Here is a 144,179-nt window from a genome sequence, read left to right on the forward strand (position 1 = left end):
TGAAGACAAGCAAGTGGACCAGTGTGACTAAAACAAAAGAAGAGAAAGCCAGTACTTTAGGCTGTGAGACCAGGGCGGTGACACAGTGAATGTTCTTGAGGAGTATCATAAGGTTTCTAGAGATTTCCTCGGAATGAACTACTTTTAGATGGCTATGAACAAGGCAGTACATGGTTCCATCTGTATATTAAAAGCAGTGATTTGGTTATTGTGCTGAGGATTGAATGTAGAGGGAAAATAATGAAGTCAGGGAGACCAATTAAGAGGCCTTTGAAATAATCCAAATAAAAGGTGCTGGTGGCTTTGACTAGGATGGTAGCAGTGGAAGTGGCGAATTTTGGTAAATTTTGAGTAGAAAATTGATGGTATATTATCATTGACTAGATGTGGGCTCTCAGAGGACTAGAGAAGCTAAGATGAATCCAAGACATTAGTCTTAAGTAACCCAATGTAATTATTATTTATTAAGATTAGAAGGATTATAGGAAAAGCCTATTTAGGACCAAAGATAAGGTATTTTGGTTTTATTTTATTAGACTGGAGATGTTCCTTAGATACACAAATGATGATATCAAATAGGTATATGAATATGTAATTTTGAAACACAGGGAAAGATTCTGGAATGGAAATATAAACCTCTATGTAGATGTATTTAAACCAAAGACTGGACAAAATCATCAAGGAAGTAAATGTAGAAACAGAAAAGAAGAGGTCTAAGAGCTGAACTCTAAGAAACAAGTCAAGGAGCCTGAGAAAGCACAGCTGGTGAGCTAAGAGAAAGGAAAAAGGAGTAATCAGTGTTTCAAACAATGGTGTTGCAGCAGGTAAGAGGAGAACTGAGAATTGAAATTTGGATTTAGTAAGGTAAATAGGGTTAGTGTTCATGATAAAAAAATTAATGGCCCTGAAAAATCAGCCAAAGCTTGATTCGAGGGTGGTAAAAGAATTGTAAGAGAGAAATTAGAGCCAGCAGATTACACAATTCTCTGGAGGTAGAATTTATAATTGTTGGAGAAAGATTTAATTATTGAATAAGGAATGCTTAAACAATTAGTTTACCACTTATAGAAAAAAATAATAAAATGGAAGGAAGACAAAAAGAAGGAATATACAAATACTCAGAAGGATTAAAATTTAAATGTAAATTTGTAAATATATTTAAATCTTATACTAGGGAAGATATATATATATATTTATACTTGCCTATATAATTACACGTAGAATATATTTAATCAAAATATCAATGGTAGAAAACAGAAGAAAATGATTAAAAAAATTTTTTTTAAAGATTTTATTTATTTATTTGACAGAGACACAGTGAGAGAGGGAACACAAGCAGGGGGAGTGGGAGAGGGAGAAGCAGGCTTTCCGTGGAGCAGAGAGCCTGATGCGGGGCTCGATCCAAGGACCCTGAGATCATGACCTGAGCTGAAGGCAGACGCTTAACGACTGAGCCATCCGGGCTGCGTCTTCACAAGACATTATAATACAAAAAGATAAGTGAATGACAGCCTGGAAAAATATAATTTATAAACATTATACAAATTATTTGTCATTTGTCTCTTGGTCCCACATTGGTCCTTGCCTTCTATATGCTGCTTTGTGCCTCTGTAGCTAGATACTTTAAACTCATTTCCCCAGACTCCGTAACTAGCTGGTTTTTTATTAACTTTTGTCAGTGAAAGAGAACAGATATTAAAAGGTAGGGAGAAGGAAAGTGCATGTTCATTGTCTGGCTCTGAAAGTGGCAGCAGTTGGTGGGCCTTGGCACTAGTGATAGTAGCAGGGAGATAATCATGGCCTCTAGCAGCCACGGAAGCACCAGCCCAAATAAGAATGCCCTCTCTGAAGGTTTCTTCCCAGCGGTCTCAGTGCCACTTTGGAACAGAAGCTGCTACAGCTGTACCTACAACCAAGCAGCAGCAGGTGCAGGCTCATGGCTCCTGCTCAGGGGCATTAGTGCCTTTCTCATCTCAGGGTAACATCCTATCATCCTTTTAATTCCTCTAACATTCCCCTCTCCTTTTGGTTCCTTCACAGGTTCCAAAACTTTATACCCTATTTCAGGTATTAAATTCTCTCTGTTTGAAATAGCCAGTGTGGTTTCTAATTTTTGATTGGGTTCTGACTGATATGGAAAGCCAAGGTTTTGATGTCCTTAATATTTAAACAGAAATAAATAAAAAATGAATGTGCTAATAAAAATGGATAAAGAAATGAGCAATTTTCTATCAAATAAAAGTGTCTAATACATGTATATATACACATACATAGTTTCAAACACACTAGTAATAAAAATGAATTCTCAGTGAGATTTAATTTTTATTCATCAACTGAGAAAGACTAAAGAAATTACATGTGCATTATTGCCAAGTGTAAATTAAACAGGAACTTTTATACAGTGCTGCTGAGACAAACTTTCCAGAGGACAATTTGGCAATATATACTAAAACTCAAATGTGCATACACTTGACTCAGCAGTTCTTTCTAAGAATTTATCCTAAGGAAATAAATATGAATGTTTCCGTGACAAGTTTGTTAGTAGTACTTTGTTAACAGTAGTAAAAATTGGGGAGAAATAATCATAGGCAGTTTGTCCAAAGTAGGAAATACTTCATATAAAATATATGGTACATTCATAGAAAGGAATAATCTACAGCCATTAAAATTTTATGAAAGAAGAGTATTTATTAACATGGGGGAAATGATCATAATATATATTTAGGGAACTGAAGAATAGGTACGGTATGAAAATCTTACTTATAACTATTATACACATTTATACCTATCCAACATAATAATATATCAAGGACTCATGATACAATAGAGGTTTCAAGCAAGTAAGATGACAGAACAAAATGAAAACTTTCAAAATAAACATTTGAGAATTGTTTTATGGCAGAAAGGCCTTTCTTATTGGGACTCCTGACAGAGATAGAAGGTAGAATCAGATCCGGTGAATAAAAAAGAAAGTTTGTGGACAGGGTTCAGTTTTGTTTTGCTTTCTCTTTTGGAAAGTGTTTCTTTTATGCTGTGATTCCCAGTCCCCTGCCCATTACCTCAAGTCCATTCACAGGAGCTCCACAGAGGTTCATCAGGTAGCTTGAAATTCATTCCCGGTATTTAAGAGAGCACATTGAGCTGCTGTCTGGAACATGCTAAAGGGATAACAAGAAGAAAGACATGGCTACTCCCTGAGGCAGTGAGGAAGGAACAGGATATTTGGGAAGTAAGCCCTCCCAACTCAGGCTTAAAAATGTATGGGAAAGAGAGTCTAGAACCATTGTAAACCCTGCCCATGAAGACTGCCTGGAAGGTCCTGCGGGACATGCATTGCAGGAAAAACTAGGACTGCAGGAAGAATACTCACCTGGAAGAGATGCATCACAGCTATGCAGAGTTGTGGCAGGAGTGGGCAGGTGAGAGGGGCCTCTGAAGGACCCAGGAAATACCATGAAAGACCAAGTCAGAAATCACATATCCCACTGCCATGAAGACTGTACCCTTCCCTCCACTTCTGATACCCTGAGCTTAAACCTGACGATCTGCTAAGGTGAGAACCAAGCAGTTAATAGAGCAGTATAGAAAAGGACATACTAAATATACTAAATGCAGAACAAAACGGGGAAGCCCTCTCCCCACTGTGTCCCTGGCCATGGGGAGGGGAGAAATTCAAATGCTAAAACTAGTTCACAGTTTTGATTATTTTCTGGGACTGTAAAATTAGAACTGCTAAATTAAGACTGTATTTACAATTAAAAATGACTGAAGATATTTTAATATCAAAGAATAATCAGAAAGATAAAATTGTGGAGAGTCTCAACCAGAGTCCCAGGTTTCATCAGGGGACAAGGGAAAATCTTAATTTCCCACACCAAATACATTTTAATTGTTTATGGTAGAAAATACAAAGTTATATTTTTTATTGTATTCTGCAAGAGAGAATGATTTTATATACCGGATACATACTGATATTATATATATATCGAGAGAGAGAGAGAGAGACAGGCAGAGACAGAGACAGAGAGACAGAGAGAGAAGTGTCACTTAGTGATAATTGTGATCTCTGCATTTTTGGTATACATGATATACTCCAATAAAATGTTTCTTATTAAAAATGGAAACATGTTGGGGCGCCTGGGTGGCTCATTCGTTAAGTGTCTGCCTTCGGCTCAGGTCATGATCCCAGGGTCCTGGGATCGAGCCCTGCATTGGGCTCCCTGCTCGGCGGGAAGCCTGCTTCTCCCTCTCCCACTCCCCCTGCTTGTGTTCCCTCTCTCGCTGTGTCTCTCTCTCTGTCAAATAAATAAATAAATAAAATCTTTAAAAAAAAAAAAAATCACAGCACGGGGCGCCTGGGTGGCTCAGTTGGTTGGGCGACTGCCTTCGGCTCAGGTCATGATCCTGGAGTCCTGGGATCGAGCCCTGCATCGGGCTCCCTGCTCGGCGGGAAGCCTGCTTCTCCCTCTCCCACTCCTCCTGCTTGTGTTCCCTCTCTCGCTGTGTCTCTCTCTGTCAAATAAATAAAATCTTAAAAAAAAAAAAAAAGGAAACATGTTAACCATGATTTCATTTAAATCAGATCACTTGAGAATTTCTGGACAGTCAGTGAAAAGTATTTTAAAGGTTAAGGTTTTAGAAAAATGATTTTATTATCATTCAGGTTTTGTCCATAGTGGATGAATACTGATGTATAGAAGAATTTCCTGCCACTGTATCCAATTTATTTTAAGAGCAAAAAGCAGGTAAACGTATCTAGGACAGAATGTATCCAAATACTATCTGTAGACCTAAGGTCACATGAAATTTCAAAATCAGGTACACTGAGGGTGTCCGGGTTGTGCAGTTGGTTAAGCATCTGACTCTTGACTCTTGGTTTTGGCTCAGGTGGTGATCTCAGGGTTGTGGGATTGAGGCCCCCCCCCCTCCCGCCCCCCGCCCCCATAGGGCTCCACTCAGTGAGGAGTCTGCTTGAGATTGCACAGGGTAGGGGTGGGTCATCCTCACTGTCTTCTTGCAGTGACTAAAGCCGGGTTCTTGAGCAAAAAGGGATTGGACAACATGAACTGATTAAAAAATTTCTAGAGGTTAACTATGTTACTCGTAACTACTACCAAATGGTGAGAAACAAAATTAGGATTAACTCTTTTAAGAAATCAGCTTTCCTTTGTTTGAATGACTGATTCATCTCTAGAAACAGCTAACGCACACCATTTAAGTCTTAATACGTGTACCTGTCTTCAGTCCCTTTAAGCTGGATGTCAACTCTGGTGTCCAGTTTTATTTAGATTTGTTCAGTGTGATTGACTGAAAGTCTATCCCATCTTTGGTGGAATAGTGTTTTTCATAATCACTGCTGGTTATATTTGATCATTTATGGACCATCACACAGTCCTTACCTTGCTAGTGTGATACTCTACTACATCATCCTAGATGTGGAACTCAGCTCCTATCTCCTGAGTTTCCCCCCAAACCTCACTCACACAAGTATAGACGTATATAATATATGTTTTAGTGCAATGAGGGTGTTTACATGGACATATGGCTCTATTCTCTCCCCACCTTAGAATCTCTTCCTCTCCCTTCAGTTTCTTTCTTACTCTCATGCAATTTCTAGACCTCTTTTGCCATATTCAAAGACTCTAATATCTCTGCCAAAACAAAAGAACCAACAACTCCCAAACCTACAGTTTAGCACAAAAAAATCCAAATGTCATTCTCTTGTATCTCACTGTCAATTTCCAAGAAGGGACAAAAGCAGCATAAAATTATATCCCCTTGGATTTGAATTTTGTATGTCTCTTTACAAAGGCTAGTTGCCTACAATAGTTCTGGATAAAATGAGAAAAAACATATCTTCTCTTACTTTACTATCCTACTATTTCACTACCCACATCTTCAACTCAGTCCCACCTATACTTGATCCCCTTATTAATTTTTTCCTCCCATTTTTGTTTCCTTTTCCCAATTCATGTTCTTGCATCAACCATCCCTTATTGTTTCTTATTATGCTTTTCTTCTGTACTCCATCTTCATTCAATTATGTGACAAGGTTAGAAAATTTGATTTGAATCCAAGTCATTCTTAGAACTTCAATGATCTTTTTCTCTGTACTTTATCCAGCTGTCTGTACATATATGCATTGACTACTTTTTTAAAAAAAAGCAATTTCTATCATGTTTTAAAATGCTTAAAGTTATCAAATAGCACAGTGAATCATTTTACATATGATCATAAACATAGTTAATTAAAATGTAACAATATGGCAGTACTAAATCTAAATACTATTTGTTGTTAGCCTGCCAGTTTTAGAGTTCTTTTAAATAAAAATATATATTCTGATATAGAAAGTTTTGTTTGTATTTGCACCTTTATAGTCAATGTAAGAATGACTATATTCACTACTTGATTTATATATATTCACTACTTGATTTATATATATATATATAATATATAGATAGATTTATATTATCTCACATCTTATTATTCATTTAACAAATACCTGAATGCACCTACATTATGTTCTGTATTTCAGAGAGAAGAGATAGACATAGCGATACGATAAGAATTAAACTAGAGCTATATACAAGGTGCTGTGGAATAATGAGGGATACAAGTAGAATATACAATAGTAATAATAATAATGACAGTAACTATAATATGGAAAACTTTCAATAAAGTGTTATTCTTATAGGTCTCCATTTTACAGATGAGGGGAAAACAGTTTGGGTCATTTAAATAATTCTAGATTAATATGTAGATTCATGCATTGAAAATGTCATTTAAAGGCAAGATTTGAACACTTGCCTGTTTGACTGTAAAGTCCATTCATAGTACTGTATTGCCTTTATCTACAAATTGCACCATTCTATGAAGTACATTAATAAATACACATAATGGTAGGCATAAATAATTTTAACTCAAAGCAATTCTAAAAGAAATTTTCATTGGATAAACATTTCCATCCTTTCTGTTTCAAAAGAAAATATTGTTTGCTCAGCCTATACAATGCAATGTGATCACTGACCACTTCTGCCTGTAGTGCCAATTAAGATTTCTACTAAATGATTGCCTTTGAAATAAGTTCAATGCATATTTAGGTTGTGGAATAAGAAGGAGAAGGATGAAGTCTGCCTGACCTGTGCTCAACCATGTCTTGCAGGGGCAGGGACAAACACATGAGCATGTTAGTAGTTAAAGGTAGCACTGCTCGGGCGCCTGGGTGGCTCAGTTGGTTAAGCGACTGCCTTCGGCTCAGGTCATGATCCTGGAGTCCCGGGATCGAGTCCCGCATCGGGCTCCCTGCTCGGCAGGGAGTCTGCTTCTCCCTCTGACCTTCCTCCCTCTCATGCTCTCTGTCTCTCATTGTCTCTCTCGCAAATAAATAAAATCTTAAAAAAAAAAAAAATTAAAAAAAAAAAAAAAAAAGGTAGCACTGCTCACAGCAGTGCTGGCTAACAATCAGAGACATTCCTTATAGGGGAATTATAGAAATCCCTAATTAGGTAACTCTCTATCTTATATATTCTGATTAATTTAAAAGACATTCCATATGTTTTACCTCTTGGGATTAACTGGGAAATACTCATCAGTGAATCAATGGTTTATGGGTTTCTAAAATGTTTACCTTATATGACAGATAACTTGTCATTATAAAGTTATTTCATAAGTGAAATTAGAGTTGTACAAACAAGGACTTGCTTTTGATTCTTATGAATTGGACCACCTAACAAATTTATAAGCTAAGACATAATATACCTTTGGTAGAAAACATAAAACCAAAGCCATCATTTATGGCATACAAAAGTAAGCATCATAGGCACAGAAGAAGCCAACATTGACCACCAAAGTCATCTCAACTACTAGCACAAAAGTTAACAACTGAATGTTGAATCTGATTCAAGACTATAACATATTCCACGTAAATAAAATTATTTTTTAAATAATGCAATATTGGGCAGTGGCCTGGGTAGCTCGGTTGGTTGAGCATCTGATTCTTGATTTTGGTTCATGTCATGATCTTGGAGTCATGAGATTGAGCTCTGTGTCAGGCTTCACGCTGGGCACGGAGTCTGTTTAGGATTCTCTTTCTCTCTTTCCCTCTGCCCCTTCTCTTGCTCATGCTGTCTCTAAAATAAATAAATAAAATCTTTAAATAATGCAATGTTGGGATTGAGTTACTACTTTTATCAGTGGGATCTCTGCCCAAAAATTAAAAGACATTACAGATCCTATTACTGTGTGTTTGTCCAATATTTCCTGTCATTGAGGAATAAATAGGAGATTTTTTTTTGAACCATTGGTCCTGCTCTTATATTTTCTAACTCCTAGTCAAGAGTTTCCATTTTAGTTAAAGAAAGATGTTTATAGTCAGCCAAAAATTTGTCAGCTCAATTTGAATTTGTCAGCTCACAATTTTAAGTGTCCTCAAAAGCCCTTTCTTACATTTGGAAAGTCCATTCCATTCTACTCTACTCATCACATCTTTGCTTACATCTTGCTCACAAATCACTTCTACCTAAAGCCATTCTAAGTGATCTACCTTCATATCTGATTATCCTGCTTACAGCTTCTCTTAGCATTTATTTTGAAAGTTTTTAGAAATCTTATTTGTTAGCAGTTTTTCTTGTAACATTTTATATTTTCCCACATACACTTATTTCATAACACCTTGAATGAATGCTTACACATTTTCTAGTCTTGTACCTCCCCAGAGTATTTCAAATTTCTAGCTTTAGCTGTTTACTTAGGATTCTTTATACTAACTCCACTTTCTTCACAACCATCTCCCTCAAAAGACTACCTATACAACTAGAAGGAAAAAGTACTTTGCCTGTTGATTTAAATTCTCTAGTACAATCCTGAGAAAAATTTGCAATACATTTGTTTATTGAGCACTTAATACTAACAACAAAGGTAATAAAATATTTTTATTAAATTATGTGCTATGCATCAGAGTGTTAAGCAATTTATATATTTAACTGAAAGCAGCTATCATGTACAATATTATCTCCATTTCAAAGACTAAGAAATCAAGGCTTTATTTAAGTAATTTGGCCAGGATTACACAAATTTTACATGAAATGGCCGACATTCTAATCAAGGTTTGTCTGAATCTAAAGCACATTCTAGTTATTATGTATGAATAGTTTCCTTGCCATTGTGTGAATGATCAGAGCAGATAGTTCAAGCAAATGTCACCTGTAGAACAAATGTGTATTGAGTTTTCTATCTACATTCTAAGCATGTGATCAGATGACCAGTCAGAGTTCTCTCTTGCTAGCGTAAGCTTCACGAATTGTGTCATTAGTACATTTTCTCTGATGACAATATTAATACTAGATACATTTTAATATAGCATATTAATTTTTATTCCAATTGTTTTGAATATGATTTTATTTCTTATCAATTCTGTCTTGAGCTGAACAGCAAAATTATGTTGCCTAAATAAGTGAAGCTTATCTTTTTTTTTTAAGCCAGCATCTGTATTTTTTTTTTAAGATTTTATTTATTTATTTGACAGAGAGAAAGAGACAGTGAGAGAGGGAACACAAGCAGGAGGAGTCGGAGAGGGAGAAGCAGGCTTCCCGCAGAGCAGGGAGCCTGGTGCGGGGCTCGTGGGATCATGACCTGAGCCGAAGGCAGACACTTAATGACTGAGCCACTCAGGTGCCCTGCCAGCATCTGTGTTTTATAGTAAAAAGAGAACTAGCCTAGAGTGTGCCCTGCTGAGTAGTATCCTGATTTGGTCACTGAGGAACTATGGGCCACCTACAAGTTATATAGGCCTTCAGGACCTAAGTTTTTTTCTTATTTATAGATATAAAGGATTAGAAATTATTACCTTTGTAATAGTACCCAGTTATAATAGAAGACAGAAAGTTTACTATCTAGTTGGGATACAAGGGTACATATGTTTATTATATAAATAAAATAAATTAATTAAGACCTACAAATAAAGTGAACCAATGAAAAAGTGGTAGTGCTATTATGTGATCGCTGGGTTTATTTTTAAAAACTGGGATACAGAAAACAAAAACAAAAACAAAAACTATCTGAGTTCTACCCAACCATGTATATGGGCAAATCAAGCTAACATTCATAGAACCCATATCTTAAAATGCAAGTGTATTTATCACAGCTCTAAAAGCGAAACAGGAAATAGGGGTAGATAAACTAACCCCCTCGGCCAGCTATCATTGAACCCTCAAAGACTAAGCAGTTTCTCTAAGAATGAAAGAGGTAGATGGCAGTGACTTTTCTTGGACCATGGTTAATTGATATCAGAACCCAGTTTCAGATGCTATATGGTAGGTATTTGGTGCCACATTGCCTGAGTTTAAATGATGGCTACACACTCACTATCTCTGTGACCTTTGTTCATCTTTGTTATGCTTCGGTTTCCTTGTCTTTGTATATTAATGTTCCTACCTCATAGAGTTGCTGTGAGGATTAATACAGTTAATATAGGCAAAGCATTCAGGAAGTGCTCTATTAATCATTTAATAAATGTAACTTACATTAGTGGAGGGTATAAGCTAAAGACTACAGATGGTTACCTAAGCATCAGGTTGTGACTAGAGGCATACTTCTTGTAGAACATTTCTACTTTCTATCATTAGAGGGATGATGCTTTTTACCAGTCCATCTCCTGCAAGAATGCTTTATCAGAATCAGGGTCTTATTTTTAATTGTCATAATCACAACAGACACAGGAATCTACTCCCTATTTCTTTTTTTTTTTTTTTAAGATTTTATTTATTTGACAGAGAGAGACACAGCGAGAGAGGGGAACACAGGCAGGGGGAGTGGGAGAGGGAGAAGCAGGCTTCCCGTGGAGCAGGGAGCCCGATGCGGGGCTTGATCCCAGGACCCTGGGATCATGACCTGAGCCAAAGGCAGACGCTTAACAACTGAGCCACCCAGGCGCCCCTCTACTCCCTATTTCTAAAATTGTATTAGTAGAACAAATTTTAACAACAAAGAATGTGCCCTTATCAGTTCTCCTTTACCCAAGATAAAATGTTCATAGTAATATCTTTCCACACAAATAAAAGCCTATGATTTATTTACATAGATGATAAGTAAATCTGGAAGGATTAGAATTATCAAATTTTGATCAGATTAACTCAAAAAGATTTGATAGTGGGAGTGAACTTTGGAAAAACAAATAAGGAAATGACAAAGATAAATGGGGAATGTATTTCAGAGTTCTGGCTTGACGAAAGTCTTAGAAATTAAGAGTGAATTTGTTGAACAATATATGCAACCAGGATTTAAAAAAAAAAAAAGACAACCTCCTAAATATGAAAAAAACACTTTTTTGGGGGGTAGTTGATTTAAATTTTGGAAACCTATTTCTTTGCATTACTCAGACCAAACTCAAATCCAGACACACCTCTCATTAATTTCAAATATATTGGATCTATAAAGTATATCAAATAAATGATAAACTAGCTGGGAATGCATAAAGAATGGGTAAGCAAGAGTAAGCCAGTAAAAATCTGCTACACAAATGGAAGTACCATATATTGAAGTCTGCCTAATATGAGACAAAACCAAATCCTCAGCCACCTGCAATAATTTCAGGGTGATCGGCTACTCAAGAAATGAAACAAACTTGGATCTATCAAAATAAGAAAAAGGCAGTGCAAAAATAGGCCTCTTAGCCAAAGTGAAAATGAAAACTGAGAAATACCACACCAGGAAGCTTTCTCCAACACCCAGTTTCAAAGTCCAGAAAAGAGAAATCCTTTTTGGAAGGCTTTCGAGATATAATTACTTAAACTTTGTTTATAGTGGCACAGTGAAGTCTTTTTCTGTTCTTACCTTGCCAAAAAATAAAACCTTAAATGGATTAGGAGAACATCAACAACTGAAATACAGAAAACCTTAGAGTAGAAGGATGCCCCAAGAAGTATGAAATGTTTCTATTTCCTCCTTTGTGTTAGCAGCTGGACTCTACATTACTTTCTTTCAACTTTATCTGTGTTCTCCCTTTTAAAAGTCACTTTTGTCAGTTGCTTTCAAGTTTTCCACTTTGCGTTAATATTATTATGGAATATACTGTCAGGAGTTACAATTTATATATATAGATGTTTTATATATATAAATATATAATTATATATATAAATATTTATGTAAATATATTTTATATAAATAAAATAAATATAAATATATAAATATAAAATAATAAACGTAAATATAAAATATATTTATATAAATAAATAAATAACCATCTTACTTCCATTACCTACCTAGTTTCTCAATATATGTGATACTTGACGTATTTATTAACAAACTTTATAGTCTTGAGCTGCGTCACAAAGGAATTTTCTCCATATTCAGTTAATTTAATTATAATTCTACTTGAGCTATAAACATTAACTGAGATATTTTACATCTTATTTTGAATGGTAAATGCTGTGATTTTGAATTTCCCTATTTCATTTCCATGAAAATAACTTTTTTTCTCATAAACAAATCCTTTTAAAAATAAGTACATATTTTGCATTGATTCTGTTTTATTCCTTCTGTGTATGTGTCAACTATTAACAAATAATTACATGTGGCATATTCTTGTCCACAAACTAATTTACACCTGGGGAACTCTGAATAATGATCCTGGAGGACTCCAGATTTATGAAGCTCAGCTGCTTTAATGACCATGAATATGTTGCCAAACCTCTTTTGTCTCCAAGCCTCTCCTTGTAAATCACAGTCTTCTTTTTCAGCCCCACCTGATTATCCTAACTGTACTATCCTCATTTCTAACCAACACCACATAAAAATTCTTTCCTTATGAAGACCTGCACCTAACCTGCTTCTTCCCCTTTCCTGATCAGGCTAATTGATTTGGCTGCATGTGTTTTTTTTATCTTCTGCTCTCATGTTGGTTTTCACTCCCTCCACCTCAGCTCTCTTCCCTGGAGGTCAAGCCACCCTACTTTCCCAATTATGAAAATTCCAGATGCCACAGAGAAATAAAAGTCTTACCACTTGAGTATGTGTGTGTACCTACACACACACACACTACACTGTATATATACATATGTATATACATACATATATATAGTTGTGTTTTATGCTTATATTAAGCAGGAAACATAAAATATCCTGTCATATAAGAATTCTTACTAGAAATGAATTTTAATTATTATAATCTGGCATTAATAAACATGGGTAGTCAGGGTGCCTGGGTGGCTCAGTTGGTTAAGTGACTGCCTTCGGCTCAGGTCATGATCCTGGAGTCCCTGGATCGAGTCCCGCATCGGGCTCCCTACTTGGCAGGGAGTCTGCTTCTCCCTCTGACCCTCCCCCCTCTCATATGCTCTCTCTCATTCTCTCTCTCTCAAATAAATAAATAAAATCTTTAAAAATAAATAAATAAATAAACATGGGTAGCCACATATCATTTATGAAAATAACACATTGTTTCATAATGGTGGTTGATTTAGAGGAAAGTATCACAGCTTAAAAGAAGACAGCCAGGTATGGAACCAGAAAAGACCCAGAATAGCCAGAGGAATGTTGAAAAAGAAAAGAAAAGCTGGTGGCATCACAATTCCGGACTTCAAGCTCTATTACAAAGCTGTCATCATCAAGACAGTATTGTACTGGCACAAAAACAGACACATTCTGATCAATGGAACAGAATAGAGAGCCCAGAAATGGACCCTCAACTCTATGGTCAACTCATCTTCGACAAAGCAGGAAAGAATGTCCAGTGGAAAAAAGACAAATGGTGTTGAGAAAATTGGACAGCCACATGCAGAAGAATGAAACTGGACCATTTCCTTACACCACACACAAAAATAGACTCCAAATGGTTGAAAGACCTAAATGTGAGACAGGAGTCCATCAAAATCCTAAAGGAGAACCCAGGCAGAAGCCTCTTCGACCTCAGCCGCAGCAACTTCTTCCTAGAAACATCGCCAAAGGCAAGGGAAGCAAGGGCAAAAATGAACTATTGGGACTTCATCAAGATAAAAAGCTTTTGCACAGCAAAGGAAACAGTCAACAAAACCAAAAGATAGCGGACAGAATGGGAGAAGATTTGCAAATGACATATCAGATAAAGGGCTAGTATCCCAAATCTATAAAGAACTTCTCAAACTCAACACCCAAAGAACAAAGAATCCAATCAAGAAATGGGCAGAAGACATGAACAGACATTTTTCCAAAGAAGACATCCAAATGGCCAACAGACACATGAAAAAGTGCTCCACATCGCTTGGCATCAGGGAAATCCAAATCAAAACCTCAATGAGATACCACCTCACACCAGTCAGAATGGCTAAAATTAACAAGTCAGGAAACGACAGATGTTGGCGGGGATGCAGAGAAAGGGGAACCCTCCTACACTGTTGGTGGAATGCAAGCTGGTGCAGCCACTCTGGAAAACAGTATGGAGGTTCCTCAAAAAGTTGAAAATAGAGCTACCATATGATCCAGTAATTGCACTACTGGGTATTCACCCCAAAGATACAAATGTAGGGATCCGAAGGGGCTCATGCACCCCAATGTTTATAGCAGCAATGTCCACAATAGCCAAACTGTGGAAAGTGCCAAGATGTCCATCAACAGATGAATGGATAAAGATGTGGTGTGTATATACAATGGAATATTATGCAGCCATCAAAAGGAATGATAGCTTGCCATTTGCAACAACGTGGATGGAACTGGAGGGTATTATGCTGAGCGTAATAAGTCAATCAGAGAAAGACATGTATCATATGATCTCACTGATATGAGGAATTCTTAATCTCAGGAAACAAACTGAGGGTTGCTGAAGTGGTGGTGGGTGGGAGGGATGGGGTGGTGATAGACATTGCGGAGGGTATGTACTGTGGTGAGCGCTGTGAATTGTGTAAGACTGTTGAATCACAGACCTGTACCTCTGAAACAAATAATACATTATATGTTAAAAAAAAAAAAAAAAAGAAGAAGAAGATATCAGGAAGGGAAAAATGAAGGGGGGGAAATCGGAGGGGGAGACGAATCATGAGAGACTATGGACTCTGAGAAACAAACTGAGGGTTCTAGAGGGGAGGGGGGTGGGGGGATGGGTTAGCCTGGTGATGGGTATTAAAGAGGGCACGTTCTGTATGGAGCACTGGGTGTTATATGCAAACAATGAATCATGGAACACTACATCAAAAACTAATGATGTAATGTATGGTGATTAACATAACATAATAATAAAAAAAAAGTTAAAAAAAAAAAAAAAGAAGACAGCCAGTGCTGTCTAAACAGTTGTTTCTTAATTATGTGTATCCATAACCCAATTTTTTGGACTAGAAAAAAGGTTTTGCTATTAAGCATTGACATTCCTTATTACCTAATAAAATTTATTCCATGTTCTAATACAGTCAGTTTTATTATAAGACAATAATGGGGCTCTGACCTAATTATAGAACGAATTTTTAATGTCAACCAAAACAATCCTGACTTTAATTAAAAATACATTTCATCTCTAATCCTACTGGTATCCAAAGTAAATATTTTGATATATTAATTTCAAATATATTGGTAATATTTTTTATTTTGAAAAATATATATGTTGGCCATAATAAATTTAGGAAATACAAAGAAAGTTAAAAATGAATGTAAATATCCTGTAATTCTTATACATAAAAATAACAGTGACTATAATTGAAGATATCCTTCCGATCATGATATGGATAGTATGGATAATTCATACCTTACAATAAAACATATAAGATAAATATTTTACATACAATGTTACTTATTTTTCCTACTTAAAAATAGCTCCTGAACCTCTCTTATGCCATTGTATCCTTCTGTACTATGCTATCTAATTACAGCCTCACAGTCTCCCAGCCATTCAACACACTGTCCTTATTAGTATTTTCTAGATATCAGACAACTGGTAGTAGTATTATTTAATTATTATTTCTAAATTACATATCTTCCATTTTAAACATTTTTTAGTGCAGTTTTAATCTGAATTTAAACATTTATTTAGCTTCAACTATGGACAGTTTATTTTAATGTTTGTTGCTGGTTTCCTGTTATAAGTTTTCAATTCATACACATAATTTACTTTATTTTTCAATAATTTATGTAATTATTTAAAAACTAATTTGTAAATTATGTTTCTGAACATCTGCATATTTGAGGATATACTTTTTTGGGTCACATATCTAAAAATCAAGTTCATTGGGTATAAAAATATTGAATACAAGCTTTTATATGTCAAAGCTCTCTATTTTTTATTTTAATTTTTTATTGCTGGAGAAAAGTCTATTGCCATACTAGTAACTCTTTTATATTCAACAAAGTTTTTCAACCTGGTATTTTTCATATTGTTTTCTCTTGTGTGTGTGTGTGTCTGTGTGTGTGTGTGTGTAACAATTTTAAAATTCAGCAGGTACCAAAATGTGTATTACTTGTTATTAAATCTATTGAAACATTGTGAAATTTTTCATCTGAAAAAAGAACTTGATTTATTCATCTCTGGAAAAATTTCTTATGTTCTAGACTTGATTAATTGCATTTTGAAAACCTTTTTTTCTGAATTTTCTTTTTATTCTGAATATTTCTTTAGGTCATTTTCATGCATGCATTATGTCCATGTGCCTTCATAAAGCTACTCCTATGCCATGTAGTACAAAATGTTTTCAGAACTCTTTTTTTTTTATTCATTAACACTTAAAAATAAGACTCTGATGTAATATTTGCCAGTAAATAAATAATTATATACCTATATAGGAAGATTCCACTTTAATGTTTTAACCCAGAGGTCAGCAAACGTTTTTGGCAAGGAACCCAAAGTAAATATTTGAGGCTTTGCAGGCCATACAGTCCTTGCCACAGCTACTTAACTCCATCACTGTAGCCAAAGACAATATGTAAATAAATGAGTGTGGCTGTGTTCCAGTGAAACTATATTTACAAAAACAGTTGGGGGCCAAACAGGGGGCTTCAAGGCATAGTTTGCCAACCCCTGCTCTAATCTATAAGGTGCTTTTGGCTCTCTCCTCTTAATTATAACTAGAGAACAAGGTGATACACAGATCCAACATGATGACCTGCCTCTAGTGTAGTACTCTAGTATTCTAGTGCAATTCTCTGGTATTCTAGTACAGTACTCTAGTACAGTACTACTACTGTGTTAACCCAGGGAGCTCATCTACTTCCAGTGCCTTGGTCTGATATTTGAACTTATACATGCTTGAAAAAACTTCATACCCTGGCATATTCTGCTATCATAGATCTTCTTCAAGCTTTGCACAGTGGCAGTATCGTAGCCAATGAGGTTTATCCGAGGCGCGATTATTGCTAATTAAAACTTTTCCCATAGGTCTTCTTCAGCTGCTTATCTGTCCTGCCTGTAGTACTCTACTCGTGGGGACTATTTATCCAACATTTAGATGATCAAGCCTGTGTAATTTTCTGGTTATCTATTGTTGCAAAATAAATTATCACAAATTTAACAGCTCAAAACAACACACATTTATTACCTTACAATCACCATGGGTCAGGAATCTGGGCATGGCTTAACTATGTTTTCTGCCTAAGCTCTCAGAAGACAGCAATGCAGATAATGGCTAAGTAGTGTTCTCATCTGAAGGCTTAATTGGGGAAGAACCCACTTCTAAGCTCACTTGTGTTGCTGGCAGCATTTCTTTCCTTATAGTTGTAGAACTGAGGGCACCTCCTTCTTGCTGGTTATTGTCTAGGGTAAACTCTCAGCTTGTATAGGTTATCCACAGTTCTTTGCTAAGGGGGTTTTTCCCAAAATGAGAGCTTATTTTTTCAAGCCAACAAGGAGAGTCTCTAAAGGGAGTTTACTAGCAAGATGAATTCTCATGTAAGGTAATTTGATCATGGGAATGACATTCCATCACTTTTGCATATTCTGTTGCTGGTACCAAGTATAAGCACCAGGAGGCAGGGGTGATCAGGCCACCTCAGAATGTATCTGCAACACTATTGACACTAAGCCTCTAAATTAGGAAATAAAGAACAGTAAATGTATGAACTATTTTTTTGCCTTTATATTTTCATCTGTTTTATAGGTAGCATGTGTATACCATAATTGTAGGTTATGAAGCCTTAGAGCTAATTCCCTGATTTGGAAAATAGATTGTTAATTTTTGTATCTTTTCTAATCTTCAGAATTATTACTGGTGGAAATTATTAAAGGTTGCATCAGATACTTTTTAGCCAAGTGGCATTTTAAAGCAGAGATCTCCAGGACCAGTCAATTCTAAACATAGTATTTCATTTGAAACCTCTTGTCAAGAAGGCAGAACTTTCCTGTGTCCATTTAATAGAGGTAAATTCCTTTTAGGCAGCAACTGCTCAAGCATGATGGTTTGAATCCAAAGGTATCATCATGATCTTGTAACAGAATAGCTTGACAAAATGACCTATGCTTACCAAGGTTTGCCAAAGCACCCTCATTATGTTTAGAAGTTACCTTGACAAGGCTAGTTCACATATGCTCGTATTTCAAGCTATTGTAGCTCTGATACTTACTAGAAAGGCAAAGGACAGGAACATAAGTCAAAATGACTTGGCCAAATTAAGTTCAAGGACAGGTAAGTGGCTGTTATTAAAACTTGAATCACTCATCTACTGATTTCATATTCTTGAGTCATTATTACATTCTTTAAGCTACATAGCTTACCAGTCATTAACAAAATAGTTTTCTGAAAAATGTAACTTCTGTAACATTAGCTCCCTCACTTTAGAAATTTAAGGCAAAAGATACATAATATCTGCAAATTGAGATTTAACATTCCATTTATCCTCTCATCTACTTTTATAGAAGTAGGTTTAATTTATAATTAGCCCTGGGTTTTCTCCTAAAATGATTAATTATTTCTGTAAAAATGCATGTGGATTATCTAAGATTGTTATTTGAGAATATAACCTTTTAATATTTATGCTATGATTTAAAAAAATTTTTTTCCTAAAAATTAAGGCTTATCTTACACATATATTCTTAAGAGTTTCTTTTTAAAATTTTATTATATTGGTTAGTTGTATCTTTCATATTTAATCACTGTTAAATATTAAACTTTGTTTTTAAAAAAATTATTATGAAATATATCAGACAGTCTTAAAGACTAAAAAGACTAGTATAGGAAACCTGTGTATCCCCAATCCAACTTATACAAAATGTTGAAATCATGAATATTGCACTTAAAAACTCCATTCCCCACCTCTTCTCATTATATTTAACCATTTTCAAAAATTTGGATGTTGTCATTTCCATCTATTTCTTTTTTACATTTTTTCTGAAAAGCATATGTATACAAAACATATATTACTGTTTTATACCAATTTTTTTTTACAAAATCTATTCTCATATATGTAACATTATGCAACTGTTTTATTCAGTGATACAGTCCTGAGATTAACTTGCATTATTATGTAAACAATAAATAATTTATTTTTATTTCTCTGTATAAATCCATTGTATACATAACTACAGTTTAGAATCCATTCTCCTGCTGGTGAACATTTAAGTTGTTTTGTTTCTTTTCCCTATTTAAAGACACTGCTACAAAAACATTCTTGCCTATCTCTGTCTCCCTATACAAATAAATAAGTGAAAGATGTTCTGTGTTCTATAACTTGAGGGGACGTTACTGTGTTATATGGTGAGTGTATCTTCAAATTTGCTAAATATTGCCAAATTGCTCTCCAATTTATACCAATTAATGAATTAAAATTACCAATTTTTTATGGTATGTTTTTTGCATCTTGTTTATAAAACTCTTCCCTACCAAAGTGGTATATTCTTTTATATATTTTTGTTAACTCTTTGAAGTTTGTTGTTTATGATATGAGCTGGAATCTTATTGTTTTTAATTATAAATAACTAAAGGTCACAAAACTGTTTTTGTCTAAGATACTATTAGTTACTAGAGTGTCATATTACAACCTGATATTGGTTAGGTTAAACCTCACTAAATTGTTCTATGAAATTTTCTTGGCTTCTCTTAGTCATTTGCTTTCTGTATAATGGTGAAATCCATGTGCCAAATTAATTTTTGGCAAAATAATTTGTATTGGAATTGTGAGAAATTTATGAATTAATATGAAGATAATTACCATACTTAGGATATTTTTTCTCTCATAAATATGTTATATATTGCAATATAGTATTTATTTTTAATGTCTTTCAATAAAGTTTTTAATGTTCTCCATAAACATTATTGTACAGCTATTGTTGAAGTTATTCTGAGACATTTTATAATGATTATTACTATTTTAAATGGTATCTTATATATTTTAAATGATTTTTGATGATGTATAAAAATGCAGTTTTGCTTTTTAAATTATTTATATTATGTTCAGAAAATTTATTAATCACTCTTATTAATAACATTAATTTGTCTGTAAGATCTCTGTGCTTTTTATGAAAACCATAATAATTGTACATGATAAAAGATTTCTTTAGAAATTTTAGGGTCTTTGAAAATCTTCTATCTTTCATTTCATTTTTGTCATCCAACATTGTATAGGTCCATCATTACCATGTTAAATAGAAATAATAATGGCTTCTTTATTTCTATTTGGCCAAGACACCTTTATCTTATGCTTTCGATTTTTTATCTTTTTGGTTTTATAAATGACATATGACCAGATTTCACTTTTAATCTAGACGTTTCTGTATTTTTAAAGTGTTGACTCCATATGACACTTATATATTGAATATTACATTTGAAATAGTTTTTGACAGTTAAGTCAGTGCCACATATTTTATTACGCTGTAAAAATGTCACTCCAGATACCAACTTTCCTCCATTATTAATCAGAATAATATGATTAAGTAGTAGGAACAAACACTATCAACTTTCAATGGCTTAAGGAAAAAAAGTTATTATGTTCTGTTTGGTTTGGTTTGGTTTTACTCCCTCATATTCTGCCGTGTCCAGGTAACACCCAAAATAACTCTGTTCAACAATGTCACTCAACAGTACACATTGCTCCAATCTTAGATTGACCATTTCAACATAAAGTTTTCTCCCAAGATTGCCACAAAGTAGAAAAGAGAAACAGCAGTACCTATATGCTTTACACTGGCTTATGCTGGAAGTAACACAACTTCCTGTCTTATTTCGTGGTTCATAATGAGTCAGGTGGTCTTCTAGCATGGGCCTGAGAAGGGCAATCTCCCATGCATCTGAAGTGGGTAATGAAGCAGTTAATAGTGCACACTAGTGATTTTCGATAAAATCCTGTTGACGTTTTTAAGTGTCACAACATTAAATATGTGAAATAATGGCAGGAATAAGTAAGATGATGATATTGAGACTTCTTTTCTAAGAAAATGGGTAGTTTTTCCATTTGTTTACAGTTTTCTTTGTGTCCCTCAGGAACATTTATATTTTTAAGGTAGAATTAGAGCATTTCTTGCAAAATTTATTTTCCATCCAATTTATCTTGCTCACTACTAAAATAAATGGAACATTTTCTCCATCATATTTCTTCTGGCTTGTCGTTGTTTTTGAAGTATATGAAAGTTATTGATGTTTTATATTATTAGCCACTAGTATATGTTAATTTTGTTCTACTACCATAATCAGTTATTTTCACTTGATTCTCTTAAGCTTTCCAGGTGCAAAATCAAGTCATCTGCAAATATTAGTCAGCCGCTTTCAATGTTGGTATGTCTTGTATTTCTCCTTTTTAATTTTATTGGATAATGGCAACAGAAAAATTTTAAATAATAGTGGTAATATATTTTTTTCTCATTCTTGACCCTGGTAGAAATGTTTCTAGTATCTTTCCATTATGAATAATACCAGCTTTGGGGTTGAGAGTAATACATTTTCTCATGCTAAGCAAACTTTAGCTATTCCTGTTTTTTTTTTTCAATTTTTCCTAGGTTTTTTTTTTTTTATTAATCTGAGGACTTGAATTTCATCAAAGGAATTTTCAGCATCTACAGGAATACTCAGATGATATTTTGGTACTTCCCAAATAATGCAAGTTATATTAATATATACCCAATATTGAACCAATCTAGTCCTATAATAAATCTCACTAAATTATATTATGCTCTTAAGTGTTCCTGGATTTCTGCTGATATTTTAGTATGCATTATTACATCAAAACTCATAACTAATTTTTTACAACTTTATTGAACTGTAAGTAACAATTAAAATAATATGTATTTAAGGTGTACAATTTATGATTTGACACCACATCAAGATAATTAACATATCCATTATGTCCTATACTTACCATCTTCTTTTTGTCTATATAAGAAAACTTCAGGTTTGTCCTCTTAGCATCCACTATATAATACAATATTGTTAACTATATTCACAGTGTTGTACATTAGATCTCCAGAACTTATTCATCTTGCATAACTGAAAGTTTGTACTCCTTGACCAATATCTCATTTCCCCCTTTCCTCACAACCTTGCAACCATCATTCTACTCTCTGATTTTACAAGTTTGACTATTTTATATTCTACATATAAATGAGATCATGCAGTGTTTCTTTTTGTACCTGATTTATTTCACCTAGCAAATGTCCTCCAAGTTTATCCATGTTGTTGCAAATGGCAGAATTTCCTTCTTTTTATGAATGAATAATATTCCATTGTATATATAACTGTTTTTCTTTTATCCATTCATCCATCAGTGGGCATGTAGGTTGTTTCCATATTATGCATACATCTGTCTTTAAAAAAATTTTTTTTTTTTAAAGATTTTATTTATTTATTTGACAGAGAGAGAGATAGCGAGAGCAGGAACACAAGCAGGGGGAGTGGGAGAGCGAGAAGCAGGCTTCCTGCCGAGCAGGGAGCCCGATGTGGGACTCGATCCCAGGACCCTGGGATCATGACCTGAGCCGAAGGCAGACGCTTAACGACTAAGCCACCCAGGTGCCCCCCCCAAAATTTTTAAGTTAAAATAAAAATTGTTTTAAAACTTATGCTTGAAATGTAAGAATTTAGAAATTTTCTTTATTTTCTCTTCTCAATGGCCCTTTGTGTTCTTTCAATATTTCATAGTATTTCTTGTGAAACCAAGTGAGGTTAGAACTTTCAGGGGAAGGAATGGTTGGTTATTGATTTGAAAATGTTATTTCTTCAATGGAAATTGACTATCTCTCTCTCTCTCTCCAAATATATTTGTAGTTTTTCAGGTTTCTTGTTTAAGGGCTCCATTTTCTTTGGCTACAGCAATAGGCTGTTATAAAGCATGGTATTTCTGTATTGTTGGCCCTCATAGAACCTGATATTGTTTAAGAGGGCTTTTCCATAACCTGCATCTCGCTAGTTTCTTAGCGTGCTGGATCTAGGGATGATAGCTTTCCTGGATGATGCATTCTTTTTTGAAGGTATATTTTGCTGCCAAATTCTGATACCTGCCAGCTCTAAAATATGTTTCTGGGACTCCAGTCCTTTACCATGTCAGTTTTTTTCAGAGGGTTTCCCTGTGAGGGTGAATCTCCCCTCTGAAAGTGAGTATTTGCTGAAGATTTCTGAGATCTATCATTACAAGGCCCCCTCACCCTTCTTGTTCTTTCCCACAGAACCATTATGACTTGCACAGGCTTCATAAATAGTTTATTTGGTCTCAAATGCTTTAGGTAACACTCAGTGGTATTTGGATGGAGTTCTGAGTTTTCTCTGACTTCTCATTCTACTGAAAATTTACTCAGTGTTTGTTGTTGTTGTTGTTCTTCCAAAGACAATTTTTTAGAGCAGTTTTAGGTTCACATCAAAATTGACAGAAAGATAAAGAGATTTTCCAGATACTCCACCGACTCCATACATGCATAGGCTCCCCTATTATTGATGGACTCCCACCAGAGTTATACATCTGTTACAATTGTTGAACCTACACTGACACATCATAATCACCTGAAGTCCATAGTTTACATTCTTGTTGGTTGTATATTCTATGGGTTTGGATAATGTATAACTTGAATTTGTCATTAGAGCATCATACAGAATATTTTCACTGCCCTAAAAATCCTTTGTGCTCCACCTATTCAATCTTTCCTTGCTTCCTCAACCACTAGTAACCACTGATCATTTTACTGTCTCCATAGTATTACTGCCTTTTAGAGCTGGGATCATACACTATGTAGTCTTCTCAGATTATTTTATTTCACTTAGTAATATGCATTTAAGGTTCCTCCATGTCTTTTCATGGCTTAATAGCACATTTATTTTTAGTGCAGAAAATATTCCATTGTCCGGAATGGAATATTTCTGTTACATAGTTTACTTATCCATTCATCCAGTGAAGGATATCTTGATTGCTTCTAAGTTTTGACAATTATGAATAAAGCTGCCATAAATATCCATCTGCAGGTTTTCTGTGTGGTAATAAGTTTTTAACTCCTTGGTAAATACCAACAAACACAATTTCTGGATCAAATGATAAAATTATGTTTAGTTTTGCAAATACTAAGTTTTTATTGTTGTTCTGGTTGCTTTGCATGAGAGACTCTAAAGTTTAGCATTGCTATTTATTCTTCTTACCAGAACCAAAAGTCCTGCTCACATCCTCTTAAATGAGATATCTCAAAATTAAAAGCTAACAGAATCCAGTAAAGAAAAAATAAATGAGGAAATTTGGCTGGATTTATGAAAATGCTATCTTGAATTTTCTGGGCACACATATTGCATATATTAAAAAGTAAGAATATTCTTCATTTCCACAATAAAGTGCCTTCTCTAATTTCTTTGAATATAAAACCCTCTCTTTAATGTTCCACTTTTGGTTGTCCAAGGAGAAGAAAAGCAGCAGAGGAAATAAAATGCTCTATGTGAACCAAGACTCGACCTCATGACAGGGAGTCATTACAGATTAACAAGGAGGGTAGCAAGCTAGAACGTGTGCACCCCTACTCAGCTTGGGCCCAGTGTGCCAGCTAATCAGATTATTCAAGAAACCCCAGAAATTGGAGTTTGTATGTGAAATCTCCTGCATTTTAATTGATTGTGTATTTTTAAAAACATATTCAAGTCAAACAAAACTTGTGAGCTGTGTCTGAGCAGCAGACTCTCAGCATATGAAGTCATCCTGATCCCTTAAACTTAAGTGTTATTGTTACATTTGGCATCAGCTCAATTTCTGTGTGTCTGAAAGTGGGCACATAAATGACATATTTCATTTTTGACTTTTATGTCTAAGAATATCACTGGCAGTGTAGGCTTAAATTTTAACTGATGGAGAGCACAGCTACTTCTCTGTCAGTAAAACCTGCCAGTCATTTCTCATTTAAACACTTCTTCATTAAATTACATTTATTTTTTCTATTCTATGCTTTTGGTTTATTTTAGACCTAGATAAATTGAACACTTTTACTTTTTCCTCTCATATATTCTATGCCTGATGCTCCGTTTACTACAGCAACATAAAGGATGGGTTAGTGATTTTACTGGGGAGACAGGGACATTCATTTACAGCATCCTCACAGACGTCACAGGGCTGTACAGTGCTCTAGATAATTACAACAACAAATGCCCAAAGGAAACATCAGAAAAGGGCACGGGGGGAGAAATGAAGTAAAATCAGATTGTATTACATTAAACAATTTTATAACTCATAAGATACATGTGTTTAAGATACATTTCAGCTTAAAGAAATAAAGGAATTAATCAGACAAGCAAAACAAAACAAATAAAACCTTGAGTTTTATTTTCTTTTTCTTTCTTCACTTCTAAATCTGTCTTTTAACAAACTTTCAGCATATAGTAAACTTTCAACTTTCCCTGAATCACAGTGGACCCAAGACTTATCTTCCTTCTACCATTTAACTTTGAAATTTTGATAAAAAAATTGATAAACTAAGTAGGATTATTATAAGTTTTCTTTATTGATACCAACACCTACCAGCACATAGTAGGTACTCAACCAGTGTTTCTTTAAATAGCAAATTAATAAGCATCACTGTATTGATATCTATTCATTTATTCTAGCCTCATGCTAGAATTTTTACCAGCCTGGTGAAATTGGTTAATCTGAAAAAGACCCCTAAATTGTATCTCTGTACACATACTCTCAATTACTACTTAATTCACTAAGTTTTCAGGCTATGGAGGCTGGCAGAATATGCAGCATGCTAAGTTTCGGGGTTTGAGAAATTCTTAGAATTCAATAGCATCTGTTAAAATTTTTAAAACTGCATATCATTTAATCTAGTGGTTCAACTTCTAGATTATACTACCGAATGTACTCCCTCATTTGCAAAATTATGTTTTTCAGAATATAAGACTAAAATTTACTTTATATCCACCAGTCAGTAAGAAGATCAAGTATGGTACGTTTAAGTAATGGAAGACTTTGCAGCATAAAAAAAAAGTTAGATGTCTAGTGATTTACATGCTATGCATTAACTTTTAAATAATACATGCTAGATAAAAATGTGCTCTGTATTATGTTTCTGTTTGTAAAAAATGAAAAAATATTCATATATACCCACAAGGTACGCAAGTACATATTATATGTATAATGTTCTTAAATATAAGGACTATCTCTGGATGATGCACAAAAGTACCAGTTCCCTTTTGGGGTAGGTAACTGAAGGACTGGAGGTCTGGAATGAGAAGTTCATATTGTAATGAAGTAATAGTAGTAGAGGTATAGTAACATCTAACTACATACCAAGAAGTTCTATTTACTTTACACAGAATATTTCATTAAATATACATTAAAATGACCAGTAGGTCCTAGTATCATCTCTTTTATTCAAAGCAAAAACTGACTCACAGAGAAATTACTTGACTAAAGTCATGGAATTAGTTATTTACTATTCCAGAATTAGCTCAACCTGTCTAACTCCAGAAGCAAGGCTCTTAAACTTTGTATTACACTGTATATATGTCTAACTTTTGTCAAGTACTTTTAAAAATTAAATCAAAGTTGTACCTGCACGTTGTTTGAAGGGTCAAACAATTCCTTAAGGATTATTATGAAAAACATTTATCACCAAACCTATATATTTTTTTCCTCCCCAGAGTCACCTACTTTCAATTTTTGCTAATATTCAAAGTGTTTCACCAAATGTATACATAATATTATTATATAGCTACATCCCAATTTTTCAGTTTTAGGCATTATCTATTCTCACTAAGAAAGATGTGATTTTCGCTTTATTATTCTCTTCCCTTTCCCTCCAATATTCCCACAACAAACAAGCACACTTGCCTCTCATTCTTCTAATGCAATTACTTCAAGTTGGGATTAGAACATTATCAAGTATTTAAAATGATGATTATATAAATACTATTCATCATTGAGCCATAAAGCATATTTCTTTTCTTATTTTCCTCACAGTGAATTTTGTCTTGTTTTGTCTTGCTGTTTATTTGAATAGTTTTCTACTTTTATAACTTAAAACATCCAGCCAAGTGTCCAAGAGTCATTGGAAATGCCTTCATACTTAGCAGATGTACAATCAGTTCGATCTTATCAAAAAATCTCTGGCTACATCTCACCTGCTCCAATCTGGACTTCGGCCTCTGCCTGTAGAGCACCATCATGTAGGTTTCTTGCTTTGTCATTATCCTGGAATCTCCCTTTGTCTCTCTTTGCCATATTTTGACCCCCTGATTCCTGGATCCCATCATATGTATTACCCTTTCAAAATTGTTTTTGTTTAATTTCTCATTTTGATTGAGGATCTCAATAGTCTTAGCTATCTTCCTGAACTTATCTTTATCCTCATCTTTGTATGAAACTTTAGTTGGATGTAGAATTCTGGACTGGAAATCATTTTTGCTCAGTACTTTCATTGTATTGCCCTTTTGCCTTTAAGCATACTATTCTGAAATTGAAACAGTAAAAATTATTCTTTTTCCTGAGTCTTTGTGTAAGACAAGTTTTTCTCAGGAAGCTTGTAGGATTTTCTTGTTATCTTCATGATCGGAAATTCAGCAATGATGTATCATGGTGTGCATCTTTTTTCATCCATGACTCTGGATATATGTAAATCCTTCAATCAAGAGACTCATGATTTTTAGCTCTGGGAAATATTATTGAATAATTTCATTATTTCTTCTACTCCAGGCTTTCTCTTCTGTTTCTGGATTTGTTTACTACTGGGATGTTGAAGATTTACACAAGCAGTTTATTTATTTTTTTTCTTTTTGTCCTATATTTCATTTTGTTCTGCTTTGCTCTTGTTTGGGGAGCAGAAACTTTACAGAACTGCTGTTGAGTTTTTCAATTCTACTTTCACATTATTAATTTTGAAAAATTTTGCTTTTGTCTCTGATTTTCCTTTATTAACAATATAGCATCTCTGTTTGTTTGTACATACAACACTTCCTATATGTCTCTGAGAAAAAATGATAGCATTGCATTTTTATTCTTTATTTTATTTTTTTGTTTTCTTAATTTTATTCCATTCCAGTGTAAAATATAAATTTAATACAATTAAAAATAAGTGGTTTTAAATTTTAATTTTATACAGTGTTTGAGCTTTCACTTCTTTTTAGTTTCAAGTTTTTATTTAAATGCCAGTTAGTTAACATACAGTGTTAACATTAGTTTCAGGTGTAGCACTTAGTGATTCAACACTTTCATACAACACCCAGTGCTCACCACAACCAGTGCCCTCCTTAATCCCCATCAGCCATTTAAATATCTCCCTGCCCACCTCCCCTCTAGCAACCCTCAGTTTGTTCTCTATAGTTAGTCAGTTTTCTGGTTTGCCACTCCTTTTTCCCCTCTGATCATCTGTTTACTTTCTTAAATTCCACTTACGAGTGAAATCATACGGTATTTATCTTTCTCTGACTTATTTCCCTTACCTTAATAGTCTCTAGCTCCATCCATGTCATTGCAAATGGCAGGATTTCATTCTTTTCAGTAGCTGAGTAATATTCTGTTGTGTAGCACAACAGACAAAGATGTACCACATCCTTATCCATTCATTAGTTGATGGACATTTGGGCTCTTTGCATAGTTTGGCTATTGTTGATAATGCTGCTGTAAACATCAGGGTACATGTATCCCTTTGAATCAGTATTTTTGTATTCTTTGGGTAAATAGTAGTGTAACTGCTGGATTGTAGGGTAGTTGTATTTTTTTTTTAAGATTTTATTTATTCATTTGAGACACAGAGATACAGAGAGAGAGAGAGAGAAAGAGAGAGAGCATGAGCAGGGAGAGAGGCAGAGGGAAAGGGAGAAGCAGGCTCCCTGCTGAGCCAGGAGTCTGATGTGGGGCTCAATCCCAGGACCCTGGGATCATGACCTGAGCCAAAGGCAGTCGCTTAACCATCTGAGCCACCCAGGTGCCCCAAGAGTAGTTCTATTTTTAACCTTTTGAGGAATCTCCATACTGTTTTCCAGGAACCTCCATTCTGGCTGCACCAGTTTGCATTCCTACCAACAGTATAAGAGGGTTCCCCTTTCTCACATCCTTACCAACAACTGTTGTTTCCCATGTTGTTAATTTTAACCATTCTGACAGGTGTGAGGTAATATCTCATTGTAGTTTTGATTGGTATTTCTCTGAGGATGAGTGCTGTTGAGCATCTTTTCATGTGTCTGTTAGCCATCTGGATATCTTCTTTGGAAAAAATGTCTATTCATGTCTTCCACCCATTTCTTAACTGGGTTTTTTGTTTTTTGGTGTTGAGTTTCATAAATTCTTAACAGATTTTGGATACTAACCCTTTATCAGATCTCTCATTTGCAAATATCTTCTACCATTCCAAAGGTTGCCTTTTAGTTTTGTTGATTGTTTCCTGCACTGTGCAGCTTTTTATCTTGATGAAGTCCCAATAGTTTATTTTTTATTTTGTTTCCCTTGCCTCTGGAGACTTATCTGTTAAGAAGTTGCTACTGTCGATGTTAAGGAGGTTACCGCCTGTGTTCTCCTCTAGGCTTTTGACGGACTCCTGTCTTACATTTAGGTCTTTCATTCATTTTCTTAAAAGATTTTATTTATTTGTTTATTTACCAGAGAGACAGTGCGCACAAGCAGGGAGAGCAGCAGACAGAGCGAGAAGCAGACTCCCCACTGAGCAAGGAGCCTGATGTGGGGCTCGATCCCAGGACCCCGGGATCATGACCTGAGCCAAAGGAAGAAGCTTAACTAACTGAGACACCCAGACGTCCCTCTTTCATTCATTTTGAATTTATTTTTGTGTATGGTGTTAGAAGGTTGTCCAGTGTCATTCTTCTGCATGTTGCTGTCCAGTTTTCCCAACACCATTTGTTGAAGAGACTGTTTTTCCCATTGGTTATTCTTTCCTGCTTTGTTGACTATTACTTGAACATATAGTTGTGGGTCCATTTCTGGGCTTTATGTTCTGTTCCATTGCTGAATGTGTCTGTTTTCGTACCAGTATCATACTGTCTTGGTCACTGAACTTTTGTAATATAACTTGAAGTCAGGAATTGTAATGCCTCCAGCTTTCTTTTCTTTTTCAAGATTGCTTTGGCTATTTGGGATTCTTTGTGTTTCCATACAAATTTTAGGATTGTTTGTTCTAGCTCTGTGAAAAATGCTGGTGGTACTTTAATAGGGATTGCATTAAATGTGCACGTTGCTTTGGGTGGTATAGACATTTTTACAACATTCGTTATTCCAATCCATGAGCATGGAATGTCTTTCCATTTCTTTGTGTCCCCTTCAATTTCTTTCATAAGTATATTGTAGTTTTCAGAGTACAGGTGTTTCACTTCTTTGATTAGGTTTATTCTTAGGTATCTTACTGTTTTTGCCACAATTTTCAATAGGATCAATTGCTTGATTTCTCTTTCTGCTACTTCATTATTGATGTATAGAAATGCAACAGATTTCTGTAGGTTCATTTTGTATCCTGTGACTTTACTGAATTCATGTATCAGTTCTAGCTGTTTTTTTGGTGGAGTCTTTTGGGTTTTTTAGAGTATCATGTGGTCAAAAATAGTGAAAGTTTGACTTCTTCTTGCTGATTGGGATGCTTTTTATTTATTTTTGTTATCTGGTTGCTTAGGCTAGGACTTCAGTACTATGTTAAATAACAATGATGAGAGTGGACATTCCCGTTTTGTTCCTGTCTGTAGAGGAAAAACATCTCAGTTTTTCTCCATTGAGGATGATATTAGCTGTGGGATTTTTGTATATGACCTTTATGATGTTGAGGTTTGTTCCCTCTATTCCTAGTTGAGTGCTTTTATCAAGAATAGATGCTGTATTTTATCAAAAACTTTTCCTTCAATTACTGAGAGGATCATGTTTCTTATCCTTCCTTTTATTAATGTGGTGTATCATGTTGATTGATTTGTGAATATTGAATCACCCTTGCAGCCCAGGAATAAATCCCATTTGATCATGGTGAATGATTCTTTTAACGTACTGTTGGATTCAGTTTGCTAGTATTTTCCTGAGAATGTTTGCATCCACGTTCATCAGGGATATTGGCCTGTAATTCTCTTTTTTTAGTGGAGTCTTTGTCTGGTTTTGGAATCAGGGTGATGCTGGCCTTGTAGAATGAGTTTGAAAATTTTCTTTGCATTTCTATTTTTTGAATAGTTTGAGAAGAATAGCTGTTAACTCTTCCTTAAATTTTTGTTAGAAGTCCCTGTGAAGCTATCTGGCTCTGGAATTTGTTTGTTGGGAGATTTTTGATTACCAATTCAATCTTTGCTGGTTATTGTTCTGTTCAAGTTTTCTGTTTTTTTCCTGTTTCAGTTTGGGTAGTTCATATGTTTGTAGGAATTTATCCATTTTTTCCAGATTGCCCAATTTGTTGGCATATAATTTTTCATAATATTCTCTTATAATTGTTTGTATTTGGATATGATCTCTCCTCTCTCATTTGTGATTTTTTTCTTATTTGGGTCCTTTCTCTTTTCTTTTTGATAAGTCTGGCTAGAGGTTTATCATTTTTTTTAATTTTTTCAAAAAACCAGCTCCTGGTTTCATTGATCTGTTCTACTGATTTTTTGTTTCTCTATCGTTTATTTCTGCTCTAATATTTATTATTTCCTTTCTTCTGGTTTTAGTCTTCATTTGTTGTTCTTTTACTAGCTCCTTTAGGTGTAAAGTTCGGTTGTTTATTTGAGATTTTTCTTGCTTTTTCTTACTTTTTATTGCTGTGTACTTCCCTCTTATGACTGCTTTTGCTGCATCCCAAAGATTTTGGACCATCGTGTTTTCATTTTCATATATTTCCATGTATTTTTTTAATTTCTTCTTTAATTTCCTGGTTGGCCCATTCATTCTTTAGTAGGATGTTCTTTAGCCTCCATGTATTTGTGGTCTTTCCTTTTTTTTTTTTTCCTTGTGGTTGACTTCACATTTCATAGCATTGTGATCAGAAAATATGCATGGTATGATCTCAGTCTTTATACTTGTTGAAGCCAGATTTGTGATCTAGCATGTGATCTATTCTGGAGAATATCCCATTGTGCACTTGAGAAGAATGTGTATTCTGCTGCTTTCAGACGAAATGTTCTGCATATATCTGTTAAGTCCATCCAGTCCAGTGTGTTTTAAAGCCATTGTTTCCTTGCTGATTTCTCCTTACATGATCTGTCTATTGTTCTAAGTGTGGTATTAAAGTCCCCTACTATTGTATATATAATCAGTGAGTTCCTTCATGTTTGTTATTGTTTTATATGTTTGGGTGGTCCCAAGTTGGGGGCATAAATATTTATAATTGTTAGATCTTCTTGTTGGATAGACCCCTTTTTTGTGGTGTGGGACCATTCTTCATCTCTTGTTACAGTCTTGGGTTTAAAATCTAGTTTGTCTGATAGAAGTATTGCTACTCTGGCTATCTTTTGACATCCATTAGTATGATAAATGGTACTCCATACCCTCACTTTTCAATCTACAGGTGTCTTTAGGTCTAAAATGAGTCTCTTGTAAGCAGCATATAGATGGGTCTTGTTTTTTTATCCATTCTGACACACTGTGCCTTTTGATTGGAGCATTTAGTCCTTTACATTCAGAGTAATTATCGATAGATATGGAATTAGTGCCATTTTATTACTTGGTTCATCACTGTTTCTGGAGATTTTCTCTTTTCTAGTCTTTTTCACTTTTGGTCTTTCCCACTCAGAGAGTCCCGTTTAAGATTTCTTGCAGGGCTGGTTTATTGGTCATGAACTCCTTTAGTTTTTGTCTGGGAAACTCTTTATCTCTCCCTCTGTTCTGAATGACAGCCTTACTGGATACAGTATTTTTGGCTGCATATTTTTCCCATTCAGCACGTTGAATATATCATGCCACTTTCTTCTTGCTTGCCAAGTTTCTGTGGAGAGATCTGTTGCTAGTCTTATTTCTCTTCCTTTTAAGTTAGGGACTTATTTGGTCTTACTGCTGTTAGGATTTTTTCTTAATCTCTATAGTATGCAAATTTAACTACAATACGTCTTGCTGCCCTGCTTTTGTTGATTTTGGTGGGAGTTCTATGTGCCTCCTGGATTTGGATGTCTGTTTCCTTCCCCAGATAGGAAAAGTTTTCGGCTATAATTTCCTCAAATAAATCTCTGTCCCCTTTTTTCTCTCTTCTATGGTACGAACGTTATTACATTTTTTGGAGTCACTGAGTTCCTAAGTCTACAGTTATGATTCAACATTTTTCTTTACCTCTTCTTTTCAGGTTCATTAATTTCCATAATTTTGTCTTCTATATCACTTATTTATTCCTCTACTTCTTCCGTCATTTGGTCATTGCATCCAGTCAATTTCACATCTGTTACTGCATTTTTCAGTTTGGCCTGACTGGTTTTTAGTCTTTTAGCTCTGCTCCCTGGTATCTTCTATGCTTTTCTCAAGCCCAGCAAGTGTCCTTATGATTGTTGCTTTAAATTCTGGCTCAGGCATATTACTTATGTCTGTTTTGATTAGATCCCTGGCCATGAACTTTTCTTGTTCTTTCTTTTGAGATGAATTCCTCTGTCTTGGCATTTTGTCTAGGTCTCTGTCTTCTTCTGTGTGTTGGGAAAGCCTGTTATGTTCCTGCTCCTGAGAGTAACGGCTTTCCTACAGTGGGGAATGTTTGGCCTTGGCCAGAGTGTGGCAAGTTTTAACTAGGTGTGCTCTGATCTGCTTGTTAAAGTGATCTGATGCTACTTCCCCTAGAGCCGAAGCTTTGCAGAACTCTATGGTTAGTAGACATGGTACATGCAAGTGGTTTGTTCTGGTCTTCTGGTGGAGGGGCCCGTGGCTTTGCTTCTCAGGCACACTTGCCCAAGAAAAGTACCTGCAGAGCACAGGGGGAAAGGGTTTGGTGTAAGCCGTTTAGACTGCCACTTTTGGCACTGTTCTGCTTATTAAAGTTAGTTTATGCTGAGGGGTGGGTTAGGGAAATAGTGCCAGCCCAGCCCACTCCCTCATCCTGGAGAGGGGAATTCATGCCCGCTGCTCTCTGGGAAGCCCTTTCAGAAGAGCAAACAGTTCCTCCTCATGTGTCCCATGTGTCCCTCAGATCCCCGCCTTCACTCTGTCTATGTTCAGGTCACCTGTCCACCCGTCAGTGCAGTGCACCTTGGTCTCTGTCCCAGGCAAGCTGGCTGAGTTTTAAAACTCCTAACTTAAGGGACCTGGCATTGCAGGGACCCATCCTGGTCCTCCAGGGGAGGGTCTCACTGCACTGGGACTGATATTGGTTTGTCCCAGAAGGGCAGTTGCACCAAATTGCAAGGGCATGGAGTTTGGAATAAAGCCCAGCAAAGAACCAAAGTCCAGGTTAGCTGCTCTCAGCAGGTGTCTTTGTGCCTATGCTGCAGGGTGGGAGAGAGAAATGGTGCCCTCTGGCTCTTTTGTTTCCAGAGAGGCAATGCCACCTCTCCCAGATGTGCTCCAAGAAGGGGAACCTTCCCTCCCATGTGTCTCAGAGGATCCTCAGATCACACCATCTGCCCCAGGACTATCTGCCCTCCTTCTTTACAGGAGTACTGCAGCACCCTCAGGTCTCCACAGCAGCCATGCCACAGACTTCTAAAACTCCAGTCTTTGAGCTGCACTGGTTATAAAATCTCATGAAAATCAGCCCCTCTCGGGCGCCTGGGTGGCTCAGTTGGTTAAGCAACTGCCTTCGGCTCAGGTCATGATCCCGGAGTCCTGGGATCGAGTCCCGCATTGGGCTCCCGGCTCGGCTGGGAGCCTGCTTCTCCCTCTGACCCTATCCCCTCTCATGCTGTTTCTCTCTCTCTCTCAAATAAATAAATAAATAAAATCTTTAAAAAAAAAAGAAAATCAGCCCCTCTCATATTCCCAGTCAGTGGCTTTGGGGAAGTTTTTCCTTGTGCAATCCCCTGTGTACTCTCTCTCTAGCCTGTCTCTGTGACCAAGCCTCCCTCCCCTCCTGAGCACCCATGATCCATTTCTACCCCAAACCACCTCTCTGCACCTCCTACCTTCCACAATTCTGTCCTCTTCTCTCCCTCCAGTTGTGCAGTTTTGATAGCATTGTATTTTTAGAGTTAGCCAATTTCAGTGATGTGAATACTTCCACCATGGCAAATTTCAAGGTACCAACATGGAGTCACTAAGTGGTGGGAGAGATATTAACTATTGGCTCCTGCCCCCAAGCTGGTAGGCTCCAGAAGCATATTACTGAGTGATAGTTTATTTTTATTTAATTATGTTTAATTATTAGTGTCTTTAATTTATTTGATACTAACTTTCCTTTTATATATTTTGATCCTTGCTTACCATCTCATCTTTAAGAGTAATATGCTGTAAAGCCAACTGGAAGCTCTAAGTATGTGTGTGGGGCTTATCAACTGGACTTTGCTATAATATATCTAGCCTGAAATTTCCAATATTGATGTCTGTAGTATTTTCTCTTAAGGTGCTTTGTTTCTCAAAGAAGGATCTTCTCGTAGCCAGCCTGAGAATAAAGGCCTAGCTGTTAGTATCCCAAAACAGAGTGGGGAAGAAGTGGTATTTGTTTCAGAATATATTTGCTTATTTAATGCCCTTGTATTCTGTACACTAGCCACTTATTCAGATATGCATGGCCTCTGTAGGGTAGATACGCTCTTTTGCCCTCCTCAGAAAATAAGTCTTCTGCAATTTGTGCCTTTTAGAATTTGCATCATGAAGGCCCAAGTGCTTTTGTGGCAATTGTCGCTGATAATAAAGATAGAGGGTTTTGTTGTTGTTGTTGTTCTTGTTTTTTTAAGGTATATTTTTTTGACACATAATATTGTTAAGAAATGAAAATAAGAAAATAGTAAAAGAAAATATTTTCACTGTTCTTACTGTCCTGTGAGATCTCTGTATTACTAAGGCTCTCATTAAGAAAGATTTTATTTAAATTTGTATTTTAGAGTGAAGGACAAAAACTAAAGTTTCTATGTGTAGCCTCCAGTCCTTAATGCAAGCTGAACCATCAAGAGTTCTCACATCAACTGTAAACACTGCTTAGTCTGCATTGCACTGACCTCCACACAATGGGCATGAAAGCATCTTCTTATCTGTATAGTCTAGTAGTTTTTTTAGTCACTGTCATTTAAAACTTGCTAAATTCCCAGGATTCTGTTCAATTTTTGGAGGCTTCAGTTTTTCTTACTCTCATTTTGGTGGTATACTTTCTCTTCCTTAATACAGTAAAAAAGGGCTTTGAACCATAGTTGAACAATGATATATTATGCCTGTAAAGTTCAGTAATGCCTGGTTATATCTGTTGCATTTTCTGAGAAATTATGTGCATATATTCTTGAGAACACAAACAAATCTATAAAGTGTTTTCCATTTTTACACTTTTTTATGTCTTGGTTTACTTGATTAACTTATTTGGATCTCAGTCTACTCACCTATAGAGCTATCATTAATGATGATCAATGAATAAAAATGTTAAAGAGCTGTATTAATATCTACTAAAATTACTTATTGTATATACTAATGTTGAATAACACTTTTGAGAACTTTTATCTGACACTACACTTTGACAAAATCATATGTTTCTTTTTCTTTTTTTTTTACATAATGAGAGGAGATTCTAGAGATTTTTTGACATAAGAAGGAAATATAATTCTACAATGGAATTTGTTTCTTGTAGAAAATTTAAAGTTTATCTGAGAATTATTTTTAGGTGAAAATTCTGTTACTGAATCATCACTGAATTACAGGAATTTTTGATAATATCATTGTGAAAAAAAGTTGTTTCTTCCATTCAGAATGTTGCTAGTTGAGGGTGCCTGGGTGGCTCAGTCAGTTAAGAATTTGACTCTTGGTTTTAACTCAGGTCATGTCTCAAATAAATAAATTAAATTTTAAAAACATGTTCAAAGTGATGATAGCTCTATTGGGCAAATGATTTTCATCTAGGCATACCATGATCTGTGTTAGAAAATATGTTAATAAATGTGTGAATATTTTTTGAGCTGCTTACTTCATAAGCCTTAGTTTTAATTAGTTTATACATAGACTAAAATAGTCTCCTCTACAAGAGAAGCAGCACATTTTAAAATATATCTTTTCACTTTAACTTCAGTTAAAGAAACCAAATGTTGTATTTAGTGATCCTTTTTTTTTCCTTGAGAAAAGTTGTTTCCATCAGAAGTGTTGACTCAGGTTGTCATTTTAATATGAAGTTAAGACTTCTGAAATGCAAGCACAATTTATTTATCAGTGGTCCTTCAGGACCCATAAGCAAAGTGCAAGCTGTCAGAAAGTAAAGACCAAACAAGTAGATGAATTTAGTGTATACATAGAGAATGAACTTGTTTTTGTAATTGTTGATTTGCTATATTTAACCTAATATTAGGAAGGCATTTTAATGTTTATATACCATTGACAGATTAATAAAATAATAAAAATAAAACCAAAATGACACTGTAGTGTTGTTAGGAAAAGCCTATTGCTTATATACCCTCTTGTAGAATAATATAGCAAAAAAAAATGAAAACCATAGTTTCATACCTTTCAAAAATGTAATCTGATTCCAAATATTTAAGCCTAAGGAAATAGTTGAGGTAAAGAAGTATGCTCTGGAGGTCTTCTTAGGGTCTATATACATAGCAATTTTAAAACATCCTAAAAGTCTCACAGATGTAAGGCATAGTTTAAGTAAATTATTGGTATGATATCAATAGTGGCATATTGATTCAGTGATATTGTAAGACGTCATTTAAATGATGATACAGAGATTATGTAAAAACATGAATCAGTGTTTATGAAGTAGTAATAAATGAAAAAGTGGCACACAAAATGTATGTGCACAATTAATGTAACTGCCAAAATATTTTTGTTCATGCATAGAGATGGAAAGAAAATGCATTAAAAAAAAAGAAGAAAGAAAAAAAAAAAAGGTAATACATTAAAACAAAGACTTATCAGTAGGGTCCTGAGACCAAGAATAATTTTAAAAGGTCTTTTATTTATAAAGAAAAAGAGAAGAATAAAAAAAATTATTGATTCAAAAGTCTATATTTTAAACCATTGTATATATCATCTGAAATTGATTTTAAAGATTTTTTATTTATTTATTTGAGACAGAGAGAGAATGAGAGAGAGAGCACATGAGAGGGGGGAGGGTCAGAGGGAGAAGCAGACTCCCTGCCGAGCAGGGAGCCCAATGCGGGACTCGATCCAGGGACTCCGGGATCATGACCTGAGCCGAAGGCAGTCGCTTAACCAACTGAGCCACCCAGGCGCCCTGAAATTGATTTTAAACTAATACTATTATTTTAGTAGTAGAAATTATTTTAATCATTTGTATTTATTGAGTTGATTAGATATCAAAACTTGGTACAGTTAAGGAATCCCATAATCCATGGTTCCAGTTTCATATTGCTGAGTGATTATGAATAGAATGTTATCTTTATTGACCCTCAGAAGTGATAAAATTTAATTTTGTAATTGAGCTGAGCATTCTCAATGATACTTCCCTTTTTCAAAATATTTTTGCTTTTTCTCAATGAAACATTTTGTTTCCTAAAATCCAAGTGTGAATGGAGTAAAATATAGGTGTTTCTGTGCCCCTTATAACTGTATTAATATCCGTAATAGTAACACTTCCCACTGTTTGATATTTTAAAATAGCCTATTCTTATCAACATATAATTCATTTCACTCATTATCAGTAATATTTCATATGATTCAGTGAAACTGTTCCCTGAACTGAAAATGAGGGCACTAGACAAAAGAATTTTTTTTCCTTTGATGTGTAATTTATTATTCATAAATGATTTTTACAGTTATAAAAATTAAATTCTGCTACTTAAGCTTTTAAGTAATTGCCTTTGCTGAATACAATTTCATGAATTAGACTGTCCCATAAAGTTGAAGAATATAGTTGAATTATACCTTTTGCTATTATATTTCCACCTTAAAATGCATTGCCACATAAATTCATACAAACACAGATTCCGTCACAAAATTAGCATTTTATAAAACTAGCTAAAAGCTCACATTGAGCACTTACTGAATGTAAGTTAGTCTACAACAGCTATTTAATTATCCTGTTCATAATAATAGCTGCACATTTTTGAAATGAGGAAGTTGTACAAATGTGCATAGCTGGCAGATGGCAAAATTGGAATCAAATTCTAAGTAGATACGCTTTAGAGCTTACATGGTTAGCTACTACCCCATACAGCTTCCCATAAAATTGTAAAGATATTTGTTACATAATTAAGGGCTTATAATGTTAAGTGGTGATATATCCATATGTTTGTGTGCATGTGCATGCATTAATGCATGTGTATGTATGTATGCCTAGTATACATATCTTCCTAAATACATAGTTATATGTGTGTATAGTCTATATGCATAATTATCCATACCTGTGCAAATACGTATAAACATAAAATATATTAACATGTACATACATGGTTCTAAAACCTTCATCATGTATATGTGCACATAATGATTTTTTTTAAATCTCTTATGAAAGATAGTTTAAATAGCATATGTATCAAACTGATTATCAGACAGCTGCTTCAGGGTTTGTAATTAAAACAATGCAAAGTGCAATGTCTTGGAACAGTGGTATTAGTGTCACTTCACTTTTCCAAAAAAAAAAAATAATAATAAGGGAAAGAAAAAGCAAAACATACATACTAAAGCATGATTGGACTTAAGTCTATACAGAGCCCTTAATTTGAGAATACAAATCAATTTTAATTTGCGAAAGTAGGTTCATAGTAATCAGACAACTAAATGCAAACAGTAGTAAAGTCTGTAGTTGGTTCTGTGATAAATAAGAGAGAAGTGGTTTAATACCAAAAGCAATAATTATCCACAGCTCTCAGTTTACAATTAGTTTTCTTTGACAGTTATAGTCATAAATGCCAGCTTTAATCATGTGTTCAGGTTGAATTAGGCTCTGCCAATGCTGGAAGAGATCTAATCCGCTTTCTTTCCTACTCATAATGAAATAATAATGCAAATTCACTACATTGATGGGACGACCCATGTGAATTTATTATAGACTTGGAGAAGTCTCTTGAAAGGGATAAATTCTTTCTGGGTACAGACTTGAGGTAATTCAAACCAGACAAGGAAAAAAATGGAGCTGTCATCAGAGGCCAGGATATGGAATGGATTTAATTTGTATGAATAGGCTTTTTAATAAGTATAACAGGGCTAAGCTCCAGCTTTAGTTGGGGAATATTACTGCTGTCAGTTTCCAAATCTGGATGCACTAACTTTATTTGGGAGGATAAAGACCATTTCCAAAACTCATTTCTTATAATAGCACAGGTCACTGTAACTAAAAGCACACTATGCAGCAGCCATGGTGAACAGGTCTAATTGTGGGAGTTAAGTCAAAAGGACAAACCATTTTCATAATTGGCCAGTGTCAAATGCAGTTGACATTTCCAACTACTGCTTGAATGTATATTTTAGACTACAGAAGATGTCAGTGAAATAGAATATATTTTAGTGACTTACTTTTTTTCTTTTTTGAGTGAGAAGCATGTTAATTTAATACCATCTAAAGGTTAAATAATCCTTTTTCTAAACCAATAGAAGAATCATAAGGAAAACACAGCTTGAAAAACAATACAAATAACACAACCTTCCATCACATCAACACATAAGGAGCCAAAGTTTGACCATTATAAATATTTCAGGCTGCTAAAAATTCATGTAACTTGGCATATATATATATATATATATATGTATGTATATATATGTATATACACACACACACATATGTGTGTGTGTGTGTGTGTGTATATATATATATTTCTTCTTGAGGCCATATGACAAATTCAGCCAGTTTCCTCAAACACTTTAAACTCTGTCAGTATCTTTGAAATAGAACTATGGAAACATAGCTTATGGGTATAATGTCATTGATTGGTTTGATAAATCTAGTAAGAGATTAAGGATTGATGAGTGTTCAATGCAGCAAAACAAAAACATCAAAAAAACCCCACAAAATTTAGGGGTGCCTGGGTGGCTTAGTCGGTTAAGCATCTGCCTTCGGCTCAGGTCATGATCCCAGGGTGCTGGGATCGAGTCCCACATCTGGGTCCCTGCTCAGCAGGGGGTCTGCTTCTCCCTCTGACTCTCCCCCCTCTCGTGCTCTCTCTCTCTCTGTAATAAATAAATAAATAAATAAATAACAAAACCAAAATTTAGGTATTTCAAGTGAAAAATTTTAGTTTTCCTCAATTTGTTGTTTGGATCCATTGAATACATTGTTTTGCCTTACATTAGCCTGAAATACAATATACATATTTTATTCATTTTAGGAATTTAGGTATGACCTTCAAGTAATTATTTTTCCTCATTTTAAAATATTTTAATTTTTATGAATAAAGTTCCAAATGAATTATTTCATCTAAAATTATCACAGTTCTTGATCCTGTTTTACATGTGAATGATGCAATCTTTATGTAGTGAACAGTATCATTCATTTTATGGCAGTAGAGTCCACTGTTATTTCATGAAACACTAAAAATAAGGTCACTAAATAGATTATCAGAGAATAAGCTACAGATAATATTCAATATTTCATCAGAAACCCTTTTGAGGATGACAGAGATATCAAAGAACTCATTTCTATTGTTTTTTAGTTTGCTCTGCTCTATGGAATCTTTTGTTATGAGTTGGCATTTAACAAATTGTGTCTACATACTCACCATGCTCAAAGAGCACATTTTACCAGATGACAGTTACACAGTTCGCATTACAATTATAACTGTAGCACTGTAAGTAATTACTGTATCATAAAACAAAAAATGCATCTATATTATTACAGGGGCTCTCAGAACAGTGGCTCACCTTACAAATTATATAATATGTAACATCATGGGACATTGTGGGAAGAAGCAAAAGTGAATGAGAGGACTTTCGTTCATGCAAAGGCTGTATGATTTCCCCTAAAAAATTTTTTTTGAGTTTGATGAGAAATAGGTTCAGTGTTATAACCAAAATAAATTTACAGTAGATTGTACCTGTGATAAGTTAAATGGTACTAGATAAAAATCAGCATCAGTGTGGAAGTTTGATAAATTTTTTATACAGTAAAAATGACTCAAGTATTGTTTCATAAGTAACACAAATAATTAGGTTAAAACTTAATTAACTCAATGTTACGTATTCCAGTGGAACTGGTGTGAATGAAAAATCTGAATTATTCAATTCATATTGTAAAAGCAACAGCAAATTTGTTCTAAAAATACATACCTCAGGAGCACTATGACAATCACTAATTAATTGCAGATAAAATATCACATATTTTTTTATGTCCTATATAGTCAATAGTCACAAAAATATATCTCTATTATACTGAAAAGTAAAGCCACTATTACTAGGTTTCCACAAATATTATTTCAGAAAAAAATCCAAAATAATTAGTTTTATGTTGTGAATTAAGTGGTATGCATTTTAGTTTAGTTAGTTTAAAATAAGCACTTAATAAATATTAGCTATTATTGTTATTATTATTATTATTGTTATTATTATTATACCTGTTAGGTAAGTTAGGTCACTTACAAAGTACCATCAGTATTTGAGGGGTTGAGTATAGAGAAAAACATTCATGGGCTTTATTAAATATACACAAATAGGATTTATTGGACTAATATCAGCAAAAATATACATTGTTTTAGCTTGTTTTAAAGAGAGGTTGCCTAAGATTCAACTAAACAAAATGACCCATAATTTATTTCTTGCACTGTAAAAATGAAAACTTCTTGTTCACGTATTTCATGGTACTTTCCTTCCACTCACTTTATTTTACTTTCACTGTACACCAAATGGTCAGAAAGGACAGGAACCCTGCAACTTACTTTATACTTGAGAAACTGAGACAGAGAGAGGTGGTAGCACACACAAGAGTGACTCATAAGCTAATTATTTAATTATAGAATTAGAATTTTAGAGAAAATAAAATGATCTAAATTTATTCCTAAGCAAATGGAGCTCCTAGAATGTCAAATGACCTGTTCAACTTTATATAAATAGGTAGTTGCAATGTTCAAATTATAATGAATCTTTTAAGACTTTCATTGTACTTTCCAACATTTCCAGCCATATTTTAATAGGAAATAATGGACTGAAATCCAGGACGGTATTCTTAATCTGAGAACCTTGGGTTTGCTAAGTAGTGAGCATGATCAAGAAAAGTTGATATGGCCTGTGTGTAGTGGACATTTGTTATCCTTCTACCCAGCAATAATTTCCCCATCATCTTCTTTTATTCAGAGACTTTCCTGTAACTCTGAGTTCAAGTAGTTGACAAGACTAGTTCCTTTCTTCATCATAAGAGGTAGACATAAAACCTAGGCTGAACCAACATATTTACAAACCTATGGCCAAAGTGACTTCTTGAAATGCCTAAGAAGAAAGTCCAAATCAATCATTAGAACTTTTCTGTAACTACAATATAGGGAAAATGAATCTCTGAGCAAAGGTTTCTGAGAATAAACCATGTGAAGACCATTTTGCCAAGACATGTGAAGAGCTTGCCTGAATGAAACTAAAATAAATGAAATAGAGATGAGCAAGAGTGACTCCTGATGTTATTTGAGTACGTAGATCCATCTATACCTGATCAAACACTGGAAATTTTTGGTAGATGTGTCAATAAATTCTCTTTTTTTCACTGGAGCCAATTTGAATTGGAACTTATTCAATCATCATCAGCCATCCTATTAAACTGTTTCATAACATATACTGATGTGGATAGCTCTCTTCCTAATTGAGAATGAATAAAATAAGCAGCAAAACAATATGTACCCTTGAAATCTCAAAGGAAAGTGAATATTGCCATAGAGTCTCACAGGGAGTGTCTATCACTGCAGATGAATTTCTACAAGGAATAGAAGCATTTTTAAAAGCAATTTCTTGTTATCCTCAAAAAGATAGGAGGCTACAGGAGAATATAGCCACATGAAGAAAATTGGAGGAGATAAGCCAAAATTCAAGGAAGCCAAAGTAGGAAAAAAATAAGTATGTCTGCAACAAAATATTGGTTAACATAGACAAACAAAAAATAAAAGTTTTAACAGTAGTAAAGCTTTAATAAGTATTGTGGAAAGCAAAAATGGAAGGTGTCTCAGAATGCAAATAGAAGTCATGGAGAAGACCATAGAATGACTTGGAGAATGGAGATATCACTTAAGAATCAAATATGAGGAAGTAGTTTAAATTGATTTCATTTTTCTTGGGTTAAAATTCAGCTTAAAAACATGTCTCAAACAAGATGCCAGAATAGCTTTGCCCTAACTAAATTATTTAAGATAAATTATATTTTAGGTTATAAATGTTTAGAATTCTGATAACTTTCAGAGGCTTAGCTTTGTATTTGATATAATAATTTCAAATGTTTTATAAGTGGCAATATATTTTATGTGATAATATATTTGAAAAATAAAACAGAGGATTATTTTTAATACTTTACAAATAGGAGTCCATCAAAATCCTAAAGGAGAACACAGGCAGCAACCTCTTCGACCTCAGCCGCAGCAACTTCTTCCTAGAAACATCGCCAAAGGCAAGGGAAACAAGGACAAAAATGAACTCTTGGGACTTCATCAAGATAAAAAGCTTTTGCACAGCAAAAGAAACAGTCAACAAAACCAAAAGACAACCGACAGAATGGGAGAAGATATTTGCAAATGACATATCAGATAAAGGGCTAGTATCCCAAATCTATAAAGAACTTCTCAAACTCAACATCCAAAGAACAAATGATCCAATCAAGAAATGGGCAGAAGACATGAACAGACATTTTTCCAAAGAAGACATCCAAATGGCCAACAGACACATGAAAAAGTGCTCAACATCACTTGGAATAAGGGAAATCCAAATCAAAACTTAAATGAGATACCACCTCACACCAGTCAGAATGGCTAAAATGAACAAGTCAGGAAATGACAGATGTTGGCAGGGATGTGGGAAAAGGGCAACCCTCCTACACTGTTGGTGGGAATGCAAGCTGGTGCAGCCACTCTGGAAAACAGTATGGAGGTTCATCAAAAAGTTGAAAATAGAGCTACTCTATGACCCAGCAATGGCACTTCTGGGTCTTTACCTCAAAGATATAAATGTAGTGATCTGAAGGGGCACATGCACCCCAATGTTTATAGCAGCAATGTCCACAATAGCCAAATTATGGAAAAAGCCTAGATGTCCATCAACAGATGAGTGGATAAAGAAGCACTCAGGTATGGGGCATATATATATATGTGGTATATATATACACTGTGGTATATATATACAATGGAATATTATGCAGCCTTCAAAAGGAATGAAATCTTGCCATTTGCAACAACGTCGATGGAACTGGAGGGTATTATGCTGAGTGAAATAAGTCAAACAGAGAAAGACATGTATCATATGACCTCACTGATATGAGGAATTCTTAATCTCAGGAAACAAACTGAGGGTTGCTGGAGTGGTGAGGGGTGGGAGGGATGGGGTGGCTGAGTGATGGACATTGGGGGGGGTATGTGCTATGGTGAGCGCTGTGAATTTTGTAAGACTGTTGAATCACAGACCTGTACCTCTGGAACAAATAATACATTATACGTTAAAAAAAAAGAAGAAGAAGAAGATAGCAGGAGGGGAAGAATGAAGGGGGGGAAATCGGAGGGGGAGATGAACCATGAGAGACTATGGACTCTGAAAAACAACCTGAGGGTTCTAGAGGGGAAGGGGGTGGGGGGATGGGTTGGCCTGGTGGTGGGTATTGAGGAGGGACGTTCTTCATGGAGCACTGGGTGTTATGCGAAAGCAATGAATCATGGAACACTACATCAAGAACTAATGGTGTAATGTATGGTGATTAACATAACATAATAAAAAAAATTTTAAAAAATACAAATATCCACATCCTTAGAACATCTTTTTTTTTTTTAACATTCTCAGTATATTGTGTTTTATTGCCATTACCTGAATACTATTTTTTTAAGGATTTATTTATTTATTTGAGAGATAGAGGGAGAGCCAGCAATCTTATGGGCATGAGAGAATGAGTGGGGGAAGGGACAGAGGGACAGAACCCTGAAGCAGACTCCCTGCTGAGCCTGGAGCCAGTTGTCGAGGTCATTCTCATGACCCCTGAGATCATGACCTGAGGGGAAACCAAGAGGCAGATGCTTAAGTGACTGAGCCATCCAGGTGCCCCATACCTGAGTGCTATTTACAAACATTTATTTTATTTTAGTTGCTTACAATTAAAACAGTATAAGATTTATGAAACTCTAGGAATGAAATAAATTTGAAATTTTCATCCATTAAAGTATCTTTTAAAATTCAACCAACATTTATTGAGCACTTGTCTGGTCAAGAAATGCTCTAGATAATGGGAATATAGTGATGAATAGGACAAACCATAAAGTCCCTACCCTCAAGGTGAAGAGAGACAAAAATAGAGATCAAAAATATATTACCAATTTTTCAGACTGTGTTAAAGTACTTTAAAGAAAATAAGCAGTCTCAGGGGTACTGGGGTTAGGTATTATAGTAAAAACACTCACCACGATGATTTTCATTATTACCAAAATATTTATTTTAATGTTTACAGCAATTTCAAAAGGCTAGTATGTTTCATGACTTTGGAATAAGCAGACCTTAGTTCAAAATCTGCAACATGAACATATTAATGGAAAGGATAGCTGTGTAAAGGTGTTAAAAAAATAAAGTTATATTTTTACAAATCTATGGGAATGGGCATAATTTATAAAAAGCTGTAGGATAGTCTAGATTGTTAATAAATATTGCCTGTCCATAGAAAGATTTTTTAACCAAAAAAGTGTCCGAACAAAAGTTAATTCCAGTGTCATTATTATAACTCCTCTTTAATTACGTGACAGTTATTCACCAGGTACTTGTTATAATGTGAAATGAAAATGAACTTGTAAATAGGAGCAAATCTTCTGTAGCCTTTAACTTCAGTTTGTGTTTTTCTGTGAAGGTATTTTCAGTAATCTCAGATAATAAGTTCTCGTGGCTAAAATAATAACTAATACCATTCTCCACCCATATAAATTTGTGCAATGGCAATATTCAAAACATATTCTCTTACTGGTACTGGCTAATTCTGACCCAAATAAGGGAGACAAAACTGCAAAATGCGAAATGAGCTCTTACTGTAGTCACTTTGATAGGAAGTTGAAGCAGTATCTAGGCAAAGAGATTTTTCTCCTTTGTATGCTAATTTGATTTACATCTGCCACCACTTCAAAAATGGTAATACTGGAATACTGCTTCTTATACTACGGTAGCATGTGAGACACCTTCTCACATATTCTCTGTCAATCACAATAATGGAAGCCATTGGGGGAATGCTTTTTTTGTGAAAAATTATCTGCAGAGAAAAAGCTATTGAGGAATTAGTCCTATTAAACCAAACCATGAAATTGGCCAGCTCACCTTCCATTTTAAATCCTGGAGCAGGATGGAAAATACTTGAAAATTTTTAGGAGTGCTATTTACTAAGACCTGGGATTTTCTGCACTCATTGTTATGAATAAAAACTTCACTGTTTATATTGTTCTTTTGTCAAATAGTTGTGTCTTCACAGAGCTGTGTGTGTATGTGTGTGCATGTGGGTGTGTCAGGATTTTAAAAGTCTATTCATAGAACTACAAGAAAATAACTATAAAATATAATTAGTATATAATATCCAAATTCAAAACTATTTGTTTTTTTGAAATTGATAAATTAGTCTTCATTATTTCATGATAGGAAAGGATTATAATTATAATTATATTTCAATTTATAATTAAACATAGTGTGTTAGAAACATAATGTAGAAATGGTATAATAATCTAACCAATTCAAGGAAGTGAAGTATATTACATCATGCATATGAGTGTTTCTTTGACCTAACATGTCTACTTCACTTTGCATTTGCTGACCTTTTATCTGAGCTGAACCAGCACAATCAATCTACAGAAATTTCAGTAGGGATGCCATGATCGGTTTTCACAGCTGATGTCACAGCTATAAAGAGGGATGTATGATAATTGTGACCTTACATCCATACCAACCAGTTTTAACATGCTTGAACTCCCCCATTATATAACAAGGCATAGTCCTACTAAACATAATATTTCAGATTTTAAAATTTTATACCTACTGATATTTTTTCTTTTTTTAAAGATTTATTTATTTATTTGAGAGAGAGAGAGTGGGATTCAGGAGCAGAGGAAGAGGAAGGGAGAGAATCTCAAGCAGACTCCCCACTGAGGGGAGTCATCTGAAAACCCTGAGATCATTACCTGAGGGGAAATCGAGAGTCAAGAAGCTTAACCGACTGAGCCACCCAGGCATCCCTAAACATATTGATATTTTTATTAAACTTTAAGACCCTTTCAAAAAACTCAACATTTACTTAACTTGTCTGGACATGCTAGAATAATTATTACTGCGAATATAAACATGTTTTTCTTCGGGTACTTTTTCTCCATCATTTAGTCTATTTGAAAACTGACCCATTAATCCAGAACTTTGAATTTTTGTGTTATGAGAAAGGTTGTATAATAAAGATTTTTCTATAGTTGTTATAATGACTTCTTTTAAAGTTTTCTTTTTTTCATGCACATACATTGCAAAAATAGTTACATATGTATCTAATGCTGAAAATAACTTTAGCAAACTGATGTCTTTTGGGAGGAGAGGGGCAAGACTTCCTAAATAGAATTGTAGTTCCACTGATTTAATCATTGGGTGATCATAGACTTCCCTAAGTTGTGATTTTCTTATCCCATTTATTTCTCATATAAAGTTCTAAGCAAACTGTGGTCTATAGTTTATGCTCACTTTTTACAGTCATTTTATACTTTTATGTGCATATTCACACACATTGTTTTTTAAACAGATTGTATTTTAATACTACTTAGTAACCTGATGTTTAAAAAATTTATTAATACATTATGAACACATTTCCATGTAAATAAATATAGATCTTTTCATCATCTTCAGTGACTCTAAGTACTTCATTACCTACTCCATCCCACTCCAGCAAAGGAAGTACTTCAACTACTCCACTTTAATTGCTTGTGTCATAGTCACAAATCACTTCCTTGAGACTAAAGCCAGTGGATGCTTTTCAACCACTATCTTGTTGGAATTTCTATATTATTTGACAGTATTGGTCATTCACCCAAAACAGTCTCTAATTTTCCCTATGGCACAACAACTCACTTCGTTTTCTACAACACTGAATATTCTTTCTTTGGCCAATTTTTGGTTTCTGCTACCTTCCTAAATTTTGGTAATTCTTAGAATTGTTCTAGGCCTTCTCACCTTACTCTACACACTTTCATAAATGATCTCATACATTCTTATGTTTCAACACAACTTCTATGCCTCAAGAGCAAACATGTCCATGACTGCTACGTGTACTCCAAATACTGCCTAAGTTTCTTCTCTAGGATATCTTCATGGCACTCAAATACCGCATGAACATGACCAAAATTCTACTGAACTTATTGCTGTCCCATCCTTCAAAACAAAACTGTTCCTATTTTAGTGTTCTGTATTTCATAAATAACACACAATCTGCTCATATGTCTAAGTCAAAACAAGAAAGTCATCCTTGACTCTAGAGTTCCCCTCCTCATACCTCTCATCCAGTTACCAAATCCTTTCACTTCTCCTTAAATACTTCTTTATTTCTTTTCATATTCATTGCCACCAACTAGTCCAAGCTGTCATGTTCTGTCTCTGGGACATTAAAACCACCTCTTAACTGATCTTTCTGCATGAATTAGAGTGTACTCAACCATTTTTGATGACAGTTTCACATGGTTTGATTTTGTACTAAATCTCTCAAATTTATTTTATATATTTTTTCCTAGAGTGTTCTTTTTTTCACATGAGTAAATGTGTGAAGTTATACTTAAATTTTTAACCCACTACCAAATTTTGCTGTAATATAAATATTTCACTTGGATAAAACATTCTATAATAAACAGTTTGCATACACTTCCCTCTGTACATGTCTAATTAATCTCTCAACAAACATTTTAAGGTAGAACTGTTGGGTGCTTCTCAATTTGAATCACTGACAAAGATGCCCAACTTCTATTCTGAGAGTGTTTGAATTGAACATATAACCCTAAACAAAACCAAGACAGAATTCAAGAGAGCACACTTCATAAATCCTGGAAATGATACTTTCTTAAAACATGTCAAAAGAGAGTGTATACACCCAAAATACATTATTTTACCTAAAACATTAATTCATTGCAAGCAAGTTACCTAAAAGTGTCAAAATTTTTTTAACTTTAAGGATTTAATTATTAATTTTGTTTAAGAAAAAAAATCCCCTTTTCTATATTTTCTGAAATGTATGGGGGAGGAGGGTTCCAGTTTGTCCCTGTTGTCACTGTTCTCTACAATGCACTATTACATCTAATAAGCATCCAGCAGAAAATTACAACAAAAATCAGTAATATGACTTGCTAACCAAGTATTAGATATTGGAATCATGATATATATGTTATTTTCACTTTCCATCTAAAGAAATTATTATATTAAATGTTGGCTAGAAAAGGCCAGTATGTTGAAATGATAGAAAGTAGATAAAAAAGGATCCCCTGAGAGACAAAGAAGTGTTAGAGAATTATATGTATGTGAAAAGCTTTAAATCAAATTACTTGTTATTTAGCAGTAGTCAGTAGTACATATTTAAAACAAACATTAGAACCAAAAGTGAGGCAGAATAAATCAAATACCTCATCTACCCACTGGTGTGTGCCACTGTGTAATCATTGCTAGTATTTTAAAATCTGTGAAATAAAGTTATCACATTTATTATTTGAAGCATTAGCTTTAATTTTAATCTACTGCCTTCAGTTAAAGGGTGAGTGTTCAGTTATCTGTGTTGTAGGTGGCATTTTTATTTTATAGAGGTTTTAATACACGTCTCTATTTATGGAACATAAATTCACTTATCAGTAAACTTTACCTATCTATATGCATTCTTAAAACTATACTCAATATCATTGTCTTGGACAATGTATATTTATTATCAGAGCATTTCAACAACTATGTATGATATTATTAATACCCATTTGCAATTTAAGCATCACTCTTTCTTTAGGTATCAGATATCCTAGCTTTTTTCCAAAGGTTGTTCTCCACTTAGGGGTGGCAGAATAGAGACAAAGAACAAAGCATCAGATTACCTGGTCAAGGACAGCAGAGGTTGTGTTCAGGGCTGCCAATGCATCAGGAACTCAGGAAAAATTCCAGAATGGTGAAAACTATAGAAAAGGGGAGTAAAATTTAAAAAACCTGTAAAAAAATTTTCTTCTACCTATTGACTGACTCCTTTACTACACATGTGCTAAGTAAATCTCAAAGGAACACAACTTAGAACAGCAACCGTGAGGCTAAAGAAATTAACAAAAATTTGAGTAGCTATGGAACTAGGAGATAGATTTCAGAGTTAAAACTTTACCAAAGTGTATGAACTCTAGTCAATATCGTAGACCACTGGTTAAAACTCCCAAAATGTCCTTGCTGTAAAGACTATACCCAAGAAATAAGTATGATGCCTATGAATAAGGACTACACCTTATAAGGAAGGACAAACTGAATAGACAAGCCCTAGTAAAGCCTTAAATATAGACACAACAAGATCAAGTTAATCACCAGAATACTAAAGCTTGTAGAAGGAAAGTTTGCCCTTTTGGAAGAAGAAAACATTATCCAATGTTTTCACAAGTGTATTTCAACAACGTTCACCATACTTAAGAGGAATACTAAAAAGAGATTGAAATGACTGAAAATTAATATAAATCAAGGATAGTAGATGAGGGCCCACAGATAATTCAGATATTGAAATTATCAGATAGGAACTTTATGACTAATATGTGAACCATGATAAAAATCTGAAAGAGAAGATGGAAAATAGACTAAAAAGTAAAGATATAAAGTAAAATGCAAGAAGCATGTGAGACACTATCAAATGTTCTAACATATGCAAAATTTGAGCCCCAGAGAGAGAGGAGAGAGAAAATGAGATCCAATAGATGTTTGAATAAATCACAGCAAATAATTTTTTAAAAAACTGATGAAAATTTCTCTGTGAATCCCATGCAGATGCAAATATTTCATTTAATTCTATGCAAAATAAATATTTTTAAAAAGACATATCCAATTATATCAAAGTGAAACTGTTGAAAATCAAAGATGAAGAGTAAACTTTGACAGTAGCCAGAGAACCAAAAGATGTATTTGTTACCTTCAAAGGAGCACTGATATTGATGGCTGACCTTTTTTTTTTTAATTTTATTTTATTATGTTATGTTAGTCATCATACATTACATCATTAGTTTTTGATGTAGTGTTCTATGATTCATTGTTTGCGTATAACACCCATGATGGCTGACTTTTTAATAGGAGCAGTCAAAGATACATTACAGTTTGATGATGTATTTAAATGCTGGAAACATTTCCAATTCACAATTCTATACTCAGAAGAAGTATCCTTCAAATATGGAATAGCAGGTACCAGTCTCCCGTTCACAGCACTCTAAACAACTATAAAACTGGAAAAACTATACAAAGAAACTCTTTTCAGCTCCTGAACAACACATGGAACAAGGCTTTTACGTGTAAGAGAAAGGGAACACATTAACTAAGCATCACATTCACCAAGAATTCAGCTAAGGGTGGGGTAAACTTTCTGAACCATGATAAAAGAAGAGGAGCTCAAGAAGTTATAAGCAGTCTCCCTGAGAAGAAGAAATCAATAGTTGCAATATGGGACTCCTGAGGCAGCTGAAATTTGGAAAGCAGGATATGAGAGAAAAAGGAGATATGCAGAGAAAGAACACCAGAAATCTGCCTAGGGATCAAGATTAATCTGCACACGCACAGTCTGATACTGCATGAAACTTGGGGGAGGACAACTACCGAAGAACTGTATGTCAAATAGAAATTCTAGAGGTTACAAAATTCTGGATACACTGGAGTTTATATAGCCAGTGTGGAGAGACTTCATGCTCACTCTGGACATTCAACAGAAATGACAGAAAGCCCTTTCTGTAGAAGTAAGGCTACTGTCATGCTAGGTAAGCCTACTTCAAAACTACCCTAATAAATTCTATAATCAAGACTCAACTAGAATTGTAAGTGAATTTCCTGTAAGAACAAAATATCAATTTCAAAGGAAACCAACAGAATCCAGACTTTCAACAATGTAACATCCATAAGGACCAGTATATAACCACAAACTGAGAGTCATATACAGAAGTAGGATCCTATCATCTGTAGCTAAAAGGAAAAGGTCAAGAGAGATTTAGGGATGTCACTAAAATTTAGCAGATAGGAAAATTAAAAGAGCTATTATATATAAGGTCAAAGATTTAAAGAAAAATACAGGCATCAAGAGGTAAGAGGTAGAAAATCACAAGAGAAAAATGGAAAATATAAAAAGGAACCAAATTATTCTGCTTAGAGAATAATCAAGGGGTGCCTGGGTGGCTCAGTCAGTTAAGTGGCTGCCTTCAGCTCAGATCATGATCCCAGAGTCCTGGGATCGAGCCCCGCGTCGGGCTCCCTGCTCCGCGGAGAGCCTGCTTCTCCCTCTCCCTCTGCCTGCCACTCTATCTATCTGTGCTCTCTCTCTCTGTGTCTGTCAAATAAATAAATAAATAAATAAGTAAATCTTAAAAAAAAAAAAAGAATAATCAAGTATATGTCACTAGGCTAGCTCTCCTGCCATAAACAGCCAGAAAATGTTTTCAGACATTGGACACTAGACAGTACAGAGCTATAATCCCGATAGAAGAAAAACAAATGAGGTGAATTTTATGATTACTCTAGCTTGCTGACTGCCTAGAAGCACTTTCTGGACTCTAGTATAGTGAGGGGGAAATCAATCAGAAGAAACATTATCTCTGTACAAAGAAGATAAAGATCAGAGCTCATAGGCAGCGGGGATATATGGTGTAGAGTACATATAAAAGATTGTTACACAGAAAAAGAGCTCCAGAAATCTATGTGGACTCCTCTCCAGTGTTCACCAGAAGACTAGTCAGCTATATAACCATATAGGATGATACTCCACAGGACAGGACAATGAGCAACTACCTTGGATCTGTAAACTAAACAACAATCAAAACTCACATAGTATAGGAAGACATTTGAATTGAGACAAAGAGGAGAGGGAGATATTACTGAATACTCATGGCTATAAGTAGAGTCACCAGAAATGGTTTACATACATACATTTTGAGTAGTGATAAACCATTCCTGAAGTAAAGACTACTGTAGATGCATCCTAACAGTGGATATGGCCAACTTTCAAAGGATCAATCTAATCTACAAATAATTTAACTTCCTGCCAGAAAAAATAAAGACTTATAAAGAAAGTATAAAATTTCATATATTCAAAAACGTAATATTTATAATGTCCAGCATTCAATCAAAATGTATTAGGCACATGAAGATCCAGGAAAATCTAACCAATAACCTGATAATAATAAATTAGGAGAAACACATCTAGAAATCAATGTCTGCAATTGAGAAACAAAATTTTAAAAAACACATAAATATGTTCAAGAATCTAAAGGAAAGCATAAAGATAATGAAAATAAATTCTGTAGAAACAAAATATGGAAATCTTAGGGATGAATATACAGTTCACTGGAGAGGAATAATAGATTATACACAGCAGAAGGAAAGATTAGTAAACTTGATAATAGGGCCTTCCTAATATAGGGAATATAGGAAATATATAAATGTTATAGATTTGATGAAGTATCAATGCCATTTGCCCTTTTATTGCTTTTTGTGTGCTAATTCATGGTTCTAAAAGAATCTACAAGTGACGAATTGTAATTAACAAATATGACACTTGAGTAGTATTTTGCAATACTGAATAATTCATATATGTGTCTAAATGAAACATTTGTGATGATTGTAGTTATTGTACAAATCTATATCTATTAAAAATGGTAAAAACTGCAATATAAGTTAGTGATTTCTGAGATGAAATTAAAATATTTCTATTTTACGATGATAACAACTACGACTCCATTACAAAATTTGGTCTCAACTTCAAAATCCTACTTTATTTCTGAATCTAAGAATTGCTTCAAGAATTTTATAGACAATTTCATTGCAACTTCCCCAACAAAGTAACATTTTTTCTCAAATTAATGTTAATAGGACACAACATAAGAACTACAATGACTCAGAAAAAAATATGTAATTTGGCATTACTTTCAATTGAACAAAACTATGTGGAAGGGTAATTTTTTAAATTAACATAATGTATTATTTGTTTCAGGCGTACAGGTCTGTGATTCATCAGTCTTACACAATTCACAGTGCTCACCATAGCACATACCCTCCCCAGTGTCTGTCACCCAGCCATCCCATCCCTCTCACCCTCCTCCACTTCAGCAACCCTCAGTTTGTTTCCTGAGAGTAAGAGTGTCTTATGGTTTGTCTCCCTCTCTGGTTTCATCTTGTTTCATTTTTCCGTCCCTTCCCCTATGATCCTCTGTCTTGTTTCTCAAATTCCTCATATCCGTGAGATCATATGATAATTGTCTTTCTCTGATTGACTTATTTCACTTAGCATAATACCCTCTAGTTCCATCCACGTCATTGCAAATGGCAAGATTTCATTTTTGATGGCTGTATAATATTCCATTGTATATATATACCACATTTTCTTTATCCATTCCTTTGATGATGGACATCTAGGCTCTTCCCATAGTTTGGCTATTGTGGACATTGCTGCTATAAACATTGGGGTGCACGTGCCCCTTCAGATCACTACATTTGTATCTTCGGGGTAAATCCCCAGTAGTGCAATTGCTGGGTCATCGGGTAGCTCTATTTTCAACTTTTTGAGGAACCTCCATGCTGTTTTCTAGAGTGGCTGAGCCAGCTTGCACTCCCACCAGCAGTGTAGGAGGATTCCCTGGAAAGGTTATTTTTAACAACATATTTAGTGATTTTGCTGAAATTAAGGCATAAATAATAATTTTTATGAAATAATTATATAGTGATTTGTTAATTGTTTATTTCTTTATTATTCACTCAAACATAGTAGGATGATTAGGAGATAATTCTCCATGGATGACTCATATTTCTACACATGTTGCCAACAGAGACATTGTCATTCTTCTTATTCCAGACTACTTTTTTTTTTTTAAAGATTTTATTTATTTATTTGAGACAGAGAGAATGAGAGACAGAGAGCATGAGAGGGAGGAGGGTCAGAGGGAGAAGCAGACTCCCTGCCGAGCAGGGAGCCCGATGCGGAACTCGATCCCAGGGACTCCAGGATCATGACCTGAGCCGAAGGCAGTCACTTAACCAACTGAGCCACCCAGGCGCCCATTCCAGACTACTTTTTAAAAAATATTTGCATGGCAGACAGACTTGGGAGATAGCGATAGTGTGTTCTTCCAGGAAAGAGGACAGAATTTTTCTGTTCAGAATAATGTCTCTCTCAGGTGCCAAGTTTGAACAGGTTTGTTTCCAGCTCCCTTAAAAGATTGATATTTCCTATGGTCAGATTTTCACTCCTGTACTACAAGTCACTGTATGCCCAGGCATCATGTGGCCCTTGTCATGTCACCATGTGGGAATTGGGCTCAATAATCTGGTATAAGTGATGGCATTTTGGTTATTATAATGCTGTGAGTAATGAAGTCCTTTGTCTCCAGCCCAGGAGTCTCATGTCTTCTTTCAGTGTCCATGTAAGGCAGGCTAACTTGTTAGGTTGCAAGGAGAGCAAAATCTCCCACATTTAACAGTTCTTAATAGGGGCTATCCAGAGAACTGTTGGAAATAAATACAAAGATTTATCATCTTTGATATTTTCCACTTTAAAACTAGATTTTCTATTTTTTTCATTATGAAGATATATTTGTCAGACCAGGGCTACAAAATCTATTATGAAACATATTTTATTAAACTCATTAATTTAATTTACAAATTAAATATTTAGTCAGGTGGTATGTGGACCTCCATTTTTAGTCTTATCTCAGACTCTGTATATAATAGTGTGGACTTACTCATATAAGGTGATCCCCAGCCAGAATCCTTAATCCAAATATAGAATTACTCCAGCCTTGAACATTGAACTTCCAGAAATTCTAATGTGAACTTTACTTCCTTATACTTCATGTGTCTACTGACAAGGCCATTTAGGTATACTTGGAATGTTACAGCTCCTGTCATTAGACAGTATTGCCTACTCTGCATCTTATCCTAACCCTGATGATATCCTATCATATTTTTTTAAATATGTAAATCAAAATTGATTTACTCATGTTGCCTGTATAAATAAAAACTTAAAATTGCCATTTGTCAATAAGGTAATTGTACAGCTTTTCACTAATAATCTCTGCTATTTTTTATTTACATCTTTTTATTGTTTTAGACATAAAAGGGAATCTGGGTAGTTTCCTTTTTAGTCTATAAAAGAACATTCATATAGATGCACTAATTAACTGGATCATTCATTCATGGATTCATTGGACATTCGTTGAGTACATATTATGTGCCAGATTCTTTTTAGGCTGGAAATAAGACAAATTTTTTTCTAAAGTTTAGTAACAAAATATAAGTAATAATAAGAAAAATACAGTGCTATTTCAACATATATTGCCTAGAGAAATGTATTTCAAGCTTGAAGGGCTGTGGACAAAAGAACATAATTTCATTAATGGCATTTTTTAAGTCGGATGTTAGATTTCCAACTGACTACATGTAAAAACATCTAGATTTGTTTTTCTTGATTTAGTTTTGGGGTCAAGAGAACCTTAGAAATTCTGGGAAAGATGGCAGTTTTAGCACATTTTACAAAAATGCCACTATCCAGTATATATTTAAATGAGAAAAAATAACAATAGAAAAGAAATGAAGAATTACAGAAAGTCATTCACCTCATGTTACATTAAAATTTGGATTATATTGAAAGGAAGCTAAATAAGCTCAAATTAAAACTTTCTGGACTCAGTACAGAATGACCTATCAAAAGTGGGTGCCTTTCTGATAGATTGTATTAGTATTTATCAGTTTTGAAAAGAGTGCTGAAGAAGTGGGTGGGCTACTCTACCCCTTTTAGAAATCATTTTACCCTTGCTGATAGACAAGAGTTATAGAACTGAAGGAGAATATGGTAGGCCACATACTAGCATAATTTCATTTTTTCCCCAGTCCAGAATCCCAGAAGGAAGAGTGAAGTATGAAAGCCAGCCTCCTTAGGGTTCAGAAGCAATGTAAACATACAAAGTTACAATATAAACCTGATGAGTGGAAGAGTTTCATTCCAAATAAAACCTCACCAAAGTGAGAATTTATACCCAAATTCCAGGAAAAACAGTTATGGAAACAAATCATTGACACATAATCTCCAGTTTTGTTTGTCTGGCTGCAGATAACTTTTCAACAAATTCAGAGAGAAACTACAGAGACAATGTTACGAAATTCTAGTTTTCCATATATCTAGATTCCCCCATCACAGTCAGGAAACTGACGGAAGTAATTCAGGAGGCAAAAACAGGTAAGAGCCAGGGAATTAATTTCCTCATTTGACTTGGGAAGACTCAATGCTGACTTTCTTTTGTGTTGGTAAATGAAAAATATGGGTTTAAAAAAATTATTTAAAACTACAAACATAACCACTAATAGAAATAAAAGTTTATGAAGCCAAATAAGGTAGTCACAAGCCACATGTGACTCCTAAACATTTAAAATATGGAAAAGGAACTTTTTTTTCATATTATTCAAGTTTAACTTAAATTTAAATAGCTGCTTGTGACTATTAGCCACTGTGTAAAACAGTGCATGTATTGAACATTAATAACGTTTCCTCATAGAGTTTGCTTTCTAGTGGTGAAAAAAAAAAGACAAGAGGTATGTAAACAATCACATGAAGTAATAGGATAATTCCAGACTGTGATGAGTACCATGAGTAAAATAAATAGAGTAATATTTTAAAAATGAACGTAACATGTGTGTGTTTGTTGGCAGATACGCTAGATAGGGTGAAGGAGAAAAGTGCTGGAATTTATGTTCAAGCCTAAAAGACAAACTGAATAGTAGACACGTGATTTTCCAGTCTCTCTTAGATGACAGTCAATGTTCAGAGTTCTTTGATTTCTCTGGCGTGGCCCAAGTTTCGCTGATCATCTCCTTGTCCTGTGCTCATTATTTACAAGGGACATCTGCAACTGAGTGTGTGGCTTTCATGTACTGAGACCCTTATAATTATCCATAATATGTTTATTCTCTTACCATCTGCATTTTTTTGGTTTGTTCTTAAAGCAGAGTTTTGAATATAGTCTTTCTAAGAATCTTTGCAATTTTTAAGTTCTGCTGGATGTCAGCTGAAAATTTTAATTTTCCCAGATTTGCACAGAGCTTGCTCTCCCTTCTCTTCATTTTCAGTTATGGTGTTATCTTCTATGAGGAAAAAAAAAAAAGTATACTTTAATCATTAGAAATAATTCTCTAATTAAATTTGGATGGAAAAAAGTATTTTCTTTTTTGCAGCAACTGACTGTGGGAAACCATTAAATATCCCAGTTGACTTCTTGACTTCTGATGTAAAGCGATATTCATTTGTAATTGGTAGATATCCAATAGTTTGTACAGTACTTGGTATTAATCATGGAAGTATATCCAAGCAATCAATGGATCACAGGTTGAAAGGAGTTTCACTCAACTTAAACAGATATAAAAATCTTTTCAAAGGAAATTGTTAGGCTTAAACTTCAGAATATAATAAACATATGGTATTGTGAAAAAACAAGCATAAAACTAAGGTTAAAAATTAGAAACTGAAAGCAGATTGATACAACTTGTAGATATAATGAAATTAGAACATTATGTGTAGCAAACTATAATTATATAGATAATGTAATACTTCATAAAATAGTCTGCAAGCTCAACATAAACTCTTCATATTCTTAAATGAGAAAAAAATCCTTAATAAATTAATATGACAACGGCTTATTAATTCTATTGGGGGACAAAAATCTAATGTTTTACTAAGTAAATTGTACATTGAATCCAGGGGAAATATGCTATTTTACTATAATGAAATCCATGGTATAGTGAAGATTTTGTTATTGATTTTACAGTTTACTTACCTGTTAATAAGCCTAGGATGGACAGTTTGGTCATTTGGAAATTCTCTCATAAGATATAAATCTGTAGGGGCACCTGGGTGGCTCAGTCTTTAGGCATCTGCCTTCGGCTCAGGTCCTGATCCCAGGGTCCTGGGATCCAGCCCCACATCAGGCTCCTTGCTTCACGGGAAGCCTGCTTCTCCCTCTCCCACTCCCCTTGCTTGTGTTCCCTCTCTTGCTGTGTCTCTCTCTGTCAAATAAATAAATAAAATCTTTAAAAAAAATTTTAAGATATAAATCTGTAAATATTTTAAAGATACAAAATTCAGCAATCTTATATGTTAACGCTAAAATAGAATTTATTGTTTTATACATCGGTAAAATTACTTAGAGGGTAATTCTATTAAGTAATTATGTTCTGGTGAAGGACAAAATTGAATCACATCACAGATGAGTATCATTTTTCACATAATCAAACTTATAACCAAGAGTTAAAACAATTTAGTTGTTTGCTAATCTCTTATTTGGTAGATTGGGGATTAACTTTGCAAGTAGTTCTTTAATAATGAATCAACACAGCTGCATTCTTTCACAGTCTAGAGACAGAGGGTGTAACACACGCAAAAAACTCATCAATTGTTCTTATTATTAGTAGCTTTATTTGTTTTAGCATTTTACTGAATTTTCAAACAATAATTATATAACAAAGGATCAAACCAAGTAAATCCCATATTGCCATTTAGCTTCAATACACACTTAATTACAAATAATCAGCATACTCATCAAACAACACTTCTGAGGGCTTGATTATTTATTACTACCATAAAGCCCTTCATTAAGCATGGAAGGGAGGAGGAGCAGTGAACTCTGTCCAAGAGAACAGAGAGAAAAATGCCTACAATGTTTAATTTATAATAAGACTTTTTCCAATAAAGTAGTTTAGTTATTTATTACTTTTAGTTATATATTTATTTGGTTAATGCATTATTTGTCACCTAATTTTGCCTTGAATCAGAAGACTACCAAATAAGAAGGAGTGTTTAAGAAACAATTAAAGTATCCTATTCCACTCTTAAATATAACCTCTTATTTGAAAGATATGTCACCTCAGCAAAATGTCATTGGCAAAATGTTTTTTGACATACTATATAAAATTCTCTGATCTGAAGTTTATCATTACCACCTATACATTTTTTTGGACTGTGGATTGAAATATGTAAATGCCTAAATTTAATAAAATATTCAGGCTTCCAGAGTTTTAAAAATAAAGAAAATATTAGAGTGAACATATTCTTTCAAGTTCTAGTATATATCATTTTAGTAATGTAAGATGCCTCTTTTAATAGTGTAAAGAAAAACGGCAGTGTCAATTTTGATGGGAAACTGTTCCATGTTGTTCTGTGCAGTGGTGATGACAACTAGTAATCAGTATTAAGTATCCATAATTGATATTAAGTATCTATACTGTATTCATCACTTGAAGGTTGAAGATTGGTCAAAAAAATTTTTTTTAAAGATTTTATTTATTTGACAGAGACACAGTGAGAATGGGAACACAAGCAGGGGGAGTGGGAGAGGGAGAAGCTGGCTTCCCGCCAAGCAGGGAGCCCGATGGGGGGCTCTATCCCAGGACCCTGGGATCATGACCTGAGCCGAAGGCAGACGCTTAAGGACTGAGCCACCCAGGCGCCCCTACTGATTGCTTTAGGAATAAATGCTATGAGTTGAAATTTAATTACATGACCTCAGCCAACTATGTCTATGGGTATTAAGTTCCCCAGTTACAACAGTGGCACTTTGGAATTGGTATCTACTTCTATATATACCCTTTTTGTTTGTTTGTTTGTTTGTTTGAAGTTTTTATTTAAATTCCAGTTAGTTAAGATGTAGTATAATATTGGTTTCAGGAGAGGCACATGGGTGGCTCATTCGGTTGAGTGTCCAACTCTTGATTTCGCCTCAGGTCATGATCTCAGGGTCATGAGATGGAGCCCCACATTGAGCTCCATGTTCAGTGGAGAGTCTGCTTGAGATTCTCTCTCTCCCTCTCCCTCTACCGGTCCCCTAGCTTTCAGGCATTGCTATAAATAAATAAATAAATAAATAAATAAATAAATAAATAAATAAATAAATAATCTTTAAAAAATATATTAGTTTCAGGAGTAGAACTTAGTGATTCATCACTTACATATAACACCCACTGCTCATCACAGGTGCCTTCCTTAATACTCATCACCCATTTAACCCATGCCCCCACCCATCTCCCTTCCAGCATCTCTATTTATTCTCTATAGTTAAGAGTCTGTTTTATGCTTTGCCTCTTTCCCCTATGTTCATCTGTTTTGTTTCTTAAATCCCACTTACGAGTGAAATCATACAGTATTTGTATTTCTCTGAATGATTTATTTCACTTACCTTAATAGTCTCTAGCTCCATCCATATTGTTGCAAATGGCAAGATTTGATTCTTTTTTGTGGCTGAGTAATATTCTATTACATATATATACCATATCATTTTTATTCATTCATCAGTTGATGGACGTTTGGGCTCTTTCCATAATTTGGCTATTGTTGATAATGCTGCTATAAACATCAGTTGCATGTGTCCCTTGGAATCAAGTATTTTTGTATCCTTTGGGTAAATACCTAGTAGTACAAATGCTAGGTTGTAGGGTAGTTCTATTTTTAACATTGGATGGACCTCCATCCTGTTTTCCAGAATGGCTGCACCAGTTTGCTTTTCCCACCAACAGTTAAGAGGGTTCTCCTTTCTCCACATCCTCCGCAACATCTTTTGTTTTCTGTGTTGTTAATTTTAACCATTCTGACAGGTATGAAGTGATATCTTACTGTAGTTTTGATTGGTATTTCCCTGAGGATGAGTGATGTTGAGCATCTTTTCTGTGTCTGTTAGCTATCTGGATGTCTTCTTTGGAAAAATGTCTATTCATGTCTTCCACCCATTTCTTAACTGGGTCATTTGTTTTTCTGGGTGTTGAGTGTGGTAAATTCTTTTTTTTTTTTTAAAGATTTTATTTATTTGACAGAGAGAGACACAGCGAGAGAGGGAACACAAGCAGGGGGGGTGGGAGAGGGAGAAGCAGGCTCCCCGCAGAGCAGGGAGCCTGATGCAGGGCTCGATCCCAGCACCCTGGGATCATGACCTGAGCCGAAGGCAGTCGCTTAACCGACTGAGTCACCCAGGCGCCCTGAATGATTCTTTTAATGTACTGTTGGATTCAATTTGCTAGTATTTTGTTGAGAATTTTTGCCTGTGTTCATTAGGGATATTGCCTGTAATTCTCTTTTTTTGTGGGGTCTTTTTGTCTGGTTTTAGAATTAGGGTAATGCTGGGGCTCCTGGGTGGCTCAGTCGTTAAGCGTCTGCCTTCGGCTCAGGTCATGATCCCGGGGCCCTGGGATAGAGCCCTGCATCAGGCTCCCTGCTTGGCAGGAAGCCTGCTTCTCCCTCTCCCACTCCCCCTGCTTGTGTTACCTCCCTAGCTGTCTCTCTCTCTGTCAAATAAATAAATAAAAATCTTTAAAAAAAAAAAAAGAATTAGGGTAATGCTGGCCTCCATAGAATGAGTTTGGAAATTTTCTTTCCATGTCTTTTTTTTTTTGGAACAGTTCCAGAAGAATAGGTATTAAATTCTCTTTAAATGTTTGGTGGAATTCCCCTGGGAAGCCATGTGGCCCTGGACTTTTGTTTGTTGGGAGATTTTTGATTACTGGTTCAGTTTCTTTGCTGGTTATTGATCTGTGCAAATTTTCTATTTCTCCTGTTTCAGTTTTGGTAGTTTATATGTTTGTAGGAATTTATCCATTTCTTCCAGATTGCCCAATTTGTTGGCATATAATTTTTCATAATATTCCCTTATAATTCTTTGTATTTCTGTGGTGTTGGATATGGTCTCTTCTTTCTCATTTGTGATTTTATTTATTTGAGAATGTTCTCTTTCCTATTTGATAAGTTTGGCTAGAGGTTTATCAATTTTGTTATTTCTTTCAAAAACCAGGTCCAATAGTTTTATTGATCTGTTGTACTGTTTTTGTTTGTTTGTTTCTATATCACTTATTTCTGCTTTAATCTTTATTATTTCCCTTCCTCTGCTGTCTTTAGCCTTCATTTGTTGTTCTCTTTCTAGGTCCTTTAGGTATAAGGTTAGGTTGCATATCTGAGATTTTTCTTTCTTCTTGAAGTAGGACTGTGTTGCTATACACCTCCCTCTTATGACCACTTTTGCTGCATCCCAAGGGTTTTGGACCATCATGTTTCCATTTTCATTTATTTCCATGTATTTGTTTTTAATTTCTTCTTTAATTTCCTGATTGACGCATTCATTCTTTCATAGCATGTTCGTTATCCTCCACTTATTTGTGGTCTTTCCAGACTTTTTTCTTGTTGTTGACTTCATGTTTCATAGAGTTGTGGTCAGAAAGATGCATGGTATGATCTCAATCTTTTTGTATTTGTTGATGGCTGATTTGTGAGCCAGTATGTGATCTGTTCTGGAGAATGTCCCATGTGCACTTGAAAAGAATGTGTATTCTGCTGCTTTAGGAAGAAATGTTCTGAATATATCTGTTAAGTCCATCTGATCCAGTGTGTCACTCAAAGCCATTGTTTCCTTGCTGATTTCTGCTTAGATAATCTGTCCATTGCAGATCTGGTGGGGTGTTAAAGTCCCCTACTATTATTGTATTATTATCAATGAGTTCCTTTATGTTTGTTTTTAATTGTTTTATATATTTGAGTGCTCCCAAGTTGGGGGCATAAATATGTATAATTGTTAGATCCTCTTGTTGGATTTTCCCCTTTATTAAGATACAGTGCCATTCTTCACCTCTTGTTATAGTCTTTGGTTTAAAATCTAGTTTATCTGATATGAGTATTGCTACTCCAGCTATGTTTTGACATCCATTAGTATGATAAATGGTACTCCCTACTCTCACTTTCAATCTACAGGTGTCTTTAGGTCTAAAATGAGTCTCTTGTAAGCAGCATATAGATGGGTATTTTTTTTTTTTATTCATTCTGACACCCTTTTGATTGGAGCATTTAGTCCATTTACATTCAGAATGATTATTGACAGATTTGAAGTTAGTGCCATTTTATTACTTGTTCTGTCATTGTTTCTGGAGATTTTCTCTGTTCCTTCCTTGTCTTGTCTTATCTTAAACTTTTGTTCTTTCTTTTCCGCTCAGTGTCCCCTTTGATTTTTCTTGGAGGGCTGTTTTAATGGTCATGAACTCCTTTATTTTTTGTCTGTCTGGGAAACTCTGTTCTCTCTTTCTATTCTGAATGGTAGCCTTGCTAGATAGAGTATTCGTGGCTACATATTTCCCCCCCTCGGCATGTTCAGTTTATCATGCCACTCCCTTCTGGCTTGCCAGGTTTCTGTTGAGAAATCCACAGCTAGCTTTATTCGTTTTCCCTTGTAAGTTAAGGACTTCTTTGTCTTGTGGCTTTTAAATTTCTTTTCTTTGTTGCTGTATCTTGCAAATTTAATTACAATATGTCTTGTTGTTGGCCTGCTTTTGTTGATTTTGATGGGAGTTCTCTGTGCCTTCTGGATCTGGATGTCTGTTTCCTTCCCCAGAGTAGCGAAGTTTTCTGCTGTTATTTCTTGAAATTTATTTCTTGAAATAAATTTTCTGCTCCCTTTCCTCTCTTCTTCTTGACTCCTATAATATGAATGTTATTACATTTGATGGAGTCACTGAGTTCCCTAAGTCTATTCCCACATCGAATTCAATTCTTTTTTTTTAGCTTCATTAATTTCCAGTATTTTGTCTTCATATGTCACTAATTCATTCCTCTACTTCTTCCAGCCTGCTGTTCATTGCATCAAGTCTGTTTTCAATTTCATTTATCCTATTCTTCCTGTCTGATTGGTTCTTTTTTAACTTTTTATCTCTGTGGTAAGCATTTCACTGATGTCTTCTATTCTTTTCAAAAGCCCATTGAATATCCTTATGATTGCTGCTTAAAATTCTTCATCAAGCCTGTTACTTATGTTTGTTTTACTTAGATCTCTGGCTATGGCCTTATCTTGTTCTTTCATTTGGGATAAATTCCTCCATCTTATCATTTTTTCCTAAGTTTGTGCCGTCTTCTGTGTGTTAGAAAAGCCAGTTATGTCTCCTGCTCCTGAAAATAATGACCTTATGAAGAAGAGGTCATGTAGTGCCCAGGGCATGGCGTTTCAGGGAGTGTCTCCAGTGTGTGCTGCATGGGCTCTGCTGTTATCTTTTCGCTGCTCTGTCCTTCAGGCCAATCATACTCAGAGGCTCAACTTGCCTGCTTTTTGGTCCCTGGCCTGAATGTGGTGAGTTTTAACTAGGTGTGCCCTGGTCTGCTTATGAGATGAGAACAGACACCAATTCCACCTGATCTGAGGCCCTAGAGAACTCTGTGGTTGGGAGATGTTCTGTGGGCAGGGGTTTGTGCTGGTCTTCTCAGGGAGGGGCCTGCCTTGCTTGACTGAGAAGGGCAGCCCCGCCAGAGACTAGGGAGGTGGGGCTTGGTGTAAGCAAGTTTGGCAGCCAGTGTCAGTGCCTCACTGCTTCCCACAGGTGGCTCTATGTTTATGCTAAGGGAGGGATAAGGGATAAGGGATAAGGATGGGGGAGGAAAATGGTGCCAGCCAGCTCCCTTATTCCCAGAGAGGTGTCTCCAGGAATGCTGCCTCTCAAGACTGTGTTCCTGAAGACCCCAGGCATTTTTCAGATAGCTAGGGTTGTTCAATCCACCTGGGGTTGTTTGCCTGCCTTCTTTCCTGGAGCTACTCATGCTCCTGGGCTCTATGCCAGCCAAGCCCACTGACCTTTAAAACTCCTGGAATGAAATTCAGACCCTTCATTCTCCAAGCCAATGGCTTTGGGGAAATGTTCTTCTTGTGTGTATCCCTGTGTGCTCCTTTCTCTCCTGCCCTTCTCCACAACCACGGCTCCCTTCCCTCCACAGAACCCACAATCCATTTCTCCCTTAAACCATGTCTCCACACTTTCTACCTTCTTCAATGTGGCCTCCTCTCTCCCTTTAGTTGTTTCTTCTGTCAATCTTTGGGTCAATTTCTGGGGTATTTAGGATGATTTGATACTTACCTAGTTGTGTATATGTGACAAGATAAGCCTAGGGTCCTCCTACTCCACTGTGATCTTCCTCCCCTCCCTGAAAATTTTCTAAAATAATAAAAAAACACCAAAATACAGATCTAAGAAGCTCAGAAAACACCACACAAAATACATGTTTGAAAGAGAAAGAAAGAAATATATATATATATGTATATATATATATATTTATATTACCTCAGACATATCATATTCCTGCTTGTGAAAATCATTGATGAAGATACTGTCTTGAAGGCAGCCAGAGATAAAAAGACACATGACATGTGGAGGGAGCAAAGAATTAGAGCAAACTTCTTACAGAAAGTATGTAAGCCAGAAAACAGTGTACAGATTTAGAATATTGAGGTAAGGAAGGCAACTGTCTACCCAGAATTCTGTAAGTGGTGAAAATATTTTTCAAAAATAAAGGAGAAACAAAAATTGAGAGAACTGATTACCAGTACTCATATACTACAAGAAATATAAAAGGATATCCTTTAAGCAGAAGGAATATATTGATAGAACGTCAAATCTGCATAAAGATACAAACACTTCTAAAGGTGATATAAAGACTCAATAAACTAAATTAAAACAAAGAGTAGTCATTTCAACATGACAAAAATGAGTCTATATACTTCACTGAATATTATATATTAGAAAATGATAAGCAGTAGAATAAGAGCTAAATCTAATAGGATTTCAGAAATAGTCTACCCTACAATTCCTGGAAGATAATGATGATGATGATTATGATAATGATAATGATGATATGATGATGAAGAGTATGACAACTATATGCACGGCAAATCTTTAGGCACTTTACGTATGTTAAAGTCTTTACTATTCACCACATATAATGAGGTAGGAGACATTATCACCATTTTTACCAATGAGAAAACTGAGGACCAACAAGATTAAATACTTGACCAAGGTCCCACAGTCTGGAACTACAGCATCTGTATCTACTACACACAATCAGAAGTACTTCTATGATAATTTCTTTTTTTTTTTAATTTTTATTTTGTTTTGTTTTGTTTTGTTTTGTTATGTTAGTCACCATACAATACCTCATTAGTTTTTGATGTAGTGATCCATGATTCATTGTTTTCATATAACACCCAGTGCTCCATGCAGTATGTGCCCTCCTTAATACCCATCACCGGGCTAACCCATCTCCCCACCGCCCTCCCCTCTAAAACCCTCAGTTTGTTTCTCAGAGTCCATAGTCTCTCATGGTTCATCTCCCCCTCCGATTCCCCCCCCTTCATTTTTCCCTTCCTTCTGTGATAACTTTCAAAACAGATATTTTTGAAGAAAATCTTCATGATACCCCATGGGCCTTTTATTGATGATATGCTAAGGCAGTAATAGCAGAACTGGCAATATTTTTAATTAACAAATGAATGCATCCTCCTTTACATTAATGAGTAAGATTTTCTTTTTGACTATTTTAATAATCTCAAAACCTAAGTTTTAGATGTGAAAAAAGAAATTGTGATTTCTTCTAAAAAATGTTTTTAATAAATGTTTATGAACCAAGTACATAAGATATAAGCTGTTCTCTATATTGTGCATTGGATTTGTTCACCTTACAGTCTCTACAATACTCTAGTAAAATGTATTTAGAGAAACATATATTATAGGAATCAGTTAATGTGTTGTTACTATTGTTGCCATATTCATAATAGAATGGTGCTTAATTATGCTGTTTTAATAGCCATGCAACTTAAATTACTGAATATTCACAAAATAATATGTTTAATTGGTACATCATTCAATGTAATTTCAGTCACTTTAAGTATCAACACCTTGGGGTGTTCAGTATTTCAGAAATGTGATAATATGTTTCAACATAAATTATTTACTATGGATGCAGTGTAGCAGAAATGTAAGTATAAACAATGTAGAGGTTAGAAATAAGTCCTTAAATTTGGATTACTTGCACTGCAGCATTGCTTAGAGCAGCAGAAGGAAGGACGGAAATAAGGGAACAAGGAAAGGACGGGAAGAAAGAAAGAAAAAAGGAAGGAAGGAAGAGAAAGAAAAGAAAGAAAACAGAGAAAGAGGAAAGAAGGAAAGAAAGAAAGAAAAAAGATCAATTAGTAAGAGACTTACAAAATAAATTACTATATTAGTACAGTTTGCTATCTGTTTCTGGTTCCTCACTGTCTAGGGTCATGGTAGGATTGAACTTCCCTTGGCCCATGAAGTTTGGCATCACCATAAATTTGTGCATACATTACCTGGTCACTTCTGGACTGAAATCTTAAGAGCTTAGATGTGTTTTACTATGTTGTCTCTTTGCATTGACACTCAGCAAATCTTCAGATGGTGGCCGCTTGGTCATTCGGGGTCCAACAGAGAAGAAGATTGAGAGCAGAGCCCACAAGAAACCTGTAATAAATGTGTATCATGAGAAATAAAGAAGTCTTTGTTGTTTTAAACCAAAAAGATTATGGATGTCGTTATTACTAAATTATTATTTACCCTATGTTGACATATATTTTATAATCATAAACTGAAATACTGCATTTCTATTTAAAAACATAAGATTCATCTATATATCAAATGGAATTAAAAGTATAAAGTTCATCTATATGTTGAATATATATATGCATATATAAAATTTAAAAAATCTGGACTCTGTGATTGAAGGAGCTGGGTAATGCAATAATATTACAGACTAATGCACAGTGATAGAGAGAGAGAAGTTGAGATAGATAGTAATGGTTTTTTTGCTCTGAAGGAAAAATGTTTTCTGATAAACAATGTAGTAAAGCAAATCAACTGCCTTATAGCCACATAGCTTGGATTAGGAAAAGTACTTAGTAATATTATTCAAATCTGTTAAATCTAATTGCAAAGTTTCTCATAGAATATCCTGGGAGACTGAATAAATGTTAAATAATTATCCCTTACCATAAAGGCTATCCTTGAATATACACAATTATGTAAATGAGGCAAAATGTTGGGCACTCAGTATTTTTGAAACTAAGTAAGAAAGGACATAAAATACTAATAAATACCAGTATTTGTTTACAATGTTCAAAACACTAACTTTAAAAGCCCCAACTTTATTTTCATATTTTTCTATATAACAATTTTTTAAAGATTTATTTACTTATTTTAGAGAGAGAGAGAGAGACAGCATGAGTGGGGGGGGAGGGCAGGAGGAGATGGAGAGAGAGAATCCTTAAGCAGACTCTCAACTGAGCACTGAGCCTGTGGGGCTTGATCCCAGGACCTTGTGAGAATGACCTGAGCTGAAATAAAAAGTCTGCAGTTTCATATCTCTACTAAATATCTATAGAGACAAACTACTAGCTTAAAACAATTGTTATATACTCTAAATCTCTTTTAAATGAAAAAAATTGATTACCAATCTTCAAGCTAGATTACTTGATAAATAAAAATTTCTAAACGATTGACAAAGCAAATGTATGAAATAATATTTGATACCTTACCTCAGGAAAGGGCCTCTTATTTTATCTCACAAAAAAGTACATAGGACAGTACCACAATAAAGTGCAAAATTGAAAGTATGGCTTTGGCTTTATTGTTGTTTTTTAATATAAAGGAAAATTTCATTGAAAACATTGAGAATTCAATTGATACTTATTAAAATATTTATCATCTATACATTAAAATATTTAATGTATTCTGAAAAGAACAAAATTTGTTGTAATATTATGCTGTTTATACTTAATTACTACTACAATATAATGCTTACTTGGAAATATTCAGAATTGTTTTAGTAGTACCTTAAAATAACTTCTTAAAATAATATTGGTCATTTTTTCCTACTGACCAATTTTATCTATTTATTTGAATAATTATTTCACATCTGGTAATTGTACACCTAAAGATAGGGAAGCAAAAGAATTTTTCCTTGGTTGTGTATAAAAACTTCCCAGAGAAAAGTGGGAAAATGGGAAAATATCCTCTAATGGAAAGCCAAACAAGATCAAATTTCTTTACTCATGCACAAAGCTAAATTGAAAGCCTGGCTTGTCAGCGAATGTTTAACTACAATGTAATCCATGCCTACCTCTAGGACCCTAATTGGAAATTCCAAAATAGTTGAACTAGAAGATATCCCACATAGTAATCTTATAGCAGCATTTCCTTAAAATTTGGTACTCTATTTTTTCATTAAATATTCATCATTCTGAGTGTAAACTTCTTCAGAATACTCTTCTTTTAAAGGAAACTGGAAAGAAATTTGACTTTAAGAATAGAAATTTTCAATTGATAAGAAAATATCTATTAGCTATAGATAAAATGATAATAGTCATGTTTTACCACCAAATAATGAAATACCACCATGAAAACCTATGAAACATAATGAGGATAATGAAAAGAAGTGCTCATAAAGAGAATCTTCATCAGCATTAGAGTAAATGGCATCTAAGCAAATCTAAGCTTAATATCATAGTGATAGAAATAAAGAAGAAAACAATTACAATGAAGACTTCCTACCATTCAGGTCATATAAAAATGAAAATAACAATGTAGATTGTTGTTATATTAAAGGAAGCAGCCTCTCCCAGGACTTCCAGAATGTAAGGAGACAAGTGTTCATACAGTACCTACTTACCAGCCGGTCAAATGACTAGCTAGCCAGCAGCAGGTAGTTAAGTTGTACTGAAGCCAAACAAAAACGTAGGACAATAAGGATAAGGACTCCAGCTGGGCCGCAGGCAAATTTTCCTTCATCTATTCACTCAGGTATTCATTCAGCACAGATTTATTATGTAGATAGTATATGGTAGACACTGTCCTAGATATCGCAGATATAAAGATGAATAAAACAATGTCCTATTCTCTCAAAGGACTAAATCTAGTAAAGGAACACAAATAGATGAACAAATTGATGCAACAGACCATTGGAGGTGCTCAGATAGAAGCAGTGAAGTCAGTTCTGCCTTAAATTTGAATAACTTCTTGAAAATTTCCCCTCCAATTAAGCAGAACAATTTTTTCCTGCATCCCTAGGATCCTTGTTACATATTTAGATAGAATCTGAGAGATGATACTAATTACATTATCAGAATATACATAATTAAATGACAATTGAGTGGCATATACAAAATTTTCTGAAGAAATATATAGAAAGGGGAATAATGTGGACTGGAGTACTAAGATATGAAGTCAGAGGCAAGATAGAATTAAAAATAGAGATGAGAAAAGAGTCTGTAGTTAAATACATAGGTACATTGGATTTATACTGTAGGTATGAGATAAACCATTATGTTCTTTGGTGTATCTGCATCCTTGTAAAAGCTTTCTAATGATGCTCCATCATATCTTGTTTTTAACTGGTTCTTTTATGAAAACTTGAAGTATTTATTTTTATTGTTATTGGTTCTTTCTCCTCAATTCTTTCCTGTTGGCCGTATTTTTATTAGATCCTTTAAATATTTATCTTGGTTACTTTAAAGTTGCTCTCTGATTGTTTTAATATGTAGGCTTCTCTAATAAATCTGATTATTTTGAATTCTTTATTCCATGATATGGGTGTGTGTGTGTGTGTGTGTGTGTGTGTGTGTGTACTATAATTTTGATTGAACACTGACATTGTATGTAGGAAAAAGACCAAAGTCAATATTATTTATGCCTGGAAGTGGGCAGCCTCACCTGCCAGACCATTATTGTGGGAGATTGAGTTAAACCAATTAGAGATTGAGATGGATTTCCATTTTGCCATTTCTATCCTATCCATTAATTCACCACAGAGTCCAGTTCCTCCAGAGAAGGACTGCTATTACCTTGTGCTTAAACTGTGGCTTGGGATTCTGAATGGTTTTTCTCATTGTTATTGCTCAACCTTCAGCTTTTAGTGGTCCTAACACATACCTGTGCCCCTGAGGAGGTCATTCAGCACACTCTTACCCCTCCCCCAGTGGTAGATTGATTTTCTTTTTGGTGGGAGCAATGCAGCTTCTGTTCTCCTGGCACAACTTCAGTCTTCCTCAGAGACCTGTGCTCCCAAGTGCTCAGTTTCTCAACACTCCTACTCTTCTAATGACCTCCAATTTCTGCTTTGTGTCTGTGTCTTCTTGAGTAGAGGAGTTTCCTGACTCCCAGAAAGAGCAGGCCTTTCCTTTTTATCGTAAAGAGGGTTCCTTGAGGGCGCCTGGGTGGCTCAGTCGTTAAGCGTCTGCCTTTGGCTCAGGTCATGGTCCCAGGGTCCTGGGATCGAGTCCCACATCGTGCTTCCTGCTCCACGGGAAGCCTGCTTCTCCCTCTCCCACTCCCCCTGCTTGTGTTCCTGCTCTCGCTATCTCTCTCTCTGTCAAATAAATAAATAAAATCTTAAAAAAAAAAAAAAGAGGGTTCCTTGATCCTCCTCAGAAGTAGAGGACATTTGTTTTTACCCCACCACCAGAAGCAATGAATATTTGCCTTGACCCTGGAGGTGACAGGGTTTGTTGCCACCGGTGCCTTTAAGATTTTGCCACATGTTGGAGTATGTCTAGGGAAGGTGATGTTCAATTCTTGTCCCCCAATATCTGATCACCTCCTGTCTTCTGAGTTCCCAAGGAGACTCTCACCTGTTCCCTGCCCTGCCCACCCCCCCAGTCTTTGTTTCTTTTTCTTTTTCTTTTTTTTAGATTTCATTTATTTATATGAGAGAGAAAGAGAGCATGAGCAGGGGGAGGGGCAGAGGAAGAAGCCCACTCCCAGCTGAGCAGAGAGCCTGATGTGGGACTCAATCCCAGGCCTATCCCAGGCCCTTGGGATCATGCCCTGAGTTAAGGCAGATGCTTAACTGACTGAGCCACCCAGGCATTGCCCACCCTCCACTCCCACCCCAGTCTTTCTTGTGAGTACCTAGCAAAGGAGCAGGGAAAAGAATTTATGAGTGAGTGCAGACTATCTTGTGTCTTTGGCTCCCAGTGATTCAAAACTAACATGTTAGCCTATATCAAGGCTTTAAGGATCTGTAAAATTTTAGCTGATTTCTTCTTACCTGCTTGTACGGTGATCAGTTTTTCTTCCAGAAACCTGCCAAAGTGAAACAAATGCTGTGACTCATTTTTCCTTTGTTGTCACTTTTTGTAATATAATTTACCTACCTTGGAACTGTAGTTTTCAGATGGTTTTAGGAAAAATTATGATTTTTGCCAATTACCTGCCTTTTTTCTTTTTATTAAGTGGTGAGTGACATTCTTTTGCAAATTTCTATATCTAATCAGAAAACAAGAGCTAATGTTTTCTTTGAATTATCAACTTAAATCTTCTTGATATTTCCTTAATAAGAAAGGAGATTGAAGAGGATTTGCTTAATGATTATTCAGTATTTTACATTGCTTTGAGGCTTGGCCAAATGTAGTACTAACCAAAATTTTTGTTAACAATAGTGCAGGTTTTCTAGAAATGAATATAATAAAATATGCACTGATCTATAGCCTTGCTTAAGCTGTAGCCTTGCTTTTTGAGTAAATACATTTAGTCATATCTCAGGTTTCTCTGTAGAGATAGAGTTAACTTCTCTGATTTTTGTTTTTCTAGAAATGAATGGAATAATATATGATAGAATAATGTAATAATATTCAAACTTTTTTACTTATGCAACTCTTTCATCAAATGAAAGTTGCACATATTCTTAATATAGAAATATCAGGAGAGTAGGAATGATCTATTTAAAAGTTGGGAGGGGGAAGATGAAAAGGTAACTTTCTGTTCTGCTCTGCATCTGTCCCTCAAAACTCCAAAGTGGGCCATGAGCAGCCTCAGAGTAAGCTGGGGATTTCTCAGTAAAATAAAGCCAAACTAGCCCAGACCTTCTTAATCTGAATTGTTGGAAATAAAGCCCAAGCATGTGTATTTTAATCTGCTCTTCAGGTAATTCTCATGCTCAGTTGGGCATTTTGTAGCATATATTAAGACTACTGAAAATAGCAGAAAATTACCATTTTAATTTGACTCTGTAATTTATTAAATAAGTACTGATGTGCAGTAGTTTAAATAGTAACATTCAAACTTTGAAGCACGAATTTCACTAAACTTTCAGAAAGTCTTATACCAAAGATCATCTCCACATTTCTTCTAAATAGTTTTGATTTACTGTTTTATAAGAGAAGTGCCAAATTAAAAATTGCTAAATGGAATGGTATATAAAAATTAGGGAATACAAAAGTGATACATTATAGTTATTTTTCCAGTTAAAATATGCCAACTCTTTTTGTACACTAGAAATGGAAAATAAATACTTGTTTTAAAATAAGCTACAAAAACTATTATTTTAAAATTGGCAATCATGTGAAACACATACCCAAAGCTTCTGGCATTTTATAATACATCTATTGAGACTGTATGAAATCTTATCTGCTGAGAAGTGTTAAAACATATTTAAAGAAGAGTTACAAAAAACAATTTAGAATAGAATAATGATAGAATCTGTCTATTAAATTTCCTCATTTATAACTAATTGTGCATAAAAAAATGTTGAGGGTGCCTGAGTGGCTCAGTCGTTAGGCGTCTGCCTTCGGCTCAGGTCATGTTCCCAGGGTACTGGGATCGAGCCCCGCATCAGGGTCCCTGCTCGGCAGGAAGCCTGCTTCTCCCTCCCCCACTCCCCCTGCTTGTGTTCCCTCTCTCGCTGTCTCACTCTCTCTGTCAAATAAATAAATAAAATCTTAAAAAAAAAATGTTGATTTATGGTAGGTCTGGAAGTTCAGGTTGATAAGCCTCATGTATTTGAGTTTTTCAAAGTGGTTATTTTGCAATTGAAAAGAAACAAGATTTTTTTTTTCTGATTCAGAGAGACTCCTATTACTTTATAAATGTTATAAAATATACAATTCACTTTTTTCGAAGTCTGGAAGAAAATTGTTAAGTGTGAAGTATGGGGAAACTATTATCTAAATGAATGCGTATGACACTATTCCACTATGAAAATGCCACAAAAAGAAAACCTCCCAAAGAAAGATCCTAGCTTAGAAGTGAAACCAGGAACTCTAAGGAAAGAAACTGGTGATGTGAAGCCCCCGGAGCAAGGGAACCTTGAGTTAGACCTACCCCGGAATATATAAAGGCAAGAAAACACACATCTTGATTAAACTAGATTGTGTTGTGCTATGCTGTCACTTAAAATCCAGAGTCCTGAGGCTTTGCCCATTCCATCAAATGAGTACGAAGTATTTTTATATCATTCCCATCTACTAGCATAAAATGTATATCAGGATTATTACCATAAGATTATGAGACTAGCGTATTCTCTTAAAACGTTGCATCTAAGGGCACCTGGGCGACTCAGTTGGTTAATTTTCTCTCTGACCAGATTTCAGCTCAGGTCGTGATCTCACAGATGGTCAGATTGAGCCCCTTATGGGTCTATCTGCTCAGCTGGGCATCGGTTTGAGATTCTCTCTGTCCCTCTCCTTCTGCCCCCCTCCAAATAAATAAATCTTTAAAAAAAGAAAAAAGATTGCATCTTATTTTGTTCTGCCCACTTCTCTTTTTCTGTGTTGGGTATGTTTATTTTCTTCTTCATTTCTTGACCAATTTGTCATGAGTGTCTCTATTTTTTGAATTTTTGAAATGAATAGGTTTGCTAATTATACTATTCTCTTATTTCACTGACTTTTTAAAATATATTTTAATCCTTAATTTATAGGTATTTTTCTGTTTTGTTAAGCATTTTGTTATTATTTTCTTAGCTTGTTTCATATTTATTTTGATAGCTTATTTTAATAAATAATATGAAGATTTATAACATGATAAAATAATTAAATATTAATTTTAATTTTAATATCTTATTTGTCATATATCATAAATTTTTACTTACAACAATTAAATGAAATTAATTTCCAGTTAAAATGTTATTTTTGGGGTGCCTCGGTAGCACAGTTGGTTAAGCATCTGACTTCTGTTCAGGTCATGGTCCCAGGGTCCTGGGATGAACCCCGCATTAGGTTCCCTGCTCAATGGGGAGTCTGCTTCCTCCTCTGCCCCTCCCCCTGCTCATGCTTTCTTTCTCTTTCTCTCTCTCAAATAAATAAAATCTTTAAAAATAAATAAATAAATAAATGTTACTTTCTTTTTTATTTCTTCTCTTATCCAATGGTTAAAATTTTTAGTTTTACATACTTTTTTAAAAAATTTTTTATTGTTTTACATACTTTTATGTTTTGTTTACCTTTAATTTCTATCTTCATTACATGCTGATTATAGAAAATGTTCTGTATAACTCCTATCTAAAATTTGTTGATTTTTTGTGGCCTTCTATATTTCTAAATATCCATTTACTTTCTACTAGTCTATTGTCTTTGTTTGTAGACTTAGGTTATTTTGTTTGTGGGTTATTTATCAATAAAAGCTTATTCATTAAATTTCTCTTCTACATCATACGTCTTTCTTTTAATTGGTTCTATCAAAAACTGAAAAAAATGTTGTTTAAAATCTGTAGCTATGTTGTAGCCTTGAGTTTTTATCCTTACAGAATTTTTCAGCAGATACTTTAGTATAGTATCAATCATTGCTGTGTCTAGGGTCTCATTTCTTGAGACGTGGCACCATATAAGAAGGAGATGCAATATGGAGCCACAAATAAATTTACTTTTATAGATGGTATGACCGAGTTATCAGAGATATAAAATATATATGGGTCCCAAGGATCCAAAACCATCATCTTATAATTTCATCCCTTTTTTAAATGATGAAAACCCCTCTAAAACACGCACAGAACCTAAACCCAAAATACCAGACCATGTCCTAAAGCAACCAGGAGTGCTCATGAGCATTGTAATTTTTACTGAGTTCCAAGTTCTACTTGTTGGGTTTTTCAACTGAGATCTTGGCTCATTACTTTGTAGTACAAGGACTCTGAAATTCCTCTCTTCATCTTACCTGTTTCTCCACATTAGCTTGCTGACCTTGTACCAATCTCCTGAATTCATTAATTTAGCACATTTTATTTACATGTGTATTAATTTTCTATTGCTATGTAACAAATTATCACAAACTTAGTGACTTTAAAGAATACTCATTTATAATCCCCAGATTTTTATATGGGAAGTTCATGAATAGTGTGGTTAAGTTCTCTGCTCAGAATCTTACAAGGCTAAAACCAGGGTGTTAGCTGGGCTGTGTTCTTTCTGGAAGCTCTGAAGAAGGATTACTCCCACACTCATTTAGGTTATTAACTCGCAGTTTTAGGACTAAAGTCCCTGGTTTCTGACTGATTGTCAGCCATGAGCTGCACATAAATCCTAGTGAGGTCCCATATTCCTTACCATCTGGCCACTAATGGAGAATCTCACTGATGCCAAATCCCTCTCAAGCTTTGAATCTCTGTCTCTCTAGAAAAAGCCCAGTTCTTTTTTTTTTAAGTACTTTTTTTCCATTTTTTTAATTGAGGTAAAATACATATAATAAATTGATAGATGTAGAAAGCCTTTAATTGAGAGAGATCAATTTTTTAGGCAACCCAAAAGCAGCACTTGCGGCCAAGTTTTTGTTATGGAAAGAAAGTGGATCTTTAAAACAAGAGGCAGACACTGAAGGACGGGACAATTAGCTAGTCTACTCTCTTTCATGAGGCAAAGCCCAGGTATCATAATGTGAGCTCTAGTTTGCTTGGATTTATTTGTTTATTGATTGTTTGCTTGTTTGACATAAAATAGTGCCTTTAAATTCATAACTATGACTAACTCCTCCCATAATTTGACAGTAGTTTAGCTAAAGTATTTATATTCAAGTTTTTTTTTTTAAAGATTTTATTCATTTATTTTGACTGAGAGAGAGACAGCGAGAGAGGGAACACAAGCAGGGGGAGTGGGAGAGGGAGAAGCAGGCTTCCCGCTGAGCAGGGAGCCCGATGCGGGGCTGGATCCCAGGACCTTGGGATCATGACCTGAACCGAAGGCAGACGCTTAATGACTGAGCCACCCAGGCGCCCCTCAAGTTGTTTTCATTTCTCTTTTTCTTTTATATGGATTTTAGTGATAAGTTCAGAAAAGGAAAGTGTTTTTCAGGATTAATTTTAAGCCAGAGTAAACTAAATCAGATTTTAATAATCAAAATATATAATTCCATAATAAGATGAGTATTTTTATAAGACTCACAGTGAAACAATGAATTTTCATTGGGAATAGAAAATTGTTTTTTACATTTACATTGGAAAGTGGGACACTATGTACATTATCATAATAAATCAACCTGACATCAAAACATTCTTTCAAGTCAGTCTTTCAATAAATATGTTTTGAGTGTCTACCATGGTAGAGAGACTGGGGAAAAGATGAGTATCAGAATTGTAAGGAATTTATATCTTTGCAGAGACAGAGCTAGCATACACTGGAACATAAATTCTACACACCAATTAGCTACTTGAGCAGTTCAGACCATAAGCAATAAAGAACTTCAGAAGAGGACAAAATCAATATGGAGAACTCTTTGTGAATGAGGTAACCAGGAAATAAGAACAAATCCAATTTGGATGGACTAAGTTATGAGAAGTTCCACCCTATCCCCCCATGAATATATGTATGTATGTATGTCTGTGGTCTCACAGGGAGAGACTCATCTGTTAGAACTTTAAAGCCACACAAATATATGTATAGAGACACATAACATATATATACTATATAACCCAAAGTGACAAAGTGAAATGGGAAATTCTCTCATTTGATAACAGAGTATAATGACATGATTATTGAAGTTTAAATTAATTTTTGAGTCACTAATAATGTATTGATTTAAACAAATTTAGGAATGGTTGTATTTAAAAATTAATGTAACACCCATATTCATTTGTGTCATGTGGTTCTGTTCAAAAGAAATACCATAGTCTTCAGCCCTTCTCCTAGTAAGTTACCTTTTTTTTTTTATGTTAGGCTAATCACCATACATTACATCATTAGTTTTTGATGTAGTGTTCCATGATTCATACCTTACCTTTTGATAGGCTACGATTTATTTGGCAGAATTTCTGTTGGATGACTTCCCTAATTGGTTTTCCCCCTTAAAATGACCATGTTTTAATGTATGTATTTTTCTGATTTCAAAAGCAAGTATGTGGAAAATATAAGAAAGCATGAAAGAAGAAGAAAAATAATTTTTAAAAAAGTACATGATCTGGTTAAAAAAAAAAGAAAAGAAAGAAAGAAAGAATTAAAAAAAAACTAAATGTGCCAAAATTCTCACATCCAGAGATAACTATTTTGTTTAATTTGGTGTCTTTATCTTGCATAATTGTCTCTCCTGATTTTCTCATGTCATTTAAAATTTAAATGGCGATTTATAAAATGAAATTTCCTTTTGTAGTATCCCTTAGATATCAATTTCTTAGTACATGTTCCCTTTAATTGATATCAGTTGTCATTTGTGATATCCATCTTGCAAATATATCCATCTTGTAAGCAAAATAACTTCAGAAAAAAATTGCAGAATGCACATTTAACAAATTAAAACACTAAAAAAATAATAAAAATTACTTTTTCCTAGAACAAATTAGTATTGCACTAACCACAACTCTATTTGATTATTTCAATACCTACAAAGAAACTTAAAAGTTGTTACAGTAGTTTCATTTATATAAGCCTTATCAAGAAGTTTACTTCTTAGGAAATGCTGCTATCCCCTCTACCACAGAGAGTTTCATCTCCTTAATACAGCCTCTGAAGGCTCTTTAGTTAATGTGTATTTGAAGTATCATCCTACTCACAATGAACAGTACTGAAAAGTACCATCAAGCCTTTAGCATTGAAAGAAATCAGTCTAGTGATGGTAAATGGTCTGTGGTCTCACAGGGATAGACTCATCTGTTAAAACTTTAAAGCCATACAACTCAAATATCCTTTTCTTTTGTAGAGTGCTTTATGTGGAATTAATGTATTTTAACCCACACAACACTAGCATTTTCTATTCTTGTGAGATGTACAGAAAACTCATTTCTTAAAGGTGCTATGAAATTAACCATTTCAATTTGATTCAGCTTTTTTCACTGATCATGATGCTGAGATACTGATCAGTGACCAAACAGTGATTTAACTTGTTTGTTGTTTTGTTATTTTGCACAACCACAATTAACTATATGTGTGCCAGTAATTTGCAAAATCCTAATAACAGATCTGATAGACTCTTAAATACAGCATGGCAATTGCCTGCAGTTTCAAAATAGCTGAATCATATCTGAACCATCCCTATGCCACCTACAATAAAATAAAACCATACAAATATATAAACATTATATTGTTGAGACTGAAAGGACACAAAAGTGATTTTATTAAAATGACTTTTGTATTTTAAAATCGTGATCACAAGAGAGCTATAACTTTCCCAGTTTGCAATAAAGTCTAAAATCATGTGGCTTTTCCCACCTACTCCTTCCTTATGGACAAAAAAACAAAAACACAAACAAAACAAAAAACACATCAATTTTTCATAGAAATTTTAAGACAAACTTACCAAAGTAAATGCATAGATTCTGAAAATTTGCTAGATACAATATAGTTTTTTCATTTTAACATGAATAAACATTATTCCATTTCCAAAACCATATTTAGTCACCAAACTATGGGTTTGGTTTAATTGTTTGATTTTGTTCAAGCATTTATTACTTCAGAGTAAATTTTACACTTACTTTCATGTGAATAGGGAATATGCTGACAGAGAGATTGTAGGTCTTTGTTTTCTTATACTCTTGGGTATTAAACATTCTTTAAAAACACTTGGAAAAATGAACGACTTCATTTGGGAGAGACATATTTTCATTTGAATGTGGATATTTTAGTGATTAATGCATAAAAAGTAAAACACAAACTCTCCTGTTGTCATTGTTCTGTGATCTTGGGGAGCAGCTTATCTTAGTTTGGACAACCATATACTATGCGATAATGTGGCATTGTCATGTAGATGGCTGTAGTTGTCAAACAGGTAGAGTCGAAAGGCAACATTTTAAGAAAAAGGTTTTAAAAAGATCTTAGAATCATGCATAAACCCCCAACTTACAATCTGTTATTCATTATATATAATCTTAAGAGCAGCTCAGAGTTTGGATTGTGATTGGTTGGCATGTTGGCATTTAACATTCCACATGACCTACAGTCACAGCTAGAAATGCTGTTTAATGTTTTGAATCACCACTTTTATTACCCAAACTTTAAAAAATGCCCTGTACAATAAATGCTTTTGATTTATATTAAAATGCAAAAGGAATCTAATATAAAATAATTATAGCCTCATAATATTTTTAGCTCTGGACAACCACTCCCTCACTCTGAAATAGTTTATGGTTTACATAACATAGGGCGGATTACTTATACATCAATACCACCATGTGTCCTAATTATTGATAGGCAGAGATTTTCCTTTATCACCAGTTTAGTTTTCATTTATTCTTTTTATTTCAAGTTTCTCATCTATGTATCTATGTATGTATCTATCTATCCATTCTCATTATCGAAATTGGAAGGGGTGGTTATAGCAATAAATTAGAATAATTTAACAAAACAGTATTAATCATCAAAGTGTTCCATAACTGATTGACTGGATCTTTTAGATTCATAGCTTAGATACCCAAGGAGTTCCGCCATTCTTCCCTATTCATTCAGATAACCTCCTTACATGTTAACATTAGCCAGGATCAAACCAGATTAGCTGTCAGTGGTGAACACAGCTCTGAATAATAATAGGGTAAAATAAAAATAAGTGTAAGAGTGATAATTCAAGGATTTTACTGCTAGGGATGTGCTACAAATTGTGTTCTAGCTTCCAAGCAATCAATGTGAGAAGAAGAGCATAGCTCCAAGATTTATGTTTGAATTTTTTTCCCCCAGTATGTTGTGGAGTTTTAGAGGGCTACTCTCTTAGTACTAGTGTTTCCTAAAGAGACACTACCACTCTTAAGGTCCAAAACAATAGCTAACATATTGCAAAAGGGAGTGTGTGTATGTGTGTGTGCAAATTGTATAGAAAACCATCTTGGGCTCCTGCTCGGCAGGGAGCCTGCTTCTCCCTCTGACCCTCCCCCCTCTCATGTGCTCTCTCTCTCTCATTCTCTCTGTCTCAAATAAATAAATAAAAAAAAAAAAAGAAAACCATCTTAATACTTATCTATGCTTATAAGGGGAAGAGAAAATATGTGGAGACTCACATTTGTATAATGGTTTTACTGAATTGCTTTGGTTTGCTGAAAAGCTTGTTAATGCTGAAAAATTCCAGGGGTTCTCTTCAAGGACTATCTGCAATACTATTTAATTCCTAGGAAATTTATGAACTATGCTAACCCAAATTTTATCTTTGTATCTTTCAGGAAATTCTTAAAAACAAAGTATGCCATAAACCGGTAGGTTCGAAAGATTTTTTTTTTCTTTTTTAAATTAGTATGTGAGTAACAAGCTAAATAAATATATATTTGATATCCAAGGGAGGAAATTACATAATTCTTGTTAGCAAAATAATTTTCCTTAGTTGCTTGGTAATACATTCTCTCTTTGGTAAAAGTTCTCAGTATAATTTAAGTTTTTTACCACTTGTCCTGGGTTTTACTTGCTTTCTGGGCCCACAGAAAAGCTTCTCAGTATTGCTAGGCTTCTGTTGCCTTTATGGCTTTGTGCTCCAAAGTAAATAATATTGTATTAAAATATTTTGTTGATTTTGTTGAATTATCTACATTCAAATGAAAATATGTCTCTCCCAAATGAAGTCGTTCATTTTTCCAAGTGTTTTTAAAGAATGTTTAATACCCAAGAGTACAAGAAAACGAAAAAAGACCTACAATCTCTCTGTCAGCATATTCCCTATTCACATGAAAGTAAGTGTAAAATTTACTCTGAAGTAATAAATGCTTGAACAAAATCAAACAATTAATTTGGCAGATATTCACTAATTTAACAATATCTATTGAACACCTATAATCCAGAAAATACTTTAGGTATTTAAAATGTAACAATAAAGACATTGGACAAATTCCTTATTCTCGTGGTGCAGAGACCTATAGTGCCAGAAAAGCAAATTATGCACAATTACATAAACAATTTTTACTATCTGAAATATAGTATAGGATGTAAAGGAAAAGCAGAGTAGATAGGAAAGGGTAAGGGAGAGAGGTCTCCTTTATAAAGTGTGGTGAGAAAAAGCCCTTTAGATGAGGTAATATTAGAGTAGAGACCTTAATGAAAGGAAGTCCGAGGTTGGGGACAGAAGGAAAACTATAAACACAAATTCCTGATCCAGGGGCAACGTTGGAGAGTTATCTTTAACTTACATACTTAAATATTAATGTGGGAATATAAATGTCTCTTTTTTTAACCGTATAAACTGGTGATTTATCAAACATGCAGTATCATTTTTACCATATTAGTATATGAGGAGTTATCATTCAAATGGGAAAAAAATAGCATGAATCTGATCACCATTGGAATTATAGAGGAACTAATCCAGTAAACAAAAGAAATACTTAATTTTATATAAAGGTCAAGTGAAACAAAATATATTTTAAAGCACTGTAAAATGTAGAAATATTAATTTCCCAATTAAATTACTGTCTTTTTTAAAAAATTTATTTATTTACTTTAGAAAGCAAGAGAGCACAATGGGGAGGAGCAGAGGGAGAGGGAGAGAGAATCTCAGACAGACTCCCCACTGAGCAGGCAGTCTGACGAGGGCCTCAATCTCACCACTCTGAAATCACACTTGAGCCGAAACCCAGAGTCAGGCACTTCACTGACTGCACCACCCAGACATCCCCCAGTTAAATTACTTTCAGTGGAAGCACCGTAAAAGAAGAAAGTGGAAAAAAAAAAACTTTCATATTTATTAGAAACATTTATTAGGATGCATAAAATGTTCATGTGTTTGATTCCACTGATTCTCGTTCTAAGATCCTAGACTAAAAATATGATGGATAAAACAGTAAATACTTTATGATGGGATTATTTTTCATGTCAAAAAAAAAGTCTATGACCAATATAAGTCAAATGGCTAAGTAAATTATAGTGAGGCCATGTTTGCAATTATTCACCACCATTAAGTATGGCATTTTCCAACACTCTAATTACCCTTAATTAACAACATCATAGTCCTAATTGTAGGTAACAAAATGTGTTACAAATAGTATGTAATATAAGATTTCTACTGTTTAATATGAAAGTCTGGCTAATTAAAAATGCATATAATACACAAAATATTTATAACCAAAATGTGGAAAGATCTTTTACTGATTAAAGAGAACAATCAGTATAATAAAATAAATGAACAAAGGTATAAAACAATTTCAAAATAGAACTGCAAATGAAAAGGTAATAAAGAAAACCTTGCTTCCTTTAAGGTCTAGGGTAGAAGTAGAGCAAATATGATATAACTGTTTTCATTAGATTGTGAAAAATTTAATAGTGCTGGTAGGGATGCGGAGACAAGGATCCTATCATACATTGTTGAAGGAAATGAGAAAATAGGAAATATTTAGTAGTATAATTTCAACACACTTACTTTGATCTAGCCACTTTACTTTTGGGGATCTATCAGTGTATTTGGCAGTGTTGTCTCATTGATCCTAAGTAAAGGAAGGATAAAATACATTAGTTATATTCATATACACTATGTGAATTCTGAAGGTATTAAAAATAATAAGTTAGAGTTATATGTATTAATACAAATGGAGGCATGTGATGTGTTTTTTTAAGTTTTTATTTTAATTACAGTTAACTAACATACAGTGTTATATTAGTTTCAGGTGTACAATAAAATGATTCAACAATTCCATACATCACCTGGTCCTCATCAGGACAAGTGACCCCCTCAATCCCCATCACCTGTTTAACCCATCCCCCCCACCCAACTCCCCTCTGGTAACCATCAGTTTGTTCTCTATACATCAGTTTTTCTTTATAATTAAGAGTCTGTTTCTTGGTTTGTCTCTCACTCTCTCTTTTTTATCCACTTTGCACATTTGTTTCTTAAATTCCACATATGAGTGAAATTGTATGGTATTTGTCGTTCCCTGACTGACTTAATTTCGCTTAGTGTTAAATTCTCTAGCTCCATCCATGTTGTTGCAAATGGGAATATTTCACTCTTTTTATGGCTGAATAATATTCCATTGTGTGTATGTGTGTATATATATATATATATATATATATATATATTCCCACATTAACATTTATATATATATATGTATATATATATACACACACACCACATATATATATACACACACACACATCTTCTTAATCTTTATATATATATAAACATATATATATATACACACACACCATATATATATATACACACACACACACACACATACCCCACATCTTCTTTATCCATTGACCTATCCATAATCACTTGGGCTGTTTCCATAATTTAGCTATTGTAAATAATGCTGCAGTAAATGTAGGAGTGCAAGTATCCCTTGGAATTAGTGTTTTTGTATTCTTTGGGAAAATACCTAGTAGTGCAATTACTGGATCCTAGCGTAGTTCTATTCTTAACTCTTTGGGGAACCTCTATACTGTTTTCTACAATGGCTGTAGCAATTTGCATTCCCACCAACAGTACACAAGGGTTCCTTTTTCTACACACACTTCCCAACACCTGTTGTTTCTTGTGTTTTTGTGTTGTGCCATTCTGACAGTTGTGAGGTGATATCTAATCATAGTTTTGATTTGCATTTCCCTGATGATTAGTGATGTTGAGCATCTTTTCATGTGTCTGTTAGTCATCTTTATGTACTCTTTGAAGAAATGTCTGTTTATGTCTTCTGTCCATTTTTAAATTGGATTATATGTTTTTTGGGTGTTGAGTCTTAAAAGTTCTTTATATATTTTGGATACTAATCTTTTCTTAGATAAGTCATTTGCAAATAACTTCTCCCATTCTGTAGGTTGCCTTTTAGTTTTGTTAATTGTTTCCTTCACTGTGCAGAAGCTTTTTATGTCAGTGTAGTCCCAATAGTTTATTTTTGCTTTTATTTCCCTTGCCTCAGAAGACCTATCTAGAAGAAAATTGCTACAGCCAATGTCAGAGAAGTTACTGCCTGTGTTCTCTTCTAGGAAATTTATAATTTCAGGTCTCACATTTAGTCTTTAATCCATTTTGAATTTATTTTTGTATATGGTGTAAGAAAGTGGTCCAGTTCCCTTGTTTTGCATGTTGTTGTCCAGTTTTCCCAACACCATTTGTTGAAGAGACTGTCTTTTTCCCACTGGATATCCTTTCCTGCCTTGTCAAAGATTAATTGACCATGTAATTGTGGGTTTACTTCTGGATTTTCTATTCTGTTCCATTGATGTGTCAATTTTTGTGCCAATACTATACAGTTTTGATGACTATAGCTTTGTATATAACTTGAAGTCAGGAATTGTGATGCCTCCAGCTTTGCTTTTCTTTTACAAGATGGCTTTGGCTATTCAGGGTCTTTTGTTGTTCCATACAAGTTACATGAATAGAAATGTAATATCTTCAATGAATACTGTGGTATTTCTGATCTCTTCTGGTCAGATCTCTTAAAGAAATGTGTTCAGTTCTGGGCAGTAAGATTTAAGAAAATATGAAAAATAAATAAATAAATACAACTATTAATAAAAATAGCAATGACAATAAACCAGATAAGAAATAGGGATCAAGCTGCTATACGGAAATAAAAATCATATCATATAAGGGAGGTCTCCAGGTTGAAGGAAAGAGTATTCAAGAAAGACATCTTAATTGTTTCAGATATTTGGAAGTTTTGAAAGTTTTTTTAATGGATAGAGATAAGAACTATTTAAAACTCTAGAAAAAAAGAAAAAAAGAACCAGAGTAAGGGGGTTTAAATGAGAAAGATTTCTGTTACATATAAAGATCACTTTAACTTTCATAATTCCATGAAGATGGAAAGAATACCTCCTGCGAGGTGTTCAAAGCAGAGACTATAAGATCAGGATAGCAGAAATGTTGTGCTGGAATATAGGCCTGTTTAGTTTTTTGGAATATCCATCTGTTGCAAATTCACTGCTACAAAATGCCATACAGGAAGTCAATCAAATGGGTCTTTTTTAAACAAAATTATTATATAACCTACCAATTAGAGTTAAATATTGTTAAATAATAATTTTTGCAATGAAGCTTAGGTTGTTTTCAACTAAATTTAAGAAAATTTAAATATTTGTTTTTATTGTGTATTTAGAAATAGAATCATTGGCCCAATTAGTCCATTGTTATGACTAAATTTACGTAAAGTCTCCTGTTTTGGATAAAGAGAAGGGGATGACGTACATAAATGAGGCCAAAAAAATGAGAAAGAGATTATAATTTGTACCCTTCCCCAAATATCCAACTCAGCCACAGAGGATGTTTGTATTCTACTATAGGGGTAGGCAGAAGTTAAAGGAAATGTTTTCATGAAGGATATTTTTTAATTGAGGTAAAATTTACATACAGTAAATATATAGTTCTATGAATTTGGACAAATGCATAAAATTGAGTATCCACAACCATAATCAAGGTATAGTTCCATAAAGCCCTAAACCTCCTTCCTGCCCCTTTTGTAGTCAACCCTTTTCCTTACCAACAGCCCCTGGCAAATATTGATCTGTTCTTTGTACCCAGTTTTGCCTTTTCTAGAATATCATATTAATTGAATCATACAGAATGAGGCCTCTTGAGCCTGGTTTCTTCATGAAGGTCATTTAATGACTGAGAGAAAAGTAGTGCCTTTTAAAGTCTGTCTTGTTTAGGCTGCATTGAGATATCATAATCAGGACAAATATAGCAGAATGATGACTGACAAGTTGATACAGTCAATCAACAGTGGAGACATGGGGGTAAAACAACAATACTGTGATGTTTAAGATCAGTACTGAACAAATGTGAAACACTCCCTAAAGAGTCTCAAGAGTACCAGTGAGACTTTTCAGGGGGTTGAAATCCCATTGTTGTGCAGGTAGAAGATAACACCAAAGTGGAATTCCCACATTAACGTTAATGTGACCTCATTTATATCTCTTGGTTGATGAGTCTTATGAACTTTAGGCTACAAAAGCATAACAAAATTGGTTAAAATAAATAAATAAATACCAAACTCATAAACTAAATACTTTATCAACTGGAATGTTGAAATAATGCTGACAATCTGAGAAAGATATAAATATACTGCATTTGTTCCAAAACTCAAGATGAAGGAGTTCAAAGAAAGAAAGCAGAAACTATATGTGGCCATGGACCAGATAGAAATAGATTAGTGGAAGGAAGGAAGTTGTTAAGTAAATGGTTCTATTCTAAGAAGTTGCCATCAGACTTCTTTTTTAACCATGGTCATTGGTCAGGTTCATTCTAGTGAATTTCACGACACTAGATAAATTCAAGGATGAGCTGAAATCATATAGTTATTCATAGTGATGTAAATAGAAATAGTTTACTCAGAAAAAAAAGTTTAGTCAAACTTCTAAAATGATCAGTCACAGATTTTGGTTTTTTTTTTTTTTTTCAAATATACTCAATAGTGACAATTTTTTTTCTTTAAAGAGACACTATTCAGAATTGAGGATTTTTTGTTTGCTTTTTTTGGTTTGTTTGCTGTTTGTGTTTTTAATGATAATAACAAGGTTGGTTAATAGCTCAGTTTTGCTCAGCCATAAAGTCTTACATACAATATGTACTCATCACGTGTTTGTTGGATGAATGGTAAAAAAACAATTATTTTTAGTTTGCTTATGAAAAGACGTTGAATCTATAAAATGATTAAAGTTTTCTACCAAATGCCTTGGCCTTACTCTAGAAAAGAATTTCTTAGGCTAGATACTAAGATAATCTGGTCCCAAAAAGCTGTAGTCAGAAGCATACTGTCTTATTGTTAGTAGAGCACTGTGATTCTACAAATCCCTTTTGAAGGTAAGAGAAGAGTAGGTAAGCTTGAAGGAGAAAAAGGAAGATGTATCTCATGCCTTAAGACTTTTAGGACGTAAATGAGTCATTCGGTCAGCATATCTGTCCCTATGCTCCTTCCTCTCTTTCTTTACTGTGGCATATAAGACTAACTTGTTACAGAACATGTTTAGACACAAACTCACCTAACATGTTTTCTTTGCTGCTCAAATCGAATACAAGGCTTTAGGGGAACTTCAAAAGACACTGTCTTATTATGGCAAGGAATCTTCCTTCTATCTAAAAAGTTGTTACCAGTTTACCCATGGGAAAGTGTTACACAGGGAAATTGGCTCTTACTTGCTTCTGTGTTTGGATGCTACTCCTCTTTCTCTGGCTCTTAACAAGAATTTAAATTGATGGTGTATCATATGACAAGTAATTCATAGCCCCATCTCTGCAAGGCCTCACATTAAGTGACCTAAGGTATGCTACTGTTCAATCAAGAAAATTTTTGACACACTTGGGTATCCTAGTGGTTTGAGATAGGTGAGGACTTTTTCTCTCATCCCCAGAGTAAAAAAGTGTACTATACACAAACATTTGATAAGTTCCTGCTAAAGAGAAATATTTATTACAAAAGCTTTGTAAAAACAGCCCTACACCTTTTTGTAGTTTTGAAAAGTTTCTTTCCTATTCCTAAATACCTTCAGAGACCTTAAATGGAAAACTAAAGGCAATAACATTCCCAGAGCAGGCACAGTGGCTTGGTGGTCGGGACAGGAAGAAGGGTGCTCCACTCACTACCAAAAATTGAGATCTCAAAAGACGAAATCAGAGAATTGAATCCTTATCTAAGGGCAGAAAAGACTGTGCAATATTCCTTACCAATCTAACATTAATGCTAAATACTCAACTTGGTAAAGACATTAAAACTAACTTAATTATACTTAATGGTGAAAGTCAAAATGCTATCCCTATAAAATAGAGAAAAAAGGAAAATGTTGACTCTCAACATTCCCATTCAATGTAATACTAAGATGTAGCTCCTGAAGTGAGGCAAGAAAAAGATAAGAAAGACCTACAGATTGGACAGGAAGAAATAAATCTATCCCTATAGTTACAGATGGTATGATTGTAGAAAATCACAAGTAATCTACCGTAATAGTCCTAGAATTAGAACTAGTAAGATCACAGGATACAAAATTAATATCCAAAAAATTAATAGTATTTCTATATACTAACAATGAGCATGAGAAAAACAACAATTGAAAGCACAAATACTACTTACAATTACTCCAAACATAATGAAAAACTTAGACATACATTTGACAAAATATGTACAGGACATGTATATTAAAATTACAAAATTCAGATGGAAGAAACCAAAGAAAACCTAAATAAATGGAGAAATATACAAAGTTCATGGATTGGGAGACTCAACATAATAAAAATTCTCCCCAAATGGACTTGTGGGTTTAATACAATCTCTACAGAAGTCCCAACAGAGATTTTTGCAGACATAGACAATTCTAAAATTTACATGGAAAGTTATAAGCTCTAGAGTAGGCCTAATTATCTTGAAATAAGAATAAATGGAGGAATCACTTTATTTGATATTCAAAGTATACTGTATAGCTACAGTAATCAAGACATTGTGCTTCTGGCAGAGAAATAAATGCATAGATCCACATAATGGAGTAGAAAGTCCAGTAATAGCCCACACAAATATGCTCAACTGAGTTTGTAGGAAGGTAAAAAAAGCAATTCTGTGAAAGACTGCTTTTCAACAAGTGGTGCTAAGAACAATTGAGCAACCAGAGGTAAAAAATGGATCTCAACTTAAATTTCACAGCTTATTTTACAAAAACTAAAAATGGATCATGAACTTAAATGTAAAACTTAAAACCATACAGCTTTTAGAGAAAAGAACGAAAGTCTTCAGGATTTTTTAGCGAAGTAATTTTAGATTTGACACAAAAGGTATGATCGATCTGTAAAAGGAAAAATTGACAAATTGAATCTAATCAAAATTAAAGTCTTTTGCCCTGCAAAAGCTTATAAGAACATAAAAAGACAAGCTACAGATTGGAAGAAAAATTTTTAATTACATATCTAACAAAAAGCTGGTATTTAAAATATGTAAAGAACTCTCAAAACCCAATAGCAAAAATAAAATTCAATAAGAAGGGCCAAAGATATGAACATATATTTCACTGAAGAGGATACACTGAAGGCCAATAAGCACATGGGAAGATGTTTAGCATTATGAGCCACCAGGGAAATGCAAATTAAAACTACAGTGAGCTATCACTACACACGATCAGAATGGATATAATAAGAAATATTGACAAAAACCAAACATTATTGAGGATGCAGAGAAACTGGATTATTCTACATTATTGATAAGAATGCAAAATGATATAGCAGTCTGGAAAGCAGTTTAACAGTTTCCTAAAAAATTAAACATGCAATTATCATATGACCCAGGAATTTTACTCTCTTTTGCATTTATCTCTGAGAAATGAAATTTTATGTTCACACAAAAACTTAAACCAGAAATTCATAGCAGCTTTATTTGTAATAGCCCCAAACTGTAAACAGCTCAGATGTCTTTGAATAGGTGTATGGTTAAACCATCTCTGGTACATCCATAATATAGAACACTACTCAGCAATAAAGAGAAATAAGCTATTGATACATACAATGACTTCAAAGAATCTCTAGAGATTATTTTAAGTGAAAAAAGACAATCTGAAAATATACTATATGATTTCTTTTACATATCATTTTGATATGACAAAATATTTGAGGTGGAGAACGTGTTAATAGTTGTCAGTAGTCAGACCAGAGACGACAGTTGAGGGATGGAAGGAGATGAACATAGTTGTAAAAGGACAACAGGAAGAAGCTTTGTGATAACTCTTAACTCTGACAGTGGGTGCACAAATCTACATATAAGATAAAATTGTAGAGGCATCTGGGTGGCTCAGTCATTAAGCGTCTGCCTTCAGCTCAGGTCTCAAGCCCTACATCAGGCTCTCTGCTCCGCGGGAGGCCTGCTTCTCCCTCTCCCACTCCCCCTGCTTGTGTTCCCTCTCTTGCTGTGTCTCTCTCTGTCAAATAAATGAATAAAATCTTAAAAAAAAAGATAACATTTATATAATTTAAATACACAAATGAGCAAGTAAATCTAGAGAGATATGGATAAATGGGTGGATTGTATTGATGTTAATACCCTGTTTTTGATATTGTACTATAATTTTGCAATATGTTTTCATTGGGGTAAACTGAGTACAGGGTTCATAGGATCTCTGCATTATTCCTTAAAACTAATATAATTTATGTCCTAAAAATGCCAGTTAAAAACAAAGTACAAGGGAGACAATGAAATAATCCTCCACAAAAAGATCAGAAAATAAGGGGAGACTGATGTCCATTCCCTAGTCTTCTATGGATCAGTCCTCCTTTATGGGTTTAAGAGTACCACGGATTTCAAAAAAACAATATATAAAAGGTAGTAACAACAGAGTTTTGTAACTTTGTCACATTAAAATATTTTTTTTAATTTATAAGGATACTTAGAAATTAGGACATGGCACTTATAAACTCCATCTTTCTCCTTTCAATGCCCTCTCCTTTTACTGAAACATTTTACTTTGTCTGCCAGGCCAGTGTTTTTACCCCACAAAACACAGAGAGCTCTTTCCTTACAATCCTCTCCCAAACCCCAATCTGTTCCCTGTCCATGCCTTCTAAACTTGAGTGCCTCAGCCTTCACCTATGAAAGAGGGAAGGGAGGCTTCCCAAATTCCAGTACAAGAAGAGATTTGGCCAGTTTTGCATTAATTAAATTAATTGCATTAATTAACTAAAAAAATAAGTACATGCAAAGGTGGGGATGAACATTTGTCAGAAACAAGCACTACATTTTCATAAGGTGTGACTTACCACCTGTAAACATTGCTATGACCTTGCCCTTTCTACATAATAGCCCTAAAGAATCATTCACTCTTCTCTGAGAACCTATTTACCACTTGATGGCTCTCTCTCTGTTTTCCAGGACAAATGGCAATTAGAAGAAATCAGATTAGATTACATTGGATCCCATTACCAATAATCTTTACCCTCACAATAAATCAACACACCACAGAGACAGGCAGAATTTCCACTTACTTCACTGTTTCCCCAGATTCTCTTTTCATTCATCTCTCTCTCCCCCAAGTCTTGTGAATCTAGTTCTCCACAAAACACGGGTCCTGTGCCTCCCAGTAGTGCTGCACCTCCATAGTTACGCCTTCCTTCTCCTTCTGCATATCGAGTAATTTTTTTTTTCTCTTAGCCATTCAGGATCTTTTTCATCTTCACTATCTACTTCATTTCTTGTGAATGGAGAAGTATTACTATGGAAATATAGATGATTGTGTCCACTACTGTACGTTTGCTGCCATTCCACTTCTCCATCTTCAGATTCAAGAAATTCAGACATGTTTGCTTTTGTTCGTTTTGGTCTTCACACAAGAATGTGTGTGACAGGTGTTCTCTTTACTGGTCCATTGCGACTAAAAGCAAATCCAGATTGGCAATGAATATCCTGGGCATTTCCTGCAGAGGAGCCATCGTAACACTCGTTGATAAAAAAATCTATCCTAGCCTAACCTTTTGGCTGATAAACATAATTGAAGATAAAGCTGCTGTGGCAGAGTTCCTTCAGCATATTGAAATCATCCATCAGAGCTGTTCTCTGCTAGATACCACTTCTTCAAATGTAAATAGCGGATATGCCTAAATTTTATGCCAAAGGAGGGCTTATTAATGAAAAAGTAGGGCTGATGAGAGAAATGCTTCTAGGCTGAAACCTTGTAAATGTTTCAGACAGGGGCATTAAGCTAAACAAAGCAAAGCAGTACAATACTGGAAGTCAGAAGTGCTTCAGTCAGATGTTTTACTTGATCATCACTAGAGCTATGTATGTATCTTTGGATTCAGTCAAACAACAGATTTTCAGAGTCAGAGAATGAAGGAGTTGGCAACTTATAATTATTTAAATGATTTATAATAAACCCCCTAAAACTATGAATTTCCTATGTGGATGCAGCCTTTCTTCAACTTCTTTTCAGAAATAAAGTTATATCATTTCCAAAATATAATTGTCATCAAGAAATATCAAATTATCCCATTAACATTCAAATAATAGTATATTAATTTGATAAGGCTAAATGTCAAATATTTATGCAAGTGTGATAAAAACTTTTTTTTAAGATTTTATTTATTTATTTGACAGAGAGAGACACAGCAAGAGAGGGAACACAAGCAGGGGAAGTGGGAGAGGGAAAAGCTGGCTTCCCGCGGAGCATGGAGCTAGATGTGGGGCTCGATCCCAGGACCCTGGGATCATGACCTGAGCCGAAGGCAGACACTTAATGCCTGAGCCATCGAGGCGCCCCTGTGATAAAAACTTTTAACTTCAAAATTAGATAGGCTATTTTAGAGTTTAAAAAAAATTTAAAATTTGATTTGCAAAATTTTTTGCCTTAGATTAATGAATCTAATGAATATTGTAGTTGAAGCCAACCAATAAAAAAGTAAAAGAAGAAAAAAAATATCTCTAGTCTTTTTTTTTTTCAAATCAAGTAAGGTAAATTAAACATGCTAGGAATTATCGTTACTGTGCTTATTTGTAGGCAAAGTATTTTTTCATATAAAAATCTTACAAAGAAAGTTACTTTAGATAAGATTCCATATATTGGGAGGAGGGAAGAAACAGCACAAATATTTACAGCAAAGCAATACAAATATTACTTGAGGCAATTTCACTACTAATTCTATTTTTTGAAGAAAAAGTCATTTAGAATGATTACCTTATCTTGAATTTGTCAAGATAACTAATTTTCAAAACATCCCTAAATATATATGTCCTTATAGCCTACAGTAAGTATTCTACATATCAAATGGAATAATCAATTTTGTATAATAACCAATACCTTCAGATTGGAAAGGTCACTCAATTCACACTGAAATCCGTCCATATCTCTCTCAAGCTGTCATGTAAACTGGGCTTGAATACCTTAATTAAGAGAATTCCATGTCCCAGGACAGACAGTTACATTTTAGGCCAGGCATGAAATTAGCAAGTCAGATATATAATGAGTAAAACCTGTGTCCCTCTAACTTACACTCATCAGATACTATTTCTGCCTCATGGAGTGCATTCTGAAAAAGCCTTAATTTTCTTCCACATGACACAATGTATTTGAAAAAGCTATTATTTCTCACCTTCTAGTCTTTAGGTTAAACATCAACTGCTCTTCAAATTGTGCTTCATATTATATAATTCCAGTACCTTTGACCATCATGAGCAGATTTCAGTTAGTATCTAATCCATTTAAATTTTGATACCCAAAATGAATGCAATATTTTGGGTAAGAATGAAAGGTAAGCCCAGTGTTATCATTATCCTCACACTAGAGATTTCTTAAAATGCAGCTAACAATGGTCATCTTTTATTTATAATATCAGACTCAAATTTATTTTAAATCTCTTTTCATTAATTTTTTTTAAGATTTTTTTTTATTTATTTGACAGAGAGAGTGAGAGCAGGAACACAAGCAGGGGGAGTGGGAGAGGGAGAAGCAGGCTTCCCGCTGAGGAGGGAGCCCGATGTGGGGCTCAATCCCAGGATGCTGGGATCATGACCTGAGCCAAAGGCAGACACTTAATGACTGAGCAACCCAGGCACCCCTCTTCGTTAATTTTTTGACACCCCATATTCACTTTACCAATAAATCCCATCAGCTCTTCCTTCAAATAAATTCAAAATCTACAACAATTTCCTATTGTGGTTTAATGGTGAAAAATGGAATATTTCATCGTGGTTCAAGGCATCATCATCTGTCACCCAGACCAAAGCAACAATTTCCTATCTGGTTTGTTTCAAATCTTGTCCACTACAGTCTATTCTCTATACAGTGCCAGAGTGTTAAAGTGGGCCTTCAAAAGAAGTCAGATCATGTCTCTCCTACTCAAAACTTTCCAATGCTTTTTATTCTCTTTCAGAATGTGGATTTGGACTTCCCATTTTTACTAAAATATAAGGTTTATGAGGGAAGGAAATTTTGTCTATTCACTGATGTATCACTAATCCTTAGAATAGTGTCAGGCACTTAATAATTTTTAATAAATAATAGTTAATTGTGACTAAGGCAATAAAATCATTTTCATAATTGCTATTATATCTAAGCCATAGCTCTTCCAACTGCTATATTAGATTTCATTGTAGGACATTGCTGAGCTTCATCTTGTATATGGAATTATACCTTTAAAAATCTAAGACAATCAAAATGTATTTGGACTAATTAGAAAATTAGCCAACTGGATAAGGTGGAAAACCCAATATCTCTTCCTGCATTGTAATAAAAATCAATTATGAAATATAATGGAGGAATATTCTAATGTTAATGAAAAATATAATCAGCCTAGTAAGAAACTTTAAAAGAAATGTAAAAACATATCAAAAGCACTATAGAATTGTACTTATGCACAAAACTGACTTTCATAAATGGAAAAATATGACATGTTCTGAGATAAATACTGTGAAGGTGTCAATTTCTTTACAATTAATTTATAAATCAAATGAAAAAAACGTTTCACTGAAGACGCTCAAGATGCTCAAGATAAAATGGAGAAATCTGTTAATTTTATTTTGGGGGATTAGCTACTAGAATATTAGTTTAAGGCAAGTTTTGAAAAAAATTTAAACGTTTAATGAATTAAGCCAAGTAACACCAGTCTAGGCCAACCGGACAGTAATGGACATTTATTGTTTAACATAATTAACATAATTAAATTTTAAAAATCATTATTTTAGTGCAAACCATATTTTTAGCCTATCATTGTCTTTTAGTTCGTAATTTTTCAACCAATAAATGAATATCCTTCCCACTTGAATGTAATCAGCATAATTTATGACCATACTCTCAAAGTGTTTTAATAGTTTAATCAACCAATATTTATCTGCCTAACATGTTGCAGTATAAATCATTGACAAAATGTTAATTATGACAATCTTTCGTAAGGCTCTTAATTATAAATTTTCCTTCAAATTTATACTTATTAAGTTGTTTTTGTATATTTCTCAGAATAAAGTTTAAAACATGGTTTTTCCTCTAGAAATTCCTAACATATTTTCTATACTGTTTTAAAGTACCTTACATGGGCGCCTGGGTGGCTCAGTCGGTTAAGAGTTTGCCTTTGCCTAAGGTCATGATCCCAGGGTCCTGGGATCAAGCCCCATGTCAGGTTCCCTCTCCCTCTGCCCCTACACCCACCCCCGCCCCCGGCTTGTGTTCTGTCAAATAAATAAATAAATCTTAAAAAAAAAATAATAAAGTACCCTACATGTAGTAGTAATGCAGTACACAATTTAATTTTTTTTTGTTTTTGTATTTCTCCATGTTGTCCATAAACATTTTATAAGAAGTTGTTTCATACTTCTGACTAATGCTGAGACATTATTTTTTACCACATTTCTAATCTAATAATATATAAATTGTATAAGATATTGATGCAATTATTCTAAAATGGTTTGTTCTTTGCCCATTCACATGGATCCTAATTATCACTGATTAATTTTTCATGTTATCCTAAAGCATCCTTTAACAATATCTTCAAAACTCTTCCCATATATTGACTTGAAGCTCACCAGTCACTTTGTTTTCTGGTTATTTGATTTGGTTTATTGCCCATCTTCTGGAACCTTTCCCAGTCTCTGTTTCTCTCTAAAGCCCTGGCAGTGGCTTCACTAATCTCATTTAAGTAGACTTACAGTGCCCTGAGCTGTAATTGCAAACTTTATTTGATTAAGCTTTGTTTTAATTATTTCATCTTGGCTTTCATATTCCTCTTTCATGACTTCCTGGATGTACGCTTCATTTCAAGTTTATGTTATGGTCACACCAACTTGACGGATATCATCAGAATTTGCATTCCTTTAGGAAGTTCATATAAAATTACATAGTGAATTTTTGTAACAATAATTCTATTTAAAGATATCTTCAGAGGACGTAATCAGTTTATAGAAAAGGAACTACTTGAAAATCTGGAAATGCCAATTTTATGGAATGCATCTCATTAAAGGATTTTGCACAGCCTCTATTTTTGAAACTCTTGTGTTATCTGTGTGATGACCATGAGAATAAAGTTTAAAACTTGGTTTTCCCTTTTATATATTCATATCACATCTCTCATTTTTATTGCTTTAGAATGTCCTACATATAGTGATCACATATATATCTACATGACATGGTGATGGTGTATGCCGCACCTTTGATTTCAGCCCAAAATTTAATTAAAACATGGTAGGTTCTAAAAACAAAAGGGAGAAGTAAATATAATTGAAAGAAAGATTAGTAAAAGTTTAATAAACAAATCAAAATGTATGTATTCAGATGTGATATTGTGCTCAATCAAGTTGGCAAAAGGTTTTTTTTTTTTTCTTTCTTTTCTGTTTTATTTTTTAGTGAGAGTTTTAAATTCAGGTATATGCAGCATATAATGAGTATTGTTTCTAGGAGAGTTCTATGTAAAAATTTAACATAATATATGAAGAGATAAGAAAATGCTTTTAATTTAAAGAAGTAACCAAGGGGTGCCTGGGTGGCTCAGTCAGGTAAGCATCTGCCTTCAGCTCAGGTCATGATCTCAGGGGTCCTGGGATTGAGCCCGATATCAGGCTCCCTGGTCAGCGAGCAGTATACTTCTCCCTCTCTCTCTGCTCCTCCTCCCAGCTCATGCTCTCGCTCTCTCAAATAAATAATTAAAAGAAAAATCTTTAAAGAAGTAACCAAAAATATATATGTAGCAATTCTTTTCATAATAGCTAAAATTGGGATTAACCAAAAGCTCAAAATATAGAATAATGTGAGCTATTTGCAGATACATTTTGAAACACCATGCAGGTGTGTATAAATTGAGGCTTTTGAGTTTTTAATAGCAGTAAAAATACATATACACCTCAAACAAAAACCAAAGATAGGAAGGTGCTAAGTTATATATACAGTATGACATCTACTATAAAAAAGGAGGATGCTGAAGGGAGTATGTGCAAATTAAAACAATTATCTCTAAATTATAAAATAATGAATAATTTTTATTCTCTTCAATCTTCCTGAATTCTCTATATTCCTAAAATGTTTTTTCAATAGTTATATATGAATAAATTGTTTTTAAAAATTAAGAAAAAAAAATAGGGGCACCCTGGTGGCTCAGTCGTTAAGCATCTGCCTTCGGCTCAGGTCGTGATCCCAGGGTCTTGGGATCGAGCCCCGCATTGGCCTCCCTGCTCTGCTTCTCCCTCTTCCACTCCCCCTGCTTGTATTCCCTCTCTCACTGTCTCTCTCTCTCTGTCAAATAAATAAATAAAATCTTTTTAAAAAATTAAGAAAAAACCCACAATTTTGAAAAGAAATAGGATGACAATAAAAACAGTTCAATACCCAGAGTTGTAACTAATAAAATTTCATTTTATACCGTATTTAGAGGCATAACTACTATTATTTTTAACTAGGAACTCTAGCTCTCTATATTCTGCAATTGTTTACTCTCCAAAAATAATTGCAGCAACAAAATGTCATTCACCCAGATTTTAGATCTCATTTGAATCCTAACCCCACAAAGTAGCCACAATTTCACTCCATCGCTCCAATAATGAACTGAGAACATGAAAACACAAGATTGATGTGTTTGTTTAAAAAGAGCTAATATGTCATGCTTGGCTAATGCTGCTCAACTTCATCAATGATAAGGAGAAGAGAATGTTAGTAATGAAGCATCTACTGCACATACTTCAGTGATAGAAAGTGACATGAGAAGTACAGCATTTGCTATTCTCTTCAGATTCAATCTTCTGAACCATGTTGCTCTGGACAAGTCATCTTTTAATCATATATAGAGAAACCAAGCAACTTGATGCTTCAGTAGTAGGACCCAGCTCAAAATTTAATTAAGGCATTCCAGGTTCAAATAACTGAATGGAGATGTAGACCTAATGAAAAACAAGGAAAGGAGGGGCAGAGGGACTGAGGAAAAACGGGATAGATAGAGGGAGAAAATGAGCTTAAGGAAACTCTATGAGCTTAAGACAAAACTAATATATTCAGGCAACACTATTTATTTTTACACCTTATTCTTTCCACCTGTATCATCTGTCCTTTCTAAATTCCTTAAACAATAGCCACATCAAGAAAAGTTATAATTTAATCAAGTGTGTGTGCTTTACCTCTCTGTATATACATTGTATGTTTGCTACCAATGTAAGTTTTGTGGGAAAACATTTTTTTTCTCTATGATGTCAACCTTGAACTATTAGGCATCTATTTTCAAAGCATTTTCGGTTCCCCACAAAAATCTAAAAAATTGACTTTTCTGAATTACGCTGAATGTGAAATCCTCACCTACATACTGTACAATGGGAAATATTATTTATTCTTCTTTTTGTTTTAATCTTACAGAGTCTGCTGAAAAAATCCTGCCCTTACTGACACTCAATTATTGAGCCATTAGTTCATGTATGCTAGTTTTTGGCCTTTTTTTTTTTAAATTTTATTTATTTTTTTATTTATTATATATTTATTTATATATTTTTTATTCTTATGTTAATCCCCATACATTACATCATTAGTTTTAGATGAAGTGTTCCATGATTCATTATTTGTGCATAACACCCAGTGCTCCATGCAGAATGTGCCCTCCTCAATACCCACCACCAGGCCAACCCATCCTCCCACCCCCCTAGTTTTTGGCCTTTTAATGAGAGGTCAGTGGCATATCTAATACATGTAATATATTAGAGCTAGAATGGGCTTGTTTTCCCGAGATGCCCTTGCTTGCCTCGTATTTTTCTTAGCTCTTTCTGCCTTGGTAAATTTGGATGAACACTTCAAAAATACATCCCAATTTCTCACATATTTGGGGATCAAAAAGGACTTTGGTCAGTTTGGAAGAGTTAGGTACCTATTTGTATTCATGTATTACACATCCATTAAATGAACGGCAAGGTAGTCTTTCCAATTTTCTTCCTAAAGATCAGAATTTAGGCACAGGTGCTCACCCAGGACCAGTGTTCATGTAGCTTCCCCTTTACCTGGAGTAGGATGGCTCTCTGATTAGCTGATTTCCTACCATGCCCTCTTTCTTTTTATATTACTTCCCAGCTAACTGCTCAGCCATGCCACTGGTTTGCTGTTTAGTTATCTTTTCTTACTGTTGTAACTACACCTTGCTCACCAATCCAGTGATGATTTTTTTTAATTTTTATTTATACATGCCAGTAAATATTTGTAGAAATGCACAAATGATTTACATGAGCTAAGGGACATCAGAGTTCTGTCTCCCTCCTAGCTACAGGAATGGATATTACTAAAATCTAAATTGTAGAGTGATAGTTTACAAGTGAGTCGTGTTTATGGACTTCATTACTTGTTTTTAAGCAGAGGAGGAAAAAAACCTTACCTAAATATTCTGAGTCACGAACCTGTCTTTTCTTTCCTTAATCGCACAACACAGTGGAATTAGTATATACCTGAAAGGACTATGAGCAGAGCTCTTATGACCGCACGTTTCCACTGGCACCTCCCGGCAGGTAGCCAATGCTTGTTGCAAACTAAGGAAGACTTAAAATTAGCCACTGGCAATTCATTATTAACACTCGTATATTCTCCTATTGCAGCTGTGGAGGGCTAAGGCAATTATATTTAGTGTGAGAAAACTATAAATGTTCTAGAAGAATAAAATTAGAGAACACAATAAAATGTAATGAAAAGAAAACAAGCATAGCTGTAAGGCTTGAGACTAGGTACTGAGAACACTTCTAAAGAAAATTCTTCATACAATTAAAACAAGTTGACATGTGGTATACTCTTCATTGTTATCCTTCATAATGCAAAGTATAAAATAATCCTTCCATTTAGGCCTCTTTCATTTGGAATTCAAGATAATTTCGACAGTGGTTCAATGTTGAAAAAAAAGGCTTAAAGTCCTATATTAATTGCGAAAAAAAATTAAAGGAATTTGAATTGTTGACTTACAAATACAAAAATTGAAGAATTTAGAAAGGCTTACATATAGCCACACAGTCTTACATAGTACTGTATATTTAGGAAATTTATATTTTTCTATTGTATCTTATATTATTTACTCAGAAGTACTTTCCTTTGTTTGACCATAAGCTTGGTTTATAATGTAACAAATGACCCTAAAAAACTCTTTGCCTCTTTAGTTTGAGAAAATATCACTGATTTCCCACTGTAGTGGGGGATAAGTACCCATAAAAAAGGTACCATAGAGTCCTGTTTCATGTCCATTTTAAGAATTCCAAGATAGCAGACCATATCCCTGAGAAAAATGGTAAAAGGATTCCAGTACTAACAAGTAAAATGCCAGAATACCCTTCATCACAAAACAAAAACAAAGGCTGCACCAAGCTCTTAGGGGGTAAGGGGACACTGTCTTACCCTTTGATTAAACTTAGTTGTCTCATAATACTCTTATGTCCTCAGTTGCTGAAGATTATTGAATTAGTCTGTATTTGTTAGTAGTGACCACTTCAGGGTAAGGAAATTGTAATGGTGCACAACCAGTGGAAGATGGGGTAGATATAGTGATTGCCAGGATGTAAGGGGGGGTGACTATGTGATCAATGCGATTGCCACTTTTTTCTCCCAAGCTTAAATATAGCATAAAGATTGGTAGTGCCTAAGAAAAGCCACATACATATAATTTGCACTTGCTTCCTTTTCTTACCACTTTTCAGACTCTCTTAAATATGATAGAAATTATATCAGCTACACAACCTGACTTTGGAACATAGGGAATACACATATATGCATGGAGAGATGGCAGTCGGTAGATATTTAGGACATAGGAATTAGAGGTAATGTACACACAGACATACATTTGTGAATTAGCTGTGCAAGTGCCATTGTGATGAGTAAATCAAAATGACCCTGTCTCCTACATTTCCTAGGAGATGATCCTGACTCTTAGTAGTTACTGTATTTGTATCTGAATCAAGAAAAGGATATGCAAATTTGGATATAGAGGAAATAGTTTGCTAATAATAGCCATTCTCCTTAGTAATGCCAAAGCCAAATATGAATCTTATAGTATTTCCTGTTTGCTTCTCTTTCTTGTCACATTACAGAAGAAGATATTTGTTAAATATCACTTTAAAGTTATATAGTACTTTTAGGAATATGAAATCTATGGTTTGACAATGATTGGATTAGTAGAACTATTGGAGCTAATTTTTTATCTTTGAGATAAAGCAGCAGCATCCTAATGGTGCCATTTAATAACCCTTTGTCCATTTTATTTGAAGAGTTGGTAAAATCATTTGTCAGGGTTACTTAATGACTGTACTAGTTTCCTAGGACTGCTATAAACCACCATAAACTGGGTAGCTTAAAATAACAGAAATTTACTCTTTCACAGCCTGGAATCCAGAAGTCCAAAATCTGGAGGCTGTAGGGAAGAATCCTTCTTTGCCTCTTTCAGCTTCTAGTAATTATTAGCAGTCCTTGGCTTACTTGGCTTGTCACCACACCAGTCTACTCTCCTTGTTTCCACAGCACCTTCTCCTCTTCTTTCTGGCAAATCTCCCTTTTGTGTCTCTACAAGGAAATTTGTCATTAGGTATAGGGCCTACCCAAAATAATCGCTTCATCTCAAGATCCTTAATTATATCTATGAAGAACTTTTTGCCAAATAAGGCAAAATTTACGGATTCCAGGGCTTTATGTGGGCCACTCTTCAACCCACTACACTCATTTAGAATGTGTAGGGGAAATGCAATGATGATATTTGGCACATGTGGGTCAGGTAAGTCCTGAGGAAGAAGACTTGTCGTGCTCTGTTGTAGTCATTTTAAAAGGTTTAGAGATATGCTTCCTTCCTTATTATTTGGGGTGCTCTGTCCATGAAATATACAGGTGAGAGCAATGCTATTTATCCCATGGAAGCAGGTTAAAAGTCCCCTAAAGAACTATTCTCCGGGGGCGCCTGGGTGGCTCAGTCATTAGGCGTCTGCCTTCGGCTCAGGTCATGATCCCAGGATCCTGGGATCAAGCCCCGCATCGAGCCCCGCATCGAGCCCCGCATCGAGCCCCGCATCGGGCTCCCTGCTCAGCGGGAAGCCTGCTTCTCCCTTTCCTACTCCCCCTGCTTGTGTTCCCTCTCTCACTGTCTCTGTCTCTCTGTCAAATAAATAAATAAAATCTTAAAAAAAAAAAAAGAACTATTCTCCCCACCTGAAAATCAAAACTGTCAGATAATATACTGAAACTTAGAGAGGTTAGGAAAAGGAATACTTTAGCTCCTCTTTTTTCCTTCTTACTTCAAACACTGTCTTAGTCTTTGATTAAACTTAGTTGTCTCATAATACTCTTAGGTCCTCAGTTGATGAAGATTATTGAATTATTCTGTATTTGTTAGTAGTGACCACTTCACTGATAATATTTTCAAATATGATTCAGGTCCTTAATAAACATAGAAATATACTCAGTTGCACAAGATTTTGACAGTAAAGTTTACTCAATATTGTGATGGATTATCACTGGCTTTTGAGATAGCATTAAGATGTCTTAACATATGCAATTGAACTATTAAAATATTCTATTCTTATAGTCAAAGCTTCAGAAAGTTTGCTGCAATTATCTATAGTTTTAAGAGTTGCCTACAAGATGTCAAAGAATTTAATGTGTCTGAATTTTACTAAGAAGGAAATTTGTATAAAATCTTTTTAACAAGCTAATGAGTCTATATATTTGAAGGAGTAAAGAACACACATATTTATTATGAAATAAACCAGGCCCTCAGCATCATACTAGTGGGATTAATTAATGTAATTAAATTAAGAATAATCAGAAACTACCAGTTATCATATTGCCCCAATAAAGAAAACTATATTTGCATTTAAAATTTTAAACAATAAAATGCGAATCAAGAGTTATGCAAACTTAGGGCGCCTGGGTGGCTCAGTTGGTTGGGCGACTGCCTTCGGCTCAGGTCATGATCCTGGAGTCCCTGGATCGAGTCCCGCGTCGGGCTCCCTGCTCGGCGGGGAGTCTGCTTCTCCCTCTGACCCTCCTCCCTCTCATGCTCTCTGTATCTCATTCTCTCTGTCTCAAATAAATAAATAAAATCTTTAAAAAAAAAAAAAAAAAGAGTTATGCAAACTTAAATGTCTCTCTTTCAAATTTAGATTCAGAGGGCATAAACACACTCTGAAAACCACAATGTTCACCATTTCCTGTTCAATTTACTTTCAAATTCCTACGCTTTCTGAGAATGAGAAGAAGAGCAGAAATCTATCCTGGTATAGTTTTATCATTTCTGATAAAATGTAAAGGAAAAACAAAAGACATTATACTGGCATTATGTACTTATTCCTGTTAAGCCAAGATAATTGAAATCTAGTATATTATAAAAAAAAAAAGGGATTTTTCATTAAGCAAAATGACCAGATACTTTTAAAAAGCAATAAACTTACTTCTTTATATTAAAACATTTGAAAATGCAGTTCAATTTTCAGTTTGAACTAGATTTCATTTTCTCATTTACTACTTGCAAAAATGCCTCTCTCAATGCTAAAGTCGTCTTTGATGGTGTCTGTGATGTTGAATTAAGAACTCTAGTATGATGATTACAAATGCATATATCAAACTCCCATCTCAAAGTCAATAGATACAGTTTTTCACATACATCGGGCATTAGGATTTTTGATAAATAATCATTGTAGGGTAAATAAATAATGAGCAGGGTGCTTACTTGTTAAGCAGTAGGATAAATTCCTAATGTAACAACAACAGAAAGGTGTGTTATAAGAGAATATATCTTAAAATATCCCTAAATCAAGTCAATGGAAACTCCACACAATGGTAAGGAGGTTTTGGACTGTTTTACATTTCTCCACTCAGTCAAAAGAAGAGTAGGTACTGACCAGAATATTTAATCTGAAAATAATTTAAATGACCATTACATGTCTGTGAGCTTTGTTCTCTATTTTGTAGAAGACATGGGTATCTCAGAATTTCGCTAATTCACTCTTCTTCTCTCTCTCTCCTTCACCCTTCTCTCTTGGTCTCTCTCTCTCTCTCTGTATCTCTCTCTATATTTATATATAATATTTTGCAAATATTACAGAAAATTTACTCATTTCAAATGCTGATAGTGCTCTTTTGTTTCCCTGTAGGAATTCAACAACTCCCAAGTATACATTGATATGTTTAGTCATATATTTAAATTTTGGTCAAAAATCAATACATTTAAAAAAGTGATAAATAGAAAAATAGGCAAACGTGAAATTTCAAATAATCTCAGAAATGCAAATTTTATTATATTTGGAAGGGGAGATAAATCACAGGATATTTCAATTTTGCTGGCAAATGTGATAAAATGCTAATGTCCTTATTATAGACGCAGCCTCTATCTCTGTGAAGAAAAATCTTAAGAATTGGGATGTTACCTAGCTAGAGATCTATCTGTACGTTGGTGTATTTTAGGCGTCTGCCTTCGGCTCAGGTCATGATCCCAGGATCCTGGGATTGAGTGCTGCATCAAGCCCCGCAAGTACATGGAAAGATCCTCAACATTGCTTATCATCAGGGAAATGCAAGTCAAAACCACAGTAAGGTGTCAACTCACACTTCTAAGAATGGTTATCATGTATTTTAGCTATATGGAAATTTAAATTTTAAATCCTTATCTAATATATAAAGAACAGTTTTTCAACACTCATCACTTAATGAATTTCTGAAGGTGTCAAGTCATATAAAAACTACGGATAATCAGTACAGTTGTATATCAAGCAGATGTATTTCTTTGGTATTTCACTGTAAACATTTTTACTTCATACATCTAGCAGTTTCAAATGGCAGAGCCACTGGAGTTGTGAGGAAAAAACATGGCATAAAGCATTAGCATTTTCATTTTAACCAGAACTGAACTGTGAGAGTAGCAGAGTCTCCTTTCTTTTACACTTGATTTCATACCCACTGTGTACTTTCTCCAGGAATGTCCCCCAGATTAGACAGATTAGTGAATAAAAACATTTCCCATAGGTTCAATGATACCTGGTATTCATAAGTCCTTTGCAGACATCATTCTTTTATTGATTTAAAGATGAAATATTGTTAAAATGTCCACACTAACCAAAGGCATCTACAGATGCAATGCAATCCTTATCAAAATTCCAATGGCATGTTTAATAGAAAAACAATACTAAAATTTGTATGGGACAACAAAGGACTCTGAATAGCCAAAACAGTCCTGAGAAAGAAGAAAATCAGAAGCTTCACATTTCCTGATTTTAACTTATACTACAACACTATAGTAATTAAAATAATATGGTACTGGCATAAAAACAGACACATAGACCAATGGAACAGAATAGAAAGCCCAGAAATAAACCCTACTTGCATATACAATCAACTAATATTTGACAAGGGAGCCAAGAATACTCAATGGGGAAAGGATAGTCTTTAATAAATGGTGTTGGAGGGGCACCTGGGTGGCTCAGTTGGTTAAGTGACTGCCTTTGGCTCAGGTCATGATCCTGGAGTCCCTGGATCAAGTCCTGCATCGGGCTCCCTGCTCGGCAGAGAGTCTGCTTCTCCCTCTTACCCTCCCCCCTCTCATGTGCTCTCTCTCTTATTCTCTCTCTCTCTCAAATAAATAAATAAAATCTTTAAAAATAAATAAATAAATAAATAAATAAATAAATAAATGGTGTTGGAAAAATGGATATCCACCTACAGAAAAATGAAATTTGACCTCATCTTACACCACTCACAAACATTAATGGGAAGTAGATCAAAGACTTAAACATAAGAGCTAATATTGTAAAACAGGGAAAACCCTCCTTGATACTGGCCTTGATGATGCTCCTTGAATATGATGTCAAAAGCACAAGCAACAAGAACAAAATAAATAAGTGGGACTACATCAAACTAAAAAGCTTGGAGCAGCAAAGGAAACAATAAAAAAAAAATGAAAAGGCAAACTAAGGAATGGAAGAAAATATTTGCAAACCGTATATATTATAAGAGGTTGATATCCAAAATATATAAAGAACATTCAATAGCAGCAACAAAAACAAAACAAGCAACCCAACTGCAAAATGGGTAGAGGACCTGAATAGACATTTTCCAAAGAAGACATACAAATGGCCAACAGGTACATGGAAAGATCCTCAACATTGCTTATCATCAGGGAAATGCAAATCAAAACCACAGTAAGGTATCAACTCACACTTGTAAGAATGGTTATCATCAGTAATACAAGCAATAACAAGTGTTGGTGAGGATGTGGAGGAAAGGGAACACTGCACTGTTGGTGGGAATGTAAATTGGTTCAGCCATTATGAAAAAGAGTATGGAGATTCCTCAAAAAATTGAAAATAGAACTATCATATCATTCATACCATATCATACCATATAATCCCACTTCTGAGTATATAGCCAAAGGAAATGAAATCAGCGTATCAGAAAGATATCTGTACCCCCATGTTTATTCTATCATTATTTATAATAGCCAAGATATGGAAACAACCTAAGTGTCCACCAACAAATGAATGGATAAAGAAGAAATGAGAGATGTATCTATATCTATATCATTGATATCTATCTATCTACACATACACACATACACACACTGGAATATTATTTCACCACAAGAAAGAAGGGAATCTGCAATTTGTGACAACGTGGATGGCCGTGAGCATATTGTGCTAAGTGAGATAAGTCAAACAAAGGAAGAAAAATACTATATGATATCACTTTATGTGGAATCTAACAAAGCTGAACTTGTACAAACAGTATAGAATGGTGGCTGAGATGTGGAGATTGGGGAGTTGTTGATCGAAAGGTACCACCTTACAACTAGAAGATGAGTAAGTTTTGGAGATCTAATGCACAGCATAGTGCTTATAGTCAATAATACTCTACTATATACAAAAATAGTAAGAAAGAATAGATATATAAATATGTGAGAATTTGAAATAATCTTTTTATATTAGAAAATGGGCATTCCTCAGGCACTGAATAATGAAACATTGTTTCCATCTTGATTTGTACCCTTGAGATATTCTTCACCCAGTTTTCACCTAAATTAAAGTCTATAAAACGAGCCATAGACAGTATTTCCATACATAATTCCAGAGTGTCTAATTGGGACTTGTGTGCCTTTTAACACTGTCTTCTTCCTTGAATGAAGGGAATAGATGAAATATGATGAAGGTCCTGTTTACATCAAAGAAATAACTTTTTCTTTGCCTAGGCTGTCATTACATGGTGGACATGCAAATATACCACTAAGAAGCCTGCATTTTAAGTCTAATTCCTCTTTAAAATGAAGAATGAGAATCATGTCTCTATTTCATGAAACGAAGTTTCCAGAAAATCTGGAGTGAGAATGTAATTTCACTAGGATTCAGACTTAAAATTGAGGTTAATAATGGAATCTGTAATAGATTTTCATGTCTTCGATTCTACATACAGTGCTCGTAGAGTTCAAAAGATCTCATTCACTTAAGAGGAGATATACCCTCTAGTAAATGAGTTAATTGTTTCAGGTCAGAAATAATTCTGGTCCTTGTAAATTCCCTGGGGATTCCTCAGACATAAACTATTTGTTGAATATAAATTCTATCATTCAATTTTTTCTTCCTTCCAAATGGAGATTATAAATATTATTAAAATGCATATTAATAAAATAAAATACTCTCTCCAAACTGCCCATTTTCAAGAGGCATTTCCTCTCATAAAAATAGAACTGGACTTCAATTTATAAGAGGATAAATATTTCTGAGTGTTTATTTAGTGTTTATCAATACTGCCCAACACACTGTATGTATAGCTTTGTCAGGTTTAATTCTTGCACATAAAAGCAAAGAGGTTGGGTCTATGCTCATTCCCATTTTTCAGTTGAGGAAATATGGCATAGAGAGTCTAGTTAATTGGTTCAAGGTCTCTGATTCTGTAAATGGTAAAGAAAAGATAAGTACTCCAGCATTCTGGCACTTCTGGCACCAGAGCCTGCAATATTATTCTTTATGTTGCCTTTTTTTTTTTTTAAGATTTATTTATTTATTTTAGAGAGAGAGAGAGAACATGAGCAGGAGGGACAGCGGGAGAGGGAGAATCCCAAGCAGACTCCACACTGAGTGTTGAGCCCCACGTGGGGCTCCATCTCACAACCCTGATATCACGACCCAAGTGGAAACCAAGTCAGACGCTTAACTGCTGTGCACCCAGGAGCCCTGATTGGGCAAGTCTTTTAATTTCTCTTGATATCATCTGTGAAAAGTAGAGGTTGAGGACTTCACTACATAATTCTTATGGTCCCTTTGGCTCTAAAATTTGATAATTTAATACATTGATTAATATTTTCCTTTCAGTACAGCACATGTTACAGAAATGGACTATGATTATTAAATATAAACATCATTTAAGATGTATCAAATAAAAACAAAGGGTTATATATATAAATTCATATATAATACAGATAATATGTGTATGTATATATGTGTAGTCCATTGTACTTTCTGTTTATTTAATTATTCAAGGTTAATTATTAATGCTTCCAATAAATATACAAACTAACATTTAAGTTGAAAGTGCCAATTTCAAGTAAGAAATTCTAGATGACACTAAAAAATTTGCCAAGTATTCATGCTACATATTCCACAATCCATGCTAATGACAAAATACCTCACTAAATTTTAAATGAAGATAAAATAACATAATAAATAATTATTTTTTATAAGTCTCTTGGTGGTATAAGGTAATGAATTGCATGTCTTGAATTCAATCTATTTGGCTCAAAGATGAATCAAGCTGGAGATGAAGGATTACACAGATATTTATCAAATGCTCACTCCATCTTGTTTGTGAACATACTGTAAGTGGGGTTTTCATTTCTCTGTGTCATTTACCAATTCTAATCCCAGAAGAAGGGAGAAAATAATATTTGGGGGCTAGTTTCCCACCATATTCTAATAAGTAATGAAAAAGACTAGTACATCAGTCCTAGGTAATGAGTTTGGGGGATAGCTATCTCATAAAAGCTTATGAATTTATCCTGAGAAGTAATCTGAGAGGTCAGCTTATCTCTTTCAACTTACAATGAGACAGCAACTAAACTATCCAAATTGATGGTATCTTATCCTATTGTACATGACCTTGAGACAAGATTATCCCATTTCTTTTCTTGATAATACAATGTAATAAAAAATCTAGCCATAGCTGGAGCAATGCAAATTTACCCTCCTTCAACAATGACAGAGATTGCCACATGAAAAACAAAATGAGCAAATTTTCTATAGTGCTTAATTTACTATTAGAAAATAACTATGGAACTCTTTGAAGGCTGAAAATACACCATTTTTATTTAAAATGAAGGCTGAATATAACTAGAACGATCAGTGGTGAAAGCCCTCAACTTAGTCCATAGGCTTTCCTTAATTCTGCTCACTCTAGAAGGCTGGAGATCAGCGCTCTGATGTTTAGCATTGCCACAATCTGTCCAAAGTCTTCTCTGCACAAGATACCCAAAAATTAGAGCACCATGCTCTCAAACTGTGCATCTTCCAACTTCTCAGCACACTACTATTAAAGACATGACAAACTATCAAACACTATTGTGGTAATAACAAGCAGACTGATCTATTATTCCCACTAAGAAGGTTAGCTATTTTATAACAGGCAGGTTTTAGATTTCAATTTAAAGGAAAAGTATCAATAATATTTTATACCAAATTTATTTGCCAGAATGTCATGTAGTTGGGATCATATAGTATATTACCTTTTCAGACTGGCTTCTTTCAGTTAGTAATATGCATTAAAGGTTCTTTCTTGTCTTTTCATGGCTTGATAGCTCATGTCTTTTCAGTGCTATATAATATTCTTTTGTCTAATGTATGACAATTTATTTATCCATTCACCTGCTAAAGGACATCCTAGTTGCTTCCAAGTTTTGGCAGTTATGAAGAAAGCTGCTATAACATCTATAGGTGGGTTTTTGTGCAAACATGAATTTTCAACTCATTTGGGTAAATACCAAGGAGCACAATTGCTGGATGCTATAGTTAGAGTATATTTAGTTTTATAATTTTTTTAATTTTTTATTTATTTTTTTGAGAGAGTGAGAGATAGTAAGAAGGGTGGGTGGGGCAGAGGAAGAGGAGAGAGAGAATCCTAAGCAAACTCCACCCTCAACTCCACACAGAGCCTGATGCGGGGCTCAGTCTCACCACCATGAGGTCATGATCTGAACCAAAACCAAGAGTCAGACACCCAACCAACTGAGCTACCCAGGCACCCCAGTATATTTAGTTTTTTAAGAAACTGACAAACTGGGGTGCCTGGGTGGCTCAGTCGTTAAGCATCTGCCTTCGGTTTGGGTTATGATCCCAGGGTCCTGGGATCGAGCCCTGCATCGGGCTTCTTGCTCAGTGGAGGCCGGCTTCTCCCTCTCCCACTCCCCCTGCTTGTGTTCCCTTTATCACTGTCACTCTCTCTCTGTCAAATAAATAAATAAAATCTTAAAAAAAAAAAACTGACAAACTGTCTTCCAGAGTTCTTACTATTTTGCACTCCCATCAGCAGTGAATGAAAGTTCATGTTTTTCCACATCCTTGCTAGCTTTTGGTGTTGTCAGTGTCCTGAATTTTGGCCATTCTAATAGGTGTGTAGTGGTATATGATAGTTGTTTTAATTTACAATTCCCTAATGGCACATGATGTGAAACATCTTTTCATATGCCTATTTGCCATTTGTATGTCTTCTTTGGTGAGGTGTCTGTTCCAGTCTTTGGCCATTTTTTCATTGGGTTATTTATTTTCTCATTACTGAGTTTTAAAAGCAAAATTTCTATTTTGTCTATTTTGGACAACATTTTCATAGGGGATAGGTCTTTTGCAAATTTTCTCCCAGTCTATGGCTTATATTCTCATTCTCTTAACATTGTCTTTCACAGAGCAGAAGTTTTTAATTTTAATGAAGTCCTGCTTATCAGTTATTTACTTCATGACAATAATTTGATGTATCTAAAAAGTCATTGCTATATTTACGGTTACCTAGATTTTCTCCTGTGCTGTCTTCTAAGAGTCTTACGGTTTAGTGTTTTATATTTAGGCCTGTGATCCATTACAAGTTAGTTTCTGGGAAGAGTGTAAAATCTGTGTCTAGATTCATTTTTTTACATGTGGATGTCCAGTGGTTGAAGCACCATTTATTGAAAAGACTATCTTTTTTCCATTGTTTGCCTTTGCTCCTTTGTCAAAGATCAGTTAACTATATTTGCATGGGTCTATTTCTGGGCTCTCTATTCTGTTTCATTAATCTACTTGTCTCTTCTTCTAATACCACACTGTATTATTATTATTGTTTTTATTTTTATGTAAGCTCTGTGCCCAAAGTGGGGCTTGAACTCATGACCCTGAGACCAAGAGTTACATGCTCTACCTACTGAGCCATCCAGTTTGATGTAACTCTTGATTATTGTAGCTTTCTAATAAATCATGAACTTGGATAGTGTTGGTTCTCTGACTTTGTTCTTCTCTTTAAATATTTTGTTGGCTAGTTTGGGTCTTTTGCCTCTCCACATAACTTTAGAATTAGTTTGTCAATGCACACAAAATAATTTGCTAAGATTTTGCTTAAGATTGCATTGAATAGGGCGCCTGGGTGGCTCAGTTGGTTAAGCGACTGCCTTCGGCTCAGGTCATGATCCTGGAGTCTCAGGATCGAGTCCCGCATCGGGCTCGAGCAGGGAGTCTGCTTCTCCCTCTGACCCTCCCCCCTCTCATGTGCTCTCTCTCTCTCTCTCTCTCATTCTCTCTCTCAAATAAATAAATAAAATCTTTAAAAAAACAAAAGATTTTGTATCTTCTTTAAAAAAAAAAGATTGCATTGAATATATAGATCAAATTGGGAAGGACTGGCATCTTGAAAATATTGAGTTTTCTTTTTCATGAACATGACATATCTCCATTTATTTAGTCCTTCTTTATATCTTTCATCAGTTTGTAGTTTTCCTCATTTAGATCTTGTACATTTTTTAGGGTGTTAATGCAAATGGTACTATGTTTTTAATTTCAAATTCCATTCACCCATTTATGATATATTGGCCACTTTAGTTTTTTTGGAATAGCTGAAATATTCTGTTCATGTGACATATTATGCTTTTATAATCATAACTTTTGTAACGGATTCTATATCCTGGTCTTAATCTTTCATTCTTTCCAACTCAAAGAAAGATATAATGTACTATAACCCCCAGGTAAAAGAATGTAAAGTGTTTATTTACTTTTTCAACAAAAATATACAGCATGCCTCCTTTGTGTCCATCATTATGAATTCACATGCAATAATAAATAAGGAATGGTCCCTGGCCTCAAGAAAGCTTTCTGGCTAATTGGGAATACAGACATAAACAGAGTTAACATGGAGCAGCAAGCTGGCAAACATTGTCTAAAGATAGTGGAAGATACTTGTATCACTTGCATATCTTCCTATTGGCTTTTTACAAGTTCATAGTCAAGTCAAAACCAAAATTGTCTTATTATGACATACCTTACATTTTAGAAATTCACAAAGTATTTTTTAAATGGACAGAAAAAGGAATTTCAGAAGTAATAATCAACCTTCTGTAATGACATTTTCTTGAATGTAGCAAAAGATATATGGTCATTAACTGGATTTCTGTCATTGTCATGATCTCAAGTCCATGCCTATGAGATGTTGTGATACACAGATCCTGATGTTAAAAAGTTAGCATTCTTCTTTATAATTTTGTTTAACCAAATGATTTTAAGAGAAATCCATCTCCACTTCTCAATTAAGAGAATAAATGTTGGTATCACAAATAATTAGTAAAGGCATCTTTTACGTGAATATCCATGGTGATCATAACCCCATTGAAAATAAAAAGCAATAAGACATAAAGGCAAAATCTCTAACAGTTAGTTAGCTTTTCTTCCAGAAAATAATGTCATACTTCTGCCAGATACATTCATCTAGCAGTTTTCACCATCTCCAACTGATTGCCAGATGCCTATGACAATATTTCTGTGTGTACACATTAAGCAAGATTGTTGTTGTTATGCTTTATTTTTTATTTATGTTAATGAGGCAGAATCTATATAGTAGAGAGCAGGGAATTTTCCATTCTGATGGATAAATAACATCTGTGAAAATTTTAAACATTCAAAATGTGTCTGTCTTGAGCAGCATGAGCCACCAAATTTTAATGACAGACATACAAACACATTCATCCAGAACTACCTGACTGGATTAAAAATTCCTACCCCATTAAAATAATATGCAGTGTTCTCTGTGCAGCTGTAATTTGTATTGATGTGGGAGATGAAGTATCAGTGTAATATTCCATGATTAGTTGTGCAGATCTGTTGAGGCCCCCTTACAAGCTCAGTGCTATGAATAGATTCAGTGAGTTAAATATCAAAAGCCATTCAGATGGGATTCAAGCATTATTCTTTAATCATTATTAAAACTGAAGTCTATACAGTGGGAGGGGGAAGTACAGAATGAAAGCAATGCTGAACTAATCATACCCTTATTGAAGTCTCTCAGGGAGTCTTAAACATTTTTTTTTCTCCTGATGTGGTCCTGACCTTCTACTCCACTTTCACCCCAAAAGACAGAACTTTCCAGGACTATGGTCCTCACAATGTATTTCTTTTTCTTTTTGCTTATTTGGTATTACTTTAAATTATTATTGATGGATCAGATCTTCATTTCAGCCCAGTACTGTGGTATAAGTTGCAACATACTTATTTTCACTTCAGAAAGCCTCTACTATTATTTCTGACTGTTGATAAGGTATAGGAGAGGAGGAGAGAAGGGGAGCAGGAGAATTGTTAGCTTTTCAATGAAATTATTGCTGGAAATTAAAACGCCTAAGAGGGCTGTCTGTTCCAATTAAGGATTTTATATTTTAAGATAACATGTATTTAAATATATGAATAAAAAATAAATATATTAATATATTTAATATAATTTTTAAATAATATTTTAAAAATAGGAAGATACATTGAATGAAATTATTCGATGAAATTATTTTTTTCTTGAAGTAAGAATTGCCCAGTTAGGAATAATTTCAACTATCTTCTAGAATATTAGTATGTAAACTTTGATTAACAAAAGAAATTTACCCACTATATTGAACATAAGAATGCCATTAAGCTCTCCCTATGCACCTATCTAAGTGAGAACATGCTCTTTCACCAGTAATACTGAAGTTTCCTCATAAAATCAAATGGATTAATCATTTTCAACTGCTGATCTGAATAATTTCAGGAAGTAGTAGACCTGTGAATTCAATTGTCATTTTTGACTTATAAAATGGAGCCAGTTTGTCAAATAATAATGGTCTATAGGTACATTTTGCTTTGCACATGTTCTCTCATCCCTCAGGTCACAGCTTAAATGGCACTTCCTCTTTGTTGGTCTTTTTCACCTGGCCTTGTGTTAAGCACTGTAGCTATGTATGCCCAGAGCAGCATTTAATTCTCCTTTTTATTGCAATTACAGTTAGAGTCTATGAATTGTCTCACTTACCCATGAGGTGATATGTTCCACAAGGGCCACCACTATGTCTATCTTATTCAAACATTTTTTGAAGCACTAAGCAGATTGCCCGACACATGGAACCCCATGATAAATATTTCTGTTATTGCTGATAGAATCAAAGAGAGACTCAGAAGAATAAGTGAATAACAGGGTGGGACTCAGCATCTGAAAACTCCCAAAAGTTAGAGCCAGATCCAGAATCCGGACTAGAACAGCCTTCCTGGAACTAGAACTTGTCACTCCTACCAGATTGCTCTCCCCACAACATGGCCTCACTCTGGACAAAGACTGCATTGGCAGTTGGCTACAATGCAAGATGTTATGGAATGGTCTCTGTCTTTTGGATATGTTTCATTCTCAGAAAGGTGTGTAAAAGACTACTTTTTTAAAAAAGTGGCAAAGATGAGGTAGTTTGAGGAACAATTTCAACAAAAAATAATCTGTCAGTGTGACAATTTATAACACCTTTTTTTAAAGACTCTCAAGGTACTTTCAAGCATGCTTTGAATTTAATTTACACATAATATAAGCTTTTCTAGGAAATGAATATTCATCAACAATTAGTATTTCTAAGCTTGCTATTGCTATGTATCTCTTTGTAATGCAGTTTATTAGGCCAAAAAAAAAAAAGCGTTATCATTTATCATTATTGATTTTGCCCCAAACGTGAATTTTGGTGTATCTAAAAGAGCTTTTGTTTGAATTATGAAAACACTGCCTTTATCTCCCATAGCAGCCCCCAAATCTCCAGAATAGGGCATAATACCCTTTTATTACTTGAGGGTCTGTAAACAAACCCTCACAGGTATGGCTGATTTTCTTTTAATCTCTGAAGCTACTGGAATTAGTTCAAATTCTAAGTTTGCGTCCAGGCCATTTGTTGAAACAATGCTTGTGCATTTTTAAAATGCCTCATTGATTGAAGAGTATACCGTTAAACTGTTTTTCACATATTCTGCAGCTGTGCTTTCACGGTTTCACTTAAGGAAAAAAATCTGAGAAATTAATTGATACAAACCGGAACTTGTTGGCCATTTTAAGCACTTGTCTATAAGTTCCATTTACTGAATAAGTAGTTCTATTAGCCTCAAACACTAGCAATTTCTGCATGTGAATACCACATGCAATACCTACTTGAAAATAAATGAGTGCTAAATTTTGTTTTGCCTAGGAATTACATGCTAATTGGCTGGCTGCCTTGATGCAGATCCCAGACAAGATTCTAATATGACTAATCCAAAAGAGTTAACCCATTCTCTTGATGTCTACATTTCTGAAACTAAGCTACATTGCTGGTTTTATTTTCCAACTTGCATTGAATCTTACTAAGGCACATGAAATGAACAAGATGATATTGCATATATATTACCTAAGATTTACAGTTCTGCTCAGGAATGTCTAATATTATGTTGTATATGAGAAAATAGGCCCAGGATTTTCTTTTTTATTTAAAAAGGAAGAAAAAGAAAAAGAAATCCAAGCCTATCTAAGTACCATCTGGTTAATCCAAGTGAGATTATGTCCTTTTGATTCCAAAACTGAGTTTTTCCTCCCACATTATACTGAACATAAAGAAATACTGTGATATGACTACAATTTTAGCATAGGTAACCCTATAATTTCTTTTATGCCCAGAGTTTATTTTAATTCAATGCAATTCTACAAGTGCTGGGAATGAGAAAACAAACAATCATTCATAGATGTTTCTCCTATAGAGCTGAAAATCTGATTGAGAAAAACTGTATCCAGTCATAATCAAGCAAGGCCAACAATGAAAAGTGAAGAGGAAAAGTGCAGTTTTCTTTGGTAGCACAAATGAGAAAAATATTGCTTCAACTGGAGAAAATTACAAAATGAATCACTGATGCACAGAAAAAGTGAATCTCTGAGTAGAAAGTAGAAGGAAGGCTAAAAAATAAACAGGCATGAGTGTGGTAGAGTGAAACCCAGAGCAAAAGCATGGTATGAGCAAGAGCAGATCAGGGATATTTGCTAAAAAGTTATATTGCTACATAAGCCTAAACATAAAGTAAATCAAAGGGACTGGGAGGGGGCGCCTGGGTGCCTCAGTCGTTAAGCATCTGCCTTCGGCTCAGGTTATGATCCCAGGGTCCTAGGATTGAGCCCCACATCAGGCTCCCTGCTCCGTAGGAAGCCTGCTTCTCCCTCTCCCACTCCCCCTGCTTGTGTTCTCATTCTCTCTCTCTCTCTCTCTCTCTCTCTCTCTCTCTCGCTGTGTCTTAAAAAAAAAAAGAAAGAAAGAAAGAAAGGGACTGGGAGATACATATGGAAATGCTACCCCTCTTCCTTCTTTACCTGGCAAACTCTGCTCTTCTGCTCTGTAATATCACAGTGTGGAATTCTATTATCTACTCTAAATGCAGATAACAGAGGCAGCAATAAGAGCAGGTATATTAGTCATCTAGAAATGTATAACAAATTGCCCCAAAACTTAGCAACTTAGGACAATAATGTTTTTATCTTATTTCACAGTTTCAGTGGGTCAGGAATCTTGGAGCAGCATTGCTGGGAGTTTCTGGCTCAGGTTCTCTCACCAGGTTGCAGTCAAGCTGTTGTCCAGGGCGCAGGCATCTCAAGTCTTGACTGGAGCTGAGAATGCACTTCCAAACTCTCTTGTGTGGTTGTTGGCAGTCCTCGCTAACCACTGGCCAGAGACCGCCATTCCTTGCCATGTGGGCTTTCCATATTCTGTTTGTATTTGAGCATATGTATGTCTATGTGGGATATATTTAACCATAGATAAATATTTGAGCATTGCAGAACAGCATAGAATCTTTCTCTTAAAATCAGGTCCCTATTCTGTTTTTGTAATCTTACCTCTATTGCTGCCACCCTTTAAAAACAATAGAAACAAATCTTTTTTTTTTAACAAATCACTTTTTAATGTTAAGTATTATTTTAGTAGCTATAGCTAACTTTATGTTTTAATCAGAAATAATGGTGATGGTATTAGCCACTTTGTGGTTATAGTATATTGTGATACTTAAAAGGGCATTAAAATATTCCAACTTAGTATTTCCACTACAGTTATTTTAAGTATTACCTTAAAGTTCATTTGCTGTAGTACATATATAATAACTTGTATTCATTTGTACAAATACATTTCATTGACTCAAAATAATTATAAACCAACTGATAAAAATATTTGCACCCTGAGATGGCCATTTCAACTTGTAATACTGAAATAGTAATATATCTATGCTAAGAGAGAAATTTTTCACATCAGATTTAGTGATATGCATGAATTATATTTATTCTGAGCGATATATTTATCAAACAACTTTTAAGCTTATCTGATTTTTAAAATTTCAATTAAAGTCATTTCTTAAATGATGACATATTATTATTCAGTGACCCTCAGTTATAACTTCCAATTCCTTTGGAAATTGAATGAAATTATTATTAATGGCAACTCAAAGATCATCAACAAAACAAATGGAGGTTTTATCCACACAAATAATTAAAGAACTCCGATTAAGGGAAGATTTTACAATACATAACAAGTATATACTCTGTTTAAAATCTTGCAGAGATTTCCCACAAGGGCATGATTCTCTCCCCTGGCTGCATAATAAAATCTTCTGGAATATTTTACAGGTGCCATTTCCTTTAGGGGAGGTATTGGCATTGGTGTTTTTTTGAAAAGTTGCCAAGTAATTCTATGTCCTATCCAGATTGAGAACCACTGCACTAAGCAAAGGATGACAGATGAGACTGAAACTATATTGATTAATCATCTGTAGTTACCAGTAATTAGGAATACATATATGTAATTGAGAGAAAGAAGATAGTTTTCAGTATTGGTTTTAATTTTATAATTCATATATATATATATTCAGTATATTTTCAAATATATATATTTATATATCTATGTTATACACACACACTCAAAACTATCTTCTTTCTTTCAATCAATTGGTTATTTTTAACAGTAGTTCTTCAACTTACATTAGATTTTTAGACCTAGGGATATAGAGCCCAATCCAAATCAATTAATGGCAGACACAGGAATGATAATTTCTAAATCTATTATAATCACTATTTTCTCAACTTCTGTTAAGTGATAATTGTATGAAAGATATAGAAATTTAAAGAACTTTTGTGTATTCATATATAAATGAAAGATATTGACATTAATTGAACAACCACTATTATATGCCCATGACTATTATAAGTACCGTGGCTAATTTAATCTTCAAAACTATCCTTTGAGGTTGAATTTTATTGTTTTGTGTTCTTTTTAAAAATAAATTGAACTTGACATAATTAATTCATGATTATTATTATTGAAGTAATACAAATTATTTCAGAGAGTTCTAAGATCCCTTTAGACCATGCACACACACAAACACACACGTATACATGTATATCCACAAAACGTATATAGTATTTTGTGTGTTTGTTTTGTTTTGTACAAAGTCATCATCCTGTATATATCCATCTTTTACTTACTTTTAAAAAGTATGTGCTTTGGATGTAAGGATCTTCATTATATTTCTTAATTAGTGCATAACAATCCATAGAAAAATAAGCCAAAATTTATTTAGCCCCTCCCATTTTAATTTCTTTTAAGTTGTTCCCATTTTTGCTATGAACCTCCTACTTGTGGAAACAATACCATAATGAACGCCCTTCCTGTGGAAATTGGTGGATATTTCTAAAAGGAAGATAATGAGAAATGGAATTGCTATGTCATGGAATGATTATACTTTTAAGAGATAATGATGAATTGCCTTACATATGACTGTACCATTAGTATATGCCAACCATTAATGTCTCCAAATATCCATTTTACCGTTTGTTTGCCAAATCTTGATATCATCAAACTTCAATTTTTGGTACTCTGATGTATGAAAAAATTGGCATTTCACTTGCTATAATTTGGATGCCATTAATTATTAGTGAGATTGAACATTTTTATATATTTGTTGGGCATTTCTATTTCCTTTTCTGTGAGTTACCCAGTCATAACATTTGCCCCTTTTCTATCAGAGTATTAATCATTTTGGGTTTTTTTAAGATTTTATTTATTTGACAGAGAGAGGGAGCACAAGCAGAGGTATTGGGAGAGGGAGAAGCAGGCTCCCCAGTGAGCAGGGAGCCCGACACGGGGCTCGATCCCAGGACCCTGGGATCATGACCTGAGCCGAAGGCAGATGCTTAACTGACTGAGCCACTCAGGCACCCCACAGTATTAATCTTTCCTTTATTAATTTTAAAAATTTGGGAATATTTTATATATATTTTCTTCTAGTCAGTCACCTGTTTTTTTAACTTCATTTAGCATTTTTGGGGGGGGTCTTTTTTGGCAAAGAAGTTTTTAATTTTGATATAGTCAAATTACTAGTTTCTTTTGGGCCTTTTTCAAAAAAATAAGTTATAGTTGATATACAATATTATATTTGTTTTAGATGTACAACATTGTGATTTGACAATTCTATACAGTACTCAGTGTTCATGATAAGTATAGTAAGCATCTGTCACCCATTAGGCCTTTTGTTTTTTACGTCTTATTTAAACAGGGTCTTTTTTATACACAGAGTCATCACTATACTTGTTACTGTCCTTTCTAGTATTTTATAGCTTGCCTTCTTTATATTTAAGTTTATGATCCATTTGAAAATTATTTTATAAGTGATATGAAATAAGGATTGCTTTCTTTTTTTAATGTGGAATCAATTATGCAAATGTAATCTATTGAATGGTTCACTTTTTCTCCATTAATAAGAAATACTACAATTATCATAGATCCATATACATGGTTCTGTATGTAAACCTTCTGTCCTATTTTATTCATCTAATTACCTATTCTTGTGCCAATACAGCTTTTCAAATGATATCTTTAGAACATTTGATATAAGTAGGATAATTCCCATTGCCCGGTTCTTCATCAAGACAGTATTGGCTATTATTTCTTTTCTCTCCCATATGAATTTAAGATCAGCTTGTCATGTCCCACAAAAACCTATTTGAATTGTGTCAGGAGCTTATTTTGACTTATATATTAATTGTTTTCTTGATGATATTTGATCTTCTCTTCTATGAACATAGTATATCCACCTGTTTATGCAGATCTTCCTTAATTTGACCCTGAATAAATTTGTATCATTTATAAAAAAAAATAAATCTTGAAACTTCTTTTAAGGATTTTTCCTAGGTAGTATACAATCTTTGTTCTTATGATGAAGCAATATTTTTATTTCATTTTGTAACTATTATTTCTGGAATATATTTCCTCTTTAAGAAACTAAATAGTGTTATCTGCTCATTCATTTATATCAAGCAGAATTCATTGTGGAACAAGTTGTTGTTCTTGCCAATCTGAAAACCCACACAAACTTTGTGAGGACTGGTAGAACTCAAGGTCTAGCCAGTTAATGCTCTTGGACTCCTGGATAAATGTCCAGAAATAATATCATCCACAAATATTAACAATTTTATCTCTTCTCCTTTCTCATCTTTCTATTTCATTCATTTCTGTGACTTAAGGCTAGAAGCCTCAGAAAAATGTTAAAAACTAAATGTTTCAGTTGGGATTTTTGTCTTTTCCGAAATGTCAACAAGAATGTTTTCACTATATCACCATTAAATATAATGTCTACTATAAATTCCTTCCTCAGGCCAAGGAAATTTTCTTCCTTCAAATAATTTTATAGTTTTATAATAATAAAACTTATTTCATCTATTTTGAAATAGGACAAACTATCACCAGAAATACATATTAATGAGACACCACTAGGCCCTACTGGCATTAACAATAATGATGGTAGTTAAAGAAGTTACAAATTATTGTGTAGCTAATACATATATGGTATTATAGATGTTTATATACATCTATACCTGTAAAAAATTCAACAGTATTTCAGTAGTCATTCTTATGAATTAAAGAGGTTAAATATTATGCCCAAATTCACACAGCTGAAAAAATGAGGAAGCTGGAATTTGAACTCAGGTCTGGGTTATTACTACCCAGACATCTGCCACATCTTCTGCCACCACACCAGATTCTATAATGTGAATAGAAGCTGTTTATACAAGCCAAAGCTTATAGAATTATGATGTGGATGGAAATGTTTTAGTTAATATTTAAATTTCAGAGCTGTTTGAAAAATGCTTATAACAATGCCCATAAGAGTTGGGACATTTCTGTGTCAACTGAATCTTGCCCTAGATATGCTTGTTTCCGCACACTAGATTTAAAAGAGGCATTGAAAGAAAATGTGAAAATCCTAAAGTAAATCAGAGACAGAAACCATGTTGCAGACTCTGAACAGTTGTTGATTACCCCTTGCCCTCCTGTCACCTGGCATACAGTAGTAACTAAATAATTAAACTAAATTTGATTTGTATGATATAGTTCATCCCATTACTACCACCAGGAAAAAAAATGGAAAAATCCATATTCATACAACAGTGATTAGATACATAAGGAATGACACTCCCTGGTATTTTAGGTATAGTATACATTTATGAGCCACAATATCTTGTTCATTATTCTGAAGAACAGCTCTTGTTTCACTTGTTATATCTCCTAAAATTTTCAGAACATTTCTGTAATACTTTGCCCTTGAAGCTGTCAGAAGAATTGTGAATTGAAAATATTTTCTTCTCTAGATTGGTATTTCCTTGCAGATAAAATGTGTTGAGTGTGTTTTTAAAATGCTACTTGAGAGCTGAAAGTGGAAAATAGTGTAAATTCTGACCTTCAAATTTCTTTCTTGCCACTGGATAAAATACTTAGTTTATTCCATACAGAGTATCCCATCTTTTTTGGTATAATACAGGCTCAGTCAAAATAGTATCTACATTAACAATATTACATTATAGTGCTGAGCTGACATTTAGTAGTATAAAAAGGAGTACATTAAAATTTCTTAAAAGTCCATCTCAAAGTTTTATTAAATTTAAAATGCTGTAATACTTCTAAAATAAAAGTTATTTATCTCATTTAATTGTACAAATTATATCTGTGCTTAATTTATAGACATAACTACCTTAGGCATATTTCTAAGGATATTGGAAAAGAAGCCTCAGATTAAGTATAAGAAATATTGTTGGGATATATTGTGGTGATTTTTTTTTTATATTCAGTTAGCTGGCATATAGTACATCATTAGTTTTTGATGTAGTGTTCAATGATTGATTAGTTGCATATAACACCCAGTGGTCATCACAACACGTGCTATTGTGGCAAATTTTTAACCCTACCTCATGTGGTTGAATGGTTACCTCATATTAACCATTGCATATATGATTTATTAAAAAGACAAATAAAGGCCAAAAAGACAGTATTTATTATAAATACAGCAAATTAAAGAGAGATATGATTTACAGATTATAAGCCCAGATATGTTTTTGTGATTTTAATTATAACAAAGAAGTTTAAGACAATGTTATACACTAGTACAAGTTAGCTAGCAAATAACAATAACAATAATAATGAAGAGGAGGAGGTGGAGGAGAAGAACTGCTTCTTCTATAATCGTTACTATCAGGTTGGCTTCATCCTAAGCTCTTTACATATGATAACTCATTTAAGCTTTCCAACAACCCTATGGGGAACTTAGTTATACTTCTCTTTTTTGTCAATAAGCAAACAAGCTCAGTGCAATTAATGTAGTAAATGGTAGATCCAGATTTTAAATCCAGACAATCTAGCCCAAGAATGGATAACTCTATATGCAGTGATCCAGAGTATGGTGGTACCAAAAACAAATCATCATTAAAAAAATTGACCTAAAGTATATATTCTATTAGCTTTCTTTAGTGATCCAAGAAAAGCTGCATTTAATGCACATATTTTCCCAAGAACTGTCTTGTTCATTAGCAACTATGAAGGGGAGAATTTAGTAATTTTAAAAATTTAGCCAATTTAGAAATTCTAAGACCCAATTAAAATAATGCACACACATATACCTTTGGCAAAGACAAATTATTTTCACTAAATAGCTTATATCATATCATATTCTTTCCCTCTCTGTATACTTCTCTAAGACAAGTGGTATGAACTACGTGGGTTTTGGGTTGCAGCAAAAGAATGAGTTCTAGCTAACTAAAACATAAAAGGAATTTATTTTCATAATCTTGGGCATATCACAGAGCTGTTGGAAATACTGGATAACCAGGCTCAGGAAATAAACAGGAATTAAGGGAAACTGAGTATCAAAAACATAGCCAAAACATTCTGAAGGAATAGACCATTTCAAACACTATTAATGGTGCACCCCTACCCTTGACACCACCACTGCCTCCATGAATGTTCTTACCTGCCCCAGTTGCCTTAGTCGCTCCCTCCAGGGTCAAAGTCATAAAAAGGTAGTACTTCCTGATTAGTGAGCCTGGCTAATATACTTACTCCTTAGCCAACTGAAAGAAGGAAAAAAGAAGCGAGGTTCTTATTCCCTTCAAAATCTACATAGTCAGAACCTCTGCCCTAAACAAGAAGAAAAAACGTTTAATGTGGTTTAGCCAAAACATTTTCTATATGCTCAAAATCTTTAGCTCCCAACATTCAAATGTCTTAGATATGTGTCATTTGCAATATACTACTACACCAGAGAAATGGTTAGGAATGGTTAATTAGGTATTTCATTACTAAATTTATTTATTTAACATCATTTACTACTTATCATGAGCCTGACACTGTTCTGAGTTTTGTAGAAATGCTGATTTAATACTCACAAAAAGGGGTGCCTGGGTGGCTCAGTCGGTTAAACGACTGCCTTCGGCTCAGGTCATGATCCTGGAGTCCCGAGATCGAGTCCCGCATCGGGCTCCCTGGTCGGCGGGGAACCTGCTTCTCCCTCTGACCCTCCTCCTCTCATGAGCTCTCTCTCTCTCTCATTCTGTCTCAAATAAATAAATAAAATCTTTAAAAAATAATAATAATAATACAAAAACTCTTTGATGTAGGTACTATGATTAACCCTGATTTTACTCATGTAGGAACTGAGACATGAAGAGGTTATGTAACTTACCAAAGTCACTCTCTAGAAAGTGGCAGAGCTGAAATTTGACCAAGGCAGTTGGATATGATAATACCTGCTTTTTTAAGCATTACCATGCTGCCTCTCATTGCAAATCATGGTTGGCTAGATGACAATTCCTGAGTACTAACAGCATTTTCATTACTTGTACCACTAAGTAGTGGTAACCAACTGAAGATTCATTTAGTTTTCCATGAAAATATGTTATCTGAAATCCAGTATTTTTTAACCAGTTGTCTATAGCAAGTACTATCAGTGCCTCATTTAAAAACCTTTTCTCTCTTGTCATTTCTGTGGGTTCCTCTTCTCCTCCCCTGGAATTTCTGTAGTTTTGCTTATGACCTGCAGCTACAACTCTGAGGGCTGCCATTGAACTATTGGAACTGTTTGCCTGAATAAGCAGATAGGTAAACAAGCCTGAAGATTTATAAACCCCTAAAGTGGGACTACTCCAATAACTGACCTGCATTCAAATATGTAGTTCAGCATCATTGCCTTGAAGAGGACAATCTGTAAGGTGTAACTTACAATACAGAGTTCCATTTAGGAAACTCACCCTCCATAGGACTTTGCTTGAAATCATGTCCACACTTAGCATCTTCTTTCCCTGTCTTGCTTGACACATTCTTTAACCATGAGAACTATTCCTTAATAAATCTCTTAGCACAGAAATCCTCACTTCAGAGTCTGCTTCTGGAGAATCTGATCAACAGCAGAACCCTGTTGAAAACAAACAACACTGTTCCTGATTAACTTAAGCAGCAAAATGATGTTTGGAGGCATTTTGAACACCTCATGAAACCACTAGGACATTTAAGAGCTGAGGCAGAAAATTAGTAAGAAACAAAGTGACTGGAAAGCTAACAACATAAGCAAGGTCACATCATAAAATATGTGATTCTGTAGTTCACACACATTGGTGCTACCAGTACTAAAAACTCTTCACCACATCCCACAACCATCAGGCATTGGCCCTGCCAATGGACTTTCAACTCTAATGCTTCCAGTGTAAATTGTGCCTGTGCCCACCCACCACCACCACCAGGATAAAGAATAGGAAATGCCTACATGCCCTACTTTCACTGGACCCATACAATGAGAGTAAAGCCAAATATTGGCTACATTCCAAACTTCTGGGGATTTATCTAAAGACTCCAGTTATCTCTCATAATTATATTAATTACTTCCCTTTACCTTGAATGCTCTTCTTCGTTGTCATCTTGTGTTCTCATATCTAAATCCAACCCATCTTTTATCACATAATCCAAAAGCTAGTTAGAACATCACATTGTCCCTGATTCACTCGGATAAAACTTGTCCCTCCATGTTCTGGACACTATTTAGTACTTTATCAATATTTTAATATTTTTAATACCTACATCCTATGTGAGACTAAGTGCTTTCCCAGCATTTAACATGGCTTTTACCACAATACCTTGGTGGCAACTTGTCAAATAAATTAGAGAGACAGCTATGGAAATACTAGGAGATGGATTTGGTAGACTCAACAGGATATAGCAAATGATCAAATTTGAAGGGTTTGGAAGGAAAAGTTGCTTCATTTGTTTCTCAGAACTCAAGCTTAAGTATCTAGGTACAAGATGATGTCATTAAGATATTTAAAGATAGTAGAATGAGCTTGATAATTGGAATGTCTAACAATAACTAGTTGTAAGTTTGGAGTCTTAATGTCCTTTATGGATGATAAGTCTAGTAGAAACTCAGAAAGTTGAGTTTCAAATTAAAGTGAGAGATGAGAGTCAAAAGTTTATATTTAAGTGTTTTCAGAGTACAAATGATAATGGAAACCATATAAGTACATGAGAGCGCTCAGCATAGGTGGGGGAGAGATGCATAGAATGAGAAGAAAAAATAAATATTTTGATAAGGAGCTTATAGAACTCTAGTACTTGAGAAGCAAGACAGAAAAAAATAATGAGTAGAGAAAAAACAGATTAGAAATGAGGTTAAGAAACCTATGGGTTCTTAGAGAGAATACGTCTTAGAAGAAATCATCTTTTTGGTTCTTGGGGCTATATGGCCCCAATTCTTCACCTTTCTTGGCATTAATGTTCATTGCTTTGTAATTTGGGGATTCCTAACACAAAAGACAGAGGATACTTCCCAACCTCTTGCCATAGGGCTCAGCTGTGGGACTTACTTTGGCAATTAAATATGAATGGACATGAGAGTGACCAATTCTAAGCCTAGGCCTTAAGAGACATCACATGTTTCCACTTGTCCTCTTGCACTTTTGCCATCACCATGAGAAGACTATGCCCTGACCAGTAAGGTCAGCTTACTGGTCCAAGTAAAATAAGAAACTCATGTAGCATACCTGGACTCAACTGTACTTAGAGCTGCCACCTCAGCCCAGCCAAAAGCAGCAGAGCCACCCCAGCCAAATTGTAAATATGTGTGAAATAAATGCATATTATTCTATACTACTGAGATTTTGTGTCTGTTAGAAGCAAGAGCTGACTGACAGAGGACTCTGGTGACTTCAGAAAAATCACTGACGAGGCGCCTGGGTGGCTCAGTCATTAAGCGTCTGCCTTTAGCACAGGTCATGATCCCAGGGTCCTGAGATCAAGCCCCGCATCGGGATCCCTGCTCCACGGGGAGCCCACTTCTCCCTCTCCCACTCCCCCTGCTTGTGTTCCCTCTCTCACTGTCTCTCTCTCTCTCTGTCAAATAAATAAATAAAATCTTTAAAAAATATATTTAAAAAAAAAGAAAAATCGTTTACTATCTCCTGATGGGTCCCTTAATCAGAAATTAAAGTCTTGAAGGATGAGTCAGAAAGAATTAACTGTAATCAGTGAGAAGTTGGTCATTGAAGGGCTGCAAATAATTGAGATGCTAACTTTATGAAGACAAAATATAAGAAGATAATGGAGAAAATGTGCAAGGTTACATGCCCTTATTTTGAATGCATAATTCAGGAAATGGGACTCCACATACATAAGCATTTAAACCATTAATAAGTAATGGAGAAAATTTCAGGACAATGAGGGAGCTGATTTTGGTTAGGTAAGTTTTTAATAACATAACTTACATCATGTTGTGTAAGAAAGATAACCTTTATTGTGCAGCGAGAAAGTATCAGATAAATATAAATTTCCTTTTAGCATTAGAAAAACTACTAGGATCTTACTTGAATAATAGCAGTTTTATAAGTTAGAAACAATAGATGAAACATAGATGAAATAGATGGAACAAGATGATTCACATGAATGCTAGAAAGAACAACTGAATGTTGCCAGTCTGGCAAATTGGCCTATATGCAAATTAGTAATGTTTTAAATAAAGAAAACACATCAAAGGCCATGTCTGTTCATTTATTTTGACATTTTATAATTGAGCCTAATTATTTGTGAAACTGTAACCCATTAAGCTGGTCGTTGGTATACTTTGTGAAAATAATGACATTTTAGTCAAAGAAGCACTTACTTTCACTGTCTATAGCACATTCAGGCAAGATACTTAGTGGAGTAATTAATTAAAAACTAAAATGTCAAGTTTTACCCACATCTCTGTGCATTAGCCAAAGATAGATACAGAAAATTCAAAATGGGCTCTTTGTTTAATATGCATTTCCAGAGATAAATCTGTGAAATTAATTCTCTGAACAATGTATGAAACTATATTATGCTAATTATTTGCCTTACATATCAAATATACCTTCATTCAGACTAATGTGCCTGATTTTTGCCACTTTACCAGTTTCTTTAAACTTTGTATAATCTTAAATTTCAATGTCACATGTACCTATCTTTGTTGATGTCACTTTGCTCCTGGAAAGCCCAAAAGTAATGATACAGGGGAATTATAACTCTATTTTAAGCCAAGCTTGTATTAACATTATATTTTGCAGATGATTATTTTAAGAACAAGTAATTATGGATTTTTCTTAAAATTGAGCTGGTTTCATTTTTATATAGTTTACTACATATGAAATAATTCCTAGTTTTGTCAAGACCACAAACATATTTTGCTTGCTGCAAATTATCCAGACCACATACAAGTGCAGCCTAGCAGCATTTCCTCCAATTTGGTTTTCTAAGTAAACAGAGCCTGCAGCACAGTCTTCTATTAATGAGGGATGAATCTGAGTCTTTTCTGATAAATCAAAGGGCTGTGCTTATTAAACAAAGATGATGTTATTGATTCAAAGGGCACGCTCTTTAAGCAGTTTTTTCTAATTGTTTGTGCTGATCCATCTATATTTTACATTTTACTTCCCATTTTAGCCACACAGATTTTATAAAATGTCCAGCCAGTCTCAGAGGTTTATTATAGGCATAGCATGATACAGTAGTCAGCGGCCAATGAATAGTAGGCCCATGACCTTCACATTATTAATGGCAAGTTGGGCTTACTGCCTGATAGGCACATTAATCCTAGTGTCAACATCAAGGAGAATTTTTGTTTGAGGGAATATAAATTATATATGCACAACTAAAGGAAGAAACTAGCAATATGCTTGGAAGTAAACTTTTTTTACTTAAAAACAAAACACATTTTTTTCATCTTCCTCCTGTGCAAATAACATTTTTTAAAATAAAAGAAATAACATTGAACTTCCCTAGCAAAAACAACAACCCATGAGACATTCATCATGAGTTTGCAGTCCTCTTTAATTGCATGAGCAACATTTACTCACAGGATAGAAAATTGCCAGAGAATTTTGCTCATTTTCTTTGTGCAAAATGTACTCCTAAGTTAATAGTTCTACTGGAATACCTGGTAGATTGAGCATGAATCAGTTCCTTGGTAAGATGGTAAAATTTTATTTTACAAAGATTGTCTTCTATCATTTCAGTAAATGAATGCACCATGTGCACCTGAAAATAGTTTGAATTTTGTCATTGTTGAATGTAGGGCACATTATATGACAGTGCTGGTAATTGTGTTAATTATATATGGGGCACACTATATGAAAATAAGACCTATTAATTAAGTCATTTATTGTGTTGTTCATATTTTCTATATTTTTACTGATTTATCTTAGCTGCAAGTATTATCAATTTTTGAAGTTTTGTGAATGGTAATTTCATATATATTAAATCTATATATTGATTGCATAGAAATTTAGAAGTCATATTTTCCAACTGATTTATCTATCATTATGAAATTTTACTGTTTATCTCTAGCAATGCCCTTGCCTTAAAATTTTCTTTGATATTAATATAAATCTTCTTTTGCTCTGTATTTGCATGGTTTATTTATTATTCAATCCTTTGTATTTCAGTCACTCTCCATTCTTATATGAAAACATTTCTCTTCGGACTAGCATATAGTTGAGGTTTTTTAAAAATCTAATCTAACAATCTTATTCTTGAAGTGTTTTGTTCATTCACATTAAATGTAATTAAAGATATACTTTACTTCATATATGCGATCTAATTACTTGTTTTCTATTTGGCTCACCTGCTTTATACTCATAAAGTTTTCTTGCTTTCTTTTCAGTTCATCTGTGTTTTTCTGTTTTGTTTTGTTGTTTTAACTATTCCATTTTCCCTCTATAAATTTGTTAATTATAGCTTCTCTTTCTACTCTTTTAATGATTTCTGTCAATTTCAGGATTCATTCTTCAATCATTATAATGTAATACAGATTATTATTTTTAGCATTTCTTCTATAATGCTAGCAACATAGGAACTTTTCACTCCATATACAGTCTCCCACCTTTCACATCATTGTTTTCATGCATTTTAACTATATATATGTACAGTTGCACAAAGTATTATTATTTTTCTTTCCAGACAATATTCATCTATATGAATCTCTCCTTTGCTGGACACTTATTTATGTACTTAACATATCCTGGGATCATTTTCCTTCTACCTGAACAATTCCCTTGTAATTCTTTTTAGTGCTGGTTTGCTGGCAATACATTCTGTATGTTTTTATATGTGTCTGAAAATATCTTTAACTCTTCTTTGTTTTAAAAATTTTGTTTTTATATTTTATTTTTAAATTCTTCTTTTATGCTCGGTAGAAAAATCTTGGTTGATTTATCACTCTGTTTTTTAATTTGTTTGTTTCTTTGACAGGAATGTGTTTATCCCTTTTGGCTACATTTAAGATGTTCTCTTTATCTTTAGCTTTCAATGATTTTATTATGACATATCTATGTGTGGTATACTTTGTATTTACTCTACTTGGACCTCACAGAAATTCTTTGGTCTGTATATTTCATCAGTTTTAGATAATTACACCTTTTTTTTTTTTTTTAGTTACTGCATCTGTCCCAATCTTTCTCTCTCCTCTCTCCTCAAACTTCGATTCTAGTTGTGAATTAAAGCTTTTCATTGTATGTTGTGTGCTTCTTATGCTCTTTTTGGTATTTTTCATTCTCCCCCCAATCTTGAGTTTGGATATTTGCTATTGATATGTGTTCCAGTTCACTAATACTCTTTTTTGCTTGTTTCTAATTTCCTATTAAACCCATCTGTTGAACTCTTTATTTTAGATATTTCAGTTTTCAGTTCTAGAACTCCTATTTAAATCTTTCATAGATGATATTTCTCTGAACAAATTTTTCCATCTTTTCATCTATTCTTCCATGTCTTTGTCTATTTTTAATCGTAGTTATTTTAAAGTATTTTTTTAACATTTTTATTTTATTTATTTGAGAGAGAGAGAGAGAGAGCATGAGCAGGGGGAATGAGAGAGGGAGAGGCAGACTCCCTGCCGAGCAGGGAGCCCAATTCAGGGCTGGATCCCAGGACTCTGGGATCATGACCTGAGCTGAAGGCAGACACTTAATTGACTGAGTGACCCAGGCACCCCAAAGTATTTTTTATTAACTCCAATACTGGTTCAACTGTGTCTCTTTTTAATTGTTTTTGTTCTGGGTGATGTCATCTCTAATCATTTTTTTAATTAAATTCTGAAAATTATGTATTTTAAAATCTCTGGTCTTACATGCCCTTGGGGATGGTTCACTCTGCCTTTGGAGGGGAGATAGAGTAGTGGCTGGTAATTATAATCTAATCGGGGATTCAACTGAGTAGAGGCTGGGTCCTAATTTTCATAAGGCTCTGTAACTGGTTCATAGTTATTGCTAAAAGTGAAGAACCTGCAGGACTTCCAGCTGAAAGCTTAGTATGCTTATCAAGGACTCTCTCAGATAAATCTCAAACACTACTTTTAAAGACAGTAAATGAGGCAGCAGAAAACTGTGCTCTTGCTTTCAAAATCTTTTTTCCTAGCTTTTCTACTCCCCACCTTGAGCAGCTTCAGAATTGGGTAAGTAAGTGGGGAAAATCCACCATGTGTCAGGTAATTTCTCTTATCCTTTCTGTCTGAGATCTTGGCCCCTCTTGTTTCTGAACTTTTTCTTGAGTTTTAGGTCTTGTTAAAAGTTCTATTGGTATCAGTATTCCCTGGAAGTTGCCCTCTGTCCAGGAAAAGACTGGGTTCTCCAACTAATAAACTAAGCCTAGAATCACAAATGACTCCAGAGAAATGCAGAAACTCACCTCACTTCACCTCCATTTTCCCTTTTCCAGAACCTTGACCTTTTGTTTCTTGTTACTTCAGCTACTTTCCCAGGCCTTTAAATAAATGGTTTTTAAATGTTTTATTGAGTTTTTCCATTGAGATAAGGTTTGTCTATAGTAAGGTACTCCATCCTATTCAGGAGAAGAGAATACTTTTTTGTCTTCACTTTCCATTTTGGGGATCATCTCCTCAACCAAAAGGAAAATTAAAGTTGTTTAACTTATCTGTTTGCTTGCTTTTGCAATTAGATTTTTCTGTTAATAATATTTAGATTTATAAGGATGAATTTCTTTTATTTAATTTTTTAGAACCACCTGTAACTTGAGCTCTGTCAAATATCAATATTATACATTGGACTTATATGTCTGTTTTTTACAAGCACACTTATAGAATTGCCGCAATATATAAAGAAATCAACTAGATGAGTTCCTAAACTGTAAGTTACACTGATTAGATACCAAGTTAGGCTGATTTTTGGACCAGAATCTCTTTTGAGACTAGAATTGAGAAATAATCCAGCAACACCTTATTAAATATTACTTTAAACTATATGTAAAGGTTAATGATGAAAAGTATCACATTTTCTGCTTTGGGATTATTAGAAATCATACAATAATTTAGGAAGTTGTATCATGTTCTATGGACTCAAAGAAACCTGCTTAGGCTAACTAGAGATTCAGTTCAAAGCATGCCATTACTTTGGATAAATAATATAATATTTCTGTGTTCTATGTACCAAAATCAATAACTTTATAATGAGGCTTTAAGTCTCCCTAGATATTAAGATGACAGGGTTCAAAAATAATACATTCTTTGTTTATTTTCTTTCTGTCAATTTACTCTAACCTGGGCTAGCTAGCTTTTAGAAGTTAACAAAATTGAAATTTTTTTTTTTTTTTTTTTTTGCAAAATGGTCTGTCACCCAATAATTTATTTTGGTTTAGATTACAAAGAGCTCATGTGTTACACATTAGCTTCTTAACATTTAAAATAAGTTATTTTCATTTCCTTTCTCATTTACTAGTTTCAGATTGGAATATATTTGCATTTGTAAAACATGTATAAATCAGTGTGTTTCATAGGTAAAAGCAGGAAAGGCAATAAAAAAATGGCTTCTTACAAATCATTCACATTTGAAGAAGGAATGGATAGATAAATATGCAAACTTACTTTTCCAGTACTGCATATAAATTGATATAAATGTTCTACTATATAAAACAAACAAACATAAACTTTTGTGTAATACCCTCAGGAATCACAATGACATGTTTAATTAACAGGTATATCAAATATCGTTGTTTCTTCTCTGAGCACTCTCGTGTATTCTCATATAAAAATAATGATTTTAGTAATGATTATTTTTCTTATCAGTTTCAGTTTTGAAGAAAATAACTAACCAAACTTTAGTTTCACAATTTTTACTAGATTCAGAAATAAATGTGCTACAGAATGTTAAAATTAAAATGGGACCTCCATTTAAAATTGTTACAGAAAAGGGTCACCTGGGTTGCTCAGTCGATTAAGCATCCAACTCTTGATTTGGGCTCAGGTCATGATCTCAGAACCTGCTTAAGATTCTCTACCTCGGGGCGCCTGGGTGGCTCAGTTGGTTGGGCAACTGCCTTCAGCTCAGGTCATGATCCTGGAGTCCCGGGATCGAGTCCCACATCGGGCTCCCTGCTCAGCAGGGAGTCTGCTTCTCCTTCTGACCCTCCTCCCTCTCATGCTCTCTGTCTCTCATTCTCTCTCACAAATAAATAAAATCTTTAAAAAAATTAAAAAAAAAAAAGATTCTCTCCCTCTCCCTCTGCCCCTCCCCCCCATTGCCCCATGCTCACGCTCTCTCAAAATAAATAAAATAAAATAAAATAAAATAAAATAAAATAATAAAATAAAATAAAATAAAATAAAGGAGCACCTGGGTGGCCAGTGAGTTAAGCATCTGACTCTTGATTCTGGCTCAGGTCATGATCTCAGGGTCCTGGGATCTAGCCCCATGTCAGGTTCTGTTCTCATCGGGGAGTCTGCTTGAGGATTTCTCTCCCTCTTCCTCTGCCCCTCCCCCCTCTCATAAATAAACAAATCTTTAAAAATAAAATAAAATAAAATTGTTACAGAATGTCAAGACCAAATAACCATATAGATATTTTCCAAGGGAATGGGAAAACCTCTTAAATTCCTTTATGAACTCTGAAAATAAGGAAAGTAAGAGATAGAGGCCTTTTTGGGGAAGGTTAGTGATGAGTTGTATTTAGAGTAGCTCTTTCCACATTATCTCCATATTCTCACACTTTGCAGGAAAAGGGAGGTACGTCGGGTAGCCAAGAGTTCCAGCTGCTGCTCTGTGGTTTGTATAAAGGCTGCACCTCTCAAGGACTGCCCTCAGCCTGTGACTTCATGGTGTAGGAATACCAACAGAAACTCACTTTTAGGAGACACAAGACTCCCCTCACAGACGACAGTGGCTTGAAGACCCCTTCATGAGTTTGCCTAACCTTCATCTGACTACACAGAAGTCTATGACAATTCTGCCCAACCTTCTCTTCCACTCTCCTTCACTCAGGGTCAGATTAGCATCGGGTATGAAGACTCTCCCAGACTTCCTGGCTCCCTGCCCCTTGTCTCTACATAGGCTTTCACCTAGCAAAATACTATTCTTGGCATCTTCTTAGAGGGCCTGGAAAACTCAGGAGGTGAACCTCTAACTACAGACCTAGTCTGGTGTTCAAAGGGTCCTCTAGTTTCCCTATAATTGAAAGATTTTGAGTACTGGGTTTGGTTCCTACCGGTAGAAGCTAGAATGGACGGTGTCCTGTGGTTTCATTTCTAGTAAGAAAATATGACAGAAAGGCAAGACAGAACTAGGAGGGTGCCACTGCACTGAGGTCTACTTATAATGCCAAAATTAGCCAGCAGAAAGGATGAGTCCATATATTTCTTGGACTAGATGTGTGCCACAATGCATAGATCTGGCATGGGATCATCATGGGTCCTATAAAATAGACCTTCCAAGAGAAATTAACATCTGATATTATCAGAAAGAAGATAGAGCTGTACAGTTGAACCCCAAGTGCCAAAGAAAGTGACAAGGTACTGCTACAGAGGAGTTACTCAACCTTCATCAGAAGAACTGGAGCAGTGAGGCGCATAGCGGGAGCCTCTGAAGAGTCTCTAGAAGAAGGGGACCCCAAAAGTAAAAGCAACACTTAAAACATCTGCTCTCAGCTTGGTCACATCCCTTTACCTGTTTTTGCCTCTTGTCTCTCCAGAAACCTGGAGAAAAGACAGTAGGAAAGAATAGGACAGGGAATAAGCTGACAGAGAAGTAGAAAACAGAGGTGAATGGTGCTCCCTTTTTCTCACTGAAGGTTTCCAGGCTGAAATAGGGGATGGGGAGGGCAGATTTAGATTTTATAGGAAATCAAGCTTGAAATTCTGGTTGTTATTATGAGTCTGCAAAGGCTATTTGGTGAATTGAGTAAGTATATTCAAATTCAAATATTGAAAAACTATCCATGAGCTAAACAAAAGCAGAAAATCTGTGGGAAGCCTGTAGCTTTTATGAAAAGGTAGAAGTTTTTCTCCCAATAAAAATTTAATGTCATGAGTCAGGTTTGATCAACCTACTGATCAAGCATATTAATTTTCATAAAGAATTAGTAAAAATATAATAAACTTGTAGTTAGCAGCATAATGTCATTATTAGTCAACAATTAGCATTAAAAAAAGCCATAATTTAAAAAATCCATAATTTAAGTTCCATACAAGTAAGTGATTATCTGAGGTAATTTACTAATATCCTTCATATAGCTTGGAAAACTATATATCCCCCATTGATATTATTGCCGTGAAAATAGTGCCAATTATCTATATAGTATATGTAAATATACTTGTAAATATTTTCAATTTACTATTTCAACTGCTACAAAATAGGCATGATCAAAAACATTAAAACTATTTTATAATAGTCCTAAATTTCATTACCAAAAGAACCTAGAATAAAAGTAAGCTACAGTGAGGTCATTAGAAAAAAAGGGATATCTTTGTGCTGTTTTGTATAAAATGAAATAATAACACCAAAGGATTTTGTCTTGACTGTTAAGCAAAAACGTGAATTATAAGCACTTTGAGCACATTTCTCTTTCTGAACAATTATGTACCTATAAACCAAAATTCAGGCAATGAATACAAACTCGATCTTAATGAGCAACAAGAATCTAGGAGATGAAAACCAAACAAAAGGCCAAGAGAACCACTAATGATATTACAATTGCTACTATGAGCGTTTTACATTTGGATAACAGCAGCATGATTCATAAGCTAACTAACGAAGTTTCATTTTTTCCATTATCAAATTAAAGCCTTTGCTAATTTTTTATGACCTCAATCCATTAATTTTGTCTAGAGTCTTCATTTCCAATCTTCACCAAATCAAGATGCAGAGACTAAAAAAATGAGTCCGATTTCAACTTCTTGCCTGGAAAGCTAACACACTCTTCTCATGAATAATTTATTAAAAAATAAAATAAATTGTTTTATGGCTTTTTAGGCAAACCAAACACTAAAACTATGGAAAAACTGTGGTCTCTTCTTTAAATACTTTGGATTTTACAAGGGTATTGACTCTACATGTGCACTTTTACTCAGTTGGGTTTGTAATTCTGCTATTTCTATTTCAACAGAGCAGTAAGTCAATAGTACTCAACTATATTTGAGCATGTCTATTTCTGGGAATAGCTATACCTGAGGAAGATGCACATGTTAGAGAAAAATGCTTCATTTAAAAAAAATCACAGATTAACATAGATTTTTTAGTTGCCCCCGTCTATACGAATAAAATATCTTGACATATGGTTAACAGGTGATTAAACCTGGCCAATACCCACTTTGGGCTAATTTGAATGATCGGATTTCAGTTAGCATATACTGGATAAGAGGTCAATAAAATTCCCCTCACCTGATTTCCATATTTTCATTAATGATAACATCACTAACAATGACTCATTTGTAGGTGGGAAAAGCTTGAGGTAAAAGATCGTCATAGGAAACAGAAACCATTCACTTGATTCCCCCCATTCCCAATTCTGTTTGGTATGCAATGTTAGAATGCAGTGTTTCAGTTTAAGATAGTGATCTGAACATTCTTCTCCCTCCTTGTAGTAGTGAAAAAGTTCTAAAAGAATAAAATTTATAACCCCAGATTCCTATGCCCGGATTAGGTAAAAGGAACATTTGGTGAAGGCACAAAATACATTTTAAAATGTATAGGAATTGTGCATAAACATATCTATAATGTTCTCCACCTGAAAAATTACTTTAAGAAATAGTGTAGCTCTTGGGGCACCTGGGTGGCTCAGTCAGTTAAGCGTCTGCCTTTGGCTTAGGTCATGATCCCAGCATCCTGGGGTTGAGCCCCATGTTGGGTTCCCTGCTCAGTGGGGAGTCTGCTTCTCCCTCATCCCCCTGCCCCTCCCCTCATGCCCGTGCTCTCTCTCTCTTTCACTCTCTCTCAAATAAATGAGTAAAATCTTAAAAAAAAAAAAAAAAGAATGTAGCCCATGGAAAAAGGAGCACAAAAAATATTGTAATAAAATTATTTAAATATAAAAATTATTTTAAAGCTAGGATAAAAAATGTAATGAAGCAAATGTATTATAGTTACTGAAGTAAAGATTAATTGAAAGTGTAATAATTCAACTAAAATACACTGGGTCAAAATCCTAGAACATACTAGCAAAAATGAGAGACATGTAAATAGTTGCAAACTTAACTCTGCTAATTTCTGCATCTATGAGAACTCAACAGATATGGTTTCATTTTTATAATTGATAACTTTTCCCCATTTTGGAAATATATTATTTACCGTAGGTATTTTTTATTTATTTAAATTCAACTAGCCAACATATAGTACATCATTAGTTTTTGATGTAGTGTTCCATGATTCGTTGTTTGAGTATAACACCCAGTGCTCCATGCAATACATGCCCTCCTTAATACCCATCACCAGGCTAACCCATCCTCCCACCCTCCCTCCCCTCTAAAACCCTCAGTTTGTTTCCCGGACTCCATAGTCTCCCATGGTTCATCTCCCCCTCTGATTTACCCCTTCATTTTTCCCTATAAAAGGAGAAATACTCCAAGAGTGATATAGAACAGAAATTTACAGAGACAATCGATAGAAACAGGGACTTCACAGGCAACATGATGACAATAAAATCGTATCCTTCAATAATCACTTTCAATGTGAATGGCCTAAATGCTCCCATGAAACAGCACAGGGTTGCAGATTGGATAAAAAGATAGGACCCATCCCTATGCTGTCTACAAGAGACTCATTTTGAACCTAAAGATACATCCAGACTGAAAGTGAAGGGATGGAGAACCATTTTTCATGCCAATGAACCTCAAAAGAAAGTGAGGGTAGCAATTCTCATATCAGACAAGTTAGATTTTAAGCTAAAGACTGTAGTTAGAGATACAGAAGGACACTATATCATTCTTAAAGGGTCTATCCAACAAGAGGATCTAACAATTGTAAATATCTATGCCCTCAACATGGGAGCAGCCAACTGCATACGCCAACTGTTGACCAAAATAAAGAGACATATTTGAGAGTAACATCATTAGTTTTTGAGGTAGTGTTCAAGATTCATTAGTTGCATATGAAACCCAGTGCTCCTCACATCATGTGCCCTCTTTAATGCCCATCACCCAGTTACCCCATCCCCCAACCCATCTCCCTTTCCTCAACCCTCATTTTGTTTCCTGGAGTCAAGAGTCTCTGATGGTTTGTTTCCCTCTCTGATTTCTTCCCATTCAGTTTTCCCTCCCTTCCCCTATAATCCTCTGCGCTATTCTGTATATTCCACATGCAAGTGAAACCATATGATACTTGTCTTTCTCTGATTGACTTATTTCACTTAGCATAATACCCTCCAGTTCCATCCATGTCGATCCTTTCTGAGAGCTGAGTAATACTCCATTGTATATATGAACCACATCTTTTTTATCCATTCATCTGTTGAAGGAATCTCGGCTCCATCCACAGTTTGGCCATTGTGGATATTGCTGCTATGAACATTGGGGTGCGTGTGCCCCTTCTTTTCACTACATCTGTATCTTTGGGGTAAATACCCAGTAGTGCAATTGCTAGGTAGTAGGGTAGCTCTAGATTGAACTTTATGTTTACATGGATAGACTTAATGCTCATTTTTTCTAAGCTTTTCATTCTAATTGTTCATAATTAACTGGGTATTTTTCCTTCCTTCCTTCCTCTCTTTCTTTCTTTCTTTCTTTCTTTCTTCCTTTTTTTGAGAGAGAGAGAGATTGTGCATGCACACACACACCAGAGGGGCAGGTGGGGGAGGGGCAGGGAGAGAATCTTAAGTAGGCTTCATGTCCATTGTGGAGCCTAACTCCCAGCTTGATCTCATGACCTGAGCCAAAATCAAGACTTGGATACTTACCGACTGAGCTACCCAGGAGCCCCAATTAACTGGGTATTTTTAAATTTATTTTTGATTGGCTAGATTTCATCTTCAAACAGATTTCCCAAGGCTTATTGTTTATTTCCCTTTGTATTGCTTCTCCCCATGATGCATTTCTTTGCCTTCACTCATGAATTACACTTGGCTGTATACGGAATTTATTTACTCCTCCCTTTTTGAATTTATAGACATGATAATCTTTTATTCTGGCATCTAAGTGTTACCAAGTCTTAAGTCAACTTAATTTTTTTCTGCAGATTACTTTCTTCTGCTAATAGCAATCACTCTGTTGTAGCCTTGCAAAGATACAGTGTGAACATGCAAGCATAACTGTGCAAATAATCTGTTTTTAATTAATACAAATGAGAACACATCATAAAGTTTCTGAACTTTGCTTTCTTAAAAAAAAAGTTCTAGTCAGCAATATTTGAGACCTCTTGTGTGTTCATAACTTTAACCCACAGTGTTTTCAAACCGTCTGATGTTTGCCAACTAACAGTTAAAAAATGGAATTTCATTATAGTTTTAATTTGTACTTTATTTCTCTGATTATACATGGGGTGAGTATCTTGTCATATGTTTAATGATTCCCATGATGTTTACTTGAAATCTTTGTTATATTCTTTGCCCATTTTCTGGTAGGTTACCAATTTATGTCTTATTAATTTGCACTGACTTTTTATATATTAAGGAAAGGGAACATTGTTCATGGTAGATGTTCCAAATAATTTTCCTGAGGATTTAAATAAATCTGCCTACTCAGTTGTCCCAATATGCACTTACTGAATAACTCCTCTTGCCCCAACGATTACATTGGTACTTCTGTTATTTTTCAAATCCTAACAAATGGACCTTAACAGTCTGTTCAATGGAACTATTTCTATATTCATGTGCTAGTGTTTACTTTTAAAATGACTAATCTTATAGATGTTTTAATATTAATTTGTATTAGTCATATTTATATTTTTTCCAGAATATCAGAATATTTCTAAAATTTTCTTCATTTTTTATCTTTATATACTTCAGAATAAGTTGGTCAAGTTTCAAAAAATGTTTTGGTAATTTTAGGGCAATTGCATTACATGTACAGATAATTTAGGGAGAATTTTAAATGTTTCCTGCTTGAGCTATTACAAAACCAAAGTATACTTCTCCATATATTTGCTTCCTTTTGTGTCTCTCAAAAGCAT

The 144,179-nt window shown here is 34.5% G+C and overlaps 1 pseudogene; it reads left to right on the plus strand.

Moving 5' to 3' along the window:
• The first annotated feature begins 17,247 nt into the window (after positions 1–17,247).
• Positions 17,248–17,400, plus strand: LOC123325324 (annotated as a pseudogene).
• The last annotated feature ends 126,779 nt before the right edge of the window (positions 17,401–144,179 follow it).

This window comes from Neomonachus schauinslandi, chromosome 7 (genome assembly GCF_002201575.2).
Source record: "Neomonachus schauinslandi chromosome 7, ASM220157v2, whole genome shotgun sequence".
Taxonomy (NCBI): Eukaryota; Metazoa; Chordata; class Mammalia; order Carnivora; family Phocidae; genus Neomonachus; species Neomonachus schauinslandi.